This window comes from Apium graveolens, chromosome 5 (assembly GCF_009905375.1).
Source record: "Apium graveolens cultivar Ventura chromosome 5, ASM990537v1, whole genome shotgun sequence".
Taxonomy (NCBI): Eukaryota; Viridiplantae; Streptophyta; class Magnoliopsida; order Apiales; family Apiaceae; genus Apium; species Apium graveolens.
Window position 1 is genome coordinate 232,032,748 of NC_133651.1, and position 144,179 is coordinate 232,176,926.

Sequence of the window (144,179 nt, forward strand, 5' to 3'; positions counted from 1 at the left end):
TTTCAATACCATAAAATTCCCTACGGATAATGAGGAGTGCTTAAAAGCGAAATTGGTCGATTCTGTGGTTACTTCAGAACTTGATCAAATGCTAAGGTCTGATGCCTTAGAGAAGGCCTTGATGGGAAATTCAGATAGTGAAGATGATGAAGGTGATGAGCAGTAGTAGTATTTGAATGCTTCTCCTTGGAAGTGAAGGCTGGATATGCCTTTTGAATCTCTTGGAATGTCAGAACTCAAAAATGCTGAGGGGCGTCTCAAGCCATCTATTGAGGAAGCTCCTATACTCGAGCTTAAATAAGGTCTAGAAATAATCAGGTAGTCCTTAAATAAGGTCTAGAAATAATCATACCAACATGATTTAAAACATGAAACAAATAAATGCTGAAAATACCAAATCAGTATTTAAAATAAATGCTGATAAAGTTATAACAGTATTTATACCTTGTGAATCTGAAATCACAATTAAATTCACAGTTAATCACTGTGGTTATGACAGTTGTTGTTCACCAATTATGGGAACATCCATTCGAATTAGAGAGGATTTGATAAGGTTATTGTCATGTACCATGATCTCAAACCTTGTTCTTCTTGCAAAGAACTAACACTTGAATGTGTTTAGTGAAAGCTTTTATAGGGTCTTCAGTAAAAACTGATGAAACCCATGTGTCTCTGTCAGTATCATTAAGATCGACCTCAACATGTAGTCTCTAACCAACTTAATGTTGTTTCTAAGTGGTGAGCATAATTTAAAGAACTGTGTTACTTGATTTTTGGAAACATTTGAGAAATAAATTCAAGTGTTTCAGTTATAAGAAATTTAAGATATAAGATTTATGATATTGAGATTGAGTGTGGACAACTTTCTTGGTGAGAAAAAGAAAGTTTCAAAGAATTTGGATATAATATAACACTCAAAGATTATAATTCTCATTAGTTAAGAATTAAATCTTTCATAAATTTCTTCTGTAACATCAGTTACTTCCAGTAATGTGCTCAATCTGTACTGTAGAACATATGAACTTAAACAGAGATTACTTTCTCACATGCACTATTGAAAAATTTATGAAATTTAGCATGTAGTACTGATTTGAATATTAAAAGTCATAAGCATTCAAGCACAAACAAGACAGTAAACATTCATTCACTTAAAGAGTCAAAGAAGGCAAAAGATATTTTCATTAATATTTAAGAAGACGAGTGCAAGATTAATAGAATTTCAAACATAAAACCCTAAAACAATCTAACTACTCAGACTTCTTCTGCCTCTTGGTAGCCTGCTTTGCCCTCATCGCCTTGCGATGATAAATCCTACTCATTGTCCCTGCAAGAGAAATAATATTCTCTTGTAGCTCAAGAGCTGCTTAACGAAAATGTCCCCTCAGTTCAGCACATAGTTTTTCTTTAAGAAGAACTTCTCCGGTGAAGAAATGCAGTTCCAACTGATCATCCCAAGAGAGACGATCATAGACTGAGTTTGGAACTTCAGTTGGGTGATAGATTTCACCTCCAATACGAACCAAAATTCCATATGGATCAAAGTACATCTTCTCATCACTTGGATTGAAGATTGGCATGTAGCATCCACTGTTGCGTTTGTAGAATTGGGGTTGAGCCATTTTTGATGAGTGTTTGTGAAGTTTTGGACAAAATGTTTGAGAAGCTGAGGAGTTGTTTATGAAAAGGCAGTGAAAAGTTTTGGGAGTAGAGGGTTTGTATTTATAACAGAGGAGATAGAAACTGAAAAGACTCTTTAATTAACCATGTAATAATTAATCATAATATGTATACACGATTACACGTATCTAGGTAAACAAAAATTAATCTCTCTCTTCAGATTCCTATTCCCAATGTAAGTACTCAAGTGTTAATAGATACTTTCAGCAGTAGCTAACCCTTCAAGCAATTAAAAGATAGTCACTGTTAATTAAAAATACTGCGTAACCATTTAGTTCGAATAAATTCAAAATAATCAATGAAATATAAAAGTCAATCATGGTTTGACCTTTATCAGTATTTTAATTACGACTATCAGGATTTATCATTCAACTCTGGTTTGACCAATATCAGAAATTAACAACTACTGACAAGATCTATTAGTCAAAACAAGTTTAAAAAATAACAGTGCATGTAACACCCCCAGATCCAGGGTCGGGGATTCAGGTCGTCACGATGTTTGTTTCCATAAATATCACTTAACTTAATTAAAACAAATAACCTCATGCTGTGACCCCACACTAACGCACACCACAACATGTTATTATCTCAGATATGAAATTGAAATAAGTACAAGTCCTTGAATCCACAAATTAAAAGTTATTACAATCCAAAATGATTACTTAATAAGTTTACAGTTAATTGCCATTATCTGCCATAAGTTATAATTATACATAATTGATTCCCAAAAGTAGAATGCCTGATCTATGAGTAGATCTACCTCTGTAGCTATAACAACTATGATATCAACGGGAAGACGCATGACGCTTCCCACGCTCTTGCGCTGGGTCTGCTTGAGTCTGGCCATCTTTCCTAACTGTTGTTGTATGATGAAGAAATGAAGCAAGAGTGAGCATTACAGCTCGCAAGATAATATATAGTTTAATCAATAATGCAAGTATCTAAATGGATAACTTACTGGAAATTCTTATCAAGTGTAAGATAATTAATTACTGGATATAAGTTTAAAGGGAGATGAAGTTACCAAATACTTCACTATACTTATATCATTTTAGAAAACTACTTGAACTACCACTGTTCAAAGTATAATAAGTTTTTAAAGTTCGTCACATAGATGAGACTACAAGATAAAACTTGAGTGGATTCAATCTTTGAAATATCATTTGAAAGAATGAAGTTACGAGATACTTCATTAAGTCACGATATATATATATATATATACCTATATATATCTCTCATACATTCCCTGAAAACCTCTGTTATGAAAAGTATAAACAGAGTTATAATATCCAATGAATTTGGAACAAAGAAAATTTTGGCATAAACCCGATATCTTGCTGATCAGGCAAAGATACCAATAAGTAACCTTTTCTACTGTAGATGGATGAATTCCTCGCCGGTCATCACCCTGGCGGCATTAGGACCTCGCGCTAGATCGTTATCTGGCCATGGACTGTCACCCAGCCTCTTACACTGTCATAGACCGTACCTCAGCCTATCGCTTATGCCGAATCAATTAGATGGACTTACTTCCCGAACATTGGGCAAGTAATCAAATTGTTTTCTCAAAATAACAACCTCGTTGTGAATATAAAATATACTATAGAGCCGGATCTCCTAGAGTTTTTAGCGAGTATTCAAGTCCCCTTCGAAAGGAAGATCTTAAATTTGAAAACGAGTTTTGGGATCCACTCTAACTTTAAAAATCATTGTGAAAACTCGAAAACATTTTTAAGAATGTTCGGAGTAATGCTGATTTAATAAAATAAATCAGTCCCAATATGTTGAAAAATATCTGAATATTATAATTTAAATAATATTCCCATAAAGGATAATCTTTATAAAAATAAATAATAAATAACAAAAGATATACTTATACGAAAGTATGACTTTTATTTGAATAATCGAAAAGAAGTTTGATTATTATTCAAAATTATCAGATATACCTTATCTGATTAATAGTTATAGAAAACTATATATTTATATATATATATATATATATATATATATATATATTATACTCGGGAACATCGACTCCCGGTTTAGAAAAATGTTCACCTTTGGGTCCCCTATACTAAGGGTATACGCAACTACTGCTTATCTCTAGCATAGGTATTATACAGTTTATAAGCAATTGAATTGATAACAGAATATCAAGATTACGAAACAGGCATGCATATAAATGTCTTATCACATGCTCCAATATATCGTAAGACTTTTCTAATAATAACCATGCACTTATCTCAAGATAATGCATCAATATATTACATCATAACAACAATATAACAGGTAGAAAACTTGCCTGAGCGACTAGGGGTGGTAAAAGACCTGGAGCGAGTCTGGTAACCTACAAACAACATATAAGTTAGAATTAAACCACGGTCGCTTAAGAAACCAGTCTTTAACCAATTAGACCCTAACGTTCGCTTTTGCGTTTAGCGATATACATAAGTCGCTCGAGTACCATCGGCTCCACCATTTTTAATAAATTAACCGTTATGAATTTTAAGGCGACTCTTTCATGAATACTCTACCAACCGACCTACTAACCTTACATAATTGTTTCATACTCCAAATAGTCATTTAAGAACCTTAACCAAGGTTTCAAAGTAAGGCGAGGGGTAAAGGTACGTTCGCGAAATGTCGTTACTTAAAACGGTCGTTTCTCCTAAACCCTACATCGGATTCAAGTGAACCACATATCAAAATAAATATTACGACACAATCTAGCTAAACATGGCAAAGTCACAGATTCAACAGTTAGCTCTCTGTCCCGAACACTAAGAACAAGCAGTTGTTTGAAAACGGGCATTACAACGGCTATGTTTACGCGATTACCAAGTTTTAAAATACTCTAAACAACCACAATTCAACTCACAACCAAAAATACATCCAAACCTCATCCAAACCTTACTACATCAGTCCCAAACCTTGAGATTTTCCAATTCAATCGTCCAAAAACATGAACTACTCACTATACTAAGTTTCATTAACTATAAACAAGGTTCCATCATCCAAATCACTACAAATCCAACCCAAACTTTAAACACACAAGCATCATACTTCTCATTTACTATAACAATCAAAACCATTCCTAATACTCAAAAGGAAAGCTAGGGTGTGGAGGTGTTATTCCTTCCTTGGAGTGATTAAAGTAGCTAGGAAGCCTTAAGAAGCCTTGAGATAACCTAGGAATGCTTGGATCTTAAAGAAAAAACAAAGAAAACAAAGTTAGTAACTTGAAAACACTATTCATCATCTTCTTCCTTGATTTATTGGAAGAGATTGATGAAGAATTGGAAGCTTAAACTCCTAGGATATGCTTATCTAATCATCAAGAAGCTAAGGGATTTACCTTGGATTTGTTTATGAAGTGAAGCTTGAATTCTTGAAAATTTTCTTCCTTGGTATAACACCCTCCAAATCCGGGGTATAGATTTGGGGTATTATTAACAACAATTACCAACTAAACCTGCACAAGCGGAATATAAATATAATAATTACCCCGAACTATCACTACTCAGGATCTTTTAAGGTCTGAGTTGGAAAACAAGAATCATATACTACACTTTATTACAAACCCAACTAAATAAAACCTGTCTCAAGAACTCTCTTTGTTACAAAACTTTATTCTATCTACAGTCTCACTACACAACTTTTATTCAAACTACACAAGACTTTTATTCAACCCAACATTACTACTTATCCTGCTACACCTGATCTGGCAATTCAAAGCTCTCTTCGGGAATAGGAAGGAACACTCTTGGTATAAGAGGGTCCCGCTGCTTGACTCGCTTCTTGACTATGCGGGTTCTGATGGATTTCATTCTCTACCTTAACTGTAAAACAATAGGAGTAAAAATAAAAAGGGATGAGCCAAAATTGCTCAACAAGCCTGCAATAATATATATATATATATATATATATATATATATTATAAAGAAAGAGAAATGAGTGAAACAATAAGCTGCTAGTTGGAACAACCATCTGAATCTGTATAGAATAGTAATTTGCCAATGCTGGCGAGTACCAAATGAACAAGACTGGAAACAAGAACCAACATATGCACTATAACCTGCTGATCAGTCAGAATATAGTGCGGATCTATACCCAACTGCATAGACCCAACCAACATAAGGAGTACTCAGGCAACTATGGCCTATTAAATAATGGTCTGGGTAAAACCCAGCCGTATAGTAACCATCCAGTCCAAGGCTTAGCATCCGGAACAATCGAAATGCTATTGATATATCCCAACACCAGGATATACCAGAGTATATATAACAAGGGTAAATGAATTGAAATATGAACAGGGAATTCAATAAATTGGGTAAATCAAGAATTGAAATGAAATTGGAATCAAGCGATAATAAATGGGTAACAGTGTATATGAACAATGATTATCAAAGAGAACTGATACGATAGAAAAGAAATATAAATCACTATTCTGAATTTAGAATAGGGGAAAAACTTGCCTTGCGCGTACTTAATTTGGTTTAACTCACCGCCTTCTGACCCTAGCTTGCTTGGCCTTGCTAACACTGAACAAATCATGGAAAGATAGGCATTTAGATAACTTACTATATACGTGTATCTTGAATTGATAACACGCAACCTTATCAGTCTACCCATGCGTTTCTATCTGACTCGTATATATACACATACATTTATACAACACATAGGTTCACATAATCATATAAAGCACATAGCACATAAAGCACATAATTAATTTCTAGATTTATAATTATTTTTAGAATCAATTCTAGGCTTATACCTGCATTACTAGTCTTATCTGATTTTATTATAATTTTTCGGGATTTATTCGGCTCAATTATACTCCTACTAGGACCTACGAACTATCAATTATCACCAAACCACTTTCTTTCGGAAGAAATTATAACTTACAACTATTTTTATTGGATTCGTCTCATTTTTCTGAGTCTAGGGGTCTTCGTTTCGCTCAAATCGGACTAACGGTTGAATTATTATGAATTAAACAAGATTTAATTAATTAATAATTAATTATAAATAATTAATTATAATTAAACAATCCTTAATTATATTTTTAAATAATTAATAATTATTGTATTTTAGAATAATTAATCCCTATTTATTAGAAATTATTATTATTTATTACAAATTATTATTACTTATTCGATCAGATCGATTATTTACAAATAATCAATCAACTTAATTAACCGATACGCTATTTATCGAATAACTACGAATTACTCGAATTATAAATCACTTAACAATTAATCACTCGTATAACTACGAGCTACTCGCGATTCTCGCCTAATTATCGAACTATTCTATTATTATTGAAACTCATACGATTCGCTAAACAGATAATTACCGATAACTATTTATACGATACGAATAATTATCACAATATTATTCGAATAACTAACGCTCGAATAATAATTCTAATTACCGAATCATTATTCGCACTATTAACTAATTATTAGATTATTAATCACCTCACTTAATTATTTCTAATCCTTATTTACTAATTAATTACCTAATTATTAATTAATTACCCAATTATTAATTAATTAGATAATTAATAAAAAATTAGATACATAATTAAATAATTAATTAAATAAATAAATTCGAATTTATAATTTAATAAAATAATTCAGAAATTATAAATACTATTTTTCAGAATATAAAACTAATTCTTTATTTAATTATTAGAATTATTAAAACTGATTTTTAATTACTAAAATATAAATAAATCATTAATTTAATCAGAAACACAAAATCAGGAACAGGTTTTGGGTTGTAAGGATCAAACCCGGGTGGAAACCGGGTTGCAAACCGGGTCGTCCCCAACCCGATTGGGTCGGGAAGAACACCGGCCAAAAATCCAGAACCCGACGCCGGCGTTCGATTTCGGTGAGCACGAAACGCTTGATTTCAGGCTCGATTTTTCTGTGGTTTCGAAGCACAGCAATACCACGACGTCCCCCCAGCCTTTCTCCTTCGTTTTCGTCGACCACAACGGCCGGAAACGCGATGAACACGGCAGCGGCGGCTAAACTCCGGCGAGCTCAAAACGGACTCCAACAATCACAAACCCGGTACCAAACGACAGGAAAAATGATGATCTACACGACTATGCTAACAGAATCATCAAACAATCAACAAAAATCAAAACCCGAATTCAAAGATTAAACCCGAAATAACAAATCAAAAATCAATAAATCAATCAACAAAAACGTTGACATAATCATAAACTACGAATCACCAGCTTCAATTTGACTACTTACATGAACGATTTGGACTCTGGAATCACCTTCAAATTCACGATTGATTCTGCTGCCCTGTTCTTCACCAAAAACCCTAACCCTAATTCCTTTTCTGATTTTCTTTTTATTTTCTGATTTTTAAGTATAATTAACTGATTTAATTACTAATAAATCAGGTATTTATATTTATGAAAATAATACCGCTAAGTAAAATTAAGGGTCTAATTACACTCCTAATAAAAATATTTGGCCCCAATTTTTATAATTTTTGGGTATTAATATTGAATTTTTAAATATCCAATAATTACAAAATAAATACTAAAAATTCTCAAAAATTGTAAAAATTACAAAAATACAAAGAAAAATGATATATAATAATTTCATGATCATATAAAAATAAAATATAATTTTTGTGGGGTTTTTGATACCCGAAGGGGTCCGGAAAAGTCGTTTTTCGCGAAAAAGGTCAATTTGTAAAACGTCTAGGGGTTCAGAATAGCGATATGGTATAGGGCATTTTTAATAAAATAGAGCCAATGATTTTGTTTGAACTATGGGCTTTTAAAACATAGTTTTGAGCTGTACAGGTTTTAATATAATATATATAACTGACGATAAAACGCTCAACAAATATCCAAAACACGTTTTGATCAAAACAGCCAACACATTACACATAGCAGCTATGGTTTAACGACTTAACACATTTAATCACATAATAATACACATAATTTATCATTATTATAATATAATACAAGCGTAATCCCTTGGTCGTTACATTCTCCTCCCCTTAACAAGATTCTGTCCTCAGAATCACACTATGCAAATAACTGAGGATACTTTGCTAACATTTCGCTCTCAAGCTCCCAGGTTGATTCTTCAACCACTGGGTTTCTCCACAAGACTCTTACTAATGACACAGACTTATTTCTTAATACCTTCTCTTGACGATCTAAAATCCTTATCGGCTGCTCTATATACGACAAATCTGCCTGAAGTTCTACTAGTTCATACTCTATTACATGCCTTGTATTAGGATTATACTTCTTAAGCATAGATACATGAAATACGTTGTGAATGTGCTGCATATGGGGTGGTAAAGCTAACTCGTACGCAACCTTCCCAATTTTCTTCAAAATCTCAAATGGTCCAACGTATCGTGGCTTCAATTTCCCTTTATTGCCAAATCTGGTCAATCCTTTCCATGGCGATATTTTGAGCAATACATGTTCTCCTTCCTGATAATCCATATCCTTCCTTGCTTGGTCTGCATATTTGTTTTGACTGTTTTGTGCTGCCTTGATTTGTTTTCGAATAAGTTCAATCTTTTCTTTTGTCTGCTGAATTAATTCTGGACCCAAAATCTTACGTTCTCCAACTTCATCCCAATGCACTGGTGATCTGCATTTCCTCCCATATAATGCTTCATACGGTGGCATTCCAATACTAGCGTGATAGCTGTTATTATAAGAAAATTCCATTAGGGATAAATGTTCATCCCAACTACCTTCAAAATCGATCGCACAATCTCGTAGCATGTCTTCAATCGTTTGAATTGTCCTTTCACTTTGATCATCAGTTTGCGGATGATAGGCTGTACTCATATTCAACTTCGTTCCTAGACATTCTTGGAATTGTCTCCAAAATCTTGAATTGAAACGAGGATCTCGATCCGATACAATCGATACTGGTACTCCATGATGCATCACAATTTCTTTAAGATATAAGTGCACTAGCTTGTCCAGTGAAAATTTCTCGTTAATTGGAAGAAAATGTGCTGATTTCGTCAATCGATCAACAATAACCCAAATTGCATCGTGATTTGCTTTCGTTCTTGGAAGTCCCACTACGAAATCCATCGCTAGATGTTCCCATTTCCATTCTGGAATGTCTAACGGTTGTAATAACCCACTCGGATGTTGATGTTCTGCTTTAACTCGCTGGCATGTGTAGCATTTACTCACCCATTCTGCTATCTCCTTCTTCATATTCGGCCACCAAAAGTTTTCCTTCAAATCACGATACATTTTTGTGCTTCCTGGATGAATGGAATACTTCGAATTGTGCGCATCTCGCATAATTTCTTCTTTTAGTTCTGCCACGTTAGGGATCCAGATTCTTGACGCAAAATGTAAAATTCCTTCATTATCTTTCTGAGTTGTAATCTCTTCTCCCGTTAAATCGTCGTCTTGACTCATTACTTCATCTTGACAATGGCGAATCTTTTCTAGCAACCCTGGTTGAAAAGTCATAGCGTAGATAGTTCCTACAGATTCATGGGGAATACGAATCTCAATTTCCAATTTGTCGAATTCTTTAACCAATTCTTCACATGAAGTTAACCGATTCAACCTTTCTTTTCTGCTCAACGCATCTGCTACAACATTTGCTTTTCCTGCATGATAACTGATTGTAACATCATAATCTTTAATCAATTCCAGCCATCGACGTTTTTGCATGTTCAGTTCCTTTTGCGTGAAAATATACTTCAAACTTTTATGATCCGTGTAGATTTCGCATTTTTTACCGTACAGATAATATCTCCAAAGCTTCAATGCAAATACAATTGCTGCCAATTCCAGATCATGCGTAGGATATTTCTGCTCATGAGGTTTAAGTTGTCTCGATGCATATGCAATGACGTTACCATGTTGCATCAATACACATCCTAGCCCGCGATACGAAGCGTCACTGTAAATAACAAAATTTCCTTGCTCGTCTGGAAGTACTAATACTGGTGCAGTCACCAACCGATTCTTCAACTCTTGAAAACTTTCTTCACACTTACTATTCCATTCAAAATTTTCACTTTGTCGAGTTAACTTGGTCAGCGGTGTTGCTATCTTCGCAAAATCTTTGACAAATCTTCGATAATATCCTGCCAATCCTAAGAAACTTCGAACCTCTGTCGGCGTCTTTGGTCTTTCCCAATTCAACACAGCTTCAATCTTTTCTGGATCAACTTGAATGCCTTCTCTACTGATGATATGCCCTAGAAACTGCACTTCTTTCAACCAAAATTCACATTTTGAAAATTTTGCGTAAAGCTGCTCCTTTCATAATATCTCCAATGTCGTTCTTAACTGCGCTGCATGTTCTTCTTCTGTCTTTGAGTAGATCAAGATGTCATCAATAAATACAATGATAAACTTATCCAAATACTTCTTGAATACTCGATTCATCAAATCCATAAATGCTGCAGGTGCATTTGTCAATCCAAAAGCCATCACAAGAAATTCATAGTGTCCGTACCTCGTTCTTAATGCTGTCTTTGGAATATCATCGGCCTTGATCTTTAACTGATGATAGCCTGATCGTAAGTCGATTTTCGAAAACCATGCTGCTCCTTTTAGTTGATCAAATAAATCATCGATGCGAGGTAAAGGATATTTATTCTTGATATTTAACTTGTTCAGCTCACGATAATCGATACACAGTCGCATACTACCATCCTTCTTTTTCACAAACAATACTGGTGCGCCCCATGGGGATACACTTGGCCTTATAATTCCTTTGTCGAGAAGTTCTTGCAACTGCTTTGCTAATTCCCTCATTTCAACAGGTGCCATTCTATATGGAGCTTTCGAAATTGGTTCAGTCCCTGGCATCAAGTCAATAGTGAACTCGATTTCTCGATCTGGTGGAAGTCCTGGTAATTCGTGTGGAAAAACATCAAGAAATTCACAAACTACAAGAATATCTTCAATCTTCAAATTACCCTTATCAGTATCCCGTACATAGGCTAAATAAGCTTGACATCCTTGGCGTAGCAATCTTCTCGTCTGCATTATTGATAGGAATTTCTGCTTTTGCTTCTCACCTTTAAATATTACCGTTTCATTTTCTTCATTTTGCAATTTCACTCTTTTATTCGCACAGTCAATCTGAGCATTATTACTAGATAGCCAATCCATTCCTAGAATAACATCAAACTCCCCTAACCTAAAAGGTATCAAATCAACTGAAAAATGACATCTCCCTATCTCAATATCACAACTCGGGCATACTCAATCTACTGCAACCTGATCATCATTTGCTAATTTTATGACTAACACTTCATCTAACTACTGGATCTCACAATCTATCTTAGAGATAAAATCTTCAGAAATAAAAGATCTAGTAGCTCCTGAATCAATCAATACTAAAGCATTTACGGAATTTACAGGGAGTGTACCTGCAACCACATTCGGACTCTGTACCGCTTCCTTCATTGACATATTGAAAGTCCTTGCTCTAGGCTGATTTTGCTGTGATAGTGGAGGTGGAGGTAATGCTAAAACTCTTGGAATACTAGTGGCCATTTCAATTCCTCTGCAGTCTCTGGCGATATGTCATTTTCTCCCACATTGGAAACAAGTAACTTCTGCTTTTCCCATCAGACATTCTCCAGAATAGTGTCCCCTTTGCTTGCACTTGAAACACGTGACATTTGGCTTGTTACAAATTCCCGTATGCTTTCTACCACACGTTCTGCAATCAGGTACAGGCGGTCGAATAAGCCTTTGTTGAGTTAGGGCAGGTAGTCGATTACCCATCCTCTGGTTGTTTTGTTCTGGTCTCCTAAAGTTTACTTTTCCTCGAGCTTGAAATCACGGCCTTTTGTTGAAATGATTCTGAAAATTTCCTGGTCCTTTCTCTTTCTGAGCTGCTTCGCTTTCACCTTCAATAATCATAGCCTTCTGAACAACAGCCGTATAAGTTGTCAGTTCAAACACAGCTACCCTGCTACGAATCCATGGTTTCAGTCCTTGCTGGAATCTCTTGGCCCACTTCTCATCCGTATCCACTTGCTCTGGAACAAATCTTGCCAATTCAGTGAACTTGGTCTCATAATCCGCAACCGATAAGTTGTCTTGCTTCAGCTCCAGGAATTTGATCTCCATCTGGTTCTTCATAAAACGAGGAAAATATTTCTCCAAGAAAAGATCAGTGAATCTATCCCAGGTCACTACATCTTCTCCTTCCAAAGCTTTCTTCGATTCCCACCAGTAATTAGCTTCGCCTTTCAGAAAGTAGCTAGCGAAATCCGTCTTCTGTTCGTCCTCAACCTTTACTAACGAAAAAGCCTTTTCCATCTCATTCAGCCAAGCTCTCGCTTTTGTAGGATCCGTGGAACCCATAAATTCCAGTGGCTTAACTGACTGAAATTGCTTAAAAGTGACCGTAGGTGCTGCTCGGGGTACTTGATGTCCTGGATGAGCGGCTCGCTGTAACATCTGTTGCTGGAACTGCTGTTGTTGCTGCTGTATTTGTTGTTGCATCATCAACATCTGCTGTTGCATGAGATTAAACATCTGATCCATCTGGTTATTATTGTTTTGGCCCTCGGTGTTTCCATTTGATGAGTCGGGTTGTGCTTTTCTTTTGGGTGCCATCTTTCTGGTAAATAAACAATGGGTCTTCTTTAATAATAGTATATTAAACATATATTAAAACAGTTGATTTGGGAAAATAAAACGGCTTATTAAATAACTGAATAGATAAAACAGCATGATATGTTTTTTTTTTAATTTTTTTTTTTTTAAAACATAAGGGCACAACATGATCGTAAATAAAACTACATTTGTAAATATGCAATGGTACTGAAATAAATGTAAATGCTTAAATAACTGGAAATAAAATAAAGAAAACGTGCAAAAGATTATCTCATATATATATATAGGTAGAACACCAGCTGCAGGTGTCAGTGCTTGATACAAAAACCTAATCCACAAGATCTTATCATTGGAGATCCTGAGGATGGAGTCCAAACTAGAAGTGCAACTGAACATGAATGTTTTTATCATAACTTGTTTTCTAAGGAGGAACCAAAGAAAGTAGAGGATGCACTCGCTGTAACATCTGTTGCTGGAACTGCTGTTATTGATGCTGCATTTGTTGTTGCATCATCAACATCTGCTATTGCATGAGATTAAACATCTGATCCATCTGGTTATTATTGTTTTGGCCCTCGGTGTTTCCATTTGATGAGTCGGGTTGTGCTTTTCTTTTGGGTGCCATCTTTCTGGTAAATAAACAATGGGTCTTCTTTAATAATAGTATATTAAACATATATTAAAACAGTTGATTTGGGAAAATAAAACGGCTTATTAAATAACTGAATAGATAAAACAGCATGATATGTTTTTTTTTTGTAAAATTTTTTTTTTTTTAAAACATAAGGGTACAACATGATCGTAAATAAAACTACATTTGTAAATATGCAATGGTACTGAAATAAATGTAAATGCTTAAATAACTGGAAATAAAATAAAGAAAATGTGCAAAAGATTATCTCATATATATATATAGGTAGAACACCAGCTGCAGGTGTCAGTGCTTGATACAAAAACCTATGATATAACAGTCATACTGCTACTACTATCAGTCAAAGTCAGTAGCTATACTCATCCCAACTAGTCATACAATACTATGTTGCCTCTATCTACAAAATATACATAATACAACACTCATCGATCTGCTAGTCTCAAAATCCTGGTGGTACGTGGCTCAACTCCTCCTGCAATGCCTCTAGCACTGCCTCGGTAAGTCCTAATGCTCTGCGACATGCTGTCTCCGCACTAAGATCCTGCTGTCTCAAATCAGTAAGCTGCTGAGAACTAATCCGATGAATCTGATGTAGCCTCTCTCTCAGTATATAATTTGGTCGTAATGCCCTGACAGGACCATCTTCCTGCGTCTCATACAATCCAAGGATCTTTCTACACTGGTTCTGCCATCTAATCCTCTCCTCCCTCTCTGCCTGAAAGCGCTGGTAAGTCACTGTATGATGCTCACGAAGATCAGTGCTGGAACCTCGAGAAGGTAATGGTCCATCTACCACGATCTCATCCATAAGCTCTGGCTGAGGAAACTGATAAACTCCAGGAACAGGTGCATAAATGGCTAATGGGGCAGGGAATAAGACAGGCTGCTCCATAGGTACATACACTGGCGGCTCTACCTCTGGCTCCATCTGTGGCATCTCTGGAATCTCGACTGGTGGCATAGGAATCTGAGGCTCTAAATCCTCCCATTGCGGAAGATCAACCATGTCAGGAATATCGAACATCGGACACTCTAATGGTGGAAAATCTGGTATCTCTGGCTCAAAGTATGGAAAATAATCTGCAAAACCTGGTACCTCTGGGGGAAGTGGTATCTCTGGTGGTGGTCCAGGTGGCAATGGTGGAGGTGGTGGCAATGGAGGTAAGATCTGCTCTGACACTGGGGCTAATACCGGTGCAACCACTGGATCTATCTCAGTCCTCTCCGTAGACGATGATAAAGAAACCATCTAATATACATAAAAATAATAACACAAAAACAATCAAATCACAATTCCTAAAACTCATAACTTCTAATCACATAAACAAACAATCCTAACACTCTTACTTCTATCCTATCTCATTTTCCTATCTTATCTTAGCCCTAACGTTCTTGTTTTCAAAAGTCAAACCTATGCTCTGATACCAACTATAACACCCTCCAAATCCGGGGTATAGATTTGGGGCATTATTAACAACAATTACCAACTAAACCTGCACAAGCGGAATATAAATATAATAATTACCCCGAACTATCACTACTCAAGATCTTTTAAGGTCTGAGTTTGAAAACAAGAATCACATACTACACTTTATTACAAACCCAACTAAATAAAACATGTCTCAAGAACTCTCTTTGTTACAAAACTTTATTCTATCTACAGTCTCACTACACAACTTTTATTCAAACTACACAAGACTTTTATTCAACCCAACATTACTACTTATCCTGCTACACCTGATCTGGCAATTCAAAGCTCTCTTCGGGAATAGAAAGGAACACTCTTGGTATAAGAGGGTCCCGCTGCTTGACTCGCTTCTTGACTATGCGGGTTCTGATGGGTTTCATTCTCTGCCTTAACTGTAAAACAATAGGAGTAACAATAAAAAGGGATGAGCCAAAATTGCTCAACAAGCCTGCAACAATATATATAGTATAAAGAAAGAGAAATGAGTGAAACAATAAGCTGCTGATTGGAACAACCATCTGAATCTGTATAGAATAGTAATTTGCCAATGCTGGCGAGTACCAAATGAACAAGACTGGAAACAAGAACCAACATATGCACTATAACCTGCTGATCAGTCAGAATATAGTGCGGATCTATACCCAACTGCATAGACCCAACCAACATAAGGAGTACACAGGCAACTATGGCCTATTAAATAATGGTCTGGGTAAAACCCAGCCCGTATAGTAACCATTCAGTCCAAGGCTTAGCATCTGGAACAATCGGAATGCTATTGATATATCCCAACACCAGGATATACCAGAGTATATGTAACAAGGGTAAAGGAATTGAAATATGAACATGGAATTCAATAAATTGGGTAAATCAAGAATTGAAATGAAATTGGAATCAAGCGATAATAAATGGGTAACAGTGTATATGAACAATGATTGTCAAAGAGAACTGATACGATAGAAAAGAAATATAAATCACTATTCTGAATTTAGAATAGGGGAAAAACTTGCCTTGCGCGTACTTAACCTGGTTTAACTCACCTCCTTCTGACCCTAGCTTGCTTGGCCTTGCTAACACTGAACAAATCATGGAAAGATAGACATTTAGATAACTTACTATATACGTGTATCTTGAATTGATAACACGCAACCTTATTAGTCTACCCATGCGTTTCTATCTGACTCGTATATATACACATACATTTATACAGCACATAGGTTCACATAATCACATAAAGCACGTAGCACATAAAGCACATAATTAATTTCTAGATTTATAATAATTTTTAGAATCAATTATAGGCTTATACCTGCATTACTAGTCTTATCTGATTTTATTATAATTTTTCAGGATTTATTCTGCTCAATTATACTCCTACTAGGACCTACGAACTATCAATTATCACCAAACCACTTTCTTTCGGAAGAAATTATAACTTACAACTATTTTTATTGGATTTGTCTCATTTTTCTGAGTCTAGGGGTCTTCGTTTCTCTCAAATCGGACTAACGGTTGAATTATTATGAATTAAACAAGATTTAATTAATTAATAATTAATTATAATTAATAAATTATAATTAAACAATCCTTAATTATATTTTTAAATAATTAATTAATAATTATTGTATTTTAAAATAATTAATCCCTATTTATTAGGAATTATTATTATTTATTACAAATTATTATTACTTATTCGATCAGATCGATTATTTACAAATAATCAATCAACTTAATTAAACGATACGCTATTTATCGAATAACTACGAATTACTCGAATTATAAATCACTTAACGATTAATCACTCGTATAACTACGAGCTACTCGCGATTCTCGCCTAATTATCGAACTATTCTATTATTATTGAAAGTCATATGATTTGCTAAACAGATAATTACCGATAACTATTTATACGATACGAATAATTATCACAATATTATTCGAATAACTAACGCTCGAATAATAATTCTAATTACCGAATCATTATTCGCACTATTAACTAATTATTAGATTATTAATCACCTCACTTAATTATTTCTAATCCTTATTTACTAATTAATTACCTAATTATTAATTAATTACCCAATTATTAATTAATTAGATAATTAATAAATAATTAGATAAATAATTAAATAAATAATTAAATAAATAAATTCGAATTTATAATTTAATAAAATAATTCAGAAATTATAAATACTATTTTTCAGAATATAAAACTAATTCTTTATTTAATTATTAGAATTATTAAAACTGATTTTTAATTACTAAAATATAAATAAATCATTAATTTAATCAGAAACACAAAATCAGGAACAGGTTTTGGGTTGCAAGGATCAAACCCGGGTCGAAACCGGGTTGCAAACCGGGTCGTCCCCAACCCGATCGGGTCGGGAAGAACACCGGCCAAAAACCCAGAACCCGACGCAGGCGTTCGATTTCGGTGAGCACGAAACGCTTGATTCCAGGCTCGATTCTTCTGTGGTTTCGAATCATAGCAATACCACGACGTCCCCCCAGCCTTTCTCCTTCGTTTTCGTCGACCACAACGGCCGGAAACGCGATGAACACGGCGGCGGCGGCTAAACTCCGGCGAGCTCGAAACGGACTCCAACAATCACAAACCCGGTACCAAACGACAGGAAAAACGACGATCTACACGACTATGCTAACAGAATCATCAAACAATCAACAGAAATCAAAACCCGAATTCAAAGATTAAACCCGAAATAACAAATCAAAAATCAATAAATCAATCAACAAAAACGTTGACATAATCATAAACTACGAATCACCAGCTTCAATTTGACTACTTACATGAACGATTTGGACTCCGGAATCACCTTCAAATTCACGATTGGTTCTGCTGCCCTATTCTTCACCAAAAACCCTAACCCTAATTCCTTTTCTGATTTTCTTTTTATTTTCTGATTTTTAAGTATAATTAACTGATTTAATTACTAATAAATCAGGTATTTATATTTATGAAAATAATACCCCTAAGTAAAATTAAGGGTCTAATTACACTCCTAATAAAAATATTTGGCCCCAATTTTTATAATTTTTGGGTATTAATATTGAATTTTTAAATATCCAATAATTACAAAATAAATACTAAAAATTCCCAAAAATTGTGAAAATTACAAAAATACAAAGAAAAATGATATATAATAATTTCATGATCATATAAAAATAAAAATATAATTTTTGTGGGGTTTTTGATACCCGAAGGGGTCCGGAAAAGTCGTTTTTCGCGAAAAAGGTCAATTTGTAAAACGTCTAGGGGTTGAGAATAGCGATATGGTATAGGGCATTTTTAATAAATTAGAGCCAATGATTTTGTTTGAACTATGGGCTTTTAGAACATAGTTTTGAGCTGTACAGGTTTTAATATAATATATATAACTGACGATAAAACGCTCAACAGATATCCAAAACACGTTTGGATCAAAACAGCCAACACATAACACATAACAGCTATGGTTTAACGACTTAACACATTTAATCACATAATAATACACATAATTTATCATTATTATAATATAATACAAGCGTAATTCCTCGGTCGTTACACTTGGGATGAAGAAAGCCGAGAGCAATGGAGGGGGAGAGTGTTTTTTTCTTTGCTAATTGTGTTTGTGGTGGAAAATGGGAGTTGCGTGAGATATTTGGGTGGTTAATTGGTTGATTAAAGTGAGTGGAGTGTGATTAAGCATGACATCACCTTGGTGACTTCATCATTTGCCACTTGTCATTACTTGGTGGTGGAAGCATCTTTTATGCTAATCATTTCTTAATTGCTTGATCAATATCCTTAATCTTTGTACTAATCTCTCTTGTATTACTTGTCGTTTAATTATTTTATGACTCGTTTATCGTTTGAGGGATCATATCCAGAATCTTATTACTTGGGTTCCCCTAAACCTTTCTCAATATTTATATTCCTTTCTTTGATCCTCTCTTATAATCCTTGAATTTAAATCATTTTAATCATGTTACCTTATACTCAATTCTTTCGGTATCTGGTGGATTTTCGGGAAAAATCAAAGTGTTCGAATTTGGATTCTGACGATCTTTACATACACTTATATACCATATAGAGTACTAATAAGATCTCAGAATATCAATAAAAGATCTCCTACATAGTGTGACATGAAAAGTTTTCTTAATCAGCATAATCAACAAAATCACTATTCATAGGGGTTACAAAAAGTCCAAAATTTTTTGGGGTTATTACAGCCTCCCCTCCTTAAAAGGATTCCGTCCCGATGATACTTGCGAAGCACTTGCTCCTTATTCTCCATAATCTTCACTGGTTGCTCTATATAAGTCAGGTCTGGTTGCATGTCCACATGCTCGTCTTCCACTATGTTCCTGGCATCCCGATGATACTTCCTTATCATTGACACATGGAACACATTATGAACTTGTTGTAGGTTCGGGGGTAAGGCTAGCTCGTAAGCTAACTTCCCAATTCGTCTTAGTATCTCAAAAGGTCCAATGTATCTTGGGCTTATTTTCCCTTTCTTTCTGAACCTCATCAATCCTTTCCAAGGGGATACCTTTAGCAGTACTAAGTCCCCTACTTCATACTCCTTGTCCTTTCAGGCTAAGTCTGCATACCTCTTTTTTCGGTCTTGGGCTGCTACAAGCCGTCCTCTGATGAGATCCACTATGTCTTTGGTCCTTTGGACCACTTCAGGTCCGAGCATCTTTCGCTCTCCCACTTCATCCCAGTGTAAGGGAGATCGACACCTTCTTCCGTACAGGGCCTCGTAAGGCGGCATTCCGATGCTGGCATAAAAGCTATTATTGTAAGAAAACTCGATCAACGGCAAGTGATCATCCCAACTTCCTTTAAAGTCTATTGCACAGACTCTCAACATATCCTCTAGTGTTTGGATGGTCCTTTCACTTTGCCCGTCCGTTTGGGGATGGTAAGCGGTACTCATGTTTAATTTGGTTCCCACACATTCTTGAAAGCTCCTCCAAAATCTGGAGTTGAATCTGGGGTCTCGGTCTGAGACAATGGACGCTGGGACTACATGTCGCGTCACTATTTCCTTAAGGTAAATGTCCACCAATCTATCGACTGTGTATCTCTCATTGATTGGAATGAAGTGAGCTGACTTTGTCAGTCGGTCTATAATTACCCATATGGCATCATGGTTGGCTTTCGTCCTTGGTAAGCCTACAACAAAATCCATAGCTATCTGTTCCCATTTCCATTCGGGAATCTCTAGGGGTCGTAAAAGTCCAATGGGTCTCTGGTGCTCCGCTTTTATTCTTTGGCAAGTCACACACTTGCTTACCCATTCTACTACGTCCCTCTTCATGTTGGGCCACCTGTAATATTCCTTTAAATCCCTATACATCTTGGTGCTCCCTGGGTGAATGGATTACCTTAAACTATGGCTTTCATCCAAAATCTCGTCTTTAAGCTCTTGAACATTCGGAACCTAAATCCTGTAGGTATACCTCATTATCCCCTTATCATCTCTCTCAGTATGGATCTATTCTCCAGTCATTGACTCTCTGCCTTCATTCATTACTTTTTCTTGGCACACTCTAATCTTTTCCAATAACTCTGGCTGCATCGCGATCTCAAACAGCTTTTCAGTTCCGGCTCCGGTTACCTTTACTTCTATTTCCATTTTCTCGAAATCCCTTATCAGTTCTTCCGAAGTCATTATCATTTTGAGTCTTTCCTTCCTACTAAGGGTGTCAGCCACCACATTGGCTTTCCCTGGATGATAGAGAATCTCACAATCATAGTCCTTGATTAGCTCTAACCATCTCCTCTGGTGCATGTTGAGCTCTTTCTGTGTAAATATGTACTTGAGGCTCTTATAGTCTGTGAAAATCTCGCACTTCTCTCCATACAAGTAGTGCCTCCAAATTTTTAAGGCAAAAACTATTGCCGCGAGCTCAAGGTCATGAGTAGGATATCTAATCTCATATTCCTTCAGTTGTCTCGACGCATACGCAATCACCTTACCGTGCTGCATAAGCACACACCCTAATCCTTTGTGCGACGCATCACTATATATCACAAAATCTCCTTTTCCATCTGGCAATGCCAACACCGGGGCCTTACCAACCTTTTCTTCAATTCGTGAAAACTGTTCTCGCATTTTTCTGTCCATTCAAACTTCTCTGTCTTACGAGTAAGTCGTGTTAAAGGGGCTGCGATCTTCACAAAATTCTGTACAATTCTACGATAGTAGCCGACCAATCCTATGAAACTCCTTACCTCAGTGGGTGTGGTTGGCCTTTCCCAATTTGAGACCGCCTCTATCTTGGAGGGGTCCACCAATACTCCTTCCTTATTGATCACATGTCCTAAAAACTGTACTTCATTCCGCTAGAATTCACACTTCGAGAATTTGGAAAACAACTGTTCTTCTCTGAGTATTCCTAGAGCTATCCTCAAATGCTCTGCATGTTCTGCCTCGGTCCTTGAGTAGATTAAAATATCATCGATAAAAACTATCACACACTTGTCCAATTACTTCTTGAATACTCTGTTCATTAAATCCATGAAAGCCGTTGGGGCGTTGGTTAATCCAAAGGACATTACCAAGAACTCATAGTGCCCATACCTGGTACGGAACGCAATCTTTGGAATATCTTCGGGTTTAATCTTTAGTTGGTGATATCCAGTTCTCAGGTCAATCTTGGAAAAGTAGACAGCATTCTTTAGCTCGTCGAACAGATCGTCTATTCTAGGTAACGGGTTATGTTATTTATGGTTAGCTTGTTCAACTCTCGCTAGTCGATGCACAGCCTCATGCTCCCATCTTTCTTCTTAACAAATAATACTGGTGCTCCCCACGGAGACACACTGGGTCTTATCATACCCTTATCCAAAAGTTCTTGTAATTGGGTAGCTAAATCCTTTATTTCTAATGGGGCTAACCGGTATGGTGCCTTTGAAACTGGTGCCATCCCTGGGGCCAACTCAATAGCGAATCCAATCACTCTATCGGGCGGTAGTCCCGGAAGGTCTTATGGGAATACATCTTCAAATTAGTTGACTACCGGAATGTCTTGCAAGTTGGGCACCTCCTTCTGCGTATCCACCACATAGGCTAGGTAAGCCTCATTTCCTTTTCGTAACATCTTATTGGCCTGGGCCATGGTCAAAAATTTCTACGTCTGCCTCTTCCCCCTAAATATGACTCCTTTCTTCCCTGGGATATTGAACTTAACTTTCTTCCCCTTACAGTCTATCGGAGCATCAATGCTAGATAGCCAGTTCATTCCCAAAATTACATCAAATTCCCCTAATTTAAAAGGAATTAGATCAACACTAAAATATTATTCCCCTATGCCTAAATCACAGGCGGGGTGAATCTTGTTAACAGGGATAACTTCATGGTTGGCTATTTCTACTTGTGAGGGTTCTATCAAGGGTTCAGCCTTAAGTCTTAATTTATGTGCAAAGTCCCTCGATATAAAAGATTTAGTTTCTCCCGAATCAAATAAAACATTTGCACTAACTGAATTTAGAGAAAGGGTACCTGCTATCACATCTGAGTCTTTCATAGCATGTTGAACTGTCATGTTGAAAGTCCTCGCAGTAGGTGGTTTATTAAAAGCAGCCCTGCTTGCTCCTGAGGCTGCCGGTTTGCTCCTTGGGAACTCCCTCCTCATGTGGCCTGGTCTTCCACACTGATAACAGATAGTGGTCGGGCGGACACTAGGGGGTTGCGAAGTACACTTGTTAGAATAGTGACCCTCTCGACCACAGTTAAAGCAGGTTATTGGCTTCCCTTTACACTCCCCCGAATGCATCCTTCCACAAGTGTTACAGGCTAGCAATGGGGGTCGAGACTGGTTGGAATAGGATATTCCTAACTTCTGGCCGCTCTGGCTCACATTCACACTTACGGGCCGCTTAAACCCAGTACTCCTTCCCGGAAGGTACACTGCTCCTCGATTAAATCTAGTTGGGAAGCTCCCTCCTGCGGAACCTCCGCCCATGCTCATACTTTTCCTCTTTATTCCTTTCTTCTCTATTTCCTTCTACATCTGTTCACTTTCGGCTTCTATAATTGTTGCCTTTTGCACCAGAGTGGCATAATCTGTAAGCTCAAGGATTGCCACCCCATTCTGAATCCATGGTTTCAGTCCCTGTCGAAACCTCCTAGCTTTCTTTTCCTCGGTGTTCACAAACTCTGTCACAAACCTTGATAACTCAGTAAATTTTGCTTCATACTCTGCTACATATAAGTTATTCTGTTTTAGCTCCAAGAATTTGAGCTACATCTGGTTCTCCATAAACCTCGGGAAATATTTTCCCAAAACCAACTGACTGAACCTCTCCCAGGTTATGATAGCATCTGGCTCCATGTTTTTCTTGGCCTCCCACCAGTAGTTGGCCTCTCCCTTCAGAAGGTAGGTAGCAAATACAGTCTTTCGTGCCTCATCGGTACTCAGAATCTCAAAGGATTTCTCCATTTCCTTTAGCCATGCCCTTGCCTCAACTGGGTCGGCTGATTCGTGGAACTCAGGGGGCTTAAGGGACTTGAAAGCCCTGAAAGAGTTTGCCGCAACATTATTATTTCCTTGAGGGGGTGGGTTGGGTTGACGTTCCAAGTTCTGCCTTAGTAGTTGCATGAACTTCCCCATGGGATCCATGCCTGGGTTTGGTACTTGTTGCTCAACCTCAGCTTCTCCTTCTTCAGCCTCTATCTCAAATCCTTCAACATCAAATGTTTCCTCCTCCTCTTCATACTGGGAGTCATCCTGTTCAACATAATCCTCAATCTTCCTCTTCACTGTGTTCTTGGTTTCTACCATCCTGGTTATGGCTTCCCTGGTCCTCAAATCCAGAGTTCGCCCTAGTTCCAATCCTTCTTAGCAACATGATACTGATAAATTTTGAAATATTCAACGTTAGGTCACAATCATACATAAGATTGTGCCTTGCACAGTTTCTATAATGGGGAGAACGTATCTCACAATTCTATTATATTATGACAGTTCTAAACACAAGACGTTTAGTAATAGTAAAGATAACAACAGTGATCTCGTCACTAAGGAACTGAACTGAAAGGAAACAAATATATACATAATGCGAGAAATACATAGTTCGATCTGGTCAAAAGTACAACAGTGCTACAGTCCTCTCCCCAAAAGTGAAATACATGAGTCTATATGTCTAGTCAGAGAAAGGGATATTATATACAAGTCAATTATCCCAGAAAATTGGCTCTTACTATGGCCTCGACTAACTAGATGACTAGATTACCACATCACTGGTCCTGAATCAATCACCAGAGCGGGTCAACTCCCACACTCTCTTCATCGCACGACAGAAAATGTAATCAGCCTGCTACTGAATATCCTGCCATGTCTGTCTCCCTAAAGTGATCGAAGTCTCGCACGGGCCATAAGCTTTATCCCAGTCAGCTCTCTCCTCAGGGATCGGGGTATGGTAGCTCTAGCCACCTCATGAGCTCATGCACGTCTACCAGCTCTCTCTGCATCTAACTCTCTCCTGACCTCATCCATCCGGGCCTTAGCAACAGCCACTCGAGTCCTCAGAACATCCTGAACATAGCCGTGAGCTAACAAAGACTGCCTATGGGCAGGGTCGAGAGGTGGTGAATCTGGATCTGCTAGGGGTGCCTCCTCAGTCTGCCTAGGATCGGGGGTATGTGTCTCAGAGTTGTCATCATATGGGCTCCAAGATCATGGTGGAGGGGTAGGAGCTCTGTAATAACCCCAATTTTTGGAAATTTTTGAAACCCTTATGAATAGTGATTTTGCAGAATATGCTAAATGAGAAAACTTTTCATGCCACTCTATGTAGAGGTTCTTTTATGGATATTCTGAGATTTTATTGGCACTCTATATGACATATAAGTGTATGTAAAGATCGTCAGAATCCAATTCCGAACACTTTGATTTTTCCCGGAAATCCACTAGATACGGAAAGAATTGAGTATAAGGTAACAGGATAAAAAGGATTTAAATAAAAGGATTATAAGAGAGGATCATAAAAGGATTAGAATGTATTGAGAAAGGTTAAGGAAACCCAAGTAATAAGATCCCGGGTATGATCCCTCAAACGAGAAACGAGAACGAAAGTTAAGCGAACCGTATAATAGATCAGCGGTCATTAGGCAAACAATTAGAAGCTAATCAAAGAGATTAGAGGGGATGATGTCATCCAACCAATGAGAAGAGGGCAAGAAAGGGATGATGACATAGCAATGTGATGTAAGGATGACATAGGAGGGAAGGAAGTGTGGTTGAATGATAACCACACAAAGTCAAGGTAATTAACCTAAAACAAATCAAAATTCAACCAACCAAGCAAAACATTTCATTTTTTTTCATCAAACAAAACACAAAACCCCCCATTTCTTCATGAAGCTCTCGGCTTCTTTCTTAGCAAAATGAAGATCCAAGCTCCACCACTTACTATTTAGCAAGGTATTTATCTAAGCTTCCCCATGGATAGTTACATACTTCCTATAAGTTTAAGCTTCTAATTCCAAGCCAATCTTTTTTTATAAATCAAGGAAGAAGATGGTGAATAGTAACCTTCAAGAAATAACTTTGGTTTTCTTGATTTTTATGAAAGTTCAAGGTAGCTTAAGCATAGATCAAGGCTTCCATGGGCATTCCAAGGATGTTTCATTGATTAAGAAGCTTCAAGGAAGGTATAACATCTCCAAACCCTAGCTTTACTTTGTATATTAGAATGGTTTTGGTTGATATGGTATTAGAGTAGCTTAGTGATTGTGGTTAAGAGTTGGGTTGGAATGGTGGTGAATGGATTGTTGAAATCTTATGATTTGGTTAAAGAATGTAGTATAGTTTAAATTCAAGTTTTAAGATTAAGTAAATTGATTATAATGAGTTGATTTGGGGCTGTTGTAAAGTAATATGGATGGAGTTTTGATTGGGTTGTGAATTGGGGTTGATTGGTGGTTGTTTTGGAATGGTTTAAATTTGGGAAATCGCGTAAATATAGCCGTCGTAATGCCCGATTTACCGTAGACTGTTTTTGTTCTTAACATCAGAACCCTTGAACTCACTGCTAGGTTTTGACCATTGCCATTTTTATATAGTTCATGTTACGAGCTTCGTTTTGATATGTGGTTCGTTGGATTCCGATGAGCGGTTTAGGAGAAACGGCCGTTTTAAGTAACGACGTTTCGCGAACGAACCCTTACCCCTCGCCTTACTTTGAAACATAGGTTAAAGACCTTAAAGGACTAATTGAAGTATGAAACATTTATGTAAGGTGTAATAGGCAGTTTTTAAGACACTCGCGAAGGAATCGCCTTAAAACTCGTAATGGTTAAATTATTAAAAATGGTGGAGCCGAGGGTACTCGAGTGACTTAAGAGAATCAGTATGCGCAAAGCGAGCGTTAGAGTCTAAGTTGGTTAATGTATAGATTTACAAGTGACTTTGGTTTAATTCCAACTTACTTGTTGTTTATAGGTTACCAGACTCGTCCCGAGCCATTGTAACCCCCAGTCGCTCAGGCAAGTTTTCTACCCGTTATACTGTTGTTGTGATGTATATATGTATATGCATTATCTTGTGATAGATGCATGTTGATTAATTAGCAAATTTTGCGATATATTGAAGCATGCTGATATGGTATATATATGCATGCCTGTTTCGTATTCTTGCCATATATATCTGTTGGTTCAGTTGATAATACCTATGCTAGAGAATAGCGGTAATTTGCATATACCCTTAGTATAGGGACCCAAAGGTGAAAACATTTTCTAAAACCGGGAGTCGAGGATCCCGAGTAGATTTTATATATATATATTTATATATATATATATGGTTATAGTTTTCAAAACTATTAATCGAATAAGGTTTATTCGATAACTTTATTTTATTAATGAATATTATCTTGAATATTCATTCGAGGACTTATGACTCCTTTATATTATTTATTGAATATTACTTGGATATTCATTTGAGGATGTATGACTCCTTTATTTTATTTAATAAATATTATTTATAATATTCATTCGAGGTATTATGACTCAGCTTATTATTTAATGAATATTATTTATAATATTCATTCGAGGTATTATGACTCAGCTTATTATTTAATGAATATTATTTCGAATATTCATTCGAGGGCTTATGACTCAGCTTATTTATTTATTGAATATTATTTCGAATATTCATTCGAGGGCTTATGACTCATCTTATTTTATTTATTGAATATTATTTGAATATTCATTTGAGGATCTATGACTCCGATTATTTGTTGAGATATATTCTTTATTTTATTAAAGAATAAGGTGTCGATAATCAAACTCACTTTTGATTATTCAAATAAAGATAGTACTTTCGTATAGGTATATCTTTGTTTATTTAATATTCATTTCAAGTATAAGTTTTAAAACTTCTACTTCAATTATTTTTATAAAGATTATTAAGATATACTGAATGTTTTGCGACTTCATCGCATTAAGATATCAACTTGGTTCATTTCTTTTGACCAAGACTTTCATGAGTACTATGAGAAGGCTCATATATTGTTAAGCATTATACATATTATTTTGGTGGGCTTGCTGCTCACCCTTGCTTTCTTCTTTCATCATACAACATCAGATAGACAAGATGAACAAGACCAAGCTCCCAATTCGCGAGCGGATAGGAAACGTTCCGCAGTTTCCTATAGGCGTTGATGTCGCTGTAGCTGAGGTAGGAGCTACCAATAGGCTAGGCTTTCAACTTTTGATGTACCAGATTTATGTATATTTATGAATTGTAATAATGGCAAAGAAATGTAAATTTATTCAGAAAACCCTTTTTAGGTGTATTGGCATATTGGTGGAATAAAACGACTTGTGATTATTTTTGGATATTCATCTCTGAGACTATAACTTGTGGTGTGTGTGTTTATTGTGGGGTCACAGTACAGAGTAGTTGATTATTTATTAAGATTGGGTGTTATTAAGGGAAATGGAACTCGTGACAGCCCGGATCCCCGACCCCGGATTTGGGGGTGTTACAGAAGTGGTATCAGAGCTAAGCGTTATAAACCTCAGAGATGATGTGACGTAAGGATAATAAGTTTACTAAGATAATAAGAACTCTTGCCAAGTTCATAGTCGGGCTACCTAACGTAGTACTGACAGTTAAAACCCTTATGGGAACCCTTATAAATGTAGCGATAGAAGCGTAGTTCGTTATCGTATATGGTAGCGGGACTCCGAACCCTGAGGTTGAGGAGCAACAACGCGATGATGTTTTATTACTTATTGGAGATCAGATTGTGGATCCGATAGAGCGTCCTAACGCAGGACCAGATGATGTTCATATTGAGGATGTAGCGGTTGAGGATGCTGTCCTAGAAGGGATTGTGGTTGAGGAGGATCCCGTGGAGGATCCTGACAAGAATGAATAAAGGACCACTGTGGAATTGATAACCATGGTTAGAGCGACTACCAGAGGTAGATTGGTCGGTCACTACCGGAGGTTCGTTCAAGTTTGTAAAGATAGTAGCCCCTTTAACGCGGCTTACTCATAAGACTGAGAAGTTCGAATAGACAGAGAAATGCGAGAACAGCTGTTAAGAACTGAAGCAAAGGTTGGTGACGACCCCTATGTTGGCGTTGCCGGATGGAAAAAGGAGATTTTGTGATTTGTAGTGACGCTTCGCATAAGGAATTTGGGTGCTTCTTATGCAGCACAGCAAGATAATCGCGTTCGTGTCAAGACAATTAAGGGAATATAAAATTCGATATCCCCGCCCATGAGCTTAGGCTCGTGGTAATAGTTTTGCCCTAAAGATTGGAGGCACTACTTGTATGGAGAGAAGTGCGAGATTCACAAACCATAGGAGCTCTAGTACATTTTTATGTAGAAAGAGCTCAACATACGCCAGAGGAGGCGGTTAGAGCTAATCAAGAATTATGATTGGGAGATTCTTTATCATTCGGGGAGAGCCAATATGGTGGCTGATGCCCTTAGTAAAAAGGAGAGACTCAAGATGATAATGTCTTTTGGGGAGCTTATAAGAGATTTTGAGAAAATGGAAATAGAAGTGAAGGTAACCGGAGCCGGTACCGAAAAGTTGTTTGAGATTGCAATACAGCCCGAATTATTGGAAAAGAACATGTTGTGCCAATAAAAGTGATGAATGAAGGCAGAGAGCCAACAAATAGATATGAGAGTAATACCGAGAGATATGATAAGGGAATAATGAGGTATTCCTATAGAATTTGGGTTCCAAATGTTTAAGAGCTTAAAGATGAGATCTTAGATGAAAGTCATAGTTCAAGGAATAAGATTTAGGGCAAACCCTGAATGTGATAGTCAGGGAGGATGCCATCAAGATAGAAGGAACTCATAACATAATGAAGTGGAAAATGAGGATTTTAACGTATAAGATAACCCCAAGTACGGGGAGGAGGAGGAAACGTTCAGACTAAGGAAACAGAAGTCGAGTAAGGAAAGGAGAACCGAGACGGTACTCCTATACGGTAATTCATGGACCTGTCTAAAAAGAACTTAGACTATTATCCCCAACCACCACCTTGAGGAAACAATGCGGTAGGAAATTCTTTCATGACCTTTAAGTCGCTAAGCTCTCAGAGTTCCAAGGAACAGGTTGACCCAGTCGAGGCAAGAGCCTGGCTAAAGGAAATAGAGGAATTATTTGAGATTCTAAATGATTGACGAATCACAAAAGACTGTTTTTGTCACTTACCCTCCTAAGAGAGAGACCACCCGCTGGTGAAAGGCCAAGGAAGACACGGAGCAAGAGATTATAATAAACTGATTAAAGTTCAGCCAATTGTTTTCGGGAAAGTAATTCCCAAGGTTATGGAGAGAGTGTAAAAGCTTTAGAGCCAGAACAAAGGCGGCCGAGTATGATGAAATATGAAGCTAAGTGGTAAAAGTTGTCAAGATTCGTTCTAAGGACACGAATCCTGAATGACGGGATGTTTGAAATCAATGCTTATGTTGTGTTGGTTCATGAAATAATGATAAGAGAAAGGAAAAAAAAAGAAACTGAAGTGGAAAGGAATATAAAGGCAATAGAGTTTGAGGAATGATAAAGGAATTGGGTATGAGGAAACCCTAAAGACTCGTAGCAATAGAAATAGAAAAGTATGTAATCGTCAGGATGAGGGTGATTCACCATGAGTTAAAATTGCTGGTTGAAGGCATAAGAGATACATATATTTTATCCCCTGTAAGTTGGGAGGATTCGAGGAAACCTTGAGGTAATTCGAAGGATAAATAATGAGACGCGGATAGACTGAGGAGACAAGGAAGTAAGAAATAAGGAAATTTGGATGAAGGAAGTGACCTTCAAGAATATGAAGTGTAAGACCGGTGGCTTGATACCCAGAAAGGGAGACGCCAGGTATGAGAGATATCCCAACATTGAGGTGACTGTTGAGATAAACAACAAAAGAAAATGAGGATTTATTAAGAAGATGTTCACGTGAACACGACCAATATCTTCCAGAACATCCATGTTATCATTACCAAATCAGGAAAGAAAAACGGATGACCATTGTTATCTTTTGGAGGCCATATGGATTGACCTTCCTCATATAAGGATGCTATTATGAAATTAGGTATAGACTATCGAGGTGGGAATGATGAATAAGATAATCTATCAAGGATATATGACTTGATTTATCCATGGAAGGATGCAGGTACCTTTTAAAGGTGGAATTAAGGATAGAACATCGGTAACTTAAAATGAATCCTAGGGGAATGCATAAAGGTTGGCATTTCACCCTTAATAGGGACAATATGAGTTTTGCCAGTATGATTTGGAAAGGGTTAAGGTAACAACAACCTTTAAGAATCAGTGGAGAAATTTTTCAGAAGTATATAGACAATGGTTCTAGTATTAGTAAATGGTATTTTGATATGCCCTGTATCTAGGGAATACAGGAGGAACGATTGAAGGATAACCTTAGAGGTTTTACAAGGAGAAAGGAGATATTCGAAATTCTCAAGAATAAAAATGTTGATAAAGGAAATATGACATAATTATAATGATGCCAAGTGGGGCACGTGTTAAACCACGAGAAAGTAGGGATCGAACCAGTAAAGGTCGAAATTGTTCAGGGCAATTAGGACCTAAGATAAACGATGTTCTAAGTATGATCGAGAGTCAGTCGTGACAGTGATTAACCTCTAAAGACTGAGGCAATAACTTATGGAAAAATGGTGATATTTTTTTTTACTCATCAGATATTAAAGAAAAGCATTTTCACATAAGCAGTGATTGAAATGAGGTAGAAAATTTATTTGGAGGTGGTTAAAATGACATTGACTGTAAGGAAATTTTACTATCAGGAAAGGCCAAAGAGGTGGCCGACACTTTAAGTGTAAGAGGACAATTACAGGCGCTCGTGCCAGAGGAATACAGTGATAATGGTTGAATCCGTAAAGGTTGTATTATGGTTTGAAAGATTGACATTCCTTCTGATGACTGTGCAATACCCAACCGTAATAATAGTTGGTAAAGGTTTAATTCGTGTAATCGCCATGAGCGGGCTATCTATCTTAGAAGGTCCTATCCTGAGGATAATCCAGGACCATGTTTCAAAAAGGACTAAACGAACCTTCGAGTTAAGTCTTCTAATTAAAGCATATGATTAAGAATGGTATTAACCTGCTATCGTTGCTTTGATTAAAACTCTTCTGCAATTTTATCTGCTTCATGTCATGTATGTATGTCAGGATCAGGAGTGTTCTTCATGAATCAGGAATGGTGATTATATTACCTCCTTAGAAGGATTTGATACGACATATATGGACTCCGTATGGTTAGATATTAAGATTTCATGGAAAATGAATGACGACAGTAGGTCAGTAGTGGACCATAGTAATGCAGCAATGATTCTGCGAGTAATGAGCTGGTTACAACCGTGAGAGTTGTATTGGAATGGATGTTGAGATTGGGTACCACTAATCGGGTCGTGGTAGTGTATAGGTTATCATTGATAGAATAATTAAGTAGAGTATCTACCTATTGAATATTTATTCCCTCTTATGAAAAGAGAGTCGTATTACTATATGAGGAAGGTTGCGGTACAAGCATAAAATTCTAGTAACGATGATGTCTAGAATGAGATCCCAGATTCGATTTTCGATATCGAGGGAGTTTCAAAGGTGATTGTGTATAAGCTCGAGGAAGAGCCTGGGTCCATAGAATGATGGACGGAATAGCGAAAATATTTAGGCATGTGAAATACGATGCTATAATACTTGATGTTGATATAAATATATATATGTTTTGTTCTCCTATGACAAACCTCTATAGTTCAGAGCTAGATTCCAAGCCAGATATTTTATGGCAATATTTTTTTTTCATATATACAATTCTCTTCAGTTTGTTCTTTTCTCTTCTTTTCATTTCATATAAACTGAAAAGAACAACCCTTCCAGAAGGGGAGGTATTGCCGAATGACTATCTATCTGTGTGATAGAAGCCGAGTAGGATACCAGCTATTGTTTAATTGCTTGTCAAGTACTAAAGGCTGGCCACCTTCTGTACTAACTATGCGATATAACAAGTGTTCATGATCATAGTGATCTCTCAACAAATTCATTTACTTCTATATGATTGATCAAACTTTGGGAAATAGAAACAGCTGAAAAAGGAGTAATAAAGTTGTGGTAGTATTCGGAATGGAAACACATTCGTGATACAAAGGTTGACGTGGTTATTAAAAGGTTATAGAACGCTAACGAGCAAAAGTATAACCAGTATAATATTAGGAATGAAAGGTAGTAGCGATTACGAACTGGAAAAGAATGGGTATTGAGATGCCAAAGCTATAGTGCTAGAAGCTGTGATAAAATTCCATGCAATAGACTTGAAAGAATTTGGAATGATCACTTAACGCGGATTGAGTTATCTTACGACAATAGATCATATGTCATTATCGAGATATTGCCTTATGAGATCCTTAAGGGAAGACAATGTCGATCTCCCTTATGTTAGGATGAAGTTGTAGAGCGCAAGATACTCGGACCAGCAGTGGTCCAAAAGACCCAGGATTTAATAGATTTAATCAGAGGACGGCTGGTAGTAGCCCAAGATGGACATAAGAAGTATGTTGATTTGACACGAAAGGACAAGGAATGGGAAGTAGGGGACCTAGTGTTGTTATAGGTATTCCCTTGGAAGGGGTTAATGAGATTCGGGAAGAAAGGAAAGCTAAGTCCACCAATTGTTGGACCCTTGGATATATAAAGACGTTTTGGGAAGTTAGCATATGAGCTAGCCCTACCCCCGAACATGTAGCAAGTCATAACGTGTTCCACGTATCAATATTAAGGAAGTATAATTCGGATGCCAGACAAATAGGGGCATATGAGCACATAGACACGCAACCCGACGTAACCTATATGGAGCAACCAGGAAGGGTTAGAGAGTGAAAAGGAACAAGTGCTTAGGAGAAGGGTTATTAAACTAGGCAGAGTTGGTGGTAGGACCACAATGTGGGAAAATTTACTCGAGAGTTAGAAAGTGCAATACTAAGAGAGTATCCCTATTCATTTTCTATCTGATTCCGGGACGGAATCCTTTTAAGGAGGGGAGACTGTAATAACCCCAATTTTTGGAAATTTTTGAAACCCTTATGAATAGTGATTTTGCAGAATATGCTGAATGAGAAAACTTTTCATGCCACTCTATGTAGAGGTTCTTTTATGGATATTCTGAGATTTTATTGGCACTCTATATGACATATAAGTGTATGTAAAGATCGTCAGAATCCAATTCCGAACACTTTGATTTTTCCCGGAAATCCACTAGATACGTAAAGAATTGAGTATAAGGTAACAAGATAAAAATGATTTAAATAAAAGGATTATAAGAGAGGATCATAAAAGGATTAGAATGTATTGAGAAAGGTTAAGGAAACCCAAGTAATAAGATCCCGGGTATGATCCCTCAAACGAGAAACGAGAACGAAAGTTAAGCGAACCGTATAACAGATCAGCGGTCATTAGGCAAACAATTAGAAGCTAATCAAAGAGATTAGAGGGGATGATGTCATCCAACCAATGAGAAGAGGGCAAGAAAGGGATGATGACATATCAATGTGATGTAAGCATGACATAGGAGGGAAGGAAGTGTGGTTGAATGATAACCACACAAAGTCAAGGTTAATTAGGTAATTAACCTAAAACAAATCAAAATTCAACCAACCAAGCAAAACATTTCATTTTTTTCATCAAACAAAACACAAAACCCTCCATTTCTTCATGAAGCTCTCGGCTTCTTTCTTAGCAAAATGAAGATCCAAGCTCCACCACTTACTATTTAGCAAGGTATTTATCTAAGCTTCCCCATGGATAGTTACATACTTCCTATAAGTTTAAGCTTCTAATTCCAAGCCAATCTTTTTTTATAAATCATGGAAGAAGATGGTGAATAGTAACCTTCAAGAAATAACTTTGGTTTTCTTGATTTTTATGAAAGTTCAAGGTAGCTTAAGCATAGATCAAGGCTTCCATGGGCATTCCAAGGATCTTTCATTGATTAAGAAGCTTCAAGGAAGGTATAACATCTCCAAACCCTAGCTTTACTTTGTATATTAGAATGGTTTTGGTTGATATGGTATTAGAGTAGCTTAGTGATTGTGGTTTAGAGTTGGGTTTGTAATGGTGGTGAATGGATTGTTGAAATCTTATGATTTGGTTAAAGAATGTAGTATAGTTTAAATTAAAGTTTTAAGATTAAGTAAATTGATTATAATGAGTTGATTTGGGGCTGTTGTAAAGTAATATGGATGGAATTTTGATTGGGTTGTGAATTGGGGTTGATTGGTGGTTGTTTTGGAATGGTTTAAATTTGGGAAATCGCGTAAACATAGCCATCGTAATGCCCGATTTACTGTAGACTGTTTTTGTTCTTAACATCAGAACCCTTGAACTCACTGCTAGGTTTTGACCATTGCCATGTTTAGATAGTTCATGTTACGAGCTTCGTTTTGATCTGTGGTTCGTTGGACTCCGATGAACGGTTTAGGAGAAACGGCCGTTTTAAGTAACGACGTTTCGCGAATGAACCCTTACCCCTCGCCTTACTTTGAAACATAGGTTAAAGATCTTAAAGGACTAATTGAAGTATGAAACATTTATGTAAGGTGTAATAGGCAGTTGGTAAGACACTCGCGAAGGAATCGCCTTAAAACTCGTAATGGTTAAATTATTAAAAATGGTGGAGCCGAGGGTACTCGAGTGACTTAAGAGAATCAGTATGCGCAAAGCGAGCGTTAGAGTCTAAGTTGGTTAATGTATAGATTTTCAAGTGACTTTGGTTTAATTCCAACTTACTTGTTGTTTATAGGTTACCAGACTCATCCCGAGCCATTGTAACCCCCAGTCGCTCAGGCAAGTTTTCTACCCGTTATACTGTTGTTGTGATGTATATATGTATATGCATCATCTTGTGATAGATGCATGTTGGTTAATTAGAAAATTTTGCGAAATATTGAAGCATGCTGATATGGTATATATATGCATGCCTATTTCGTATTCTTGCCATATATATCTGTTGGTTCAGTTGATAATACCTATGCTAGAGAATAGCGGTAATTTGCATATACCCTTAGTATAGGGACCCAAAGGTGAAAACATTTTCTAAAACCGGGAGTCGAGGATCCCGAGTAGATTTTATACATATATATATATTTATATATATATATGGTTATAGTTTTGAAAACTATTAATCGAATAAGGTTTATTCGATAACTTTATTTTATTAATGAATATTATCTTGAATATTCATTCGAGGACTTATGACTCCTTTATATTATTTATTGAATATTACTTGGATATTCATTTGAGGATGTATGACTCCTTTATTTTATTTAATGAATATTATTTATAATATTCTTTCGAGGTATTATGACTCAGTTTATTATTTAATGAATATTATTTATAATATTCATTTGAGGTATTATGACTCAGCTTATTATTTAATGAATATTATTTCGAATATTCAGTCGAGGGCTTATGACTCAGCTTATTTATTTATTGAATATTATTTCGAATATTCATTCGAGGGCTTATGACTCAGCTTATTTTATTTATTGAATATTATTTGAATATTCATTTGAGGATCTATGACTCCGATTATTTGCTGAGATATATTCTTTATTTTATTAAAGAATAAGGTGTCGATAATCAAACTCACTTTTGATTATTCAAATAAAGATAGTACTTTTGTATAGGTATATCTTTGGTTATTTAATATTCATTTCAAGTATAAGTTTTAAAACTTCTACTTCAATTATTTTTATAAATATTATTCTTTATGGAAATATTATTTAAATAATAATATTCAGATATTTTCTAATATATTGGGACTGATTTATTTTGTTAAATCAGCATCACTCCAAATATTCTTAAAAATGTTTTGCGAGTCTTCAAAATGATTTTTAAAAGTTAGAGCGGATCCCAAAACTCATTTTTATATTTAAGATCCTCCTTTCGAAGGGGATTTAAATACTCACTCAAAACCTGAGGGATCCGGCTCTGTGGTGTGTTTTATATTCGCAACAAGGTTGCTGTTTTGATAAATGAATTGATTACTTACCCAACACTCGGGAAGTAAAATTCTTGGAACAAGTTAATCCATTAACAGGCATCGCCTGGGAAATATCGGTGAGTTTTCCTTTCCAATTAGATACCACTTCTTGGTGGAGCCGTATCAACAAGTTTCTACTTGGGGAAAGGGGGAACGAGCTTTACGTTTCAGAGTCATGGATTTCATCTGAACTAGGAGTGGCGTAAGTGGTCGAGTGGCGCCGGCCCAGCCTTATTATATTGGCCCAAATGGCCTGGAAGTTCCGCTAAGGCGGTCCATTCCTTAGGAGTTCAGTGTTCGGTTGACAAGTAAATTTGACAGGTTCTCCTCTACATGTAGAAAATGGTGGGGTTGCACTACTACGACTGATCATCGTAAGTGGTCTTCCTGGCGCGGCAAACTCCCGTAATGAGTTCATCATCCAATTGGATATTTCTGCAACACTACCCAGAGCACTTCGATAGAAAGGCTACGGTTGGGCGATTGTTGAGTGTTGGCAGGGTCAAGTTTTCAAAATGATGTTTGCATCAAATGAAGTATCTCGTAACTTCATTTTATTTTGATGATATTTTAAAGATTTAATCTATTCAAATCTGGTCTTGTAGTCTCATCTATGTGATGAACTTTGGAAACTAATTATAACTTGAATGGTGGTAGTTCAAGTAGTATTTGGAAAAGATATAAGTATATTGGAGTATCTTGTAACTTCATCTTTTAAACTTATATCTAGTAAATGATTATCTTATGCATGACAAAGATTTTCAGAAAAACGTTGAGACAAGGTTAGATATATGAGATCACCTTGCAACGATATTTTTATACAGTTATACACTGGAACTCTGTGTGTATTATGCATGGAAGAGGACTTCCAATATTTTGAAAAGTATATATGTATATATATATATACTGAATGTTTTGCGACTTCATCGCATTAAGATATCAACTTGGTTCATTTCTTTTGACCAAGACTTTCATGAGTACTATGAGAAGGCTCATATATTGTTAAGCATTATACATATTATTTTGGTGGGCTTGCTGCTCACCCTTGCTTTCTTCTTTCATCACACAACATCAGATAGACAAGATGAACAGGACCAAGCTCCCAATTCGCGAGCGGATAGGAAACGTTCCGCAGTTTCCTATAGGCGTTGATGTCGCTGTAGCTGAGGTAGGAGCTACCAATAGGCTAGGCTTTCAACTTTTGATGTACCAGATTTATGTATATTTATGAATTGTAATAATGGCAAAGAAATGTAAATTTATTCAGAAAACCCTTTTTAGGTGTATTGGCATATTGGTGGAATAAAATGACTATAACTTGTGGTGTCTGTGTTTATTGTGGGGTCACAGTACAGAGTAGTTGATTATTTATTAAGATTGGGTGTTATTAAGGGAAATGGAACTCGTGACAGCCCGGATTCCCGACCCCGGATTTGGGGGTGTTATAAACTCTAACCACGGGGAGTGAGGGTGGAGCCACTATAGCTCCGACATGCTCCTCAGCTACTGGGACCTCATCCGGGTCCTCCTCATCTGAAACTGCAATAACCTCTATCTCTGACTCCTCTGAGGGGTCCTCCTCATCCATCTCATCCTCCTCAGGCTCCTCCTGATCCTCGGCATCTAGCAGTGCCTCATCATGCTGATGCTCGAACATCTTTGGGTCCTCTATCTCATGCGCCTACACATTAAACGAGCTAAGTTACTATCATGATACTTATAAGGTTTCCCGTAAGGGTTCTAATTGTCAGCGCTACTTTAAGTAGTCCGACCATGAACTTGGAAAGAGTTCTTATTATCTTTATGAGTTTATTATTATATCATCGCATCATCTCTGAGATTTATAACGCTTAGCTCTGATATCATTTTTGTAACACCCCCAGATCCGGGGTCGGGGATCCGGGTCGTCACGGTCTTTCTTTCCATAAATATCACTTAACTTAATTAAACTAAATAACTCATGTTGTGACCCCACACTAACGCACACCACAACACGTTATAGTCTCATAGATGAAATTGAAATAAGTACAAGTCCTTGAATCCACAAATTAAAAGTTATTACAAGCCAAAATGATTACTTAATAAGTTTATAGTTAATTTCCATTATCTGCCACAAGTTATAATTATACATAATTGATTCCCAAAAGTACAATGCCTGATCTACAGATAGATCTACCTCTGCAGCTATAGCAGCTATGATATCAACGGGAAGACGCGGGACGCTTCCCACGCTCTTGCGCCAGGTCTGCTTGAGTCTGGCCATCTTTCCTAACTATTGTTGTGTGATGAAGAAATGAAGCAAGAGTGAGCATTATAGCTCGCAAGATAATACATAGTTTAATCAATAATGCAAGTATCTAAATGGATAACTTACTGGAAATTCTTATCAAGTGTAAGATAATTAATTACTGGATATAAGTTTAAAGGGAGATGAAGTTACCAAATACTTCACTATACTTGTATCATTTTAGAAAACTACTTGAACTACCACTGTTCAAAGTATAATAAGTTTTCGAAGTTCGTCACATAGATGAGACTACAAGATAAGACTTGAGTGGATTCAATCTTTGAAATATCATTTGAAAGAATAAAGTTATGAGATACTTCATTAAGTCCCGATATATATATATATATATATATATCTCATACATTCCCTGAAAACCTCTCATAATTAATTACTGGATATAACTTTAAAGGGAGATGAAGTTACCAAATACCTCACTATACTTATATCATTTTAGAAAACTACTTGAACTATCACTGTTCAAAGTATAATAAGTTTTCGAAGTTCGTCACATACATGAGACTACAAGATAAGACTTGAGTGGATTCAATCTTTGAAATATCATTTGAAAGAATAAAGTTACAAAATACTTCATTAAGTCCTGATATATATATACCTATATATATATATATCTCATACATTCCCTGAAAACCTTTGTTATGAAAAGTATAAACAGAGTTGTAATATCCAATGAATTTGGAATGAAGAAAATTTTAGCATAACCCGATATCTTGCTGATCAGGCAAAGATACCAATAAGTAACATTTTCTACTGTGGATGGATGAATTCCTCACCGGTCATCACCCTGGCCGTATTAGGACCTCGCGCTAGACCGTTACCGGCCATGGACTGTCACCCAGCCTCTTACACCGTTATAGACTATACCCCGACCTATCTCTTATGCCGACTCAATTAGATGGACTTACTTCCCGAACATTGGGCAAGTAATCAAATTGTTTTCTCAAAACAACAACCTCGTTACGAATATAAAATACACCATATAGCCAGATCTCCTAGATTTTTTAGCGAGTATTCAAGTCCCCTTCGAAAGGAAGATCTTAAATTTGAAAACGAGTTTTGGGATCCACTCTAACTTTAAAAATCATTTTGAAGACTCGAAAACATTTTTAAGAATGTTTGGAGTAATGCTGATTTAATAAAATAAATCAGTCCCAATATGTTGGAAAATATCTGAATATTATTATTTAAATAATTTTCCCATAAAGGATAATATTTATAAAAATAATTGAAGTAGAAGTTTTAAAACTCATACTTGAAATGAATAATAAATAACAAAAGATATACTTATACGAAAGTATGACCTTTATTTGAATAATCGAAAATAAGTTTGATTATTATTCAAAACAATCGGATATACCTTATCCGATTAATAGTTATAGAAAACTATATATATATATAAATATATATATATATATTATACTGTGGAACATCGACTCCCGCTTTAGAAAAATGTTCACCTTTGGGTCCCCTATACTAAGGGTATACGCAACTACTGCTTATCTCTAGCATATGTGTTATGCAGTTTATAAGTAATTGAATTGATAATAGAATATCAAGATTACGAAACAGACATGCATATAAATGTCATATCAAATGCTCCAATATATCGCAAGACTTTGCTAATAATAACCATGCACTTATCTCAAGATAATGCATCAATATATTACATCACAACAACAGTATAACGGGTAGAAAACTTGCCTTAGCAACTGGGGGTGGTAAAAGGCCTGGGGCGAGTCTGGTAACCTATAAACAACATATAATTTGGAATTAAACCACGGTCGCTTAAGAAACTAGTCTTTAACCAATTAGACCCTAACGTTCGCTTTTGCGTTTAACGATACACATAAGTCGCTCGAGTACCCTCGGCTCCACCATTTTTAATAAATTAACTGTTATGAATTTTAAGGCGACTCTTTCGCGAATACTCTAACAACTGACCTACTAACCTTACATAATTGTTTCATACTCCAAATAGTCATTTAAGGACCTTAACCAAGGTTTCAAAGTAAGGCGAGGGTAAAGGTACATTTGTGAAATATCGTTACTTAAAACAGTCGTTTCTCCCAAACCGTATATCGGATTCAAGAGAACCACATATCAAAACGAAGCTTATGAAACAATCTAGCTAAACATGGCAAAGTCACAGATTAAACAGTTAGCTCTCTGTCCCGAACACTAAGAACAAGCAGTTATATGAAAACGGGCATTACGACGGCTATATTTACGTGATTACCAAGTTTTAAACCACTCCAAACAACCATAATTCAACTCACAACCAACAATACAACCAACCCTAATCCAAACCTTACTACATCAGTCCCAAACCTCAAGATTTTCCAATTCAATCATCCAGAAACATGAACTACTCACTATACTAAGTTTCATTAACTATAAACAAGGTTCCATCATCCAAATCACTACAAATCCAACCCAAACTTTAAACACACAAGCATCATGATTCTTATTTACTATAACAATCAAAACCATTCCTAAAACTAAAAAGGAAAGCTAGGGTGTGGAGGTGTTATACCTTCCTTGGAGTGATTAGAGTAGCTAGGAAGCCTTAAGAAGTCTTGAGATAGCCTAGGAATGCTTGGATCTTAAAGAAAAAGCAAAGAAAACAAAGTTAGTAACTTGAAAACACTATTCATCATCTTCTTCCTTGATTTATTAGAAGAGATTCATGAAGAATTGGAAGCTTAAACTCCTAGGATATGCTTATCTAATCATCAAGAAGCTAAGGGATTTACCTTGGATTTGTTTATGAAGTGAAGCTTGAATTCTTGAAAATTTTCTTCCTTGGGATGAAGAAAGCCGAGAGCAATGGAGGGGGGAGTGTTTTTTTCTTTGCTAATTGTGTTTGTGGTGGAAAATGGGAGTTGGGTGAAATATTTGGGTGGTTAATTGGTTGATTAAAGTGAGTGGATTGTGATTAATCATGACATTACCTTGGTGACTTCATCATTTGCCACTTGTCATTACTTGGTAGTGGAAGCATCTTTTATGCTAATCCTTGCTTAATTGCTTGATCAGTATTCTTAATCTTTGCACTAATCTCTCTTGCATTACTTGTCGTTTAATTGGTTTACGACTCGTTTATTGTTTGAGGGATCAAATCCGGAATCTTATTACTTGGGTTCCCCTAAACCTTTCTCAATATTTTATATTCCTTTTTTTATCCTCTCTTGTAATCCTTGAATTTAAATCCTTTTAATCATGTTACCTTACACTCAATTCTTTCGGTATCTGGTGGATTTTCGGGAAAAATCAAAGTGTTCGAATTTGGATTCTGACCATCTTTACATACACTTATATACCATATAGAGTACTAATAAGATCTCAGAATATCAATAAAAGATCTCCTACATAGTGTGACATGAAAAGTTTTCTTAATCAGCATAATCAACAAAATCACTATTCATAAGGGTTACAAAAAGTCCAAAATTTTTTGGGGTTATTACAGTGCATATACGCATAATCAATAGTTCTCACATGCAGCTTTCAGCTAGGATTCATAGAAGTTAATTACATGTTATCATGGCATAAACATTTAGCACAATAATCAGTATCTAACAAGTACTGACACATAATAAGATACCATGCTTCAATTATCAACAATTATGTCTTAATAATTAGAGTTTGAGAAATGTCCTGATATCATTCCCAATTCATTCAGCAATCTTGTGAAAGTAGCTTCATAGAGAGGCTTTGTGAATATATATGCTACTTGCTGATCTGTTGGAACAAAGACCAATTCCACTGTACCTGCTTCCACATGTTTCTTTATGAAATGGTACCTGATGCTGATGTGTTTAGTCATTGAATGCTGCACTGGATTTTCTAGTCATTGCAATAGCACTTTGATTATCAAAATTTATAGGAATAGCAGAATAATCTCATAATCCAGTAACTGATTCTTCATCCATAGAATATGAGCACAACAATTTCCTACAACATTATATTCTGCTTCTGCAGTTGATATGGAAATTGACTTTTGTTTCTTGCTATACGAAGAAACTAATCTTCCATCAAGAAATTGGCAGCTTCCAGAAGTGTTTTTCCTGTCTATTTTGCATCCTGCAAAATAAGCATCTGAATATCCAATTAGCTTAAAATTTAAATCTCTAGGATACCATAATCCCAGATTCATGGTGCCTTTGAGATACTTAAGAATTCTTTTCACAGCTAATAGATGAGGTTCTCTTGGATCAGCTTGGAATCTTGGACAGAGACAGGTAGCATACATGATATCAGGTCTACTAGCAGTCAGATATAGAAGTGAGCCAATCATACATCTGTAGTTAGTTATATCTACTGAAGAACCAGTATTTAAATTTAACTTGGTTGCAGTGGCCATGAGAGTTGATGTCGTTGAGCAGTCTTGCATTCCAAATCTTTTGAGTAAATTCCTGGTGTATTTGGATTGATTTATGAAGATCCCTTCATCAGTCTATTTAACTTGTAACCCCAGAAAGTAACTCAATTCTCCCATCATACTCATTTGATACCTGGACTGCATTAACTTTGCAAATCTCTCACAGAGTTTATCATTTGTAGATCCTAAAATGATATCATCAACATATATCTGTACTATTAACAAGTCCTTACCATGGTATTTATAAAAGAGAGTTTTATCAATTATACCTCTTGTGAAACCACTTTCTAGTAGAAATAGAGCAAGTGTTTCATACCAGGCCCTTGGAGCTTGCTTCAGTCCATAGAGTGCTTTATCTGGTAAGTCGACATGATCTGGATACTTTGGATCAATGAACCCTGGAGGCTATTCAACATAAACTTCTTCTTCAATTTTTCCATTTAGAGATGCACTCTTTACATCGATTTGGAACACTTTAAACTTCTTGTGAGTAGCATAGGCTAGAAATATTCTAATTGCCTCAAGCCTTGCAACTGAAGCAAATGTCTCATCATAATCAATGCCTTCTTGTTGTGAATAGCCCTTTGTAACCAGTTTTGCTTTATTTCTTATGATAATGCCCTCACTGTCAGTTTTGTTTCTGAGCACCCACTTTGTGCCAACTACAAATGTGTTCTTTAGTCTTGGCACAAGAGTCCAGACTTTGTTCCTTTCAAATTCATTAAGCTCCTCTTGCATTATTGTAACCCATTTAGCATCTTGCAGAGCTTCTTCAACATTCTTAGGTTCAGTTTGAGATAGAAAAGAATGGTAGAGACATTCATTTTGAGTGGCTTTTCTAGTTATTACACCAATGTCAGGGTTTCCAATGATTAAGTCAGGCGTGTATGACTTAGACCATTTACTTGCAGATGGAAGTTGATTTCTTGAAGAAGACCCTCCCCTTGATCCGTGAATTCTTTATTATTTCTTTGACTAGTACCACTGGTATTTCCTGATGCCCCCCTGAATCAGTGTTCCAATTGTTATCAGTATTTGACTCATCAGAGTTTGAAGAATTTGAGTCTGATGATCTATCTACTGATGTTTCTTCAGTTGAATCAGTTGTAGAAGTCTCTGGATTAGAATCATGTTGCTCCCCTTGAATATGCTTCAGTATAAGAAGAATTTCCACTGTTATGTGGATTACCAGAGCTTTGAGTGATATCAGGATTTACTGTATCAGCATCAGGATTTAAAAGTTCAGCATAAGGTACTTCATTTTCAAATCTCAATTTGTCATGGTCATCTGCATCTTCTAGACCTGTTATCTTCTTGTCATCAAAAGATACATGTATAGATTCCATGACTGTTCTTGTTCTCAGATGATAAACTCTAAAGGCTTTTGTAGACAATGGATATCCCACAAAAATTCCTTCATTAGATTTTAGATCAAACTTGGTCAGCTGCTCCGGATGAGTTTTAAGAACAAAACACTTACAACCAAAAATGTGAAAGTACTTCAAATTTGGCTTCTTTCCCTTCACCATCTAAAATGGTGTTTTTCCATGCATGTTGATCAATGTTACATTTTGTGTAAAGCAAGCAGTTTGCACAGCCTCAGCCCAGAAGTAGGAAGCCAACCTTACTTCTTCTATCATGGTTCTTGTAACTTCTATGAGAGTTCTATTCTTTCTTTCAACAACTCCATTTTGTTGTGGAGTTCCAGGAGCAAAAAACTCTTGTATTATCCCCTTAAGTTTGCAAAATTCTTCCATAGAGCTATTCTTGAATTCAGTTCCATTATCACTTCTGATGATCTTCACTTTGTATGTTGATCCTTTTTCCAGCTCCCTCAAGAGATCAAGAAAAATGGATGGAGATTCATCCTTGATGTGCAGATAATGCACCCATATATATCTTGTATATTCATCAACAATTACGAGTGCATAACTCTTCTTGGAAATTGACATAACATTCACTAGACCAAATAGATCAATATGAAGTAGATGATAGGGTACAAGAATGAAGGATTCAGTTTTACTCTTGAAAATTGTTTTTCTTTTCTTGGATTTCTGACATGAGTCACATAAGCCATCAGGAGTAAACACTGCATTGGGCAATCCTCTCACAAGAACTTTTCTCATAAGTTCATTGATATTGTTGAAGTTGAGATGAGAAAGTCTTTTGTGCCAGTTCCAGCTGTCTTCCACAGATGCTCTACTTAGTAGACAAACTTCTGATTCATCAGTACTTGTGGAGACCCTGGCTTCATATAAACTACCATATCTTACACCAGTCATTGCAATCTTGCCATCAGACTTACTGACAATTTCACAATGCTCCTCATAGAAATTTATATGGTAACCTCTGTCACAGATTTGACTCACACTGATCAGATTATGCTTGAGTCCTGCAACTAGAGCTACATTTTCAATGATGATATTTCCAACTTTAATTTTGCCATATCCCAAGATTTTTCCTAAGTTGGCATTTCCATAAGAAACACTTGGGCCAACTTTCTCAAATTATGATAGCAGGGATTTATAACCAGTCATGTGTGCCAATCATCCACTGTCCAAGACTAGAGTGTTCCTCCTATCACCCTGCAATCAGTAATTGGAATTAGTTAGTATTTTTAAGGACCCGGACTTGCTTGAATCATTTGGCCTTTTTAAGTTTTTTAACATATGCTCCAGAAGACTTTTTATCAGAGTTTATTTTAACATTCTTACTATCAATATTTATACATGCAGAAACAGATTGTGCTTTAATTAAAGAGGGTTTCGGTTTATAATAATCATAATACAAATGGTGATACTCTTTACAAGTATAAATAGAGTGCCCAACACTACCATAATGAAAACAAGGACTCTGTGGTTTATATCTAACTGCTCTATTCATAAACTCTGACTTGGAATGAACAGTATTTATCTCTTTATTCTTCCTGCAAGAATTAGCAAGATGATTAGTAATACCACAGTTCAAATAGGCATTTCTAGGTGCATTGGGAGGAGTTACATAATTACCATTCTTATTAACACCTACCTTGCCATTCCTATTTTTCCTAGGCCTTTTCTTCTTGTCTTTCATGTATAAATCCTTCAGCTTTTGCTTAAGCTGTTTCTGAGTCATTGAACCAATATTTACTGATTTTGTGTGAACCTGTTCACTCTTATCAGTAATTAAGTTTGATCTAGGTGCTGAGGTTGAACCTTCCTCATAGATTGAATTGACAGTATTAGCACTTGGATTAAATTTAATGGTCTTTATCTGAACCTTGTTCAGTTTGACCTTGCTATCAGTATTTATTGGTTCTATTTTCTCAGTTTCCTTTTCAATTTTCTTATCATAATTAGATCTAGCAGCATATCCTAATCCTGATCCCCTACAACCATTCTCCACAATTTCTTGAGTTAGTCCAAAGTTTAATAACCTCTCTTTCTTTAGCTAACTCATTTTCTAGATAAGCATGTTTTTCTAACAGTTTTTCTTTAACATAAACAACATTATCTCTTTCTTTTTGAATTTCTAGCATGAAAAGCAACTTAATTTCTAGGAGATCATTCCTTTTCTTTAACTCCGAGTTTTCACTCTTGATTCTATTATTCTCTAAGGTTTGATCCCTATATCTAACATGCAGAGTCTTGAGAAATCATAATTCATAGATATCATCAGTATCAAAAGCAAGAGTAGTCTGAGATACCTTTAATTCAACATTATCAGCTTCAGCATCAGCATTTGCCATGAGAACATAATTGACTCCATCATCTGATTCTGATGAATCATCCCAGTTTTCCTTCTTTGAGATCAAGGCTTGTTTCTTCTCAGCTCTGGATTTTCTGTACTCAGCTGTAAAGTGTCCAATTCCATCACAGTTATAACATCTCTCCTTTAACCTGTCAAGTTTTCCAGATCTTGATTCCTTCCAATCAGTATTTCTTTTGTTGTTCCTCTTATCAGAATTTGAGGAACTGGATCCTTTTTTGGAAAATCTTCACCCTTTCTTGAAGTTCTTGTAGACCATCTTCTTGAAGCCTTTAACCAATAGTGCAGCCATTTGATCCATGTCTTCATTGTTGTCATGATCACTATCAGTATCTGATTCATTATCACTATTTGATTCATCATCAGAGTTTGATGATTCAATATCTAACTTTGCAATAATAGCTTTTCCTTTGGAGTAGCTTTTCCTCCTAGCTTTCTCATTTGGCGTCTCTTCAACTTTAAGTACTATAATTCTAGATTTAGATCCTTTCCTCTTTCTTCTTTGATCCATCTCTAGTTCATGAGTTTTCAGTATTCCATAGATCTCATGTAGAGGTGTGTCATTAAGTTCATAGTTATCCCTTATTGATGTGACCTTAAAGTCCCACTTTTCAGAGAGAGCAAGTAGAAACTTCAAGTTTGAGTCCTCCAAATCATACTCCTTATTGGCAAGAGATAAGTCATTCAGAAGCTTCTGAAATCTGTCATAGATCTCAGTTGAGGATTCATTGTCTCTTGATTCAAAGTGTTCATATTCTAGAGTAAGCCCTGTCCTCCTATTCTTCTTGATAGCAGTTGTACCTTGACACTTTACCTCTAAAGCATCCCATATTTCTTTTGCTATTTTACATCCAATAACCCTATTGGACATAACATTATCAAGACTATTGTGTAAGATGTGTCTAACCTTAGCATCCTTCATAATGGATGAAAGATCTTCAGGAGTGTAGTCTTTCCTATCTTTGTCAACCATCTTCTCTGGTTCTCCTGCACCAGAAATAGCTACCATCATTGGTTTATGAGGACCATCATAAATCCTGTTTAGATATTTATGATCTGTGGCTTCCAAATACATGGCCATCCTGATTTCCAAATTGGATATTCATGTATCTTCAGGATTGGCATCTTGATTGCTTCATACCTACTCATGTTGTTGCTAATCTGTGATGTGGTTGGGGGTGGTGGTTTTGGATTCCGTGGTTCTTCTTCTTTGTTTGACATGGTAGATTGATTTTAAGATCTTAAACTGTTTATATGTTAACAACAAGCTCTGATACCAAGGCTTGTAATCAACTGTAGAGGGGGGTGAATACAGTTTATGCAATCAATTCGACAAATCTTCAATAGAATCAACAGTTTTTATATTAACAGATAAAAACTGATTACAAATGTACTTTCTCGAAAGGATGAACAGATATCCTTGAAAGCTTCTAGGTTATACGAAAGATACAATAATGTTCGTAATGCTTATAGCATGAACCTAATCTGTGCTTTATAGAGATCACAACTACACAATGTATAAGAAATCCTATTCTATCAATAATAAGGAAACCTATTACAATGCTACTGTGTTAAAGTCCTTTACCGCCTTAAATTCCTGCTTTCCTTTTCCTCCTCGAATATCTACTGAAGTGACAAATCCTGATGACATCATCTGCTGATCATCAAGTACTGATATAAGTACTGATGACGTCACTCTTCAGTAAATGTTGATATAAGTCCTGATAAGAACTTCTAATAGTTTCCGCTGATATCATCAATTATATCTAACAATATATATAGACATAGACACACAAACACACACTTTTATTAAGGTTTAAAAATTTATATAATATATCTAAAATTATATAAATTATATTAAAATTTGAATATAATTACTTGAATTTTTTTGAAATAATCGATATAATGTGTTTAGACAAAACAAAATAATGTGTACAAGTAAAGGCTAAAACAAGGCTAAAATCGAATTAAAAATGATTCCCACTATTGATTATGTTAAAATATTAAAATAAAATATTAAATAAATTATAAAAAAATTAAATAATTGAATATTAAAATTAAAAAATATAATTACAGCTATATAAAATAACCGTGCATCGCACGGGTTATGGGCTAGTATTTATAATATACTATAATAACTGGAATGGAGTTTAATTTATAGTTTATTTAACCCCTTATTTTTGATTATCCTTTTCCATCACGACCGTCAGATCTTCTTCATCAAATAATCAGAGCCGTTAGATCCAAATTCTAAAAGAATACACTTCACAAGTTCTCAAGTTCGAATCCCGTCAACAACAAAAATTTATATTATTATTTATAAAGATACATATAAGTTCTCAAGTTCGAATCCCGTTAATAACAAACATTTGTGTTATTATTTATAAAGATACATATAAATTTTCAGGTTCGAATGTCACTAACAACAAATATTAACAGTATTATTTAAGAATAAGATCTCATCAATCATATACTATTTATACAATTTGAACTTAAATTGAAATTATACCCCATGAAAATTATATAATCATTATTTAGTATTTTAATATTTCTATAGAATTTTATTAAAATTATAAAATAGAATGAAAATATATAAATATTTCCTGCAAGGGTTGGCTCAGTTGGTTAAAGAGAGGATAACTATCATCTTGGTCACAGGTTCGAATCCCATGGGAGGAGAATTTATGATTATGCCTCATGAGCCAGAGCATGTCGCTTAAATGCGGTTTACCTTGGTTCACGTTGTTCGCAGGCTATTGCGTGAGCCCGTGGGGTTTACCTAGTGCGCACCCGAAGGGTAACGGCTGCGGGTTCCCTACGATAAAAATATATATATAGATATTAACCAAGACTTGTGCACCGTACGGTGCGTAAGCTAGTACTATTAAAGACGAAACATTGAAAGTTTGATTGTTGGTCCTTGGTCACCTTTATTTTGGTAACTCTAAATATGTAATTATATTTAACATAAAACACTCATTCTTAATAGACTAATACTCTTAATATAATTATATAAATATAAATAGGATTAAATGTGTATAATTATATACAGTGGCGGAGCCAGCACTGAGAGTGAGGAGAGGCCAAATTTATTTTAAGTTCTACAATATTTGAATTTTTAAAGCTGATTTCAAGCTTTAAAAGCAAATTGTCACACAACAAACAAAAATTAAAAAAGTAACTAGATCAACATCGTAACCCTACTTTCAGCCACTAAGCTTTGGACATGTTTTGAAAATCAAACCCAATAGGCTTTCAACCATATTCTAATAATCATGAAAGTATGTGGGTCTAGGGCTTTAAATAAGAGGAACTTGGGCTGTAAGTATAATTAAGGTAATCAAACTGGCCCAATTTCAAGGAGGGCCCAGACATACTCTGGGCCGGTACTGGTGTTAGATATATTTGTGATGTCATGTCTAATCTGATTTGTTTAGTTTTAGAACTTAATATCAGGACTTACTAGAAATCAGGATTTACTGAAGACAGGAAGATATCAGAACTTAAGATATCAGAACTTGTGATATCAGAACTTAAGGAAGGATATGCTTTAGAAGTAAAGTGCGGCTGATTTCTAGGAGAGGATCTGGAATAAACAAAGGAAGATATTCTTTAGGAGTTCGACGTCTAAAGGACTACAAAAGATAAATCTGATTGATATATTTTAGGAAAAGATATATTTCATATCAATTAGAAGATATCTTGTAACTGTGTACTATATAAACACAACTTAAGGTTTACAATATATGTGTTATCATTCACGAGAATATTATTCTTTGTAACCCTAGCAGCTCTTAGTGATATTGTTCATAACTGAGAGAGTAGTTTAACCTACTGTAACAGAGTTTATTACGATTGAATAAACTACTACTTAATGTTCTAAATCAATTTGATTATATAAACACTATATACAACCCCCTTCTATAGTGTTGTGTGACCTAACAAGTGGTATCAGAGCATCTCTGTTGATATACAAATAGTGAGATCCAGTTTACAATCATGTCTGACGAAACACAAACTCAACCTAAGCCCACCAAAACTTAAGATACTCAAAATAATCAAACCCCAGTCGATATGAAAGTATTAGGGTTCCCATACTGAGAGCATCCGAGTATCCTATATGGAAGGTAAAGATGTGTTAGTCCCTTGACAATGTAGCAAGAATTACAGAAGGGGGGTTGAATGGAATTCTTGAACCTTTTTCTTGAAATAAAAATGTTCAACTCGATAATTGATATATTTGTTTTGATTAGCACAATGCGGAATATAAACTCCAATGAATCAAAACACAAGTAATTAAAAACAAGAGTCTTTAAAAACTTTCTGGTGGATTTAAACAATTCCACCAGAGATATATATAATATATCGAGAGGACTTTGTGTGCAGAAATGCCCACAGCTGCTTACAAATTGAACTGCTGAGAATACAGGAAATGCTAAAGATTATGCTTACAAAGATTTCTCTATTTTTGTGTTTCTTAGCTATCTCAGTTATTTTTCTATTTGCTACTCTCTTGGTTTATATAATACCAAGATTACAAAGTCAAAAAGACTGAACAAATATAAAATCTAACAGTCTTAATCTTTGCTGCTTTTCGTCCTCTATTACCCAGTTAATGGGCTTCCACAATGTGTTTGTATCCAACTCGACGGCTGTGTGTTAGCTTTCACTGTTCAACTGATGTTTGAATTCTTGATATGATCATCCGTCGAATTTCAGATCATCCATCGATGACTTAATTGATCATCCGTCGACTTCTATGTTAAACATCCGTTGATAGTCATTTGATCATCCGTCGAAGGCTTTGTTAATCATCCGTCGGTAGCTATTTTGGCACTTGACTTCATTTTATTTATACAGAATTACAAGACATTACTTATGTACAATTAATCAACCTATTTTGCATATCTAGTTAAAGTCAACATGACTTATATGCTACTACAGATTCTATACAAAGGTGCATACATCACTGTGCTGCAAACTTATTATTACATAAGCTACTCACTCGATGGATAATAAGTTAATCATCCGTCGGGACTATAATGAGTTATCCGTCGGGACTATAATTCTTATCCGTCGAGTGCTACATTATTTCACTAAGTAAAATCTACTTAGATGTTTTGTTTAAGTGATCATCAGGTACACAACATATTCACAATAATCTCCCCCAATTTATGTCTACTGGAATTGTAGCCATAAATTCAGAGATACTTGATGATAACAAAACATCCTAAACATATATCTTTAAAGATAATAGATAAAACTGAAAGTGCTTCAATTAAACAAAATGTACAAAGTATGGCTCACAATCAGTTCAAGATGCTCCTCTAGCCTGAGCAGGTTTTTCTAGTTTCTTGAAGGTCTGGATCTTCTTCCAAACTTTATGTTGTTTTCTTCAATTTAATTTTGGAGCTGCCTGTGGAATTCTAGTTCATCAGATTCTGAGAGATCTAGCATTTCTTGCATCTCCAAGAGAGTCTCATTGCTAGAGATACTCAATTGGTCTTCTAGTCTGAAAAATCTTCTCACACCCTTGTCATCCATGAATTCCATCAGCCAATAGGGCCTTAGATGCACTCTTCTCCCTGTGTATGGGATGATTAGAGTCTTTGGGAGTGCATCTTTAGCTCTAACACTCCTCAGCTCTTCAATCTTCTTCAATACCAGTCTTCTTGCAGTTACATTGAACCCAAAGTTTTTCTTGAAGGATGAATATACTTTGATCAACACAGCTTGGCTTTCTTGAAGTATCCTGTGAAGAGGCCACTGAATCTCCCTTCCTCCTTTGTACTTGAACACCAACCTTTCAGGTAGGTTTCTGTATACATCAATTGCCCTAACTTCATCCAGTTCCTCCAGATAAAGGTTTAGATCTGAGAATTCTTTGAAGTCACACAAGTACAAGTAGTCTCCCCTGTTGAGCTTTAACTACTAACTTGGATTTGAGAGGTGACAGCTTCACTTTCTTGACTGCCCTTGATTTTGTCCTTTTTGGCTTGGTAAGGATTGGCAAGTTGAAGTCAGGAATTGGTAATTTATCCCACTCTATTGGCTCATCCTTTAGCACAATAGGCTCTCCATGTATGTTCCTGTAGGGGTCCACCACCCTTATGTCTTCAAATACCACAGAGGGCTTTGATGCTTGAGTTTTAGCTGGTGTGGATTCCTTAGGAAATTGATCTTCCAATTCCTTGTCAACAACATCCGGTTTCCTTTTAGTTCTTCTAGCCAATTCTTTATTTCTTGGGGATTTCTTCTGTTCTTCAATCTTCTTCTTTGATTCAGCAGCTTTAGATGGTTGAGAAGGAATTTGTTGAGAAGAATTCACAGCCTGTAGCTTGGCCAAGATAGCAATCCGTTCTTTCTTTTGTTTAGACTTCTTTGCATCTAGAGCAGCTTGCCTCTTTTCCTGCTTTAATCTGGCTTTTTCTTCTTTCTTTGCTTGAGCAAACTGTGGATGTCCAGATACCACACAAATTTCCTTTCCATTTCTGAATATCTTAGCAATTCTCCTTTTTGAGGCTGAATCAGCTGGATCTTTATAGAAGACAATGGATCTTGACAGAAGTTTCTTTTTATCAGGCTTGGGTGTCTCATACACAGTGTCCAAGGGATTCTTCAAAGATGACTTTGGATAATTTGCCCTTGGTTTGAGAATTATTTCAGCCTTTTGTGATTTGATACAGGAATATTGTCCTTTCTCTAGATAGTTCATGCTCATCTCATTCACACTGATTGGCTTGACATGAGAGTGATGGATGGCTGACTTAACTGGCTCCTTGACTAGTTCAAACTTTTTCTATATCTCCTCATCAATCTTATCCCAGTTGATCAAATTCAACTTTTCTTTTTTAGCAACTTTCAAATTTGCTGCTGCTGCTTTAATTAGATCTATACCATCTGCAACTGGTGGCTTGGAGATAGTAATTGAAGGTACAATTACTTTGCTGATTTGTACTTGAAGTTTCTCCCCCTCTGTTGGTCCTTTCTCCCCCTGACTTGATTCTCTCTCCCCCTTTTTGTTATCATCAAGTTGAGGAGTTAGGCCTTATGCTTTAGCCAGTTGCATGAGAAGATTTGTCTGAGTCTGTTGATTTTGAAGAAGAATAGCCACTGAATCTTCAATAACTTGAACTCTGTTTTCCAGCTTGGCTAGCTTCCTTTCAGAGTCTGATTCTCTCCTCAATCTTAGTAGTAGATCTTGCATGGTACCATATGGCATTCCTGAATCCAGTTTCTCAGAGTTATAGGTCTTCAAGTCAGCTATATCTCTTTTCAATTCATCCACACTGAGATTATGTCTTAAGTGCTGGATCTTCATTAGATGTAGAGAGTCTAGGTGAGCTTAAAGAACAGCCTTGGTACCAGCATCTGAAGTTTCCTGAAGGGCTTGTTTAATAGCTATTACTTGTTTGACCAAAGACACCTCAAATTATCCTGGTGTAGATTCCTTTGCCCATGCCCATTCAGGTAACAGCAGCTTTTCTTCAGATGGCTCTCCAGCTTGAGAAGGCATCCTGTTAACAGCAGCTTTATCTCTTTGAAGAGATTCTGTGGTGTGCACCAAATTCAAAGTCTGCTCTGCCTCCACATTGCCCTGAGCAGCCAACAATTGATAGGCTGACACAGGATGAGTAAAAGTGTCAGCATCCAAGGAAATGTTATCAATTTCAGCTTTGTAAAGTTGCTGAAATTGTCTTTCCTTTTCAGCATCATCCACAATCATTGACACACTAATAATGGCTGGATCCACCCTTATTTCTCCTGTACCTACCTTTCTCTCATATTCTCTCTTTTGTTGCATCAGGGTCTCACCCTGGCTCCCCACCCTCACACCCTCACCTTCACCTACTAAGGTGGGACTCCTCTCACTCACTTTTGCCAATCCTGAATAAATGGATTGCTGAGATTCACTTTTTTCCTCTCCTTTTGCCTGGGAGCAACCCAGCCTCTCACTCAAAGCACTCTCCTCTCTCAGTCCTAAGAGTGATTGTATTACCACTAAATCTTCTGCACTAGAAATAATTGAAGTTTGAAGTTGTGCAGAGACACTCGACGGATAAGTGATATCCATCGGGTGAGTGGTAAAGCTATCCGATGGATAACTCCTGTTAAGCTTATCCGTCGGGATACAATCACTACTCGACGGATGAGAAATATCCATCGAGAGAGTAGAAATGAATGAGGTGGGAAGAGAAACTATTGTTGACTCTGTGTTGATTGAGGTTATTTGAGGCACATATGTCACAATAGTATCTGAAAGAATTGGCAAGTGAGCCAACAAATCATCTAAAAGATGATGCTCACTTGCACTAGATTTTGGCTTCCCAAACAGAGTTAAAGAAGAGGAATCAGGAATTGAAGTGTTTATCATATCCACTTCCAGTGAGTTAGTTGGTGAGTATAGTGTTTCAGTGGCTTCTATTATAAGAGATTTGGGCTGTGACTCCACATTTATTGGAGCCACATCAATCTGAATTTGAGAAGGTGCAGGGACTGTGTCTTTAGCACCAGTTTGCACTGTGTGTGTGCCCTGTGCATCCCCAGTTGTTTTAGATTTCTTCTTTCTAGTATAAGTTTGGGGTGAGCTTGTGTCCCTAACCCTTTTGGCCTGTGCTCTTGGATGAGAGCTTTGTTCAATAGCCACATCCTTTTGGGAGGATGCAGCTAGAAGTGAGCTTTTGTCCTTTTTAAGCACTGCAGTTTGTTGGGAAACTGCAGTGTGGCTAGGCTGGAATTCACTCAACTCTCCAACCTTATCCTTGGGGTTTCTTTGATGTTCACCCCTTCCCTCACCTATCTGACCCTCCTTCACACTCTCCTCTTTGGCTTTGGTAGATTTTCCAACTGGTACCTTTTGAGAGATACCAGAGGGGGTTTTCTTTGATTTGGATTTGGAAATTACAGTTGATTTGCCAGCTTTGGTAGGCAGCTGTTTGGTCATTGTCCCAGTTGCCATAGTTATGCCTGAAGTCAAAGAAATAGAGGAGATTGGAATAGTTGAGGGTATGGATGAACTTACCTCACTTACCTGAGGTGTCAGCATTACAGGGAAATAGAACATTGGCACATCCCTATGGTGGTTGGCTCTATTCAAATTTGCAATGATTCTTCTCTCTTGAACCCAACAAGCTAATTTGTTGTTTGGGTTCTCAAGTGCAATTTCTTGACAAAAATGGTTAGCCAATAGCATAAAAAATCTAGCATAATATATGTTCTTTCCCCTTTTGGCTAACTCACCTAGTTTAAAACCTAACTCATATATGACAAAGTCACTAAAATTGTAAAATTTGTCTGTAACTAGCATGTATAGCATGTTAAGCATGGAAATGTTCACAGAATCAAAATTACTGATTTTTCTAGAGAAAACTTTAGTTACAACATCACACATAAAACTCCATTCCTTCCTAAGACCTAATCTCCTAATATCACTTAGCTTATTAGTAGGAAGTGCATAATGCATGGAATTAAGCATATTGATCAAATCAGTGTCAGTGTGTGGTGAAGTTACATTATCATCAGGAATCTTGAAACATGCTTTTATCACATCACTATTGATACAGAATTCATTACCTTTGATGGTCAGAGTGATGGTTTTGTCAGTAGAGTTGTAAATTGAAGAGGTCTACATCTCTTCTACAACTTCACAAAAGATTGTGGGTGATTCAAGCATGGAAAAACTTAACTTGCAGTTCTTCACGAAGTCCATCATCTTGTGATAGTCTTCTGATTGTTGAATGCCCTTGTTGACCAAAGCAGTGAAGTTGTTCTTCTCATAAATAAACCCAGTCTGAGACATAATCTTTACTACAGGTGCCATTGTTAGAGAAGGAAAGTTTGAAGAGAAAGAGGATTTTTGCTTGAGAGAGAGTGAAATAAACACAGTTGAATTTGAGAATGATAAAAGAAAATGATTAGAACGAAATAAGCTTTTATACTTTGCTCAAAAATAACGGAAAGAAAAAAAAATAATAAAGAGAAGTAAATTACCCAATAGAAATTGCCTAAATTAGCCGTTTTAAAAATAAACTGTAAAAATTCCACTCATTATCCGTCGTGTAATGCTTACAAACTGTAAGTATACTCGATAGATGATGTTCAGGGAATTAACGGTTAAGATTTAGACACTTCGACGGATGAGGATAAACTGTTATCCATCGAGTTTTAAAAGATTCCAGAAAAATAATTGATTTTTATTTGCATATTGTAAATCGACGGATGACTTAACTCAATGGATAATGGTCATCCGTCGAGATGTAAATTTTGACTTAGTCAAAATTTCATTCATGACTAAAAATCAGTTAAATTTCTGGCTACTTTTCAACTTGCAAAATAACTCAGATAGATTCAAGAGTAATTAAGCATACCTAACTCACTTACCAACCTAGAAAAGGTGGATTCATCCAGTGGCTTGGTAAATATGTCTGCAAGTTGCTTCTCACTTGGAACAAAATGTAACTCTATAGTACCATTCATTACATGTTCCCTTATGAAATGGTACTTGATATCTATGTGCTTTGTCCTTGAATGTTGCACTGGATTTTCAGTGATGGCAATTGCACTTGTGTTATCACAGAAAATAGGAATCCTCTCAACTTGCAGACCATAGTCTAGCAATTGATTTTTCATCCATAAAATCTGTGCACAGCAACTGCCAGCAGCAATATATTCAACTTCAGATGTAGAAGTAGAAACTGAATTTTGCTTTTTACTAAACCAGGACACAAGCTTGTTTCCTAGAAATTGACAAGTTCCTGTTGTACTTTTTCTGTCAATTCTGCAACCTGCATAGTCTATATCTGAATAACCAGTTAGATCAAAACCAGAATCTCTAGGATACCAAATGCCAAGTTTTGGTGTTCCCTTGAGATATCTAAAAACTCTCTTAATAGGTATTAAGTGAGACTCTCTAGGATCAGCCTGAAATCTAGCACATAAACATGTAGCAAACATTATATCTGGCCTACTAGCTGTTAAATACAGAAATGAGTCAACCATGCCTCTATAGCTTGAAATATCCACAGACCTTTCAGTAGTGTTTAGTTCAAGCTTAGTTGCAGTGGCCATGGGAGTTTTTGCAGATGTGCAATCCATTAGATCAAACTTCTTTAAAAGATCAAAAATATATTTAGTTTGACTAATGAATATTCCATCACTAACTTGCTTAACTTGTAAACCAAGAAAGTAAGTTAGTTTTCCCATCATACTCATTTCATACTTACTTTGTATCAGTTTGGCAAATTTTTTACAAAGTTTCTCATCTGTAGAGCCAAAGATAATATCATCTACATAAATTTGAACAAGTATGCTAGAGCCGTTAACATTTCTGAAAAATAAAGTTTTATCTACAGTACCTCTTGTGAAGTGATTTTCCAAAAGGAACTTTGATAAAGTGTCATACCAGGCTCTAGGTGCTTGCTTCAGTCCATAAAGTGCTTTCAGTAGATAATAGACATACTCTGGAAAATTTGGATCTTCAAAGCCAGGAGGTTGACTAACATACACTTCTTCCTCCAAATCTCCATTCAGAAAGGCACTTTTGACATCCATTTGATAGACCTTGAAATTGGCATGGGCTGCATAGGCTAAGAAGATTCTGATGGCTTCAAGTCTTGCAACAGGAGCAAATGTTTCATCAAAATCTATTCCTTCTTGCTGGCAATAGCCTTTAGCAACCAATCTGGCTTTGTTCCTTACTACTATGCCATTTTCATCCATCTTGTTTCTGAATACCCATTTGGTGTCTATTGGATTCTTTCCTTTAGGCTTGGGTACCATCTTCCATACTTTATTCCTTTCAAATTGGTTTAGCTCCTCCTGCATAGCTAAAATCCAATCAGGATCTAACAAAGCTTCTTCTACCTTCTTTGGTTCTTCCTTTGACAGAAAGCTGCTGTATAGACATTCTTCTTGAGTTGCTCTCCTGGTTTGAACTCTAGAAGAAACATCACCAATAATTAGTTCAAAGGGTTGATCTTTTGTCCATTTCCTTGGTTTAGGTAGATTAGCTCTAGATGAAGAGACCTCAATGTTGTCTTGATGTGTGATTGAGTTTTGATTGCTAGAAACTCCCCCTGAATTTGTGGATCTTTGATCTGAGAAAGGGGTACTTTCTATAGGTGACCTTCCTTGATTTCCTGCTCCTTTAGATAACCCGACGGATGGTGAATTTTGAGTATCGACGGATAAGGTAGGTTGTCTTCCGACGGATAACACAGATTGCCTTCCGACGGATGAAGCATTATGTAACTCGACGGATGTTGAGTTATGTGCTTCATTGGTCGTAGATTTGTCTACATTATCCTTAGACACTATTTCTTGATCACTCTCATCATCACTTTCATCACTGACCATCTCAACATTGTCAAATTTGAGGCTCTCATGGTAATCTCCATCTTTTAGTCCTTCAATCTTTTTATCATCAAACACAACATGTATAGATTCAACAACAATGTTGGTTCTTAGATTGTAGACTATATATGCTTTACCAACAGCATATCCAACAAAAATTCCTTCATATGCTTTAGCATCAAACTTCCCATTTTGATCAGTTTGATTTCTCAGAATATAGCATTTATAGCCAAAGACATGAAGAAAGTTTAGAGTTGGCTTCTTGTTCTTGAACAATTGATAAGGTGTCATGCATCTTGCTTGATTAATTAGAGAGATGTTCTGAGTGTAGTATGCAGTATTTACAGCTTCAGCCCAGAAATATGTTGGTAATTTTGATTCTTCAAGCATTGTCCTTGCAGCTTCAATAAGAGATCTATTCTTTCTTTCCACTACTCCATTCTGTTGTGGAGTCCTTGCTGCTGAAAACTCATGCAAGATCCCATTTTCCTCACAAAATGCTCTCATGACATAGTTCTTGAACTCAGTTCCATTGTCACTCCTGATTCTTCTAACTTTGAAATCAGGATGATTATTAACTTGCCTTATGTGATTGATGATGATTTCACTAGCCTCATCTTTAGACTTTAGGAAATATGTCCAAGAGAACTTTGAGAAATCATCTACAATTACTAGGCAAAATCTTTTCATTGAAATTGACAATACATTGACTGGTCCAAACAAATCCATATGAAGGAGTTGCAGAGGCTCTTCAATTGCTGAATCAAGTTTCTTCCTGAATGATGCTTTGATCTGCTTCCCTTTTTGGTAGGCATCACACAGTCCATCCTTTGTAAACTCCACTAGAGGAATGCCTCTAACTAGCTCTTTCTTTACCAGCTCATTCATGGTCTTGAAGTTTAAATGAGATAGCTTTTTGTGCCATAGCCAACTTTCATCTTGACTTGCTTTACTGAAAAGACAAGTTACAAATTCTGCTTTAGTTGAGTTGAAGTCAGCTAGATACACATTTTCTCTTCTCACACCCGTGAGAATCACTTTGTTGTTTTGATTGTTAGTCACAACACAGGCTTCTTTGTTGAAGGTTACTGAGTTGCCTTTGTCACAAAGCTGGCTGATACTCAACAGATTGTGTTTGAGACCATCCACTAAGGCAACCTCTTCAATGATGACATTGTCCTTTGAAATCAAGCCATATCCCACAGTATATCCTTTGTTGTCATCTCCAAAAGTAATACTTCGGCCAACTCTTTCCTTAAACTCTGTGAGCAGGGTAGAATCACCAGTCATGTGTCTTGAACAACCATGATCCAAGTACCAAAGATTCCTTCTGTTTCCCTGCACACATCAAAATCAAATCAAGTTGATTTTGGTACCCAAATTTCCTTGGGTCCTGCCTTGTTAGCTTTCTTCTTCTGTTTCTTAGGTCTTAACTCATTTGACTTAGGAATTTCAGATTCTTCCTTAGTCATTTGGGTTGGGCCTTTGAAACCACTAGATGCAACAGAATTATCATGCATGTTATGGCTAACAGGAAATGGCATGCTTGGTGCAAACATGTTATTCCAGTAAGGCATGCTAAATGGCATTTGAGGCATATTGTATGCAACATAATATGGATTATGTGCAAATGTCATATTAGCAAACTGTGCATTCATATTCTGTGTAGGCATAGCATTAACAGGCATGGGAGGCATGGAATTCATGTTAGGAAATTGAGGTTGACCAGACATGGGAGTAGGCATGGCAGATTTACAATTAACAGACAAATGATTTACACTACCACACTTGACACAGATCTTTCTAGGAGCATATTTATCAGGTGTGTAGTTATTGTGTTTGTTAATCCCTACTTTACCATTCCTATTGGTTTTCTTTTTAGTCTCTGTTTTTACCTCTATTTTCTCAAGTCTGTCACTTAACTATTTGACAGTCATGTGACCAACATTAGCCTTTTTCCCTTTCTTAGCTTGACTTGACTCTCCTGAAACAAAGTTCTTGGAAACAGACCCATACTTATCATTTAGCTTGATTAATTTGGCTTTGCTAATGGGTTTGCTTACAGCCGACGGATGAGGATTTTTATCATTCGACGGATAACACTTTTTGTTATCCGACGGATAGTCCTCATCATCCGTCGAGTCTACATCTGTCAGCAACCCATCTACCAAAATAGGTTCTAGTTTCTCCTTATTCTTTTTCCAGGCTTCATCACAAAAAGACTCAATTCCTTGAACCTTGGTGATTTGAGCATGAACATCTCTGGATGTTTTCCATGCTTTAATCACCTCTTGTTCACGATCGAGCTACTTCTTCAAAATTTCTTCCTTTTTCAAGGACTCAGTTAATTCCTCCTTGGCAATCCTATACTCAATTTTTAGTTTCTCAAACTCAACAAATTGAGACTCAAGCACATAATTCCTCTCACTTAAAAACAAGTTGTTTTCTTTGATTTTAGCATTTTCCTTAGTGAGAGACTTAAGTGTAACACGCAAATGATACAATTCTGTAGACATGTCATTTATTACATCATTACACTCAGCTTTAGATAAATGTGCAAGGTTTGTAGTGATTACCTGATTGCTTGAGGAACTTGTCTCTGTTTCATTAGACTTGACCATAAGGGCTAGATTGACATAGCTGACATCTTCATCTTCATCCAAACTATCAGCTGCCCAGTCATTCTCTTGTGTAATATAGGCCCTTTCCTTTTGTTTGAGTAGATCAAAGTATTTTTGCTTGTAATCTATAGACTCAAATCTTTTCTTACTGGAATCTGGCTTTCTACACTCATTTGCAAAATGCCCTGCCAAGCCACATTTGAAACATTTGAATTTTGACTTATCCACCATATTTCTATTTGGCTTGGCTGCTCCAAAGTTCTTTTTGAACTTGAGCTTGGAAAATCTTCTTGAAAGGAATGCTAGGTGCTCATCAATGTCCTCCATGTCATCTTGGCTTAATGAATCTTCATTTTCTGCAGCTAGCCCCTTACCCTTGCTTTCACAGACCTTTGAAGTTGATTCCACAGCTTCCATCTTCACTTCCTTCTCCTTTTCCAGATCAGCAACTAGTGCAATGGATCCTCCTTTCTTCTTTCCTCTCTCTATTCTTTCATCCTGCTCTATCTCAAGCTCATAGGTTTTCAGAATGCCATACAGTCTCTCCAAAGTAAACTCCTTATAATCTTGTGAGTTTCTCAACGAGACTGTCATTGGTTTCCATTCCTTTGAAAGAGATCTGAGAAATTTCAGATTGGAGTCTTTAGTCTGATAGACTCTTCCATGCAACTTAAGAGCATTTAGTAGTTTTTGGAATCTACTAAAAATGTCAGTGAGTGACTCACTTTCTTCATTATGAAAATGCTCATATTGCTGAATCAGGAGCTGCATTTTATTTTCTCTTACTTGCTCAGTGCCATCACAAATTATCTGTATTGTGTCCCAAACTTCCTTGGCAGTTTTGCAGTTGATGATGTTATCAAACATGCCTGCATCAACACCATTGAACAGATTGTTCATGGCCTTTTTATCTTTCCTGACTTGTTCAATGTCAGGATCAGACCATTCATGCCTTGGCTTTGGAACAGATGGCTCGTTTCCTGTTGCAGCTCTCATTGGAACATGAGGACCTCTTCCTATACAGTCCACATAGGCCTCATCTTGAGAAAGCATGTGAAGATGCATCTTTACCTTCCAATGATGGTAATTATCTTTATCAAGAAAAGGAATCTTGACTCCAACATCTTTCTTGTTCGTCTTGCTGAATTGTTTTGATCTTTAAACTCTTTGTAGATTAAGAGCTTACTCTGATACTAATTGTTAGTCCCTTGACAATGTAGCAAGAATTACAGAAGGGGGGTTGAATGGAATTCTTGAACCTTTTTCTTGAAATAAAAATGTCCAACTCGATAATTGATATATTTGTTTTGATTAGCACAATGCGGAATATAAACTCAAATGAATCAAAACACAAGTAATTAAAAACAAGAGTCTTTAAAAACTTTCTGGTGGATTTAAACAATTCCACCAGAGATATATATAATATATCGAGAGGACTCTGTGTGCAGAAATGCCCACAGCTGCTTACAAATTGAACTGTTGAGAATACAGGAAATGCTAAAGATTATGCTTACAAAGATTTCTCTGTTTTTGTGTTTCTTAGCTATCTCAGTTGTTTTTCTATTTGCTACTCTCTTGGTTTATATAATACCAAGATTACAAAGTCAAAAAGACTGAACAAATATAAAATCTAACAGTCTTAATCTTTGCTGCTTTTCGTCCTCTATTACCCAGTTAATGGGCTTCCACAATGTGTTTGTATCCAACTCGACGGCTGTGTGTCAGCTTTCACTGTTCAACTGATGTTTAAATTCTTGATATGATCATCCGTCGACTTTCAGATCATCCGTCGATGACTTAATTAATCATCCGTCAACTGCTATGTCAAACATCCGTTGATAGTCATTTGATCATCCGTCGAAGGCTTTGTTAATCATTCGTCGGTAGCTATTTTTGCACTTGACTTCATTTCACTTATACAGAATTACAAGACATTACTTATGTACAATTAATCAACCTATTCTGCACATCTAGTTAAAGTCGACATGACTTATATGCTACTACAGATTCTATACAAAGGTGCATACATCACTGTGCTACAAATTTATTATTACATAAGCTACTCACTCGATGGATAATAAGTTAATCATCCGTCGGGACTATAATGAGTTATCCGTCGGGACTATAATTCTTATCCGTCGAGTGCTACATTATTTCACTAAGTAAAATCTACTTAGATGTTTTGTTTAAGTGATCATCAAGTACACAACAAATTCACAACAAGATGGCTATATTTCTGGAAGCCACAGATCCAGAATACCTTGATAGAATTAATGATGGACCATATAAGCCTATCAAGCTTTCTGTTGCAGTTGTTGATCAACCAGTAAAGACCATACCAAAGGAGAAAGGTGATTACACACCTGAAGACATCTCACCTATTGACAAGGATGCAAGGGTAAGGCATTTACTTCATAGTACAATTAACAATGTCATGTTAAACAGGGTAATTGGATGCAAGACTGCAAAGGAAATATGGGATGCTTTGGAGATAAGATGCCATGGAACTGAAGCCATAAAAAAGAACAGGAAGATAGTACTCACACAGGATAATGAGCACTTTGACACAAAATCTGATGAGTCACTAACTGATTTGTATGGCAGATTTGCCTAACTCTTGAATGATCTGTCACTGGTGGACAAAGAATATGATCTTGAAGATTCAAATCTAAAATTCCTTTTAGCTCTTCCTAAAAATTGGGATTTGAAGTCTACTACCATTAGAGACAACTATGACCTTGCTGAAACTACTATTGATGAAATTTATGGTATGCTCAAGACTCATGAAGTTGAGATGGATCAAAGGAGCAAAAGGCATGGAAGAAATTCAAAGACAGTTGCACTTAAAGCTGAGGAGGAATCTCCTAAAGTGGTTATCTCAAAGAGGGTAAAGGAAAGGCTCTCATCATACAGTCTGATTCATAGTCATCATATTTTGATGATGATGATTCAGAATCTGAAAATTTATCTAAAGTGGATGTTGATGCAGAGATGATGCAACTGTGTGCTCTTATGGTGAAGGGTATCACAAAGATAGCCTACAAGAAATTCAGAAAGGGTAAGAAGTTTTCCAGGATAAGTGAAAGTTCTGAAAAGAAAGGGTTTAGAAAGACTGAAGGCAAAGGAGGAAAGTCTGACAGAGGAGACAACTCAAATGTCAAATGCTAAAATTGTGGTGAAAGAGGCCACATCTCCCCTGACTGCAAGAAAGGAAAAGGTGATAAAGGCCAGGCACTTATCACAAAGAAGAAAAACTGGGCAGACACTTCAGATTCTGAAGAAGAGGTGAACTATGCTTTGATGGCAAATGCTGATAGCAGTTCTGGAACTACTGAATTGAAGGTACCTCATTCAACTCTTGCTTTTCATACTGATGATATTTCTGAGCTAAGATTATATCTTAAAACCATGTTCATTAGTTTTAGAGATCAGACTTTAGAAAATGAAAGATTAAAATCTGAAAGTCTTGCTCTTAGAAACAGAAATGACTACTTAGAAAAAGAGTTAGTTATATTTCATCAGGTTAGATATATTTGTGGTGTCATGTCTAATCTGTTGTGTTTATTTTCAGAACTTAATATCAGGACTTATTAGGACTTACTGGAAATCAGAACTTACTGAAGTCAGAACTTATATCAGAACTTAAGGCATAAGAAGATATATCAAGACTTAAGTGCGGGAATACTTCAGATAAGGAAAGCAGCTGATTTACATGAAATGATCGTGACTAAAACAATAGAAGATATGCATGAAGAGTTAGAAGACTAGAAGACTTGTAGAAGATAATATCTGATTGATATATTTTAGGAGACAGAATTAAATTCAATATCAATTAGAATATATCTTGTAACTGTGTACTATATAAACACAACTTAGGGTTTACACTATATGTGTTATTATTCACGAGAAAGATTATACATTATAACCTAGAAACTCTTAGTGATATTGCTCTTCACTGAGAGAGTAGTTTAACCTACTTTGTAACAGAGCTTATTATATTGAATAAACTTGATTATTGTTACATACTTCTGTTCGAAATCGATTTGATTGTATAAACAATATATTCAACCCCCTTCTATAGGGTTGTATGACCTAACAAGCGGTATCTGCGCTTCTTTGTTGATATACAAACATTGAGATCCAGTTTACAATCATGTCTGAAGAAACACAAACTCCAACTAAGCCCACCAAAACTCAAGATACTCAAAACAATCAAACTCACGGTCGATATGAGAGTATTAGGGTTCCCATACTGAGATCATCTGAGTATCCTATATGGAAGGTATAGATGGCTATATTTCTGGAAGCCACAGATATAGAATAACTTGATAGAATTAATGGTGGACCATATAAGCCTACCAAGCTTTCTGTTGCAGTTGCTGATCAACCATCAAAGATGATACCAAAGGAGAAAGGTGATTACATAGCTGAAGATATCTCATCCATTGCCAAGGATGCAAGGGTAAGGCATCTGCTGCATAGTGCAATGGACAATGTCATGTCAAACAGGGTAATTGGATGCAAGACTGCAAAGGAGATATGGGATGCTTTGGAGACAAGATGTTAGGGAAATAATGCAATAAAAAAGAACAGGAAAACCATACTCACTCAAGAGTATGAGCACTTTGACTCAAAAGCTGATGAGTCATTAAGTGGTTTATATGACAGGTTTTCCAAACTCTTGAATGATCTGTCACTGGTGGACAAGTAATATGATCTTGAAGATTTAAATCTAAAATTCATTTTAGCTCTTCCTGAAAATTGGGATTTGAAGTCTACTACCATAAGGGACAACTATGACCTTGCTGAAACTACTCTTAATGAAATTTATGGTATTCTCAAGACTCATGAACTTGAGATGGATCAAAGGAGCAAAAGGCATGGAAGAAAGTCAAAGACAGTTGCTCTTAAAGCTGATGAGGAATCTCCTAAAGTGGTTGTCTCAAAGTGGGGCAAAGGAAAGGCTCTTATCATACAGTTTGATTCAGAGTCATCATATTCTGATGATGATGATTCAGAATCTGAAAATTTATCTGAAGTTGATGTTGATGCAAAGATGATGCAACTATGTGCTCTATGGTGAAGGGTATCACAAAGAGATCCTACAAGAAATTCAGAAAGGGCAAGAAGTTTTCCAGGAAAGGTGGAAGTTCTGAAAAGAAAGGGTTCAGAAAGTCTGATGGCAAAGGAGGAAAGTCTGACAGAGGAGACAACTCAAATGTCAAATGCTACAATTATGGTCAAAGAGGCCACATCTCTCCTGACTGCAAGAAAGGAAAAAGTGATAAAGGCCAGACACTTACCACAAAGAAGAAAAACTGGGTAGACACTTCAGATTCTGAAGAAGAGGTGAACTTTGTCTTGATGGCAAATGCTGATAGCAGTTCTGATGCTGCTGAATTGAAGGTACCTCAATCAACTCTTGCTTTTCATACTGATAATATTTCTGAGCTGAGTTTATATTTTAAAACCATGTTCATTAGTTTTAGAGATCAGACTTTAACAAATGAAAGATTAACATCTGAAAGTCTTGCTCTTAGAAACAGAAATAACTACTTAGAAAAGGAGTTAGTTATGTTCCATCAAATACAGAAGGAAAGAGATGAGGCTTTGTATGTTAGAGATGAAGTGCTAAAATTGAATAAATCTCTTAAATCTGAATTGGAAAAGAAAAAGGAGATACTCAAAACTTGGACTAACTCTGGAAGAACAACTCAGAAAATCTTAAAAAATGGAAATTGGAAAGAAGGTCTAGGTTACCTAGATGATAAAGAAGAAAAGGAAACTGTGTCATCTAAACCAAACTTTACCAAGAAAGCTGAAAAGCCTAAAGTTAATCCTGTCAAGTTTGTGTCAAATTTTGATGTGTCAAAATATGAAAAGATGAATTGTAATATCCTATATTTTCAAATATTATTATTATTATTATTTGAAATTGTTTATGTGATTTTATGTGAATTTTAGTAAATTATATGATAATTGGAATTGATGTTTGGATGTTTATATATGATATTCTTTGAGTGTGTTAATTTTTATATGTCCAGAATAAAATATAGATAATTGTAATATTTCCTGGTAATTTTTGGATTGTTATATGATTTTATAATAATTTATGGAATTATTAATTATTTTCAGAATAATTACAAAATTATTTTATAAAGCCGGGAATTGTCCAACTTCAACCGTTTTTACATTTTTATAACCCGAAACTCTTCCGAAAACTCCTTTCTTACCTAATCTGGTAATTTCCGGACATTTTTCGTGTTTTAATTTTTTCGATCCTGATTACGGTTTGACCCGTGCGAGTCCCGGCGTACAATTTTCGATACGTTAACCATTTCGATAAATCAACAAAACCCGTATTCTCGAGAGACGGGATATTTTTACATTATTTTTGTATATGGTGTTTTATAAAAAGCTCAGTTTCGATAATTATCCAAATCTGGTATTAAACTGTATCATTTTTATAGTTACTTAGCGGCTACGTTATAACGACTCATATATTTTTATATTGTTTAAATGTGTAATTAATAAATAATTACATAAATAAAATATGTGTATGGGTTCAGTCAGCTGGATATTATTTTTGTTAATATTTTAATTAATTATGTGTGATTGTGGTGTTCGTGTATTAATTGTGTCATTCGTCGTGAAACTGTGTTGTGTTACTTTTGTATTTAAAGGTGATTCTATTCAGGATTTATTTCCATAAATACTTGGGTTATCTCTAAAATCATTTTTATGGCTTCATAATTTTATTAATTATTTTTAGGCGTTTTTAAAATTGAGAAATCAATATTTCATCAATTATTTAGTCCTGTATGATTTTCTGATTTCATTTATTTATAAAATTCGTATTTAATTCCTGAATTCTTCAAAAATTATGAAACTCGTATTTATTTAAGTTGAAAATATTCCGGGAATTTTAAAATTATTTTGGGGATTTTAGAGATTAATTTCAAATGCGCGTTGATTCGTTTATTTGTTAAAAACGGGTATAAGTTGCGTTTCAGAAATTATTTAAAATTTTCGAAATTTATGCCTTTACAAAAATTCGGGATAATTGTAATATCCTAAGACTATTTTTGTGATATTCTGAATTTATTGTTAATGCAACTCGGTTCATTAATTGTGAGATGTGGGTATAAGTTTCGATTTAGAAATGTTTTAAAAATTTTGAAAACCTTATTTTAATAGTGATAGTTGTGTCGAAGAATTTTAAAGGTATTGCAGGAATTATTTTTGGTTTATTCTCTCGCACAATTAATTCGTTAAAACAAGAGGAAACGAATCAAAAAAACCAGTTAATTGACTGTATGCGAGTTATTCCAGTTTATAACAAAAATTGACACGTATCTGTAAATTTAGATACGTGTCTGTAGCAGAAATTGTCTCCCTCTACTTCCATTTCTATCTCCCCATCCCCTTTTCACTCTCTCCTCACCCTCTCGTCTCTCTCGTGGTTCTCTGTGCTCTGTTCCTATTCTTTTTTTCAATTTCTTTTTCTTTCCCCACGGTGACTCCTGTATCCTCCTTGTTCCGTTCCTTCTGCGCCCCGTGTCTCCGGTAAGCCGCCGTCACCGTCGTGATTCCGATTGGTTGCAACTATTCCAGTTTTGGCCTTTGTTTTGCTTGTATTCATATGTATACATATCCCTGTACGTATGTATATGTTTGGGTATGATGTTGTCTTGGTGTTATGCCCTGTTTCTGCTGCCGCCTGTCTTCTTTTTTTGGTTGCCGCCGTTATTTTTCCGGCGAGGTGACCTCAGGTTGTGGGTGGCGCGTGTGTACTCATGTTCTTGTTGCTTGTCCGATTGGTTTTGTTATGTTTTTTTTAAATTCCACAGGAATTATTTGATTAAAGAAAAATTCTGTGAAATAAATAATTGCGTGTTGGAATTTTGGTTATCGATGGAATTTACATAGGAAACCCGAAATAAATCGGGTACCCGTAAATTTTATTGCAGTCGGCAATGAGCTTCGGCGAGCCGACGGTGGACTATGATGATTCGATCTGAGTCCTAAAAATTTTAAATACAAAATACGATTTATAATGCAATTTATGAATAAAACTATAAAATATGATTAAAATTATAAAATGGGACTGATAATTAATAATTATATTTAATTGATATTGGTAAATTGTTGTTGTTGACTGAAGTCGGTGGTTGGAATTTGGATTGGGTTGGGTTGTTGTGATTGATTTGATGTCGGGATGTTCGACGGGTTAGCCGATAATCAAAGGAGGTGCTGCCCGATTTCCGGAAAATTTAATTACGGAAATACGAAGCCGTACCCAATGGCTATCAGATCGTCGATCGATTATATGTAACTATTTTGTACGAAACCTGATTATGTGTTGCGATGGAATACTGTGCGAAACCGATAACCCTAAATTCGTAGAAGGATAAATATACCTATATTCTGAAAACGAACACCGAACCGACTTTCAAAGACGTGAACCCTAATTGATACGTGTATTATTATATGAAGTATGTTACGAGTCGGGTTTTGTTAACATTCAGGTAGATTGTTAGCGAGGATATGTCAAGCATAATCGAAGGCCTAAGTTAAGGTGTTTCGACTTTGTAGGTGCTAGTCGGAAAGCCCAAGAGTTGGCGTTGGATAGCCTAGTGGACACTCGACGAGCTCAGTAAGGTTCCAATCGAAGGACCTGAGTGTTGAAGTTGAAGACAGGGTAATCTAGTGGTTAGGTGATAAAGTCTGAGCGTTCGTGTCGGCTCAAGGTCAATCAATATTATTTGTAAAGCTCTGCAAGGCAAGTACCCCTGACCATATCTTTATGGTTCAGCATATATGAATATAATGTTGTTTTATTCTCATAGTGGAACAGAACGATTTAAGTTACGTATCCCCTGGGTTTCAAATGGTCTTACTAACTTGTGTTTTGGGGGAAAAGTAACTTCTAAAAATACCTATCTCTAAGTTTTGAATAAAATGAAAATGTTTTAGAAAATGTGTTGTGTTGTAATTGTTTTGACAAGAGATAGGTAAGTGATTTGGAAAACTGGATAAAAATGATCAGATAATTGGATGAGTGTGCGCAGAACGCCCGTAACGACCGGGAAGTTAGCATAAGAGGCGAAGTGGTTGCGCACCCTGTTATAACCACCAGCCCAGCGTGATAGAGACCTAGCTAGTCTCCGAGTTCCGGAACAAGTTTCATAGGATAGCCTGATCAGCTGTCTCACCAAGGATCATCCAATGCTTTTATATCTGAGCAAGCGATTTTGAGGTTCCCGGAGAGGAATAAGTTTTATAGGTCCTATGATGGGACAAGTTTATAGATCCTGTGATGGGATAAGTTTTATGGTTCTCGTAACGGAACAAATGATTTTGGGTCCCCGTAACGGGACAAATGGTTTTATGGGTCCTGCGATGGGACAGAAGATTTGAAAATGAAAGAGCATACTAAAATTGAAATTTGGTATTTATGTACAACACACAACTAATGATTTGGTTTACAGAGCATGTTAGTTTTGATATCCAGTTCATACATGTTTTACTCATTTTCTAGCAAGTTATGATTTCTGTTCCTATAAATTGTTTATCATAGATTGTTTTTTATTATTATTCATATAGTGGTAATGCTGAGCAATTGATTGCTCACCCTTGCAAAATGTTTTATATATGTATTGAAGTTACCTAGGAGATTCTTCGGTGGTAGTCGGGGCAGAGTTCCAGTTCCAGTTCCTTCCGTGTCAGGCTCCTCTAAGGTAGTTATGTTGGACCCAAGCGGGTCTGTTGAGTTGCTGAATAAAGATAGTATTGTTTGGATTGTCTTTAGTAAGTTGGTTTTGTGATGATTGTAACCTAAGTCATACTTAAACCTGGAAAATGTCTTGGTAAAGGGGTCGAGATTATGTATAATTAATAACTTGGGTTATATTATTTATTAGTATTGTTGTTGGTGACGTCAACTCCTGATCCCGGGGTTAAGGCCGTCACAGTTGGTATCAGAGCTACAGGTTTGAGTCCCTGATTTAGGTTAGGAATAGAGTCAGAAGAGTGTAAGAAGGTTTATTCTATATAGATATGAGTCAGCAACTCAACCAGAGGAGCAAGTCTGTAAGTTTAGTCAAGGGTTCGAAGGCGTAACCCTGATGTCTGTTGGGGATTGGTTGGAACTGCCCTAGATTGTTAGTAAGTCTCCCTTGTATATAGGTATCATTGGCAATGTCTAGTTGAGGTTTCTAGTTTCTTTTCTCGAGCAAACGAATCTGATTATTAAAGTGCAGGTGGAAGGGTAATAGTCAGTGCCTGCCATGATAGTCGAATCCCATAATGAATATGGATTAGTACTGAGGTTTATACCTTGAACCCTTATATTTCTTTCCTCGGAGGTTCTATCTGTTGATTGGGGCATACAATACATATGATGTGACCATTTGTCTCTATGACAAAGGGTCTGGTGGGACGCCACTGAATCATGTGTTCTAAACTGTATGGTACTAAGATTGGCCATCTTACGCACTTGTATGGTTGCTCCCAGTCATATCTGCATCTTCTTCACTTCTCTTTTAGAATGGATTATCGTGATTTTGAAATTTTTATTTGGCATTTTACGGAAATAAATTTCCTTCGGTAACCTCTGTGGTCAGACTATCCTAGTTGTGGAAAGTAAACAAAGAGTTGACCATCAGGGGAAGTAAAAGTTCCGTATTCGATTGCTATTTTGGAATAATGACAGCAGAAAGGATTGGTGATCCATTGGAGAAGGTTTTTGTCTTAGAAAAGTTAATTCAGTGGTACGCGAGTCTATGGAAAATGATAGGGAACCGCCTTTAGAAGTATGGTTGGCTGAAACTTAGATTAGTATGCATAGAAGAGGTCCTTAAGTTGACCTAGTTTGCGAGGTTGTTTGTTGGTAATTGTGGCTGAAATAGCCAACCCCGTTTTATTAGTTGATTAGTGATACATATGGTTATTAATATGTTATGTGTCATAGTATGGTGAACCATGGAATGGAGTGGTGGAAGATAGTTAGTACACTTGTTGGTGGTTTGGTTGATGTTGATGGGTTGATATGGTTGTTGGTTGATGGTTGGTGTCGACTTGAGTTCGACTGGTAGTCAATAATATAGAGGAAATGCTGCCCAAATTTTTGGAAAATACCCTACTTTTAAAGATACAACGTATACTATGATGTGTTAGTGGGATTTCGGATGATACTCCAATTGGTCAATTCAAGAGGAAGAGTTGGTTAATTTTATCAGCTAATGGTCAGTTATGTAAAAGTCGGTTCCAATTATATGAAGTTAAATGCTAATGTGGTTTTCAAATTCGAAAACAAAGAATGTTCAATGTTTCAAATGCGGTCATAAGGGTCATGCTGCGTTGGAATGTAATCCAGAAAATCCAGGAGTTATTCGCTACCATTTTCGGAAGGTTATTACAAGGAGTTGTGGAACGGTTACTCAGGGTATTACATCCCAAGGGCCAATATCCATCACGGCTAGAGGCAGAACTTCCAGAGGGACCAAAAGATCGAGCGGTTAGAATTTGGACGTAGTGCAGCTGATCCGACACCCTTAAAGCTAGAGGAGTTTGATATAATTTTAGTAACGAATTGGTTGACCTGTCAAAAGACAAAGATTAATTCGGGAAAGATTAATAGTAAAGCGTATGGAAGCCAGTAGTAGGGTGAGTTGCTAAAGGAAGGAGCAAGATAAGAAGCTCTTCCAATTGTGCGAAGAAAAGAATTAATAAGCTAAGGTGATAAAGTAGATCCACCTTGTGTAAAGATACGAGGAATAAAATACCTAAGTTGAAGGAATCGAGTAACATGTAATTATCTTGGAATTTCCTTGTAGGCCAGTGGGGCGAAATAATAGTTCGATAAATGTAAAAGATATTAGTCAGGAAAATGAGCATACCAGATATAGTCCCTTAGTTTATGCCAGAGATATTGCTAAAAAGAAGGAGGAAATTATGAGAGTATGTAATGATTACCGGGAGTTTAACAAAACGACGAATAAGAATGAGTAACCCCTATTAAGAATTAATTACTTATATGACTTAATTCAAGGAGTGTGTTAGTTCTCAGGGATTGACTTAAGATCCAGCCTGAGGACATATCAAAGATTGTGATTCGGATGAGTTACGAGCGTTGTGAGTTCTGGTGATAATATATGGGATAATAATTGTATCAGTTGTCTATAAGGAATTAAGGAACATGGGGTACAAGGAGTATTTGGATGATGTAATTGTATTTATTGATAACATCCTCGCCCATTTAAGGACTAAGGAAGGCCAAGTTGAACACTTGAAGGATGTCCGCGAAGAGTTAAAAAGTAGAAATTGTATACAAAGCTTCAAAAGTATGAAATTCTGGTCAAAATTGATTATGAGCCATCATTGTTTGAGTAACTACAAACCAAGCAAGGTCCAATTAGGGACAGATGTCTTGAGTAGAAAAGACGGATTGAGAGTGAAAGTTGGGGTACGAATACCTAAATGTGATAAGAAGTGAATATATGAGATTACTCTCTAGTCTTAACTGATAAAAATGAGTAAGAGGTGTTCGAATGTTTGGAAACTAAGTTGAAAGTGAGTACTAGCTATCCTCTTTAGAGGAAGGGTCAAAGTGAAAGGACGATTCAGGCAATATAAGGTATGTTGAAAGTGTATAGTTGAATTTAAAAAGAAACTGTGGTAATCACCTACCATTGATTGAGTCTTCAATGCTAATAATTATCATGTTAGTAGGAAATGCTACCTTGCGATGCCTGTGTGAGCATAAGTGTGAATTTCCCTCTATTGAAAGAAAGTGGAAGTAGAAATGTTGTTAGATCCTGAATAAATTTAGCGCACCAAGGACATAGTGTTGTTGATTTGAAAAAGAGTTGACGCAGCTTGGGATGGACAAGGAAAGAAGACGAATTTGCATCGAAAAGGTATGGATATAAAAGTAGGATCATGGGTATTGACAACATTTCACTTTGAAAGAAATTGGTTAGGTTTAGTTAGAAGGGGCGAGTTGGAGCCCTAAATATATGTACCCGTTAGAGGTATCGAGGAAGATAGATGAAGTGCTCATGGGTTAGCATTGACATTAAAGTTACAGCAATTCATAGTGTGTTCTGCATGTTATTGTTAAAGTGATATGTTTTTGATTAAAACTAAGCCGTTGAGTAGGATCCAACGTACACTCATCCAAATTGTTTTGCGTGGAATGATCGACTCAGAACCTAGATCGTTACGAGTGAGTCCTTAAGAATGAGTCTATATCCTTAGTGAATGTGCTTTGAATGAATCCTCGAGTAGGAGAGTCTACTTGGGAGTTAGAGTCAGTTATGCTTGACAAATATCCTCACTTGTTGGTTAAAAATCAGATTCTGAGGACATAATCTTTTTAAGGGGGAAGATTATAACGACTCGTATATTTTTATATTGTTTAAATGTGTAATTATTAAATAATTACATAAATAAAATATGTGTATGGGTTCAGTTAGCTGGATATTATTTTTGTTAATATTTTAATTAATTATGTGTGATTGTGGTGTTCGTGTATTAATTGTGTAATTCATCGTGAAGCTGTGTTGTGTTACTTTTGTAATTAAAGGTGATTTTATTCAGGATTTATTTCCATAAATACTTGGGTTATCTCTAAAATCATTTTTATGGCTTCATAATTTTATTAATTATTTTAGGCATTTTTAAAATTGAGAAATCAATATTTCATCAATTGTTTAGTCCTGTATGATTTTCTGATTTCATTTATTTATAAAATTCGTATTTAATTCTCGAATTCTTCAAAAATTATGAAACTCATATTTATTTAAGTTGGAAATATTCCGGGAATATTAAAATTATTTTGGGGATTTTAGAGATTAATTTCAAACGCGCGTTGATTCGTTTATTTGTTAAAAATGGGTATAAGTTGCGTTTCAGAAATTATTTAAAAATTTCGAAATTTATGCCTTTAAAAAAATTCGGGATAATTGTAATATCCTAAGCCTATTTTTGTGATTTTCTGAATTTATTGTTAATGCAGCTGGGTTCGTTAATTGTCAGATGTGGGTATAAGTTTCGGTTTAGAAATGTTTTAAAAATTTTGAAAACCTTATTTTATTAGTGATAGTTGTGTCGGAGAATTTTAAAGGTATTGCACGAATTTGTTTTGATTTATTCTCTCGCATAATTAATTCGTTAAAACAAGAGGAAATGAATCAGAAAAGCCAGTTAATTGACTGTATGCGAGTTATTCCAGTTTTTAACAAAAATTGACATGTATCTGTAAATTTATATACGTGTCTGTAGCAGAAATTGTCTCCCTCTACTTCCATTTCTATCTCCCCATCCCCTTTTCACTCTCTCCTCACCCTCTCGTCTCTCTCGTGGTTCTCTGTACTCTGTTCCTATTCTTTTTTTCAATTGCTTTTTCTTTCCCCACGGTGACTCCTGTATCCTCTTTGTTCCGTTCCTTCTGCGCCCCGTGTCTCCGGTAAGCCGCCGTCGCCGTCAGGATTCCGGTTGGTTGCGGCTATTCCAGTTTTGGCCTTTGTTTTTCTTGTATTCATATGTATACATATCTCTGTACGTATGTATATGTTTGGGTATGATGTTGTCTTGGTGTTGTGCCCTGTTTCGGCTGCCGCCTGTCTTTTTTTTTTGGTTGCCGCCGTTATTTTTCCGGCGAGGTGACCTCAGGTTGTGGGTGGCGCGTGTGTACTCATGTTCCTGTTGCTTGTCCGATTGGTTTTGTTGTGTTTTTTTTTAAATTCCACAGGAATTATTTGATTAAAGAAAAATTATGTGAAATAAATAATTGCGTGTTGGAATTTTGGTTATCGATGGAATTTACGTAGGAACCCCGAAATAAATCGGGTACCCGTAAATTTTATCGCCGTCGGCGATGAGCTTCGGCGAGCTGACGGTGGACTATGATGATTCGATCTGAGTCCTAAAAATTTAAAATACAAAATATGATTTAAAATGCAATTTATGAATAATACTATAAAATGCGATTAAAATTATAAAATGGGACTGATAAGTAATAATTATATTTAATTGATATTGGTAAATTGTTGTTGTTGACTGAAGTCGGTGGTTGGAATTTGGATTGGGTTGGGTTGTTGTGATTGATTTGACGTCGGGATGTTCGACGAGTTAGCCGATAATCAAAGGAGGTGCTGCCCGATTTCCAGAAAATTTAATTACGTACCCAATGGCTATCGGAACGTCGATCGATTATATGTAACTATTTTGTACGAAACCTGATTATGTGTTGCGATGGAATACTGTGCGAACCGATAACCCTAATTTCGTAGAAGGATAAATATACCAATTTTCTGAAAGCGAACACCGAACCGACTTTCAAAGACGTGAACCCTAATTGATACGTGTATTATTATATGAAGTATGTTACGAGTTGGGTTTTGTTAACGTTCGGGTAGATTGTTAGCGAGGATATGTCAAGCATAATCGAAGGCCTAAGTTAGGGTGTTTCGACTTTGTAGGTGCTAGTCGGAAAGCCCAAGAGTTGGCGTTGGATAGCCTAGTGGACAGTCGACGAGCTCAGTAAGGTTCCAATCGAAGGACCTGAGTGTTGAAGTTAAAGACAGGGTAATCTAGTGGTTAGGTGATAAAGTCTGAGCGTTCGTGTCGGCTCAAGTTCAATCAATATTATTTGTAAAGCTCTGCAAGGCAAGTACCCCTGACCATATCTTTATGGTTCAGCATATATGAATATAATGTTGTTTTATTCTCATAGTGGAACATAACGATATAAGTTACGTATCCCCTGGGTTTCAAATGGTCTTACTAACTTGTGTTTTGGGGGAAAAGTAACTTCTGAAAATACCTATCTCTAAGTTTTGAATAAAATGAAAATGTTTTAGAAAATGTGCTGTGTTGTAATTGTTTTGACAAGAGATAAGTAAGTGATTTGAAAACCTGGATAAAAATGATCAGATAATTGGATGAGTGTGCGCAGAACGCCCGTAACGGCCTGGAAGTTAGCGTAAGAGGCGAAGTGGTTGCGCAACCTGTTATAACCACCAGCCCAGCGTCACAGAGACCTAGCTAGTCTCTGAGTTCCGGAACAAGTTTCATAGGATAGCCTGATCAACTATCTCACCAGGGATCATCCAATGCTTTTATATTTGAGCAAGCGATTTTGAGGTTCCCGGAGAGGAACAAGTTTTATAGGTCCTGTGATGGGACAAGTTTATAGATCCTGTGATGGGATAAGTTTTATGGTTCCCGTAACGGAATAAATGATTTTGGGTCCCCGTAACGGGACAAATGGTTTTATGGGTCCTGCGATGGGACGGAAGATTTGAAAATGAAAGAGCATACTAAAATTGAAATTTGGTATTTATGCACAACACACAACTAATGATTTGGTTTACAGAGCATGTTAGTTTTGATATCCAGTTCATACATGTTTTACTCATTTTCTAGCAAGTTATGATTTCTGTTCCTATAAATTGTTTATCATAAATTGTTTTTGATTATTATTCATATAGTGGTACTGCTGAGCAATTGATTGCTCACCCTTACAAAATGTTTTATATATATATTGCAGATACCTAGGAGATTCTTCAGCGGTAGTCGGGGCAGAGTTCCAGTTCCTTCCGTGTCAGGCTCCTCTGAGGTAGTTGTGTTGGACCCAAGCGGGTCTGTTGAGTTGCTGAATAAAGATAGTATTGTTTGGATTGTCTTTAGTAAGTTGGTTTTGTGATGGTTGTAACCTAAGTCATACTTAAACCTGGAAAAGGTCTTGGTAAAGGGGTCGAGATTATGTATAATTAATAACTTGGGTTATATTATTTATTAGTATTGTTGGTGACGTCAACTCCTGACCCCAGGGTTGAGGCCGTCACATACATAATCTACTTTTGGATCATTTTGTAGTTACTTAGCGGCTAAGCAACTAATTTAACGTTCCAAAACGATCCAGAATGAACCAATATTCCGTAAATATAAATAGCCTATTTCTTATTTCATTTATTTCATTTATTCATTTACAACCAGTAAATACAGAGAAAAACCCTAGAAACCGATACGTTCCTGATAATCAATCGAACGAACGAAGGTGTTATCGAACTCCGATTAGGGCGTGCAGCATATCAAAACGAAGCTCTCGAAATCTTCTTTCTGAATCAATCATCAGTTTTTGCCCAGGAATCAAGGTATTCTTCTTATTTAATTATTTTAATTCGAATTATTTAGTGAATAAAATATGAATTTTTACAGACGTAATTATTTGAGTGTTTTGATGATTCCATGTTGTAGAGCATGTTTTTATGGTCGATTTCATATATTATACTTCAAAAATAGAGTTCAATATCATGTAGTAATTAAGGTTTGATTTTCTGAAAATTTTTAAAAAAACTGTTCTTGGTGTTCTTCAAGAGTTCTTAAAATCAAAGTCAATTTTGAAGGTGTTATTGAACACCAAATCACAAGTATTTGTAACCGTTGTGAAGCCCTTGATGAGAGCTATATGTTCGTACCTATATCACCAAGAGAGGTTGATTATTTAATAATTTCGATTTTTCAATTTTATTAGTTAAATTCGGTTTTTGAGTTTAAGGGATTGTTTGATGTTTTGGATCGTTGATTATCGTTCCTGGAGTTCTAAGAATCAATTTGGTATATATCTTTGTTAATTTTAGTTCCGATTTCGTGAAGTTCGAGTTCTAGTTTTTTTGAAATTTTGAATCGATTATCCAGTTTAAACCGATATTTTTTATTGTTCTTGAGGCCTGGAATAGATTATAATTATTGTGAGGATTATTTTGGTAGAAAAATCGGGAATTTTGGTTTAGTATTGAGTAATTTTGAAGGTTCGCCGGAAAATTCAAGAATGTGGCCGGGTTTCGATCGGGAATTAGTTTCCCGGGGTGTTTGTATGATTCTGATCAGTCTGGGGGTTTGGGGAAGGTCAGGGGATTGATTTGGGGCCAAAAACGAAGGGAAGCAGTGTAGTTTTTGGCCATTTGGTGTTGTCGGAAGGTGCCGGAATCCGGCACCGGTTTCTGGGTTTTCCAGATCTCGGTGGCTGTGTTCTTCACATTCCGGCCACCCACCACCCTCTTGCCCCGCCCTGTGATTCGGTGGAGAAGATGATAGAAGTACAGAACATGTTTCTGTATTTCTATTTTCTTTTTAATTCAAAATTCGATTTTTTGTTATTCTAATTTTTTTTAAAATTCCAAAATTTATTTGGTTAATTATTTGATAATTAACTGAATTCTTTTAAATTTTAAAAAAAATATTTTATTTTATTATTTTCAAAATCCAATTTGATTTAATTATTTATAATTTATTTTAGTTAATTATTTATGAATTTAATTAATTGATTAATTCATTTAATCAATTAATTTTATTTATCAATAGTTAAATAAATGTAAATTATTTATAATTGATTCAAATAATTCCTAAAAATTGTTTTTAAACTTGTAAAATTTTTATTTTGGTATTTAAAAATCAATTAATATTATTATTAATTGATTTATTCCTATTTATCTTATTTTATTTGTAATAAATCAACCGTTCGTCCGTTTAATACAAAACGAAAGCCTCTAGGCTCAGAAAAATATTCCGCTTTCATTAAAAATACTTTTGAGACCCAAATCCTTTTGTTTCGAAAGGTCGCTTGTTTTGTAAATCGATTCTGAGTCGTATAGTGACAAAAAAAATCATATTTTGACTCGATTTTAGTTTTAAAAGTATTGGGTCGAACCTTTTGACGAACCAAGTCATGAGATATGAATTATGTGATACATGAGTTATGTGCTTATGTGCTATGTGAATTATGTGTGTATGTAGATCAAGAGCCCTGTGATTGTCTGTTATATTTATGTATGGGCTATCGTATGGGTAGACGATAGGCTTTTGACGCGCAGTTCGTCGAGTGATTATCGATTAGACGATTAAAGCTATATCTTTTGATTATAGATACGGATCGTTCGAGTGATTAGGACCAGATAAAGTGGATAAAGGCTAGAGTTGAATAGTATGGGATATTGAAGTTGCAGCACTGCATGGGCAGCATGCCAAAGGATTAGTAAAATAAAGACGGTGATGTTTTGAGACAGAATGTCAGAATAGATGCGTCGTTGCGAGTGTGACTAACTACTAAATTCTCAAGGCAAGTATCCCTATCATCACTTATTGTTCAAGTGGTATTTATTTTAAATCTTTTCATGCAAGTATTGCTTCCTATATTCAGTTCGTAATAGATAAATGTTTTACATATCGTTGAATTAAATGATTCTATTTATGCAAGTATTCTTCTGCTATTCTATGTTCAGAATAGCTAAGTGATTTTACTTATCAAATTACTGGATTTATAAATGTTTTGGATTTTGAGAAAGATGATTTTGTTGTGAGTATTCTTGCCAAGTTGAATGGGGCAATAAAATTATTTAGGATGTCGAATGATTCGGCTCCTTTTTCAATAAAAAGGTTTTTAAGATTGGAATGGTTACTGGTTACTGGTTACAGCGTAGGTAATCAAGATATCGGTCCAGCTGTAATATCTTTGAAGGCTTGTTATGCCTTTTTCTGGCGCCCTATAGGTACCGTATGTCTTCGGGATACGGGTAGTACCTATATTTACGGTATGGCTGCGGGATACCGGTGTTGTTTCGCGACTGATCATCGGGAACATCATGAAATGTTATTGGTTCCAATCTAAAATATTATTTTCTAAATTGTTTTGATAATCATAGAATAAATAATTTATCTACTATTTCTGTTTCAGAATAATGGTGAAATGCAGTTTTGATTCAGATTCTGATTTATGCTAATACTTATGTTGTTGTTAAATATCAAAGGTGGTATTAGTATAGATGATTGATGTTGACTTCAGTATGGGTGTTGTGAGCATCAAAGTTCGCATTGATATCTAATTTGATATAACAACAAAATAAGTATTAATTTGAAGAGTTCGGTTTTGAGTAAAGTTTATGATTCAATCCATAATCATTGTTTCATGTTATTGTGGTTTACGATATTTCCGTAAACACTGTTTTATGAGTGTTGTTCTCGTCAAGATTCAAAGTATTGCTGAAGCATTTCGCTCAAAAATATCATAATACAATTAAGGAACCAATTTTGGGGTTCCTCAACTAAAATTTTATGATTCAGCAATTATGATTTTAAATGTTCTGCTCTAATGCAGATGTTGGTTTTATATCAAACGACCCTATATTCGCTATAATGATCTTGCTGACATTTCTTCCGCTCATACTTGCTTGTTTTTAAATTTATCCTCCAGTGAGGATTAGCTTGCGCTGTTCAACTGCGTAATTCGAGGAAGCAAAGAAGAAGCTCTTGGAAGGTGGTTAGTCCAGGGTTTGCGGGCTAGTGTAAGTTTTATTGTGTAAAGTTGTTTATATTATACTATATTATAGTTGTGTATTTTATTTGGGCCTAGTATACATCATTTCGAAGTTATACTAGTGGGTTTAGTTTTGAGTTGGAATTTATTGAAAAGAGTTTTTAAAGAAAGTGAAAAATTTATTGATGGAATTTGGAATTCTTGTTTCTAGAACTATAACCTTAAAAGATCTTGGATTAGTTTGGGGTCATAAATGATAAATATCTTCCACTGGCATTTGTTTATTGATTAAACAGATTAATTTGGATTGAGGTTTTATAGTGACGACCAAATCCTCTGACCCCGGATTTGGGGGCGTTACATGAATGATTCTAAAAGAAGTCAAAGAAAAGTCAACTTCTGACAAATTAAAACAGGACAAACCAGTTTCAGTAAATATAGGTTTAATGACAAAGAAGCAGCTTAAGCATAAGCTGAAAGAGATTAGAAATGTGAACAAGGTAATGGAAGCTAGGGAAAATAGGAATGGAAAGGAAGATGTGAATAAAAGCAATAATTATATGCCTGTTCCTAATGCTCCTAGAAAGAAATGCTATAACTGTGGAAACTCTAACCATCTTGCTTCTTTTTGCAGGAAAAATAAAGATATATACTCTTTACCTCCTAGATCAGGAGTTAAGAGTCAGTCTGTTAGGTTTAAACCACAAAATCCTTGTTTTCATTGTGGTAGTTTATGGCATTCTATTTATACTTGTAAGGAATATCATAGTTTGTACTATGATTATTATCAAATAAAACCTTCTTTGAAGAAAGTTAGTGTAATTCCTTCTAGTGTAAATTCTGATGCAAAGTCTGATATAAAGTCTGATAAGAAGCATGTTAGCATAAACTCTGAAACTAAATCCGCTGCAAATGCTAACAAACTTAAAAAGGCCAAAGGATCCAAGCAAGTATGGGTCCTTAAAACTAACCAATAGTGGTCTTTTTGATTGCAGGGCAATAGGAAAAACATCCTAGTTCTGAACAGTGGATGCTCAGGACATATGACTGAAAATAAAGCCCTGCTATCAGACTTTGTGGAGAAAGCTAGCCCAGGAGTTTCTTATGGAGATGGAAACATGGGAAAGACTCTGGGATATGGAAATATCAAACTTGGGAATGTCATAATTGAATCAGTAGCTCTTGTCTCAGGACTTAAACACAATCTGCTAAGTGTGAGTCAAATCTGTGACAGTGGTTATCATGTGGATTTCTTTGAAGAACACTGTGAAGTTGTAAGTAATTCTACAGGCAAAGTGGTTCTGAAAGGTTACATACATGGTAACATATATGAAGCCAGACTTTCAACAAACTCTGATGGTTCTGCAATCTGTCTTTTAAGCAGAGCATCAATTGAAGAAAGCTGGAATTGGCACAAGAGACTCTCTCATTTAAATTTCAACAACATAATGAGCTAGTAAAGAAAGATCTTGTGAGAGGACTTCCAAAATCAGTATTTGCTCCTGATGGCATTTGTGATTCATGTCAAAAGGCAAAACAAAGAAAATCTTCATTCAAGAGCAAAACTGAATCCTCAATTCTTGAGCCTTATCACTTACAGCATGTTGATCTATTTGGTCCAGTCAATGTCATGTTCATTGTAAAGAAGAAATATGTTATAGTTATAGTGGATGAGTATACAAGATACAATTGGGTGTTTTTCTTACACAAGAAGAATGAAACTGCATCTACTCTAACTGATCATGTCAAACATCTGGATAAGTTGGTCAAAGATTCTATTAAAATAATAAGAAGTGATAATGGCACTGAGTTCAAAATTTCAATCATGGAAGAGTTTTACAAAGAGCATGGAATAAAGCAGGAATTTTCTGCACCTGGAACTGCACAGCAAAATGGAGTTGTAGAAAGAAAGAACATGACCCTCATTGAAGCTACACAAACTATGCTTGATGAAGCAAAGCTACCAACCTACTTTTGGGCTGAAGCTGTGCAAACTGCTTGTTTTACACAGAATGGTACACTCATAAACAAGCATGGAAAAACACCATATGAGATGGTGAAGAAAAAGAAGCCAAAGCTGAAATACTTTCATGTATTTGGATGCAAGTGTTTTGTTCTTAAGACTCATCCTGAATAGCTGTCAAAATTTGATCTAAAAGCTGATGTAGGAATTTTTGTTGGATATCCACTTTCTACAAAAGCCTTCAGAGTCTACAATTTAAGAACAAGGGTTGTCATAGAATCTATCAATGTATCTTTTGATCATAAAAAGATTACTGGACTTGAAGTTTTCAAGATCATGATCTGCTGAGATTTGAAAATGAAGATTTAAATTCTGATTCTGTAAATTCTGATGACCTAAATCCTGATCCTGTAAGTTCTGACGGGTTAAATTTTGATATCATTGAAACTGGGGTAATTACTCCAAGGGTAAATGCACATGTTCAGGGGGAGCAAGCTAATGAACCTACCACATCTCAAGACTCTCAAGAAGCATCAGAGCCTGTCACTGGCTCTTCAAGTTCTGATTCATCAAGTTCTAATGAGCCAAATTCTGATAATTGTGGAAACTATGATTCTTCAATTCCTAAAGGATCCAACTCAAATTCTGAAATTTCAGAGAGCATAACTTCAGGGGGAGCATCAGAAAATGCTGATGGAGACATCATGGATCATGGGGGAGGATCCAGTTCTAGAGATCAACTTCCATCTGTAAGGAAGTGGACTAAATCACACAAACCTGACTTAATAATTGAAGATCCTGAAGTAGGTATCAGAACTAGAACTAGAACATCAACATCAAATGAATGTATCTATCATTCCTTTCTATCTCAGACTAAACCAAAGAAAGTGGAAGAAGCTCTTCAAGATACTGATTGGGTGCAAGCAATACAGGAAGAGTTAAATGAATTTGAAAGAAATAAAGTCTGGACCCTAGTGCCAAGACCAAAGAACAGATCCATTGTTGGCACAAAATGGGTGTTCAGAAACAAAACTGACAGTAATGGCATAATTATAAGAAACAAAGCAAGGCTGGTTGCTAAAGGGCACTCTCAACAGGAGGGTATTGATTATGATGGAAAATTTGCTCTAGTTGCTAGATTGGAAGCCATAAGAACCTTTTTGGCTTATGCTGCTCACAAGAAGATTAAAGTCTTTCAAATGGATGTGAAAAGTGCTTTTCTCAATGGGGAGTTAGAGGAAGAGGTATATGTTGAACAACCTCCAGGATTTGTAGATCCAAAATTTCCTAATCATGTCTACAGACTTGATACAACACTTTATGGCCTTAAGCAAGCTCCAAGAGCATGGTATGAGACTTTAGCTCAATTCCTTCTTCAAGGAGATTTAACAGAGGAATAATTGATAAAACACTGTTCTACCTCAACCATGAAAAGGACTTACTTTTAATACAGATATATGTTGATGATATCATCTTTGGTTCTATAAATGCCAAACTCTGTGAAAGGTTTGCAAAGCTAATGCGGTCAAGATATCAAATGAGTATGATGGGAAAACTTAACTATTTTCTGGGACTTCAAGTCAAGCAAAATGAAGAAGGTACTTTCATAAATCAATCCAAGTACACCAGAAATTTATCAAGAAATTTGAAATACAAGACAGTTCAACTGCATCCACTCCCATGGCCACTACAACCAAGTTAGATAAAGATACTGGAGCATCATTAGACATTACTAACTATAGAGGTTTGATTGGCTCTTTACTCTATTTAACTGCAAGTAGACCTGATATCATGTATGCTACATATCTTTGTGCAAGATTTCAGGCTGATCCAAGAGAACCTCATCTAATAGATGTGAAAAGAATTTTCAAGTACCTCAAAGGTATAGCTAATCTAGGATTGTGGTATCCTAAAGAATCAGATTTTAAGCTAATAGGTTACTCAGATGCAGATTTTGCAGGATGCAAAATTGACAGGAAAAGCACTAGTGGAAGCTGCCAATTTTTTGGAGGCAGATTGGTTTCTTGGTTTAGCAAGAAATAGAAATCAATTTTCACATCAACTCCAGATGCAGAATATATTGCTACAGGAAGCTGTTGTGCACAGATTCTTTGGATGAAGAATCAGTTACTGGACTATGGGTTAGAATTTTCTAAAATACCCATTTACTGTGATAATTAAAGTGCTATTGTTATAATAGGTAATCCAGTTCAACACTCAATAACAAAGCACATCAGCATTAGGTAACATTTCATAAGGGAACATGTGATGGAAGGTACAGTGGAATTGCATTTTGTTCTAACAGATCAACAACTAGTAGATATCTTCGCAAAACCACTATATGAAGCTACTTTTACAAGACTGGTAAATGAACTAGGAATGGTTTCAAGTTCTTTCTCAAAATCTGTTTAGTTTTTGTTCTCATGCATCAGACTTTATGATCAGTGTTTACAGATTGTCTTATCTCAATGTAATATGTGCTTAAATTTTAATATATTAAATACTGATTGTTATCTGATATGGTTCTATATACTCTGATAGTGTTTTGAATGTTCTGTGACTATTCACTCCAATGAGGATTATTTGTTAGATGCTGACTTAGTAGTCTTTAACAAACTGTGTATCCCATGTTTGAATTAGTTATTTATGTGGAAATCCATAACACAAGCAAACTCTGATTTTGATATTAGTCAAATTTACTTTATGTATCTTATTACTAAGTCACAAACTAGATTTTTGCTTCTTATCTGTCAAATTCTAATGTCAGTAAATCTTAAGAAAGAACTACATGCTTGATAAGCCTCACTTATCTAAAGAAAATAAAAGAAAAGAAAAATTGAAATCAGGTATTCCTTTGAGATCTAGAGTAAATATGTGAAAGGGATGAACCAAGTGCATTGCTGGTATTTAGTTATATGGATTAGAAAAGCAAATAAATTTTTCTTGGTGACTTTTCACATTCTCTGAATACTGGAGAAATACTCTGATAATAGCATAAATTCTGATAGTAGTTGTGACTCATTTACACTGAGAAGCCACTGTAAAAAGAATGTCAAAAGATGCATAAAATGAGCACAAACAGTTGAGGTGGACTCTTGCATAAATTTATTCTATAGTAGACTTCAAAATTAAAGACAGATTTTAAGCACTTTTCTTAGTTATGCCTTATTTATAAGATATACTGAAGTTTATCAGACTTTAATCATTATTTGATCATCTGCAAATGCACACACTCTCACTCATACGAATGATGAAAATTACTGTGGTGATTAAGTTGTTTTTGATAAACAGTTAAGTATTATTTGCATAAATTCTGAGGACAAGTTCTGATGAAAGTTCTGATGATTAAACTTTGAAGAAAATAGTCAGTATTTGTGTGAAGAATCACAGAAACAGTCATTCACTTTTTGAATACAGAAGCCATGTTTTGATGACCGTTAAATTCTGATAATAGTCAAGTTCTGATGCAAATCTTGATGGAAACTCTGATGCTTACGTGGCATTATTTAATTACTTGGCTTATTTTTAGTATTTACTGTAACAACTATATTTTGTCAGAAAATAACTAAGTGAGATAAAAACAGTGATAATCATTCAGTTTATGGGTCGCGTGTTTGTTTTGGTAACAGCATGTGAGAAATAATTACTGCACGTTTAACGTGCCCATTCATTACTTTTTGACTGTTTCCATTTTGCTAGGTGTAAAAAGACTGTTCTGCTTCCAAAATTGATCTTTGTCACGTGGAGTGTATAAATAAGAGAGTTAAAAGATTTTACAATCTTTTACCTACTATTTTTACTTTCTAATCTCTCTTATTCTCTCTCTCACTCTCTAATATTCTCTGACAGACTTTCTTACAGGCATTTTAACAAACACCTTGTGAACACACATTTTCTCACTTATTTCTTTACAGAAATGGCACCCAAAGATCTAATCTACGATGGAGCCAAGTTTGTTCCTAATAACTACATGGCTATTCTTTCTAAGGACGATGCTCCTTCAGAACTTCATTTCGTCCAACACTTTCTTGCTCGAAGTGAAATAGGCTATGCACTGACCCAACCCCAGGTTCTCTCAGGCAAGCAAATACTGGAGTTTTGGAGGATTGGTGTTTATGATGATGGTGGAAAAGCTGGGTCCCTGAGTATTATCTTTACAACAAGGGAGGATGAGCATGTGGTGACCTTGTCAACTATTCGATAAGCACTACATTCTCCAGAAGATTGCACTTTCAATTCAACAGTTGAGGAGCCATCTCTTCAACAAATGATGGCAAATCTGGGCTATGAAAAGTCTTTGGCAAAGTTGGGACAATTGAAGAGACCCCGCATCAGGAGGGAGTGGAGTTTTTTCTTTGACTGTATTACAAAAGCTTTTGCCAACAAGTGCTCAAACTTTGATGTTATACCCATAATGAGTCAGAAAATCGGGTATGCCCTTTTGAATCAAACACATTTTGATTATGCAAGTGTTGTTTTAGGGTTTATTGGTGATAGGATGAAAGAAGATAGTAATATAGTCTATTTTGCTAGATTTTTGTCAACTTGTTTATAATTTATGTTGTACTGATACACCACACACCTTTAGTGAGTTGATTGAACCCTTTAAGCTACACAAAAGGGCTTTCACTGACTTATTATCTACTCATAATAAGAAGCTCCAAATTCCTCAATCAGTCAAACAGTTCTTAGTAAATTCTGATTCTCTCACATACAGTACCATATATCCTGATGTAGCACCATCTCAACCTCCATCAGCACCTACAACCAATACTCAACCAGCTCAAACTTCTCAACCTCAACCACTGCCTACCATCAGAACTTATTTCCAACCTGCACAATCTTCTCAACCTCAACCATCAGCACCTTATACCAAACCAACCTCTGGTACTTCCCAAAAAGTGCCAGTTGTAAAATCTTCAAGAGCAAAATCTATTCCTAAATCTCCACCAAGGAGAAGAAGGATGATTCAAAGGGATGAATCAGATAAAGATGAACAGGTATAGGTTCCCATATCAGAACCTGTAGAGTTAGAAGCTGAAGGGTCTGAAATTCAGAAAAGGAAAAGATCTGCAAATTCTGATGCAGATCATGTTTCTCAACCATCCAGGAGATCAAAGAAAATGAGAGTAGGAAGGCATATGGCACAACCTCACTCTGAGGATGCTCAAGAAGCTGAGGAAGGGGAACATGAATCTCTGATCTCATCACAACCAATAGTAATTGAAGCTCTGCCACCTCCACCTCAAGCTGAAGACACTGTTCTTGACACAGTGATCACATCTCATGTCTTTCCAATCAAAAAAATATTCCAGTTAAAGATTTAGGATTAAGTCCTGAAATTGACCTTCATAGGCTGATCATTCCATCTGTTCTGTTTCTGGAAGCACCACAAGGACAAGTGACAACTCCACCTGTTTCTCCACCAAAAGCTGACATACCAACTACTCCAATTCTGGATGTGGAAATAGATGAAGTTGTACCAGAATCTCCAACAGCCACACACACACTTTTGTTGTCAGAAGATGATGAGTTTCTTGCAAGTTCTAGAGAGTCAGCTCTGGTAAATACACTAACTATAATTCTTGGAATGGAGGCACTATTGAAATATGTTGAAAAAGAAGCTCCTGTTCCTTGGGAAGAAACTCACAGAGGAGTTGAGTGGACCAAGAAGTGGAATGAATCTGAATTCATTCCAAGCTCCAAAGTTCTATCAGATCATATCGCAAAGGCTGATGAGTTGATGACAAACTCTGACTTTAAAGCTCAACTTAAAGTCATAGCTCTCAGTACTAAAAGCCTTCAAGGTCAACACTCCATTACTCATGCTAAGGTTGATAAACTACAAGAAAATGCTGATAAGCTGGACCTGATGATCAAGCTGGACAAGAACAGGTTTATCAGACCTATTCATGAGAAAGTAGAGGCTATTGAGAAGGTTCAAGAAAAGCAACATGCCCAACTGACTGAGGTCCTGCAGAATCAAGCCTCTCAATAAGCTCAACTGAATGAAATCCAATCTTTAGTAGAACTTCTTCTATCTTTACTCCTACCAGATGATGCCAAAAAAGGGGAGAAGGTAGTGAAGTCCAAATGCTCTACTAGTCAAGTACTGAAGAAGAAGGATGATAAAGAAGATGACCAGGGAAACCCTAGCAAGGGTCAAGGTCAAGGGAAAAGCAGCAAAATTTCTTCAAGGAAACTAATTTCTGATTCTAGCAAATCTTCTACAAAGAAGAAGACAAGTTCTGAAGCTATAGATGCTCAAGTTCTAAAGCAAGTTCTGATGATCAAAGTCTGATATTCTCATTCAAGAAGGAAGTAAAGACTCTCAGAAATTTCTGCAAACTCTGAAGCTTAAGGGAAGGGAGACTACATTCTATTATCAAGATCCCAAGATTCAGACACTTGATAAAGAAATTGCTAGAAGACTATTTCTCAAGTATAGTCCTGGAATGTATTTAGAGACTTTAAAGGAGGAAGAAGCTAGATTTACAGCTGAGAAGACAAATCTCAAGTCTAAAGCTTCTGATGCAAAGAAACCTCCAAGGCCTAAGGTACAAGGCATTATGATCAAGGAAAGCTCTGAGGCTTCAAAGCTCAAGACAAGATCACAAGTTGAAATTGATCCCAAGGATAAAGGGAAAGGAAAGATTGATGAACCAACAAAGACACAGGAGATGAAGATTCCTCAAATCCTGATGAAACCAGTGTGCAAAATGGTTCAAGTTTTTGATGATACAGCTGTTGAAGATGAAACTGTTGAAACTCTAAAAAGAAGGAAGATAACTGAAGAATCTAAGACAACCTCTGACATAGCTCAAGTTGTTCAGAGTGAAGAACAACAAGCTACAGAAGAAACAGAAAATTCTGATCAAGCCATCAAGACATCAACCTTTGACAAAGCTCAAGTTGATTTGAACAAATTAACAGTTACTGATAAGAGAAAACTCATATGGAAGAATGTTAATCCATCAGATCCTAAGAAAAGTCAACTATTATCTAATTTCATGACTGTTGGATTGAAAGCCAGAGAAGCAAGAGACAGAGCTGGATTAGGTTCTGAAGAAGCCAAAATCAAGACAGGAGTTGAAGTACTTACTAGAGATCCATTTTTATTGACTGACAAACCACTTGAAAAAGTTACACAGAAACACCTTGATAAGGTTATATATGTTCAAGTGGTACTGGATGCTCATGATAAAAGTAATGTCAAAGAAAAGCTGATTCTGTTTCTTGAAGATGGAAGAACATACAAAATGTCAGAATCAGATGTGCTGAACAAATCTTTGAAAGAACTTCAATTCTTTCATTATCTTTTGGAGATAAAGTCTGAGATTACTAGGAGATGGTTAAATTTCATCATGAAGACCATAAGGGATAAAGCAAGAATTTCTGGATCAAGCGTTACGGAATTCATTCCAAATATAGTTGAAGATGATGGAAGTGAAATTTCAATGAAGAAGGATTCTGCTAAACTTGAGGTTATTCTGAAAGAGAAATGTCTGTGCTATAATGAAGACTCATCTCATCCAAGAGTAATCAGACTTGGTGATGGTTTATAAAGAAATTATATCTCAGCACTTAGGACTGCAATCTACCAGATTGGAACTCAGGGTGAAGAATTGAAGCAAGTCAAAGCTACACTAGCTCAAGTCCTGAGGAATACAGAAGAGAAGTTGATATCAAACTTTATCAAGAATCACTTTGGATTCAGATTGACTCAGTAAAATTGGTAAAAGCTACAAGGACTGTAAGTTGTAGTTAGTTGTCTAATTAAACTCTCATTACATTTGTACTTAAATGTTTTTGACATCATCAAATCTATTAACTTGTATATTTTCATAATTTACAAGTTGGGGGAGATTGTTAGATATATTTGTGATGTCATGTCTAATCTATTGTGTTTAGTTTCAGGACTTAATATCAGGACTTATCAGGACTTACTGGAAATAAGAATTTACTGAAGTCAGAACTTATATCAGAATTTAAGGCGTCAGAGATATATCAGGATTAAGTTGGGGAAGACTTCAGATAAGGAAAGCATCCAATTTATAGGAAAAGGATCGTAACTAAAACAATAGAAGATATGCATGAAGAGTTAGAAGACTAGAAGACTTGTTGAAGATAAAATCTGATTGATATATTTTAGGAGACAGAATTATGTTCAATATTAATTAGAAGATATCTTGTAACTGTGTACTATATAAACACAGCTTAGGGTTTACACTATATGTGTTATTATTCACGAGAAAGATTATACATTGTAACCTAGCAGCTCTTAGTGATATTGTTCGTCACTGAGAGAGTAGTTTAACCTACTTTGTAACAGAGCTTATTATATTGAATAAACTTGATTACTGTTACATACTTGTGTTCGAAATTGATTTGATTGTATAAACACCATATTTAACCCCTTTCTATAGTGTTGTGTGACCTAACACATCAAACTCAGAAAGAAAGAGATGAGGCTTTGTATGTTAAAGATGAACTGCTAAAACTGAATAAATCTCTTAAATCTGAACTAGAAAAGGAAAAGGAGATAATCAAAACTTGGACTAACTCTGGAAAAACAACTCAGAAAATCTTAGAAAGTGGAAATTGGAAAGAAGGACTAGGTTACCTAGATGATAAAGAAGAAAAGGAAAATATGTCATCTAAACCAAACTTTACCAAGAAAGATGAAAAGCCTAAAGTTAATCCTGTCAAGTTTGTGTCAAATTCAGACAAGTCAAAATCTGAAAAGATGAAAGACTCTAAAACAGAAGTCAAAGAAAAGTCAACTTCTGACAAATTAAAACAGGATAAAACAGTTGTAGTAAACATTGGCTTAATGACTAAGAAGCAGCTTAAGTATAAGCTGAAAGAGATTAGAAAAGTGAATATGGTAAATTAAGCTAGGAAAAATAGGAATGGAAAGGAAGGTGTGAATAAAAGTAATAATTATATGCCTGTTACTTATTCTCCTAGAAAGAAATGCTATAATTGTGGAAACTCTAACCATCTTGCTTCTTTTTGCAGGATAAATAAATATATAAACTCTTTACCTCTTAGATCAGGAGTTAAGAGTCAGTCTGTTAGGTTTAAACCATAAAATCCTTGTTTTCATTGTGGTAGTTTATGGGATTCTATTTATACTTGTAAGGAATATCATAGTTTGTACTATGATTATTATCAAATAAAACCTTATTTAAAGAAAGTTAGTGTAATTCCTTTTAGTGTAAATTCTGATGCAAAGTCTGATATAAAGTCTGATAAAAAGCATGTTAGCATAAACTCTGAAACTAAATCCGCTGCAAATGCTAACAAACTTAAAAAGGACAAAGGATCCAAGCAAGTCTGGGTCCTTAAAACTAACCAATAGTGGTCTTTGTAATTGCAGGGCAACAGGAAAAATATCCTGGTTCTGGACAGTGGATGTTCAGGACATATGACTGGAAATAAAGCCCTGCTATCAGACTTTGTGGAGAAAGCTGGCCCAGGAGTTTTTTATGGAGATGGAAACATGGGAAAGACTCTGGGATATGGCAATATCAATATTCAGAATGTCATAATTGAATCAGTAGCTCTTGTCTCAGGACTTGAACACAATCTGCTAAGTGTGAGTCAAATTTGTGACAGAGGTTATCATATGGATTTCTTTGAAGAACAATGTGAAGTTGTAAGTAAATCTACAGGCAAAGTGGTTCTGAAAGGTTACATACATGGTAACATATATGAAGCCAGACTTTCAACAAATTTTGATGGTTCTGCAATCTGTCTGTTAAGCAGAGCATCAATTGAAGAAAGCTGGAATTGGCACAAGAGACTCTCTCATTTAAATTTCAATAACATAAATGAGCTACTAAAGAAAGATCTTGTGATAGGACTTCCAAAATCAGTATTTGCTCCTGATGGTCTTTGTGACTCATGTCAAAAGGCAAAACAAAGAAATTCTTCATTCAAGAGCAAAACTGAATCCTCAATTCTTGAGCCTTATTGATAAGTGGATTTTATATCCACTTGGAACGCTTTATTACAAGCTTAAATTGGTGTTTTGGACTCAAGTTGTTAGTATTTTGATGTGTTTTTGTGATATTGAATTTCAGGTTTCAGTTAAATGAAGAAAGGAGATTTTAAAGGAAATATGATGAAAAGTGATCAGATTTGGAAGCCAAGGCCATTGTCAAGTTTTAGATAATATCTTTAGCTTCGCGTGGGCAGTTGAATCGCCTAATTCTGACGTGTAGAACTCAATTTATGGGCAAAATAAGATTCATCAAAATTTTTCAGAAAGGCTGCACGCGGCCGCGTCAAAAGTGCACACGACCGCATGCTGACACGCGGCCGCCTCCGACCCGCATGCGACCGCGTGCTGATGCACGGCTGATTTCGCTGAAAAACCCTATTTGAGTGGAATTTGATGATTTTAAGGGTCCATGTCCAATATGGGCTTATATATACTTAAAAAAGGGTTTTCATCATCCGGGAAAGATTCGGATACCAAGGAGAAAACCTAGAAGCACAAAACAACTCCGAAAAAGAAGATCTTATTTTCTATTTGTGATTCTTTGAATTAGTTGTAACTTTGGATGCTCATTTTTATTCTTGTTGAACTTAGACCTTTTTTATCCGTACTTTGATTATTATTCAGTTTATTAAGACCTTGTTTTATACCTTGCTTTCATTGGAACCCATGATGACGATGAGTTCAATTAGGGGCTAATCATTATCATGGGATTCTAGTAGATTTACTTATGGATTTCAATAATTAATTTATTTCGATTTCTTGGTGTGTGGTGATTGTTTGATATCCTAGTATTGGTTGTGCTTATTCATCTTATGTGATTTTATAAGATAACGTGTTAATCTCTATTGAAGCAACAGTGAATATAGAGGTTTGGAACTTGTCATGCTAGCATAGGTTCATGTATTTGTTATGTATGATTCGTAGGTAATTTTAACCATCTTACTTGCCCTATGTAATCACGATAGATAACTTGCACATTAAACCGTTATGTTTTCAATTCTTATAGACATATAAGGACTAAGCATAATTACTGTCTATTCAATATCTATCTCTTTTGTGTATGTTTGGTAGTAGGGTATTCATACAACGAAAGTTAGCGTTTACTAGTTTCGTGTTATCTGATTAGTGCCATCACCATTACATGCTAAGGTTAAGAACAATAAGGCTATTGAATGAAGTATTTAATGAAGATAGAATCCCATGTTTGTCTCATATAATATACAACCTTATTTACTCTCTTAGTTATAATTGTTAGTTTAATTCTTAATTATAAACAACCCCAATTTGTTATTTGTCTTATCATTGAGCGATAAACATACATTGTTGCATAGGTGCATAAATTGAACTTAACCTAAACCAGTCTCTGTGGGAAAGAATCTGATTTATATCTTATACTACTTGTGAACGCGTATACTTGCATGAATTTTAGCGCGTGTTTTCGCCCTAACAAGATTTTGGCGCCGCTGCCGGGGAATCGGTGTTAATATGTAGTTTATGCGCTTGTCATCAGTGGTCGTTAAGTTCACTGACTCAGATTCTTTTACTCTCACGGCTTATTTGTTTGTGTGTCAGGTACTCAGTACAATGGGAGATCCAGCAGCATGAACGAAAGCCTTGATGGATTTTCTCAACCCAAGATCAATGACATTCAATCTAGCATTGTCCAGCCAGCTATCACAGCTAATACCTTAGAGATCAAGCCTGACATAATTCAATGGGTGCAGAATTCAATCCAGTTTAGGGGTTCTCCAACTGAAGATCCCAATATGCACATTAGGGATTTTATTGAAATCTGCGACACCTTCAAGTTCAACGGTGTTTCCGAAGATGCTGTGAAGCTGAGACTGTTCCCATTCTGTCTGAGGGACAAAGCTAAGAGCTGGTTACACTCTCTACCAGCTAGTTTGATTACTACTTCGGAAGATCTTGCTCAGAAGTTTCTCACTAAATTCTTCCCTATGGCGAAGACAACTGCACTCAGGAATGCTATTACTCAATTTCCGCAGCAAACGGAAGAATCGCTATGTGAAGCTTGGGAGCGCTACAAGGAGATGCTTAGGAAGTGTCCTCATCATGGAATGCCTAATTGGATGATCATCAATTATTTTTACAATGGGTTGGGAGCACAGTCCAGACCCATGCACGATACAGCATCAGGAGGAGCATTATGGGCAAAGAGCTATGAGGAAGCTTATGATCTAATTGAACTGATGGCTGCTAATGAATATCAGTATCCAACCCAGAGATGTCCACAAGGCAAGGTAGCAGGAGTTCTTAAAGTGGATACAGCTACGGCTATCATTGCTCAACTAAAGGCGCTGTCTATGAAGATCAATTCTCTGGCTAACTATTGTGTTAAGTAGATAATTAGTGCTTGTGAGCTGTGTGCAGGTCCGCATGTGACAGAGCAATGCGCTATATCTACTGACTCAACTCAGTTTATGAACAACTTTCAGAGATCGCAGCAACAAGTTCTACACACTTATTATCATGACAACTGGAATCATCCTAACTTCAGCTGGAGAAACAATCAGAATACGATACAACAGTCATTCCAGCAGTTTGGAAATAAGCTATTCAACCCTCCTGGTTTTCAGCAACAAATTACACCTAAACAACAAACTCTTGGTGCATGTCTATCTTCGAATAAAAAATCTGAATTGGAGGAGTTATGGTTTATGTGCAAAAACCAGGCTTTTATATGCCAAAGCCAGGCTAGTTCTATCAAGACTCTGGAGAACCAAATAGGGCAAATTGCTAATGCCTTATTGAATCGACCACCAGGAACGCTTCCTAGTAATACAGAAACAAATCCAGGCAAGAGGGAAGTTGAAGAACAGGTGAACGCCATCACCTTAAGGTCTGGAAAGGTCGCAAGCCCCCAAATTCAGCAAGACGAAGAGCCTGAAAAATCTCAAGTTTCAGAAAATATAGTTGTGGCTGAAGAAGAAGTGTAGAAGGAAGAAGAGGTGGAACCAAGGAAGACTACTGTGGAACACACTCCTCCTGAGGGTAATTTAAGAGAGAAATGGATCTATCCTCCACCTCATTTTCCTAAGAGGATGCAGAAGAAAAAGCTGGATGAGCAGTTTGTGAAGTTTTTGGATGTGTTCAAGAAACTTCATATCAACATACCTTTCGCTGAAGCTCTTGAACAGATGCCTAGCTAGCGAGGTTTATAAAAGGTATTCTCTCTCAGAAAGTGAAGCTCGATGACTTAGAGACCGTTGCTCTAACGAAAGAATGCAGTGTTGTGTTGTAACAGAAGTTGCCTCTGAAGCTTAAAGATAATGGAAGCTTCACTATTCCTTGCACCATCAGAAACTTGTCATTTGACAAGTGTTTATGTGATTTAGAATCTAGCATCAATCTGATGCCCTTATTTATCTTTAAGAAGCTTGGTCTTTCTGATCCGAAACCAACATACATGTCATTGCAACTAGCTGACCGTTCCATCGCTTATCCACGAGGTATAGTGGAGGATGTCTTGTTCAAGGTGGATAAACTCATCTTCCCTGCTAACTTTATATTTCTTGATTTCGAGGAAGATAAGAAGATTCCCATTATCTTGGGAACACCATTCTTGGCTACAGGCCGAACTATGATCGATGTACAAAAAGGAGAGCTTTCGATGGAGGTTTACGATCAAAAGGTCACTTTTAATGTGTTCAAGGAAATAAAGTTACCCATAGCTAAAGAGGAGTGCTTTAAAGTAGAGTGGGTCGTGTTAGTCCCTTGACAATATAGCAAGAATTAAAGAAGGGGGGTTGAATGGAATTCCTGAACCTTTTTCTTGAAATAAAAATGTTCAACTCGATTATTGATATATTTGTTTTGATTAGCACAATGCGGAATATAAACTTAAATGAATCAAAACACAAGTAATTAAAAACAAGAGTCTTTAAAAACTTTCTGGTGGATTTAAACAATTCCACCAGAGATATATATAATATATCGAGAGGACTCTGTGTGCAGAAATGCCCACAGCTGCTTACAAATGGAACTGCTGAGAATACAGGAAATGCTAAAGATTATGCTTACAAAGATTTCTCTGTTTTTGTGTTTCTCAACTATCTCAGTTTTTTTTTCTATTTGCTACTCTCTTGGTTTATATAATACCAAGATTACAAAGTCAAAAAGACTAAACAAATATAAAATCTAACAGTCTTAATCTTTGCTACTTTTCGTCCTCTATTACCCAGTTAATGGGCTTCCACAATGTGTTTGTATCCAACTCGACGGCTGTGTGTCAGCTTTCACTGTTCAACTGATGTTTGAATTCTTGATATGATCATCCGTCGACTTTCAGATCATCCGTCGATGACTTAATTGATCATCCGTCGACTGCTATGTTAAACATCCGTTGATAGTCATTTGATCATCCGTCGAAGGCTTTGTTAATCATCCGTCGGTAGCTATTTTGGCACTTGACTTCATTTCACTTATACAGAATTACAAGACATTACTTATGTACAATTAATCAACCTATTCTGCATATCTAGTTAAAGTCAACATGACTTATATGCTACTACAGATTCTATACAAAGGTGCATACATCACTGTGCTACAAACTTATTATTACATAAGCTACTCACTCGATGGATAATAAGTTAATCATCCTTCGGGACTATAATGACTTATCTGTCGGGACTAAAATTCTTATCCGTCGAGTGCTACATTATTTCACTAAGTAAAATCTACTTAGATGTTTTGTTTAAGTGATCATCAAGTACACAACATATTCACAACAATCTCCCCCAATTTATGTCTACTGGAATTGTAGCCATAAATTCAGAGATACTTGATGATAACAAAACATCCTAAACATATATCTTTAAAGATAAGTAGATAAAACTGAAAGTGCCTCAATTAAACAAAATGTACAAGGTTTGGCTCACAGTCAGTTCAAGATGCTCCTCTAGCCTGAGCAGGTTTTTCTAGTTTCTTGAAGGTCTGGATCTTCTTCCAAGCTTTCTGTTGTTTTCTTCAATTTGATTATGGAGTTGCCTGTGGAATTCTAGTTCATCAGATTCTGAGAGATCTAGCATTTCTTGCATCTCCAAGAGAGTCTCATTGCTAGAGATACTCAATTGGTCTTCTAGTCTGAAGAATCTTCTCACACCTTTGTCATCCATGAATTCCATCAGCCAGTAGGGCCTTAGATGCACTTTTCTCCATGTGTATGGGATGATTAGAGTCTTTGGGAGTGCATCTTTAGCTCTAACACTCCTCAGCTCTTCAATCTTCTTCAATACTAGTCTTCTTACAGTTACATTAAACCCAAAGTTTTTCTTGAAGGATGAATAGACTTTGATCAACACAACTTGGCTTTCTTGAAGTATCATGTGACGAGGCCACTGAATCTCCAGTTCCTCCAGATAAAGGTTTAGATCTGAGAATTCTTTGATGTCACACAAGTACAAGTAGTCTCCCCTGTTGACCTTGGGTTGAGCTTTAACTACTAACTTGGATTTGAGAGGTGACAGCTTCACTTTCTTGACTGCCCTTGATTTTGTCCTTTTTGGCTTGGTAAGGATTGGCAAGTTGAAGTCAGGAATTGGTAATTTATCCCACTCTATTGGCTCATCCTTTGGCACAATAGGCTCTCCATGTATGTTCCTGTAGGGGTCCACCACCCTTATGTCTTCAAATACCATAGAGGGCTTTGATGCTTGAGTTTTAGCTGGTGTGGATTTCTTAGGAAATTGATCTTCCAATTCCTTGTCAACAACGTCCAGTTTCCTTTTTGTTCTTCTAGCCAATTCCTTCTTTCTTGGGGATTTCTTCTGTTCTTTAATCTTCTTCTTTGATTCAGCAGCATCAGATGGTTGAGAGGGAATTTGTTGAGAAGAATTTACAGCCTGTAGCTTGGCCAAAATGACAATCTGCTCTTTCTTTTGTTTAGATTTCTTAGCATCTAGAGCAGCTTGCCTCTTTTCCTTCTTTAATCTTACTTTCTCTTCTTTCTTTGCTTGAGCAAATTGTGGATGTCCAGCTACCACACAAATTTCCTTTCCATTTCTGAATATCTTAGCAATTCTCCTTTTTGAGGTTGAATCAGCTGGATCTTTATAAAAGACAATGGATCTTGACAGAAGCTTCTTTTCATCAGGCTTGGGTGTCTCATACACAGTGTCCAAGGGATTCTTCAAAGATGACTTTGGATAATTTGCCCTTGGTTTGAGAATTATTTCAACCTTTTGTGATTTGATGCAGGAAGATTGTCCTTTTTCCAGATAGTTCATGCTCATCTCATTCACACTGATGGGCTTGACATGAGAGTGATGGATGGATGACTTAACTGGCTCCTTGACTAGTTTAAACTTTTTATGTATCTCCTCATCAATCTTATCCCAGTTGATCAAACTCAACTTTCCTTTTTCAACAACTTTGAAATTTACTGTTGTTGCTTTAATTAGATCTATACCATCTGCAACTGGTGGCTTGGAGATAGTAATTGAAGGTACAATTATTTTGCTGATTTGTACTTGAAGATTCTCCCCCTCTGTTGGTCCTTTCTCCCCCTTACTTGATTCTCTCTCCCCTTTTTTGTTATCATCAAGTTGAGGAGTTAGGCCTTGTGCTTTAGCCAGTTGCATGAGAAGATTTGTCTGAGTTTGTTGATTTTGAAGAAGAATAGCCACTGAATCTTCAATAACTTGAACTCTATTTTCCAGCTTGGCTAGCTTCTTTTCAGATTCTGATTCTCTCCTTAATCTTAGTAGTAGATCTTGCATGGTACCATATGGCATTACTGAATCCAGCTTCTCAGAGTTATAGGTCTTCAAGTCAGCTATATCTCTTTTCAATTCATCCACACTGGGATTCTGTCTTAAGTGCTGGATCTTTATTAGATGTAGAGAGTCTAGGTGAGCTTGAAGAATAACTTTGGTACCAGCATCTGAAGTTTCCTAAAGGCCCTGTTGAATAGCTATTACTTGTTTGACCAAAGACACCTCAAATTGTCCTGGTGTAGATTTCTTTGCCCATACCCATTCAGGTAAACTTAAAGCAGAACTTGGGCCTTCAGTTCCCCCTAAGTTCATGCTTCCATCCAAAGAACCAGAGTCATAATCATTAGAATTTACTCCAAATTCTTCAGATGGCTCTCCAGCTTGAGAAGGCATCCTGTTAACAACAGCTTTATCTCTTTGAAGATATTCTGTGGTGTGCACCAAATTCAAAGTCTGCTCTGCCTCTACATTGCCCTGAGCAGCCAACAATTGATAGGTTGACACAGGATGAGTAAAAGTATCAGCATCCAAGGAAATGTTATCAATTTCAGCTTTGTAAAGTTGCTGAAATTGTCTTTCCTTTTCAACATCATCCACAATCATTGACTCACTAGCAATGGCTGGATCCACCCTTATTTCTCCTGTACCTGCCTTTCTCTCATATTCTCTCTTTTGTTGCATCAGGGTCTCAACCTGGCTCCCCACCCTCACCTTCACCTACTAAGGTGGGACTCCTCTCACTCACTTTTGCCAATCCTGAATAAATGGATTGCTGAGATTCACTCTTTTCCTCTCCTTTTGCCTGGGAGCAACCCAGCCTTTCACTCAAAGCACTCTCCTCTCTCAGTCCTAAGAGTGATTGTATTACCACTAAATCTTCTGCACTAGAAATAATTGAAGTTTGAAGTTGTGCAGAGACACTCGATGGATAAGTGATATCCATCGGGTGAGTGGTAAAGCTATCCGACAGATAACTGCTATTAAGCTTATCCGTCGGGATACAATCACTACTCGACGGATGAGAAATATCCATCGAGAGAGTAGAAATGAATGAGGTGGGAAGAGAAACTATTGTTGACTCTGTGTTGATTGAGGCTATTTGAGGCACAAATGTCACAATAGTATCTGAAAGAATTGGCAAGTGAGCCAACAAATCATCTAAAAGATGATGCTCACTTGCACTAGATTTTGGCTTCCCCAACAGAGTTAAAGAAGGGGAATCAGGAATTGAAGTGTTTATCATATCCACTTCCAGTGAGTTAGTTGGTGAGTATGGTGTTTCAGTGACTTCTATTATAAGAGATTTTGGATGTGACTCCAAATTTATTGGAGCCACATCAATCTGAATTTGAGAAGGTGCAGGGACTGTGTCTTTAGCACCAGTTTGCACTGTGTGTGTGCTCTGTGCATCCCCAGTTGTTTTGGATTTCTTCTTTCTAGTGTAAGTTTGGGGTGATCTTGTGTCCCTAATCCTTTTGGCCTGTGCTCTTGGATGAGAGCTTTGTTCAATAGCCACATCCTTTTGGGAGGATGCAGCTAAAAGTGAGCTTTTGTCCTTTTTAAGCACTGCAGTTTGTTGGGAAACTGCAGTGTGGCTAGGCTGGGATTCACTCAACTCTCCAACTTTATCCTTGGGGTTTCTTTGATATTCACCCCTTCCCTCACCTATCTGACCCTCCTTCACACTCCCCTCTTTGGCTTTGGTAGATTTTTTAACTGGTACCTTTTGAGAGATACTAGAGGGGGTTTTCTTTCATTTGGATTTGGAAATTACAGTTGTTTTGGCAGCTTTGGTAGGCAACTGTTTGGTCATTGTCACAGTTGTCATAGCTATGCCTGAAGTCAAAGAAATAGAGGAGATTGGAATAGTTGAGGGTATGGATGAACTTACCTCACTTACCTGAGGTGTCAGCATTACAGGGAAATAGAACATTGGCACATCCCTATGGTGGTTGGCTCTGTTCAAATCTGCAATGATTCTTCTCTCTTGAACCCAACAAGCTAATTTGTTGTTTGGGTTCTCAAGTGCAATTTCTTGACAAAGATGGTTAGCCAATAGCATAAAAAATCTAGCATAATATATGTTCTTTCCCCTTTTGGCTAACTCACCTAGTTTAAAACCTAACTCATATATGACAAGGTCACTGAAACTGTAAAATTTGTCTGTAACTAGCATGTATAGCATGTTAAGCATGGAAATGTTCACAGAATCAAAATTACTGATTTTTCCAGAGAAAACTTTGGTTACAACATCACACATAAAACTCCATTCCTTCCTAAGACCTAATCTCCTAATATCACTTAGCTTATTAGTAGGAAGTGCATAATGCATGGAATTAAGCATATTGATCAAATCAGTGTCAGTGTATGGTGAAGTTACATTATCATCAGGAATCTTGAAACATGCTTTTATCACGTCACTATTGATACAGAATTCATTACCTTTGATGGTCAGAGTGATGGTTTTGTCAGTAGAGTTGTAAATTGCAGAGGTCCACATCTCTTCTACAACTTCACAAAAGATTGTGGGTGATTCAAGCATGGCAACACTTAACTTCCAGTTCTTCACGAAGTCCATCATCTTGTGATAGTCTTCTAATTGCTGAATGCCCTTGTTGACCAAAGCAGTGAAGTTGTTCTTCTCATAAATGAACCCAGTCTGAGACATAATCTTTACTACAGGTGCCATTGTTAGAGAAGGAAAGCTTGAAGAGAAAGAGGATTTTTGCTTGAGAGAGAATGAAATAAACAAAGTTGAATTTGAGAATGATAAAAGAAAATGATTAGAATGAAATAAGCTTTTATACTTTGCTCAAAAACAACGGATAAAAAAATAATAAAGAGAAGTAAATTACCCAATAGAAATTGCCTAAATTAGCCATTTTAAAAATAAACTGTAAAAATTCCACTCATTATCCGTCGTGTAATGCTTATAAACTGTAAGTATACTCGATGGATGATGTTCAGGGAATTAACGGTTAAGATTTAGACACTTCGACGGATGAGGATAAACTGTTATCCGTCGAGTTTTAAAAGATTCCAGAAAAATAATTGATTTTTATTTGCACATTGTATATCGACGGATGACTTAACTCGATGGATAATGGTCATCCGTCGAGATGTAAATTTTGACTTAGTCAAAATTTCATTCATGACTAAAAATCAGTTAAATTTCTGGCTACTTTTCAACTTGCAAAATAACTCAGATAGATTCAAGAGTAATTAAGCATACCTAACTCACTTACCAACCTAGAAAAGGTGGATTCATGCAGTGGCTTGGTAAATATGTCTGCAAGTTGCTTCTCACTTGGAACAAAATGTAACTCGACAGTACCATTCATTACATGTTCCCTTATGAAATGGTACTTGATATCTATGTGCTTTGTCCTTGAATGTTGCACTGGATTTTCAGTGATGGCAATTGCACTTGTGTTATCACAGAAAATAGGAATCCTCTCAACTTGCACACCATAGTCTAGCAATTGATTTTTCATCCATAAAATTTGTGCACAGCAACTGCCAGCAGTAATATATTCAGCTTCAGCTGTAGAGGTAGAAACTGAATTTTGCTTTTTACTGAACCAGGACACAAGCTTGTTTTTCTAGAAATTGACAAGTTCCTGTTGTGCTTTTTCTGTCAATTCTGCAACCTGCATAGTCTGCATCTGAATAACCAGTTAGATCAAAACCAGAATCTCTAGGATACCAAATGCCAAGTTTTGGTGTTCCCTTGAGATATCTGAAAATTCTTTTAATAGCTATTAAGTGAGACTCTCTAGGATCAGCCTGAAATCTAGCACATAAACATGTAGCAAACATTATATCTGGCCTACTAGCTGTTAAGTACAGAAGTGAGTCAACCATGCCTCTATAGCTTGAAATATCCACAGAATTTTCAGTAGTGTTTAGTTCAAGCTTAGTTGCAGTGGCCATGGGAGTTTTTGCAGATGTGCAATCCATTAGATCAAACTTCTTTAAAAGATCAAAAATATATTTAGTTTGACTAATGAATATTCCATCACTAACTTTCTTAACTTGTAAACCAAGAAAGTAAGCTAGTTCTCCCATCATACTCATTTCATACTTACTTTGCATCAGTTTGGCAAACTTTTTACAAAGTTTCTCATCTGTAGAGCCAAAGATAATATCATCTACATAAATTTGAACAAGTATGCTAGAGCCATTAACATTTCTGAAAAAATAAAGTTTTATCTACAGTACCTCTTGTGAAGTGATTTTCCAAAAGGACCTTCGATAAAGTGTCATACCAGGCTCTAGGTGCTTGCTTCAGTCCATAAATTGCTTTCAGTAGATAATAGACATACTCTGGAAAATTTGGATCTTCAAAGCCAGGAGGTTGACTAACATACACTTCTTCCTCCAAATCTCCATTCAGAAAGGCACTTTTGACATCCATTTGATAGACCTTGAAATTGGCATGGGCTGCATAGGCTAAAAAGATTCTGATGGCTTCAAGTCTTGCAACAGGAGCAAATGTTTCATCAAAATCTATTCCTTCTTGCTGGCAATAACCTTTAGCAACCAATCTGGCTTTGTTCCTTACTACTATGCCATTTTTATCCATCTTGTTTCTGAATACCCATTTGGTGTCTATTGGATTCTTTCCTTTAGGCTTGGGTACCAGCTTCCATACTTTATTCCTTTCAAATTGGTTTAGCTCCTCCTGCATAGCTAAAATCCAATCAGGATCTAACAAGGCTTCTTCTACCTTCTTTGGTTCTTCCTTTGACAGAAAGCTGCTGTATAGACATTCTTCTTGAGTTGCTCTCCTGGTTTGAACTCTAGAAGAAACATCACCAATAATCAGTTCAAAGGGGTGATCTTTTATCCATTTCCTTGGTTGAGGTAGATTAGCTCTAGATGAAGAGACCTCAATGTTGTCTTGATGTGTAATTGAGTTTTGATTGCTAGAAACTCCCCCTGAGTTTGTGGATCTTTGATCTGAGAAAGGGGTACTTTCTATAGGTGACCTTCCTTGATTTCCTGCTCTTTTAGATAACCCGACGGATGGTGAATTTTGAGTACCGACGGATGAGGCAGGTTGTCTTCTGACGGATAACACAGATTGCCTTCCGACGGATGAAGCATTATGTAACTCGACGGATGTTGAGTTATATGCTTCATTGGTGGTAAATTTGTCTACATTATCCTTAGACACTATTTTTTGATCACTCTCATCATCACTTTCATCACTAACCATCTCAACATTGTCGAATTTGAGGCTCTCATGGTAATCTCCATCTTTTAGTCCTTCAATCTTTTTATCATCAAACACAACATGTATAGATTCAACAACAATGTTGGTTCTTAGATTGTAGACTCTATATGCTTTACCAACAGCATATCCAACAAAAATTCCTTCATCTGCTTTAGCATCAAACTTCCCATTTTGATCAGTTTGATTTCTCAGAATATAGCATTTACAGCCAAAGACATGAAGAAAGTTTAGAGTTGGCTTCTTGTTCTTGAACAATTGATAAGGTGTCATGCATCTTGCTTGATTAATCAGAGAGATGTTCTGAGTGTAGCATGCAGTGTTTACAGCTTCAGCCCAGAAATATGTTGATAATTTTGATTCTTCAAGCATTGTCATTGCAGCTTCAATAAGAGATCTATTCTTTCTTTCCACTACTCCATTCTGTTGTGGAGTCCTTGCTGCTGAAAACTCATGCAAGATCCCATTTTCCTCACAAAATGCTCTCATGACATAGTTCTTGAACTCAGTTCCATTGTCACTCCTGATTCTTCTAATTTTGAAATCCAGGATGATTGTTAACTTGCCTTATGTGATTGATGATGATTTCACTAGCCTCATCTTTAGACTTTAGGAAATATGTCCAAGAGAACTTTGAGAAATCATCTACAATTACTAGGCAAAATCTTTTCTTTGAAATTGACAATACATTGACTGGTCCAAACAAATCCATGTGAAGGAGTTGCAGAGGCTCTTCAATTGCTGAATCAAGTTTCTTCCTGAATGATGCTTTGATCTGCTTCCCTTTTTGGCAGACATCACACAATCCATCCTTTGTAAACTCCACTAGAGGAATGCCTCTAACTAGCTCTTTCTTTACCAGCTCATTCATGGTCTTGAAGTTTAAATGGGATAGCTTCTTGTGCCATAGCCAACTTTCATCTTGACTTGCTTTACTGAGAAGACAAGTTACAGATTCTGCTTTAGTTGAGTTGAAGTCAGCTAGATACACATTTCCTCTTCTCACACCAGTGAGAACCACTTTGTTGTTTTGATTGTTAGTCACAACACAGGCTTCTTTGTTGAAGGTTACTGAGTTGCCTTTGTCAAAAAGCTGGCTGATACTCAACAGATTGTGTTTGAGACCATCCATTAAGGCAACCTCTTCAATGATGACATTATCCTTTGAAATCAAGCCATATCCCACAATATATCATTTGCTGTCATCTCCAAAAGTAATACTTGGGCCAGCTCTTTCCTTAAACTCTGTGAGAAGGGTAGAATCACCAGTCATATGTCTTGAACAACCACTATCCAAGTACCAAAGATTCCTTCTGTTTCCCTGCACACATCAAAATCAAATCAAGTTAATTTTGGTACCCAAGTTTCCTTGGGTCCTGCCTTGTTAGCTTTCTTCTTCTATTTCTTAGGTCCTAACTCATTTGACTTAGGAATTTCAGATTCTTCCTTAGTCATTTGGGTTGGGCCTTTGAAACCACTAGATGCAACAGAATTATCATGCATGTTATGGCTAACAGAAAATGGCATGCTTGGTGCAAACATGTTATTCCAGTACGGCATGCTAAATGGCATTTGAGGCATATTGTATGCGACATAATATGGATTAGGTGCAAATGGCATATTAGCAAACTGTGCATTCATATTCTGTGTAGGCATAGCATTAACAGGCATGGGAGGCATGGCATTCATGTTAGGAAATTGAGGTTGAACAGACATGGGAGTAGGCATGGCAGATTTGCAATTAATAGACAAATGATTTACACTACCACACTTGACACAGATCTTTCTAGGAGCATATTTATCAGGTGTGTAGTTATTGTGTTTGTTAATCCCTACTTTACCATTCCTATTGTTTTTCTTTTTAGTCTCTATTTTTACCTCTATTTTCTCAAGTCTGTCACTTAACTGTTTGACAGTCATGTGACCAACATTAGCCTTTTTCCCTTTCTTAGCTTGACTTGACTCTCCTGAAACAAAGTTCTTGGAAACAGACCCATACTTATCATTTAGCTTGATTAATTTGGCTTTGCTAATGGGTTTTCTTACAGCCGACGGATGAGGATTTTTATCATTCGACGGATAGCACTTTTTGTTATCCGACGGATAGTCCTCATCATCCGTCGAGTCTACATCTGTCAGCAACCCATCTACCAATATAGGTTCTAATTTCTCCTTATTCTTTTTCCAGGCTTCATCACAAAAGACTCAATTCCTTGAACCTTGATGATTTGAGCATGAACATCTCTGGATGTTTTCCATGCTTTAATCACCTCTTATTCACGATCGAGCTGCTTCTTCAAAATTTCTTCCTTTTTCAAGGACTCAGTTAATTCCTCATTGGCAATCCTACACTCAATTTTTAGTTTCTCAAACTCAACAAATTGAGACTCAAGCACATTATTCCTCTCACTTAAAAACAAGTTGTTTTCTTTGATTTTAGCATTTTCCTTAGTGAGAGACTTAAGTGTAACACACAAATGATACAATTCTGTAGACATATCATTTATTGCATCATTACACTCAGCTTTAGATAAATGTGCAAGGTTTGTAGTGATTACCTGATTGCTTGAGGAACTTGTCTCTGTTTCATCAGACTTGGTCATTAGGGCTAGATTGACATAACTGACATCTTCATCTTCATCCAAACCATCAGCTGCCCAGTCATTCTCTTGTGTAATAAAAGCCCTTTCCTTTTGTTTGAGTAGATCAAAGTATTTTTGCTTGTAATCTACAGACTCAAACCTTTTCTTACTGGATTCTGACTTTCTACACTCATTTGCAAAATGCCCTGCCAAGCCATATTTGAAACATTTGAATTTTGACTTATCCACCATGTTACTATTTGGCTTGGCTGCTCCAAAGTTCTTTTTGAACTTGAGCTTGGAAAATCTTCTTGAAAGGAATGCTAGGTGCTCATCAATATCCTCCATGTCATCTTGGCTCAATGAATCTTCACTTTCTGCAGCTAGCCCCTTACCCTTGCTTTCACAGACCTTTGAAGTTGATTCCTCAGCTTCCATCTTCACTTCTTTCTCCTTTTCCAGATCAGCAACTAGTGCAATGGATCCTCCTTTCTTCTTTCCTCTCTCCATTCTTTCATCCTGCTTTATCTCAAGCTCATAGGTTTTCAGAATGCCATACAGTCTCTCTAAAGTAAACTCCTTATAATCTTGTGAGTTTCTCAATGAGACTGTCATTGGTTTCCATTCCTTTGGAAGAAATCTGAGAAATTTCAGATTGGAGTCTTTAGTCTGATTGACTCTTCCATGCAACTTAAGAGCATTTAGTAGTTTTTGGAATCTACTAAAAATGTCAGTGAGTGACTCACTTTCTTCATTGTGAAAATGCTCATATTGCTGAATCAGGAGCTGCATTTTATTTTCTTTTACTTGCTCAGTACCATCACAGATTATCTGTATTGTGTCCCAAACTTTCTTGGCAATCTTGCAATTGATGATGTTATCAAACATGTCTGCATCAACACCATTGAACAGAATGTTCATGGCCTTTTTATCTTTCCTGACTTGTTCAATGTCAGGATCAGACCATTCATGCCTTGGCTTTGGAACAGATGGCTCATTTCCTATTGCAGCTCTCATTGGAACATGAGGGTCTCTTTCTATGCAGTCCACATATGCCTCATCTTGAGAAAGCATATGAAGATGCATCTTTACCTTCCAATGATGGTAATTATCTTTATCAAGAAAAGGAATCTTGACTCCAACATCTTTCTTGTTCATCTTGCTGGATTGTTTTGATCTTTAAACTCTTTGTAGATTAAGAGCTTGCTCTGATACCAATTGTTAGTCCCTTGACAATGTAGCAAGAATTACAGAAGGGGAGTTGAATGGAATTCTTGAACCTTTTTCTTGAAATAAAAATGTTCAACTCGATTATTGATATATTTGTTTTGATTAGCACAATGCGGAATATAAACTTAAATGAATCAAAACACAAGTAATTAAAAACAAGAGTCTTTAAAAACTTTCTGGTGGATTTAAACAATTCCACCAGAGATATATATAATATATCGAGAGGACCCTGTGTGCAGAAATGCCCACAACTGCTTATAAATGGAACTGCTAAGAATACAGGAAATGCTAAAGATTATGCTTACAAAGATTTCTCTGTTTTTGTGTTTCTCAGCTATCTCAGTGTTTTTTCTATTTGCTACTCTTTTGGTTTATATAATACCAAGATTACAAAGTCAAAAAGACTGAACAAATATAAAATCTAACAGTCTTAATCTTTGCTGCTTTTCGTCCTCTATTACCCAGTTAATGGGCTTCCACAATGTGTTTGTATCCAACTCGACGGCTGTGTGTCAGCTTTCACTGTTCAACTGATGTTTGAATTCTTGATATGATCATCCGTCGACTTTCAGATCATTCGTCGATGACTTAATTGATCATCCATTGACTGCTATGTTAAACATCCGTTGATAGTCATTTGATCATCCGTCGAAGGCTTTGTTAATCATCCGTCGGTAGCTATTTTGGCACTTGACTTCATTTCACTTATACAGAATTATAAGACATTACTTATGTACAATTAATCAACCTATTCTGCATATCTAGTTAAAGTCAACATGACTTATATGCTACTACAGATTCTATACAAAGGTGCATACATCACTGTGCTACAAACTTATTATTACATAAGCTACTCACTCGATGGATAATAAGTTAATCATCCGTCGGGACTATAATGAGTTATCCATCGGGACTAAAATTCTTATCCGTCGAGTGCTACATTATTTCACTAAGTAAAATCTACTTAGATGTTTTGTTTAAGTGATCATCAAGTACACAACATATTCACAACAGGTCGACTCTGTAGTAAATTCAGAGCCTGAGCAATTGCCAAAGTCAGATACCTTAGAGAGATCCTTAATAGGGGAATCAATTATTGAAGATAAAGAAGGAGCAGAGAAATTGTAGGATTTGAATGCACCTCCATGGATGAGGAAGTTGGATATGCCATTCGATTCTCTTCGGTTAGTAGAGCTGAAAATTTCTCAGGAGCATTTTGAACCATTTATTTAAGAAGCTCCCACACTTGAGCTCAACCGAATGCCATATCACTTGAGTTATTCATTCTTAAGTGCACCCCATGATAAAGCATTGGGATATATTTTTGATGATGTAGAGAGTGGCTGGACGGATATTCCCGTGCTTACAGATGGTCCCTCTCGTGCACCACAGGCAGTTGATATGACTGGTGTTGGTGATGCGCAGTATAGAAGATTGACTGGGCGTATTGAGGCCATGCATGTCATCCACCGATATTTTGCTGAAGATTTGACACACACTTTCAGTACTGTTATTCGAGACACTGGTGGCGAGGTTGATTGGCCACCTGATCCTCCACCCGACGAGGGTGACTCTCCCGCTAATTATGTATGCCTGAAATCCTTATTATTACCTTCAATGAGGACATTCAAAATTTTAAGTTTGGGGGTGATAATGTAAGGATTAGTAGTGTGTCACTACTAGAAATACTACATACGACATCGGTGCTTAGATATCGGCACGTAAAGCACCCGATGTTAAAATATTTTTTAACATCGATTTCTAAATAAGCGATGTTTAAAACATTTTTTACATGGGTTTCTTATACTAGCCGTTGTATATGTTCCCAAAAAAAAACTTCCAAATACAAGTTTTAAACTATAACATCGGTTATATTTACGAGCCATTGTGTATGACCAATTTTAAAAAAATCAAATTTGACTTATCATTTTCCCTATGTTAATACATATATTTCCCCCTTTACCGAAAATCTTTCCCCCTTTTACCAAAAATCTTTCCCCCGCTACCTCATTTTTTATTTCCCCTTTCCTAAATTATCTCTCTCAAATTTCTCCATTCTCTCAGACCCGACTGTAATTAACCTCGATTCTCTCTCTCTCATTCCATCTCTCTCAATGTTGAAACTCTACCTCAAATCTCAGACTCAATATCCACTCTATTTCATTTGTCTCTCACCTCTCTATCAACCCATCTCAAACCCTAATTATTTCATCCTCACAAATTGGTACTCACTAATTCAGAAATTCAAACCATGTACCGTAATTAAGCATATGCCCAATTTGAAATGTGTTCAATTCATGCTTAATAATCTTAAAAAAAAATCATTGGTTTGATTTATACGAAATCGATTGGTGGAAGGTCAGATTCTGACCTTGGTGAAAGTGATTGATAATGGTTTGATGAAAGGGTTGGAGTTTTTTCATAACAAATTGAGCTTGAAATTGGGAATATTTGATTTAATAGCTTGAAATCAAGCCTGAAATCAAGCCTTGTAAGCAACTGGTTTGGTTTGCATAAGTATGTAAATTTTAAATTATTTTAAAATTTTAGGTTGTGATTTTAATTAGGTTTTTGTTCATAGATCTAAAGCTTTAAAGCTTGAGTTATGTAATACATATTGTGAAAATATGGACACCTCCTAACTACAGGTAGTCATATTTTTTACTTTAGTATTGCTCGTATTCGAAGACTAAATGAGATTGTCATGTTTTTGAAAATACTGAGTGAGGCCTGAAATGATTAGTAGTGTAATTACAATAATGAATGTTTCTTTCCTCCTCTTGGTTTTTCTCTTGAATCCTGTCGTCGCTTTGGAATCCGGTTATCATAATCCTGTCAACCAGACTTTCAGGCCTCCAGACGCGACAAGGAAGCTCTAGAGAGCAAGGGCTTATTTAAGGAAGATTATAAAACCAGCTTATTTATTATTGAAGGAGAATTACTTGTTCCATGTAGTGATACTTATTATAAACATAATCAAGTATTTTATATGTATTAGAGAAAAAATATTGTTGCTGATGATTTATTTTGAGAATGGAGTTGTGACAGTTGAGTGAGTTGGAAGTGTTTGGAGCAGAGAAGTGTGTGAAGGTGAATCCTGATTCACCACAAAAGCAAGTCAGGTTCTTAACACTAAACATTAAGTTATGATGTCTACACAATAGGTATTATAATGCCTTAGTAACTGTGATTGACTGATTGTTTTCACCTCTTCTCAATGTTTTAGACTGTATGTGCAACATGATATATTCAATTTAATGAATCTATGCCACTGAAATAATATGAAATTTGTTACTTTTCAACAAGATATATTCAACACAATAAATCCATGTCACCGAAATAAGATGAAAATTGTCAATTTCCTGACTTCTGAGTTGTACTAGCCAATGATTTGGGTGGGCGACACACTTTCTTCATTTTGAAGGAATAGAATTTTTAGTTTTATGATATTATCAAACTTTTAGAACTCGAGATAAGTAACCGGTCCTATGTCCTACAATTTTTTCTTTATGCAGAAAACATAGTAAAGGAGAAAGTGAGTTTGTTTCTTCCCCTGGTTAATGTCTCTAGGATTCCATGATACTTATAATGCTTATTACAAGTGGAATATACTTGTCATAATTTATCTGCTCAGTTAAGTATATGTAAACATTGTTGACCCTGACTCTTATGCAGGTGGAAAAAAAATATTAACTCTGCAACCACGTCTCAGAACTGGATTTTTCTCTATACTTGAATCCACTATGTTGTCTCCTTCAACAATAAATAAGGCCTGCACTTCTGTTGGGGTTGCTAAATATGGAAGGCCGATTAGAGTCCTGATGGAGATGTTGTAGAGTGTGTTCTATCTCACCTTCAACCAGCAAGTGAATACAAATGAATCATATCCTGAAGGAACTATTCCAATCAAAAAAACTACAGAGCAATGATCATGAGGTTGATTCTTTACTCAATTTTAAAATTTGATAACCATTTATATTTAGACTGGGCAATTAAACAGCTAATTTTGCCAAGGACTTTCTAAAGCTTCTCATGGAACAGAACCTTTCCTTCTTAATGAATTATATATACCTACACTATTTATTTGATACAGAAAAATGTATTGTGATACAGAAGTAATCAATTTATAGACAAATCTTTCTATATGGTGTTTTTCTTATAGATAATGAGACGGATGCCGACACTGCCTCTATCAATCATTGATGAACTTGCAGATGTTATCTTGCCTGGTATGAGTCAGGTAATTTTATCACACTTCACTCTTTTTATGCATATATTATTGGAAGTGCATCCTTCTTAAATTACAAATTTTGGATTTTTTTTAAAAAGAGCAGTGTACAATCATTAATGTCAAATATATCCTTCTCTTGTTTGGGTAGCCAAACGAGATCTTCTAGATTATTTCTCTGTATGTCTTCTCCTTATATGCTTTCCTACTTCTCTTTGATTGGAAAATTAGTTCTTGTAATGTTACTGGTATTCTGTTATCTTCATGTATACTGGATTAGGTTTTATCTGCTTGCGTGTTTGTGATTTTGTGTGATTAAAAGCCCCGACCTTCACAAATGTAAATGGATTAACATACTAAATAAATGATGCTACGTGTGATAATATGTTGACACAATCGACGTTGCGTATATCAATGTGATTACGTCTGCTTCATCTTTTTCATAGTTCATTTTTTATTGACACTTCTACATATGGTGGAAGAATCCAATGCCATCCAAGTCCTACTGCAAATAAAACTAGAGTCTGGACTTACTATGTATGCTTGAATTTCCAGCCAATCATATCTGGTGTGCCAAATGAGATCCACATAAAGCAGGAGCTAAGATGATGTTGGCAAATATTGAGCTGAAGTTATCGTATCTGTGCAAATAGATATGCTCCTTCCTGTAAATATGTGATTCTTTCACTTATGTCAATTCCCATGATAAGAGAATCTGCAGATACCATTTTTGAAAGCCGAAATCTTCGCCTCAGCGGATACTAAAGCAACTCTCACAGAATAATGTTGCATAGAGCCAACAGTCACTAATGTCTCTTAGACAGCCAATTACTTCTCAAGTTGGAGGATTCGTCTTGGGGGCAGTATCATCCTTGAACTTCGGATATACAAATTATAAAATATACTGTGTTAGTTTTGTAGTATTAAATGCTATACAGTTCTGATTGGTTATCTTCAGCATTTCCTCCAAACAGAAGCTTTGTTCCCTGTTAATTTGTTCACTGTTTCTTATAGGTGATCTGTTCTCAGAAGGATCTCTGAATCCATATGCAGCTGATCCTTACGCATTTGATTAGAGGTAATTATAATTCTTCTTAATCTATCTTTTATGAAAATTAATAAAACAAATATGCTGTGACCGCCACTCTTACTGTCACAGGTTGGATTGGAAGCCAACATATCTATATACACACACACACATACTCATTGTTATAACATTTTAAGGGAAGTCAAGCAGGCCGCCTACAACTAACAGTTTTGCCTGATACTTTGGCAATTACGCAACATCATGATGCAGTTAGTGGTATTTGCAAGCATTAGAGATGTTTATAATGTCAGATGTAATAACTAGGGAATTTTGGTTTTATTATTTTTGGTTGGGGTGTTTATTTTAGAATTGAATATATGTACGAATTGAGTTTGGTGTAGTGAATGTTAAGAAATTTTCTATCAATTTATCTTTATGTTTCTGTTGGATGTTTTTGGATGTTTTTTGTTGGGATGTTAGCATTATTTTTTTTTGGTTGTAGATACAATTGGTTCGCCGTGGCTGTAAATAGTACCAGGATGGCATGAAATTTACAGAACATTAACTTCAAAATGATTAATGTAAATCGATGTAAAAAATGTATAAAAGACATCAGGTAAAATAATATTAAATGAAAAAGAACTAAAAAATGATGTGAAATAGTCATTTTACATCGGTTCCGAAAAGAAACTCAATGTATTTTAAGTCAAATAACATCGGTTAGAGAAATTGGCTAATATTAAACAGAAGGATTTAACATCGGTTTTGTGAAGAACACCCGTGTCTTATCCATCATTTCACATCGGGGGGCTAATATAACTGATGTCTGATCAAACATTTCACATCAGGAAACTAATCTAACTGATGTCTGATCTAGCATTTCACATCGGTATGTTCAAAAGAATTTTAATAAATGGCTTTTAGAGCTTATAAATTTCATTTTTTAATGGATAAATACCTCATAATATACTCATATTCACCTAAAAATACTGTAATATGAGCTGGAATTTGTTGCAAAGACATCACATTTAATCTTAAACCGATGTATAGCACTGTAATAGACATCGGCTGTTAACCGATGTCAAAGGCTGATGACATTTAACATCACACGCGAAGACATCGGTTCAGATTTTTTTTAACATCGGTTCTGAACCGATGTCTGATCCCATATTTCTAGTGTGTGTCCATATAGATTCATATAGATTCATATTACATGTTTAGTTGTAGTTCATTCATATTTTTGCATGATTGTTCATTTAGGATTTATTTGTTTGTTTTTATATGATTTCATATAGTTGCATTTGCATGCATATTTAGCATGATCCCTTAAGATGAACTATGATATTTGATAAGTTGATGTTGATTTGAGTGTGGTGATGACGAATAGAGGGATGTTTAAGTCCTAATGAATTGATTTGCATGCCAGAAACAAATATTTTTAAAAAGTCTTATAGGGTTGCTTTTGATCTAGATCATGATCATACTTGTTTGTTGTTGAGATTTAATCACTTGGTTATATTTAGAATTTGTGATATTCTCGTAATGACGTAAAAACACTAATTTTTTTTATCTGGAGAAAAACTTGGATTTCATTGCTAGTTGTTGTAAGGCTAGACGTCAAATGGCTAGTAGCCGGCTCATATTTTTATGAGTATTCTAGGGTTGAATGAGATAGAGCGAAACACACTCATTCAAAAATTATTGAAAAAAAAGAAAAAAAAGAAAGAAAAAGTATGTGTTTATGCATAAATGATCAAGAGTGAGCTCTTTAATACTCGAGTTATTATGTTCTAGGGGACTTTGTGCCTAGTGACCTAAGGCTTTTATAGTCTGGGATCCGCTAACCTAACGCTCGCTACATGGGTATTATTGCATAAGTCTTTTGGGACCTCATTCATTGCACGGTCAAATAAGCATTTTTGTTATGTGTTCAATAATAGTGTGAATCCTTGTATAACTCTAGTAGAAAGGAGGTGTTGTGAGTTATAATGCGTTTATTGTCTATTATGTTTATAAACTTTTGATTGTTTCGATGATAGATAAGTTATGGTTATTGATCTAGTATCGAGAGATATCTGTTAAGCATTCCACACACGAACGTTTGTAATTTGTGAGTTGGTTTGTGGGATTTATTCGAACTCTATTTTAAGTCATTGAATTCTTAGAGGCGTTGGCTTATTCATTAGGTTATGGTTATTCCGAGGGGATCGATTGCAATATCATTTAGTTGCATTCACGTAGTTGCATTCATGCATTGGGTTTGTTTTGTAGTTTTGAGTCTGTTTATGCTTGAGGACAAACATCGATTCAAGTTTGGGGGTTTGATAAGTGGATTTTATATCCACTTGGAACGCTTTATTACAAGCTTAAATTGGTGTTTTGGACTCAAGTTGTTGGTATTTTGATGTGTTTTTGTGTTATTGCATTTCAGGTATCAGTTAAATGAAGAAAAGAGCTTTTAAAGAAAATATGATGAAAATTGATCATATTTGGAAGCCATGGCCATTGTCAAGTTATAGATAATCTCATTAGCTTCACGTGGGAAGTTGAATCGCCTAATTCTGACGAGTAGAACTCAAGTAATGGCCAAAATAAGATTCATCAGAATTTTCCAGAAAGGCGACACGCGGCCGCGTCAGAAGTGCACGCGACCGCCTGCTAACACGCGGCCGCCTCTGACCCGCACGCGACCGCGTGCTAATGCGTGGCTGCCTTTGTTGATTTCGCTGAAAAACCCTATTTAAGTGGAATTTGACGATTTTAAGGGTCCAGGTCCAATATGGGCTTATATATACTTAAAAAAAAGGTTTTCATCATCCGGGAAGATTGGGATACCAAGGAGAAGACCTAGAAGCACAAAACAACTCCGAAAAAGAAGATCTTGTTTTCTACTTGTGATTCTTTGAATTAGTTGTAACTTTGGATGCTCGTTTTCATTCTTGTTGAACCTAGACCTTTTTTATTCGTACTTTGATTATTATTCAGTTTATTAAGACCTTATTTTATACCATGCTTTCATTGGAACCCATGATGACGATGAGTTTAATTATGGGCTAATAGTTATCATGGGATTTTAGCGGATTTACTTATGGATTTCAATAATTAATTTATTTTGATATCATGGTATGTGGTGATTGTATGATATCCTAGTATTGGTTGTGCTTATTCGTCTTATGTGCGTAGCTAACATATAAGATAACGTGTTAATCTCTATTGAAGCGACAGTGAATATAGAGGTTTAGAACTTGCTATGCTAGCATAGGTTCATGTATTTGTTATGCATGATTTATTGGTAATTTTAACCATCTTACTTGCCCTATGTAATCACGATAGATAACTTGCGCATTAAACCGTTATGTTTTCAATTCTTATAGACATATAAGGACTAATCATAATTGGTGTCTATTCAATATCTATCTCTTTTGTGTATGTTTGGTAGTAGGGTATTCGTACAACGAAATTTGGCGTTTACTAGTTTCATGTTATCTGATCAGTGTCATCACCATTACATGCTAAGGTTAAGAACAATAAGGCTATTGAATGAAGTATTTAATGAAGTTAGAATTCCATGTTTGTCTCATATAATATACAACCATATTCACTCTCTTAGTTATAATTGTTAGTTTAATTCTTAATTATAAACAACCCCAATTTTTTATTTGTCTTAGCATTGAGCGATAACCATACATTGTAGCATAGGTGTATAAATTGAACTTAACCTAAACCAGTCTTTGTGGGAACGAATCTGATTTATATCTTATACTACTTGCGAACGCGTATACTTGCGTGAATTTTAGCGCGTGTTTTCACCCTAACACTTATCACTTACTGCATGTTGATCTATTTGGTCCAGTCAATGTCATGTCCATTGCAAAGAAGAAATATGCTATGGTTATAGTGGATGAGTTCACAAGATACACTTGGGTGTATTTCTTGCACAAGAAGAATGAAACTGCATCTACTCTAACTGATCATGTCAGATTGCTGGATAAGTTAGTCAAAGATTCTGTGAAAATAATAAGAATTGATAATGGCAATGAGTTCAAAAATTCAATTATGAAAGAGTTCTGTAAAGAGCATCGAATAAAGCAGGAATTTTCTGCACCTGGAACTCCACAGCAGAATGGAGTTGTAGAAAGAAAGAACAAGACTCTTATTGAATCTGCACGAACTATGTTTGATGAAGCAAAGCTACCAACCTATTTTTGGGCTGAAGCAGTGCAGACTGCTTGTTTTACACAGAATGCTACACTCATAAACAAGCATGGAAAAATACCATATGAGATGGTGAAGAAAAAGAAGCCAAATCTGAAATACTTTCATGTATTTGGATGCAAGTGTTTTGTTCTTAAGACTCATCCTGAACAGCTGTCAAAATTTGATCTAAAAGCTGATGAAGGAATTTTTGTTGGATATCCACTTTCCACAAAAGCCTTCAGAGTCTACAATTTAAGAACAAGGGTTGTCATGGAATCTATCAATGTATCTTTTGATGATAAAAAGATTACTGAACTTGAAGATTTCAATGATCATGATCAGCTGTGATTTGAAAATGAAGATATAAATTATGATTTTGTAAATTCTGATGACCTAAATCCTGATCCTGTAAGTTCTGACGGGTTAAATTCTGATGTCATTGAAACTGTGGTAACTACTCCAAATGAAAATGCACCTGTTCAGGGGAGCAAGCTGATGAACATACCACATCTCAAGACTGTCAAGAAGCATAAGAACCAGTCACTGGCTCTTCAAGTTCTGATTTATCAAGTGCTGATGAGCCAAATTCTGACAATTATGGAAACTCTAATTCTTCAATTCCTGAAGGATCCAACTCAAATTCTGTAATCTCGGAGAGCATAACTTCAGGGGAGCATCAGAAAATACAGATGGAGACAACATGGATCATGGGGGAGGATCCAGTTCTAGAGATCAACTTTCATCTGCAAGGAAGTGGACTAAATCACATACACCTGACTTAATAATTGGAGATGCTGAAGCAGGTGTCAGAACTAGAACAACAACATCAAATGAATGTCTCTAGCATTCCTTTCTATCTCAGACTGAACCAAAGAAATTTGAAGAAGCTCTTCAAGATGCTGATTGGGTGCAAGCAATGCAGGAAGAGTTAAATAAATTTGAAATAAATAAAGTTGGGACCCTAGTGCCAAGACCAAAGGACAGATCCATTATTGGTACAAAATGGGTGTTCAGAAATAAAACTGACAGTGATGGCATAATTATAAGAAACAGAGCAAGGCTGGTTACTAAAGGTTACTCTCGACAGGAGGGTATTGACTATGATGAAACATTTGCTCCAGTTGCTAGATTGGAAGCCATAAGAATCTTTTTGGCTTATGCTGCTCACAAGAAGTTCAAAGTCTTTCAAATGGATGTGAAAAGTGCTTTTCTCAATGGAAAATTAGAGGAAGAGGTATATGTTGAACAACCTCCAGGCTTTGTAGATCCAAAATTTTCAAATCATGTCTACAGGCTTAATAAAGCACTTTATGGGCTTAAGCAAGCTCCTAGAGCATGGTATGAGACTCTGACTCTACAAATACAAAACTTTGTGAAAGATTTTCCAAATTAATGCAGTCAAGATATCAAATGAGTATGATGGGAGAACTTAGCTATTTTCAGGGACTTCAAGTCAATCAAACTGAAGAATGTACTTTTATAAATCAATCCAAGTACACCAGAAATTTACTCAAGAAGTTTGGAATGCAAGACAGTTCTACTGCATCAACTCCCATGGCCACTGCCACCAAGTTAGATAAAGATACTGGAGCATCAGTAGATATTAATAACTACAGAGGTGTGATTGGCTCTTTACTCTATTTAACTGCAAGTATACCTGATATCATGTATGCTACCTGTCTTTGTGCAATATTTCAGGCTGATCCAAGAGAACCTCATCTAATGGCTGTGACAAGTATTTTCAAGTACCTCAAGGGTACAATTGATCTCGGATTGTGGTATCCTAGGGAATCAGAGTTTAAGCTAATAGGTTACTAAGATGCAGATTTTGCAGGATGCAAAATAGACAGGAAAAACACTAGTGGAAGCTGCCAATTTTTTGGAGGCAGATTGGTTTCTTGGTTTAGCAAGAAACAAAAATCAATTTCCACATCAACTGAAGAGGCAGAATATATTGCTGCAGGAAGCTATTGTGCACGGATTTCTTGGGTTGAAGAATCAGCTACTGGACTATGGGTTAGAATTTTCTAAAATACCTATTTACTGTGATAATCAAAGTGTTATTGCTATGACAGGTTATCCAGTTCAACACTCAATGACAAAGCACATCAGCATTAGGTACCATTTCATAAGGGAACATATGATGGAAGGTACAGTGAAATTACATTTTGTTCCAACAGATCAACAACTAGCAGATATCTTTACAAAACCACTATGTGAAGCTACTTTTACAAGACTGGTAAATGAACTTGGAATGGTTTCAGCTTCTTTCTCAAAATCTGTTTAGTTTTTGTTCTCATACATCAAACTTTATGATTAGTGTTTATAGATTTTCTTATCTCAATGTAATATGTGCTTAAATTGTTACATATTAAACATGCTTGTTATCTGATGTGATTCTATAAACTCTGAAAGTGCTTGAATGTTCCGTGACTATTCAATCCAATGAGGATTATCTTGTTAGATGTTGACTTAGTAGTCTTTAACAAACTATGTATCCCATGTTTGAATTAGTTGTTTATGTGGAAATCAATAACACAAGCAAATTCTGATTTTGATCTTAGTCAAATTTACTTTGTGTATCTTATTACTAAGTCACAAACTAGATTATTGCTTCTTATCTGTCAAATTCTGATGTTAGTAAATCTTAAGGATGAACTACATGCTTGATAAGCCTCACTTATCTGAAGAAAAATAAAAGAAAAGAAAAATTGAAATCAGGTAACCCTTTGAGATCTAGAGTAAATATGTGAGACGGAAGATTCAAGTGCATTGCTGGTATTAAGTTATATGCATTTGGAAAAGCAAATTGATTTTTCTTGGTGACTTTTCATATTCTCTGATTACTGGAGACATATTCTTATAACAGCATAAATTCTGATGGCAGTTGTAACTCATTTACACTGAGAAGCCACTGTCTAAAAAATTTCAAAAGATGCATAAAATAAGCACAAATAGTTGAGGTGGATTCTTGCATAACTTTATTCTAAAGTAGACTTCACAATTCAAGACAAATTTTAAGCATTTTTCTTTGTTATGCCTTATTTCTAAGATATACTGAAGTTTATCAGACTTTAATCCTTATCTGATCATTTGCACATACACACACTATCACTCCATATGAATGATGAAAATTACTGTGGTGATTAAGTTGTTTCTGATAAACAGTTAAGTATTATTTGCATAAATTCTGAGGACAAGTTCTGATTATGTTCTGATGATTAAACTCTGAAGATACTAGTCAGTATTTGTGTGAAGAATCACAGAAACAGTCATTCACTTTTTGAGTACAGAATACATATTCTGATGACCGTTAAATTTTGATAAGAGTCAAGTTCTGATGCAAACTCTGATGCTTACGTGTCATATTTTAATTACTTGACTTATTTTTAGTATTTACTGTAACTGTTATATTTCACAGGAAAGTAATTAAGTGAAGATAAAAACAGTGATAATCATTTGGTTAATGGGTTGCGTGTTTGTTTTGGTAACCGCATGCGAGCAATAATTACTGCACGTTTACCGTGCCAACTAATAATGTTTTGACTGTTTACATGCTACCAGGTGTAAAATGTTGGTTTTACTTCCAAAAAGAGTCGTTGAGTGGAAAGAGTATAAATATTAGAGATAAAAGATTATCAAATCTTTTAACTTCTCTCTTATCTTATCTCTTATTTATTTTACTCTCTCTCTATCTTTTTCTCTCTATTTTCTGACGGACTTTCTTACAGGCATTTTATCAAACACCTTGCAAACACACAACTTTTCACTTAGTTTCTCACAGAAATGGCACCAAAGGACCTTATCTATGATGGGGCCAAGTTTGTTCCCAACAATTACATGGCTATTCTCAACAAGGACGAGGCTCCTTCTAACTTCACTTCATTCAAGATTTTCTTGCTCGAAGTGAAATTGGGTATGCTCTGACCCAACTACAGACTCTCTCAGGCAAGCAAATTCTGGAGTTTTAGAGGTCTAGAGTCTATGATGATGGTGGTGAAAATGGGTCCACAAGCATTATTTTTACAATAGGGGAAGATGAGCACTTGGTCACCTTGTCAACTGTTCGACAAGCATTGCATTTGCCAGAAAACTGTACTTACAGTTCACAAGTTGGAGAGTCAGTACTTCAAAACATGATGGCAAATCTTGGCTATGAGAAATATTTGTCCAAGCTGGGACAACTGAAGAGGCCCTACATCAGGAGGGAGTGGAGCTTCTTTTTCGACTGTATTACCAAAGCTTTTGCCAACAAATTCTCCAACTTTGATGCTATTCCAATCATGAGTCAGCAAATTGGGTATGCTCTTCTTAATCAAACTCATTTTGATTATGCTAGTGTTGTGCTAGGTTTTATTGGGGATAGGATGAAAGAGGACCCAAATACTATTTATTTTGCTAGGTTCTGTCAGCTTATTTACAGTTTTTATTGTTCTGATAAGCCCCAAAACTTTAGTGAGACAATTGAACCCTTTAAACTTCATAAAAGGGCTTTCACAGACTTATTATCTGCTGATAATAAGAAGAATATACTAAGTCCCCTCCAAATTCCTCAATCTGTAAAATAGTTCTTAGTAAACTCAGATCCTCACACATATACAACCATATATTCTGATGTTGCACCTACACAGCCTTCTACTTCTCAACCTCCACCAACATAGCCTTCCAATACTTAACCACAGCCTACTATCAGAACCTACTATCAACCAGCACAATCCTCTCAACCACAACCATCAGCACCTACTATCAGATGCTCAACTCTCAAATGCAAAACCAAACCAACCTCTGTTACTTCTCAAAAGGTGCCAGTTGTAAAATCTGACACATCCTCTAGGCCCAAAACCAAAAGGACTATCTCTGTGCCTAAATCTCTACTAAGGAGAAGAAGAAGGATGATTCTGAGAGATGAATCTGATAAGGATGAACGAATCCAGGTTCCTGCATCAGAACCTGTGACAGTAGCAGCTGAAGAGTCAACTCCTCATAAGGAGAATGAAGCTGAGGGTTCTGAAATTTTGAAAAGGAAAAGACCTTAAATTCTGATATAGATAAAGTCACTCCTCCATCTAAAAGATCAAGGAAGACTAGAGCAGGTGTGCATATTGCACAAATTCAATATGAGGATACTGAAGATGTTGAGGAAGGGGATCAGAAATCTCTGATCTTATCAGAACCTACAGTCATTGAAGCTTTGACAGCTCCACCTCAACCTGAAGACACTGTTCATGACACAGTGATCACACCTCCTATCTCTCCATTCAAATAAACTGCTACAGTTGAAGATTCAGGGTTAAGTCCTGAAATTGACATTCACGGGCTGAATATTCCAACTGTCTTGTATCTGGAAGCACCACCAGCAACAGAGTCAACTCTACCTGTTTCTCCAATGCTAAATGCTGAAGTTCCTACTACACCAATTCTGGATTTGGAACCTGAAACAGATGAAGTTATTCCAGAATCTCCTTCAGTTTTACACACTCTGGTGTTATCAGAATATGATGAGATTTTATCAAGTTCTGGAGACAGTGCTCCAGCAAGTGCTCTAGTCAGTGCTCCAATTCTTGGAAAGGAGGCACTACTTAAGTTTGTTGAAGAAGATGCTCCTGTTCCTTGGGAAGAAACTTTCAGAGGAGTTGAGTGAACAAAGAAGTGGAATGAACCTGACTTCATTCCCAATTTCCATGTTTTGTCAGAACATATTTCAAAAGCTGATGAGTTGCTAACAAGTTCTGATTTCAAGCACCAACTAAAAGTCATTGCTCTCAGTACTAAAAATCTTCAAAGTCTACACTCCAAGACTCATGAAAAGGTTAATAAATTTCAGGAATCAACGGATAAGCTAGACCTGATGCTCAAACTAGACAAGAATTGGTTTATCAGACCAATTCAAGAGAAAGTTGAAGCTATTGAGCAGGTTCAAGAAAAACAACAGGCTCAACTGGATGAGGTCCTATAGAATCAAGCCTCTCAACAAACACAACTCAATGAAATCCAATATTCAGTGGAACTCCTTCTTTCTCTACTCCTGCCAGATGATGCCAAAAAGGGGGAGAAGGTAGTTAAGTCCAAATGCTCAATTAGCAAATCACTGAAGAAAAAGGATGATTTTGAAGATGACCAGGGAAATCCTAGCAAGGGCAAAGGTTAAAGTTAAGGCAAGCAAAGCAGCAAAGTTTCTTCACAGAAACTAATTTCTGATTCTAGCAAATCTTCTACACAGAAGAATACAAGTTCTGAAGCTGTGAATGCTCAAACTCTGATATCAAATACTGATATTCTGATTTAGTCTGGAAGTCAAGACTCTCAGAAGTTTTTATAAACTCTGAAGCTCAAGGGAAGAGAGACTACTGTCTACTATAAGGATCCCAAGATTCAGACTCTTGATGAAGAAATTGCTAAAAGATTATTTCTCAAGCATAATCCTGGAATGTTTTTAGAGACTCTAAAGGATGAAGAAGCTAGATTTGCTGCTGAGAAGACAAATCCTAAATCTAAAGCTTCTAATGCAAAGAAGTCTCCCAGACCTAAGGAGAAAGGTATAGTGATAAAAGAAAGATCTGCCACAAAGATTCCTATATCAAGGACTAGATCTCAAACTACTACTGATCCCAAAGACAAGGGAAAAGGAAAAGTTGGGGAAACAGTCAAGAAGCAGGAAATGAAGATTCCTCAAATTCTGATGGATCCTGTGTGCAAGTTGGTTGAAGTCTTTGATGATGCTGCTGATGAAGATGAAACTGTTGAAACTCTGAAAAGAAGAAAGATGACAGAAGAATCTAAGACAACCTCTGACATAGCTCAAGTTTTTCAGAGTGAAGATATTTTAGAACAGCAAGCTACAGAAGACTCTGCAAATCCCGAACAAGTCATCAAGACATCAACCTCTGGCAGAGCTCAAGTTGATTTGAACAAGATGACAGTTGCTAATAAGAAGAAACTCCTATGGAAAAATGTTAATCCATCAGATCCTAAGAAAAGTCAACTGCTATCTGATTTCATGACTGTTGGATTGAATGCCAGAGAAGCAAGAGACAGATCTGGGTTAGGATCAAGCGAAGTCAAGATCAAAACAGGAGTTAAAGTAACTATCAAAGATCCATTTTTATTAACTAACAAACCACTTGAGGAAGTTACACAGAAACACCTTGACAAGGTTATATCTGCTCAAGTGGTACTGGATACTCATGATAATAGTAAAGTCAAGGAAAAGCTGATTTTATTTCTTAAAGATGGAAGAACATACCAAATGTCATAATCAGATGTGTTGAACAAATCTTTTAAAGAACTTCAATTCTTTTATTATCTTTTAGAGATAAAGTCTGAGGTTACCAGAAGATGCTCAAATTTCATCATGAAGACCATAAGGGATAAAGCCAGAATCTCTGGATCAAGGGTTGCAGAATTTATTCCAAAGTAGTTGAAGATGATGAAAGTGAAATTCTAATAAAGAAGAATTCTGCTAAGATGGAAGTTATTCTGAAAGAAAAATGTCTGTCCTACAATGAAGAGTCCTCTCATCCAAGGGTAATCAGACTTGGTGATGGATTGGAAAGAAATCACATTTCAGCACTTAGGAGTGCCATCTACCAGATTTGAAGTGAAGATGAAGAATTAAAGCAATTCAAGGCTACATTAGCTCAAGTCCTGAGAAATGCAGAAGAGAAGTTGATATCAAACTTTGTCAAGAATCATTTTGGATTGAGATTGATTCAGTGAGATTGGGAAAAGCTACAAGGACTGTAAGTTGTAGTTAGTTGTCTAAATAAACTCTCATTGCATTTGTACTTAAAATGTTTTTGACATCATCAAATCTATTAACTTGTATATTTTTCACAATTTACAAGTTGGGGGAGATTGTTAGATATATTTGTGATGTCATGTCTAATCTGATTTATTTAGTTTTAGAACTTAATATCAGGACTTACTGAAAATTAGGATTTACTGAAGACAGGAAGATATCAGAACTTAAGATATCAGAACTTGTGATATCAGAACTTAAGGAATGATATGCTTCAGAAGTAAAGTGTGGCTGATTTCTAGGAGAGGATCTGGATTAAACAAAGGAAGATATACTTTAGGAGTTGGACAGCTAAAGGACTACAAAAGATAATATTTGATTGATATATTTTAGGAAGAGATATATTTTATATCAATTAGAAGATATCTTGTAACTGTGTACTATATAAACACAACTTAGGGTTTACACTATATGTGTTATCATTCATGAGAATATTATTCTTTGTAACCCTAGCAGCTCTTAGTGATATTGTTCATCACTGAGAGAGTAGTTTAACCTACTGTAACAGAGTTTATTACGATTGAATAAACTACTACTTTGTGTTCTAAATTAATTTGATTGTATAAACACTATATTCAACCCCCTTCTATAGTGTTGTGGGAACTAACAACTGACTCTGAGACATTATTATTTTTAGATCATAAGGGATTTACATAGATGGACAATTATCTATATATTTGTTCCTATATAAATGATCTGGTGGCGCAATGACGTAATATATGGAGGTTAATTAAAATCTCTATTGATATATCTTAGAGCATGTAATTTATGTTAAGCTGTGTGCATAATAACATTTACATGTTTGGATATGGGTTTATGCCCTTATGCTTCGACACACAACTAAATTTATTCATTATTTGCAAGTCTTCTTCTTTATAACTCATCTACACTTCTTTCTATACTAACAAACGAGTATGCACTTTATTTTGATATTATCTGTATATTTTTGTTATTTTTCACTGATTTGGATTTTTGTTTAATAAATATTAATATTTTATTATAGGCATGAAGTTCTATTCTATTTCGAATACGTTAAATATCATCTTATTTTTCTATTCAATCTCGAAAAACCGAATAAGTTAAAATAAGTTTAAATTATTATAAGCCTCTTCCATTTCAAATATGTTAGTAGATTTTTTTTTCTATTCTGAATATGTTAAAATATGTTTCCTTACCTAAATTTTAGAACCTTAAGTAGGTAATCTGATTTTTAATATTTATTTCTAATTAGAACGGAATTTCGAGAAAGTGAAATTTCGTAGTTGACTTTTTGACTCATATTCTGAGCTGATTCGGCTGGATTTTAAATTCAAAACCACTTATGAATTAAAGTTTTACTCACAACTTTTTTGTGGGTTATTTAATCGTCATAATCAAACTTCTAAAACTCAAGATATTGCCCAAATAGTGTCTATTGCGCAAGTGACCCATAAAATTCGAACTTAAATCAAATTAAACTTCATATATTATTTTTAAACAAATAAATTACAACAACTATATATAAATAAAAATTCTTTGAAAATGTATGATATTTCAATAATTCCCTGCTTGCAAAAAGTCAGGAAGGACCCACGATCATGTGAGTTAAAGGGGGTCGATAGACCCTCCATATACAAATCTTTAATATTGTTTACTATAATGCTCTTTTTTAAAAAAAATTGCAGGTCGTCGGTGTCGACTGTATATAAAGATATTCAACACAAAATTCCATATTTGTAGGGATTTGCATCTGTTTATTGTTTCAATATTTATATTATTTGTCTAAATTGTAATAATTTTTTATTAGTATTGTATTTGACGGGAGAACGACTCAAATCTAATTTTATCTAAATAATAATATTTTTTTATTAGTATTGTGTTTCATGGGAGGCGGATCAAACTAATTTCATCTAAATTATAATATTTTTTGTTAGTATTGTGTTTGACAGGTAGTCGGCTCAAAATAAATCTTATCTAAATTTTAATAATTTTTTTATTAGTATTGTGTTTGACGGGAGGGCGGCTTAAACTAATTTATCTCAATCATAATAATTTTTTATTAATATTGTCTTTGGCGGGAGAGCGACTCAAACTAATTTTTATCCAAATTATAATATTAGTTCATATTAGAATTTATCTAATTAGTCTTTTTAAATTACAACAGGCGGTGGGCTAACAAAGCATCATAATTACTACAATTATTATCAACTTAAAAAACGTGATATAAACCGGTATCATGAAAAAATATGTACGCATTTTTATTTTCTTATGTATATTATAACAAATGTCATCCTAACAAAGTTTGACACAAAATGGCTAATAATTATGAATAATTTTTTTTTATTATAGTTCATATTTTTCTTAAATAATCTTCATATGAAATTTTTTAAAAATAATTTTATAGGGTCGCTGCGCAGCGCGGCTTTGTCGACTAGTATATATATAAAGAAAAATCCCAAGGAGCTCTATAATCGCTTGAATCATATTTATCTTTTTTCTAGATACCCTTTATTTTAAATTTTAAATCAAAAACTTCCTTTTTATCTCCTATTTGTTAGATTACAAAATCGAAACCCATTCTAAGTTGGATAAAAGATGTTAATTAGATTTTAATAAGAAGTTTCTTAAGTCTATATATACGAAGACTATTTCTCCACCGTTCGTAACATTAATTACATTCTGAAAACTACTCCATTAGATTATTAGTAATAGAATTTTCATCTAAGGATGATGAATTTTTTATTTTATTATTATTTAGAGCTTTTAAGATCATCTCAAATTTTAAATTTTAATTTTATTATTTTTCAAAGACTGCATGTTGTTTTGTGAAAGTTAAGGTGTACATCTTAATGTAAAAACGTGTATATACTAAATAGTTTGTTAATTCCATTGTATGAGATCTTTTTTTATGCAGAATCCAGTTTATGATTATCGGTTCAGATAAGAGAGTTGTTATCTTATAAAACTATACGAAACCTACTTCATCAGGGATTCCTGTTAAAAATCCAGGGTATTATTTTTTTTGTTTTATAAATTGCTTAAATATGATACTTTTGAAGTATTATTATAAGTTTCGGAGTTCTAAAAATTGTTTAATTCAGATGAGTATTATGGTGAGTACTCGAAAATTGAAGGTGAACCGATTCGGATTGAAAAGAGTACTCGGCCAAGTACTCAGATGCTAAAAACGAGTACTCAGAAAATCGGCCACTTACTCGAATGCTGGATTGGATAAGTTAAGTGTTTATGAGTTTATCTAAATTATTATTTTTTATTTGTATTGTGTTTTATGGGAGAGTGGCTCAAATTAATTTTTATCTAAATTATAATACATTTTTATTAGTATTTTGTTTGACGTGAGTGAGACTCAAACTAATATTTATAAAAATTATAATATTTTTATTAGTGTTATGTTGATGGTAGGATGATTCAAATTATTTTTTTTTATCTAAATTACAATATTTTTTATAAGGATTGTGTTTGACGGGAGGGCGGCTCAAAATAATTTTTATCAAAATTATAATATTTTTTTATTAGTATTGCATTTGGCATGTGGGTGGCTCAAATTAATATTTATCTAAATTACAATAATTTCTTATCAGAATTGTGTTTAAAGACGGGCAGCTCTAACTAATTTTTTCTAAATTATTATATATTTTTTTATTAATATTGTTTTTGACGAGAGGACGGACCAAACTAATTTTTATATAATTCTAATATTAGGCTCTGAAACTTAAACAGCTAGATATGAATTTATAGTGATAAATAACTTAATGTAAAAGACACAAGCAATTATCAAAAGTCACTTGATTTATATTAAATCAAATTAATTATGCTATAAATCTGTGTTCATGAATAATAAGAACTCAATTGTGCTTCTCACATCTATAAAACTTTTTTCTCTCCATTCTATATCAGAGCTTTGTGGTCTCTTTGTTCAAACTTTAATCCTGGAGAGTGAATCGTGAGAGTTTTTTCTTATGGCTCGGTATAATGATTTAAACGATCAATTTAGTGGGCTTAATATTGATGAAGAGGAGAATTCTGCGGTTGTTTTTGGGGAGGATGTTGTAATGGAGGCGAAAAAGTATGATCTTTGTGTGGTGGGTAGATTTTTGCCGGAGAAACATATCAATGTAATTGCAATAAAAACTAAGATGGCAGATGTTTGGAGGCCGGCCATGGGGATTAATATCAAGGATCTAGAATCGATAATCTTTTTGTTCTAGTTTTATCATAGGGACGGTATGAATTTGGTTCTTAAAGGAGGCCCTTGGTCATTTGATAATGCAATGATGGTGATGGCAGAGGTTCCGAATGGCGAAGATCCATTAAACGTCTCGTTGTGGCATATCAATATGTGGTTGCAAATTTTTGATCTTCCATCTGGATTCATGTCAGAAGGTGTAGGCAAAAAATTAGGAAACTTCTTTGGAGAGTTCATTGAGTATGATAGTAAAAATAACACGGGCAGATGAAGAGAGTTTATGCGTATCAGAGCTAAAGTGGATGTCAGGAAACCATTGAAGCGCAAGAAGAAAATAATGAAGAAAAATGAAGTGGAGGTGATGGTGGCTTGTAACTATGAAAGGCTGGGAGAATGTTGTTTTACTTGTGGCATGTTAACACATACAGAGCAATATTGTAGGAAGTTTATTAATAAAACAAGTGAGGAAGTTAATAAGGAATGGAGGAGTTGGCTTAGAGCCGCACCTATAAGAATTGGTGGTCCGGTGAAAAGTAGGTAGCTGAGGGGGGAGGATGACAAAGATTGGGAGGCGCGTTAGGGGCGCTACGATTTAGATCCGAGATTAGGGGGATTCAGTTGTGATAAGGGAGTCAGTAGCATGAGTATATGAGGTTCAAAAAGGAAAGAGTTACATGATCCAGGGAATAATGCTAATCCTTTAAATGTAGCAGGTCATCTTATGGAGTTTAGGAGGGAAAATTCAAATCTCAATGAAGATATCGGGTTGAACAATGAGGAATGATTGGGCTTAAAATTACGGATAGGAAAAGAATGCGGGGTGGGCCAAATAATTATGATACTATGGACACACCAACTGGGCTTGTATGTTTATCTGATTTGGGCTTAAAGATAAATAATAAGGATGATGTACTTTCTGATTTGGATTGCACAACATCAAATAACTCTGAACTGGAAAAGCTTGCTCAGCAAGCTAGCCGGATATTATGAATGCTGTAAGTTAGAACTGTAGAGGATTGGGGAATCCTCGTATAGTTCGTGCTTTACGGGACATTGTTAAGTCTCCTAATCCCAGTTTGTTATTTCTAATGGAAACTTTATCAGATAAGGTTAGGTTAGAGAAGATTTGTGGTAAGTTGGGTTTTGATAAGTATTGGGTAGTGGACTGTATAGGTAGAAGTGGGGGTATTGCTTTGTTGTGGAAAAGTAATGTTAAGTGCACTATCGTTGATTATGAGAGTAATTTTAATGATGCTCATATAACTAATGTTAATGGGGGTAGCATGGAGGCTGACATGGTTTTATGGTTATCCAGAATGTGCTCGTAGGAGGGCGTCTTGGGATTTGCTGATATTATTAGCAAGTAGGTTTGTTTTACCATGGATGGTTTTAGGTGACTTCAATGATATGATTAGCATTGTTGATAAGAAAGGGAATACTAATCATCCTCAGACGTTTTTGGATGGATTTAAGCAAACAATTGATGATTGTGGTTTGATAGCGCTAGATCTTATGGGAGGAAACTTTACATGGGAGAAAAGACGTGGTACTCGGGATTGGGTGAGAGAGAGACTGGACAGGGCGTTTGCTTCAGATTCCTGGTGGAGTTTATTCCCTTTGTGCAAACTATATGTGCATCATTGTGTTTATTCTAATCACGACCCAATTCAGTTGGAGTTATATAGTACAGAGTATACAAAGAAGAAGTTTAGATTTAGGCTTGAGAATGATGGTTAAAGGAGGCGAATTTTCATGAAGAAGTCTCAGCTCATTGGAAAAAGTTGAAATCAAGCCATTTTCTTCCCAAGCTGATAGAGCTATCGAGTTTCATGGAAAAATGGTGGAAGAGATTCTTTAAAAAATTCCGTGCAAAAATAAACAAACAAAAAGAACTGTTGTTATTGTTTAAGGACTGTGTAGATGAAGTCACAACAGGTAAATACTTTGCAAAAAAAAAGATTCTCGAAGATTTAATGCTAAGTGAAGTGATATATTGGCAATAAAGGGCCAAATCTTTTTGGCTGCAAGATGGAGATTCAAATTCAAAATATTTCCATGCTTATGCTACTAGTAGGAGGAAAAATAATCAGGTAACTTACCTCAAAAATGAGAATGGATAAGTAGTGAGTAAACATGAGGATATGTGTGAAATTATCAAAAGTTACTTATAAAGATTTTTGGTGGTGATGAGAGAACTCAGAGGGGTAATATGGAGGTACATGAAGCTATCATAACAAAAGATCATAATCGAAAACTCATAGCAGAGTTCACGATGGAGGAATTCTCAGTTGCCATAAAGAAAATGCACCCAGACCAAAGTGCTGGTCCAGATGGCTTGAATCCAGCGTTTTATCAACACTTCTAGAATTTATTTGGTAGTGATGTGTTTCAGAGCTGCAAGAAGTGGTTAACAGAGCCGGCTTTTCCTCTTGCCTTAAATGATACAAATGTGGTGTTAATTCCTAAGAAAGAAAATGCAGATGAGATGAAGGATTTACGTCATATAGCACTTTGTAATGTTTTTTACAAGGTAATATCAAAAGTTCTAGCTAATCGGTCGAAAGTTATTCTGCCTGGTATTATTACTGATAATCAATCAGCTTTTGTTCCGGGAAGAAATATCAATAATAATGTATTGCTAGCTTTTGAGCTGTTGCATTACATGAAACAGAAGAAAAAATGAGTAAAAGGAGAGGTTGCGTTGAAATTGGATGTTAATAAAGCTTATGACAGAGTGGATTGGGGTTTTTTGGTTCATCAAATGAAGCAGTTAGGGTTTGATAATAGATTGATTGCTTGGATTCAGTTATGTGTTATGACGGTGTCTTATTCTATTGATTTTAATGGTTCACAGATAGGCCCTATTAATCCGTCTAGGGGATTACGTCTGGGTGATCCTTTATCGCCTTACTTATTCTTGTTTTGTGTGGAGGGTATATCTCGTATGTTAAAGAATGCAGCTGATGAAGGTAGGATTAAAGGGTTAAAGTTTGTGTGCATGCTCCGACAATAACGCATCTGCTATTTGTAGATGATAGTTTTCTTTTTTGTAAAGCACAGTTGAGGAGGTCACGGAGGTAAAGCCAATTTTACAGAGGTATGAACTGCATTCTGGACAGACAATTAATTTGCAGAAATCTGGAATTTATTTTAGTTTGAATGTAAGGTTGGATAAGCAGGAAGATTTGAAGAACTTGGTGGGTGTTTATAGTAATCTGAGCACAGGGAAATATCTTGGTCTTCCGTCTTTGATAGGGAGGTCAAAGAAAATGGTTTTTAATTTTCTTAAGGATCTTTTATGGAGCAAAATTCAGGGATGGAGTGCAAAGTGTCTTTCAAAGGCTAGTAAGGCAATTTTACTTCAATCAGTAGCACAAACGATACCTTCTTATGCTATATCATGTTTTTTGCTTCCGAAATCATAGTATAGTGACCTTGAGAAGATGATGAATATCTACTGGTGGGGTTCGCAGAATAATACTAGAAAAGGTATTGGATGGGCCTCTTTGACACATATGTGAATGGAAAAATAGATAGGGGTTTAGATTTTCTTGATCTTCAAGGGTTTAACATGGCACTTCTTGGAAAACAGTGCTGAAATCTATTGAATAACCCAGATTCTCTGGTGGCTAAGGTTTTTAAAGCTAGGTATTTTTTGGTATCAAGTCTATATGAAGCAGGTAGAGGAGGTGGTGTAAGTTTTATCTGGTCAGGGTTGTGGCAAGTAAAAGAATATTTTAAGAAAGGATTTAGGTGGGTTGTGGGGGATGGGAGGTCTATAAAGGTGAGTTCATATGTTTGGCTTTGGGGAAAGGATGGGTATGGAATCGTTGAGCAATATCGCTAATCAGTGAGTGACTTAAAGGTTTATAATTTGTTTATTCCTGGCAGTAGTGAGTTGGATGTTACCAAGGTGCACAGCTTGTTCTCAAGCAGTGATGCTAAGTGTATTTTAGCAATACTTGTCCCTAAAAGTCAGGTTCAAGATCATATAGTCTGGAGTTACTCTTTAAATGGGAAATATCGTGCTAAATCGGCGTATAAATTCTGGCAGCAGCATGTCAGTAATTGTAAACAGCTCTAGGAAAGTAAAGGGTGGGGAAGGCTATGGCAGATCCAGGTTCCGTGGAAAGTTAATATGTTTTTTGTGGAGGGTATGTCAGAATTATATTCCTGATCGTATTTTGTTGAGGGGGAAAGGAGTGAACACCCCTATTCTGTGTCCGTTATGTGGAGTAGATGAAGAGAATTTGAGGCACATTTGTCTTGAATATAGTTATGCAGAGGGATGTTGGAATGAACTAGGCTTGGGGTTTGATACATCCCAGATCTTGTCATGTTCAGAATGGTTGTTAAATACTTTGGCAGTTGAATCTTATGAGAAACTAGCTCATATTGCAACTGTTTTATGGGGAATTTGGGAAGCTAGGAACATGAAGGTGTGGCAGAATAAGACTTTAATGACTCAGATGGCAATGCAGTGGAGAGTCCTTCAAGTTAAACAATAGCGTGACAATCAGCAGTTGAAGTTGTATCGGAACAAAAATGTTGTGCAGATTAATAAAGAACCAGGGAATAAATGGCAGCCACCAGACGAAGGCAGGATGAAAATCAGTATTGATGCTCATGTTGTGGCAGGTAATTCATGGTTCTCGTGTGATCTTGTTCTTAGGGATCATGAAGGAAAATTTATTACAGCAAGAACACACAAGTGTGCAGGATAAATACCAGTTGTTGAAGCAGAGGCCATTGCAGTCTTAGAAGCTAACATGTGGATGAGTTTATGGGGTATGCAGAATGTGGATGTAGAGAGTGATTCTCTAATCACAGTTCAAGCCATTAATAGCGTAATAGAGAATTATCTAGAAGTTGGTGTATTGTTTCAAGAATATCGTAGTCTTTTGAAAGCTCATAGTGATATCTTGTTTTCATTTGCTAAAAAGCAGGCTAACAAGGTAGCTCATCTAGTTTCTAGAGTACCTTGTGATATCGATTGCTTTATTAATTTTATAACTCCTCCACATTCTGTGTTGGAGTATCTTATAAGAGACAGTTTGATGGATTAATAATAGTTTTCAGTTTCAAAAAAAAAGAACTCAGCTACTTCTCCTTAAAGAATCTAAGATTTCTAATTGTGTTTTTGTTTTATCTAAACAAAGGACTCGTGATATGTTTTATAGATCACCATGCACAATTTACAGGAATTGCACTAAAATAGACTAACACACTTTTTAAAGCTAATTTGTCAATTTCTATTTTAAGTGCAGTAAATCTGTATATAATCTTCTAGGTCTGCGACCCTCCTTTGTACAGTTCATCTTGGCCTTTGATCTTGCACTCCTCAAGGTGCATTTTTAGACTTTTCATTTTAGCGATAAAATGGTTTATTGAATGATAATATTGAATCTTCAAGTTGGTTGTATTCTTTAAATTGAGCTGTTATCGAGATCTACATTTCTGTATAGAGATGTCTCATGGTGATGTATAAAATGATTTATCGATATCTCCAGTACTCTGAATACATATCTTTTACATTTCTAGTTATTCTGATACCAAACAATCAACCATTCAGTCATTGATGAATATTCCACGTAACATGCAATTTATACGATTACCAAAATGTCAACTTAACAGATCAATCAACTATACATGAGACTCGATTTCAAGGACTTGCTCTAATTCACTTAAAAATTCGAATATAGGTCTTTAATAATCAAATTCGAGAATCAAAATCATATACTATACATGCAAATTCAATCCAATATTTAATCCACCTCATACATCACGAAATCAGAAAATTTATACTCGAATCGTAACGAAATCTCGAGTCCAATACCGAATTAAGTATAATTTCAACTTTAAATTCTTAAATTACCAACTTAACATATTCAACACACCACATATAATTTCGAAATCATTCGAACTAGACTTATAAACTAAAAATAAAAAATAACCGAATTTAATCAAATATTTTGAACTAAACAAAGATTTGAAACTGAAAATTTTCTGAATTCCTTGAAATCAACATGCAACCATTCGAATATATAGTTTTAAACCTTTAGAACTGAAGCATAGCATCATCGTTCACCACCGACTCACCGGAGTTAATCGCCGGTGGCGGAGATTTTCGGTGGTACCATCAAATCGAGGGTTTCCAACACGAAAATCAGCGATTTTCGAAGAATCAATATCAACATTTCATATATTCATCAAACTGAAATCAAAACTTCCAAACCCGAGCCTAAACTCGAAAAAGGGTTTAAGGTTTTCGATTTTCATCAACACAAAAATTACATGCAAGATCGGATTAAGAAACTAGAAGCCAAACAAGACTCATCCAGGGTCTCGGATTCGAAAATGATCAAGAAATAAGAGAGAACGGAGAGAGAGAAAGTGTGTACCGAGAGTAAGAGTGCGAGAGAGAGAGAGAGAGAGAGAGAGAGAGAGAGAGAGAGAGAGAGAGAGAGAGAGAGAGAGAGAGAGGCCGGGGAAAAGAAAGGAGGCAGGAGGATATAAGGTGGGGTGGAGGGGTAATTTGGATATTTCACCATTAAAATCTGATTTTTCCTTTTTCCTTTTTCTTTTATACAAAATCACTATAACTATAATTTAATAATATAAAACAGCTTTGTAAAGTCTGAAAAGTGCCACCAATTTATTTTTAAAATAAATAATAAGAAATTTGCTCTCTCCTTATATTTTATAAATAATTTTTGAGTGAACGGATTAGCTTCTATGAATTTAATAAATAAATCACTAATAATAGAAATAAGCTCTAGAAAATCATTTTAAAATACCAGGACATCAAAATAAATCCAACTATCATTTTTAAAAAGTCTCGAGGACTATTTCAGAGATAATAAAACAAATTTCACACTTTACACTGATATGTTTATAAAAATATATAAGGATCAAATAATCCTTATTTTTACCAAATAAACCTTTTTGAAAATAATTTAAAACTCGCGAATCACATATTCACATATAACCATCAAATAATATATATCCGCATGATAACATCAACCACAACTCATATTCATATAGTTAAACATATAAATTCCCTTTTGTAACTGATTATGCTTATACCAAATATCTGGTAATTCAAATAACAATAAAACCTCTGTAAATTCGAATCCATATAACATAAATACACAAAGAACTCGATATCTTTCATAACTTAATATAATTCACTTATTTCTTATTCCCAGTCTTTTCATTAAATCTACTTTTTACATAACGAGTCACGTCCTCCAAACATAGCTTATACCCTTTACTGACTCATCAAATTAGAACAAGACATTTTCACTTATCCTTTTACTATTTCACAAAAATTGCACATAAGACACATAATTATATAATATTATATTTTATTCCCATAAACTATGTCGCGAACATCCCAATCGTTACAATCTACCCCCTAAAAGGATTATGTCCTTAGAATCTGACCAAAGATACTTCTCACAAATTTCTCTTTCTAGCTCCCAAGTCGATTCTTGAGTTCAAAAATTTACAAATAGAGAAAAAGATGAGCAATTTGTGTATATCGTGTGTATAATGAATATGAATAGTTTATTAAGTACTAATAGTATCAATAAAAGATAGTAAGATAATAATACACATGGCATATTTAAATTGGATGACATTATTAGTGGAACGGATAATATGTAATTCTAGTTAATGATGCACGAGTTTTAAGGAGCATATATGTGTTAATGTGCCTAATAACTAGCAATTAACCCTCCACATTAATCCAAATTACAAGCGGCTCTATAATTATGCACAAAAATCACTCTCAAATATACTTACTTAAATCAAGTATGAATTAAAAAAAATAATTGAACAAAATCAAGAGATACTCACAGTCAGTATTTGACAGTTTGGCTTGTCGACATCTCCACTTCTCTACGTGCAGTTTTGACTTGTCGACATCTCAACTTCTCTAACTTCAGTTTTGACTTGTCGACATCTCCACTTCTCAACATGCAGTTTTGACTTGTCGACATCTCCACTTTTCTACATGCAGTTTTGACTTGTCCACATCTCCACTTCTCAGCATGCAGTTTTGAATTTTCGACATCTCCACTTCTCTACATGCAAATTTAACATCTATACATCTCTACATCTCTACATGATTTGGACTTCCCTACAAGTATAATGACATCTCTACAAGTAAAATGACTTATCTACAAGTATAATGACATCTCTACAAGTAGAGTGACTTCTCTATAAGTTATTATGACTTCTTGATAGACATCTCTGCACTTCTTGATCTGTGACTTGTCGATATGCGACTTAGAACATTTTTCCAAAAATAACTTTATTCAAACCCAAGCTCCTACATTTTTCTCTGAGGCATGATCAAGCTTGATCTTCTTCCAGGGATTATTCCTTAGCTTGATGGTTGTTCATAAAAAATCTCTCAGTCTAATCTCCTTAACATTTTTAGAGACTCGAGAAATACAATTACAAAATAGTAAATGATTATCATTCAACTAAATCTTAGGGTTGTCAAAGTGACTTAGTCTTGCTATTTGGAGACATGTCTTGTATAATAATCTCCCCCAATCTGTGAGAAGATTACTTGTCAAAAATTTATGCCTGATAACAAGATTAACCCCAAGCTAAAACTAAAAGCTAGCAGATAAACAAAGTAAAAGCTTTTATACATGAGAGTCATCTTGCAATTACATTAAGAATTGAATTTACAGAATCAGCTAAAGTTTTCAAATCCTCCTTGCTCTCTAATTAAATCCTTGAGTTTGACAAGACACTCAAGTTCTTCAATTATCTCAGTCCTCCTTAGAGCTTCCACTAGCTTCAGCCATTCATTTACTGAGTAACTGTAAAGATATTTAAGTATGTACCTTAAGAATCTGTGAGTCTTGATATTTAGAAATACACCATCTGGAGAAACTCTACTCAATCCTCTAGCTTTTAGCTCATTTGATCTTTTCTCAAACATCTTTATCTCCTTAACCTTTATAATTGCATTTCCTTCTCAGCTTTCACCCTTGCATGTCTTTCATCTCTTTCTCTCAACCTTCTAGCCAGTTCAACCTTCCTCATCTTTGTAAAAGCATCCATCCCAGTCATAAGGCTAATCACTCTTTCAAGTTCTATTGTTGAGTAATTTTCAATTACTTCTTTATTGAGTAAGTTGAATGTGCCATCTTTAAAATTATATTCACCTCTATTAGAGTTTCCACACATACTTTGACTATTTTTTAGCTAGTTGGTTGTTGTAGTCATCATCTGATATTACTTCTGAAATTGGTAGAAAATCATCTTGATTAAAGCAGTTCCATAGAGCATCCATTTCAACTTTTATTTTCTTTGATTTTCTCCCAGTAGACTTGAAATGAGTTTTGGTTGGTGGTTTGAATGATTGGGGTTTGATCAGTTTCTTCAAAGAGGTTTGGTTGGCTATGATAGATATTTTAAGTAGAGAGTTGGCTATGGGTTTGTAAAGATATTTAGGCTTGGAGGTTTGGATGTTTTGAGTTTTTGTTTGGCTAGGGTTTTGGATTGAGGTTTGTAGATATTTAAATACTTGACTTACATGTGTTTTCTTTCTGTCTTTACCATCTTCTCCATTCTTCTTCTTGTCTCCATCCTTATCCCTCCCTTTGTTCTCATCCTTTTTACCTTTTACTTCCTTATAACTCCCACTGCTTGTTCTAGAATGACTTGGATTTGAGCCAAAAGATTTATGTTCATCTTTCTTTTGCTCATCATCATCCATGTCATCATCCTTTTCATTAATTTTGGCTTTTGGCAGCATCCTTTCAGCATTTCTCATATATCTTCCAAAGATAAAGATCATTCCAAGATCTTCAGCAGTTTTGATCTTCTTTGTCTTCAGCTCAGTCTCAATTGTTATCATTAACTTTTTATTTTCCATGACACAATGCTTAGGTAGTAGAAAGTATATACATCTTCTGGTGTTAGGGCATATATAGGTCACTCCCTTGCTAGGTTTTAGATAGGCTTCAGGAAAAGCTCCTTATTGACCTGATTTAAGTTCATGTAGAAAGAGATTGTCTTCTTGACTCATCATATTGGCTTTATTGATGAAGACATCCCGTTCTGAGGCTCTCTTTGATTTTAAAAATGAGAGAAATAGATGCATGCATCTATCAACTCCAAAATCTTCCATGCTAATGACAACTATCTTCTCCCTTAGCATGTCTTTGAAGACTAGCAACACCGTCAAGAAATTTAGATTTATGTCAATAGCCTTTATGTAGGTGTAATGGTTGTGAGACACAAAGACTCTCAGGCCTTCTATAAAGGCACCAAATCCCTTATCTAAACAAGGACATTCGTCTTCCCTCTTGAGTCTCTCCTCCATACCAACATTTGCTTTATTTAGAGCTTTTAGCTTGACCTCCATCTCCATCTCCCCTTAGTCTTGGTAGCAGGCTAACTAGGGTTCTGTAGAATCTGGTGCCTGATTATCTTTGGAGTTTCTTGTAGAGCGACTTTTAGTTCTATCATGATAGCTCCTAGTGAGACACTTGTCTACATCTAAGAATAGTTTTGAGAGTCTATCAATGACTTGATGTCATGTTATTGGCTTTGTACTTGAGCTGTTAACTGATTGACTTTAAATACAAGAATAGTATTGGAGTTTGTAAGCTCAACCACTTGGTTTTTAAGATCATGAATTTGGGTGGATGAAGAAGTAGAGGTGCACTTGCAGAGGCTGCAGTTCCAAAGGTGTCCTGTACTACTCTTCTTACATTTTCCATTTCCAAGGCTAACAGCTCATATCTAGCCTTGTGAAGTTGATCCAATTTGACATTGATGTCATTATTATGAGATATTTGAGTTTGGAGTACATTGTGCAAGGCCATAAAGGATTTCTTGAGTTGTTTGATGCTTGACTCCACACCATCTAAACTAAAGTTGGCCATCTTCTCGGCAAATTTATTGAATTTGTTCTTGATTTCAATTTGTGAAGGTAGAAGTGCATCAATTCTTTCACTCACCATCTGGTTGATAGATTCCTGATGACCATCCAGAGTCTTTAAAAGAGCTTTTCCCATAAGGTTAAAGGCTTTGAGCTGTACTTTGTAGACCTCTGTAATGGCATCATATACATCCTCAGGAGTAAGCACTTTAGCATTGCAACCTAAGATGGTAACCATACTCCTCCCTAAATATGGTCAAGGCCTCCTCCATATCAATAGTAAATGTTTGAGACAACCATGCATCAACATTTCCATCCCGTTCTGCTTCATCTATTATCTTAGCTTGCTGATCTTCAACCTCCTCCTTATAAGTGAGCACAATAGCTTGATAATCTTGATTGGACATATCGGATGTCAACAATTGTTGAGCAATATTGGCTAGTACTTTAAGTTGTTCAACTAGCATATCATCTCAGAGGTTGGTCGAGCTTGAGCATCTTGAATCCATGTGATTAGAAGGTCTGGAGGGGCCTGTGTAGAGGTAGAGGTAGAAGGTAGGTTTGTGTTTTCTTGTATGGTGGTTGAGGTAGAGGGTATGGTGTGAAGTGTAGTACCTATGACTGGAGTCACAGTTGATCTCACAGTAGGAGCTGTGGTTTTGATAATATATTGTTCACTTGGAGAGTGAACCTCCATTTGAATTAGAGGGGAGTTGACCAAGTTACTATTATGTACCATGACCTCAAACCCTTGTTCTTGTTACAAAGAATTGGCACTTGAATGTGCTTGAATGTTTACCTCCCCAGTAAGTGGATCATTGGTAGTTGGACTCGTAACATCAATTGTCAAAGCAATTTCAATTAGGCTTATGAGAGGAGTTATTTTCTGCATGAGAAACCTCCAATGGAATTGGAGAGGATTCTAATAGCTCCCCCTCAAGAGTACTACCCTCAAACCTTACTTGGTTGTCAAGTGCCAATACAAATATCGTAGAACATTGAATTCCATATCTACCCCTTTGATACTATAGTTTACCACAATTGTCATTACTTGCTTGTCATCTTCATGAGTGGTGATAACAACATTGTTCCATAACTCATTGAGAATGTCCAAGTACAACACAAAGTTGGTTGTTACTGCTCCTACAAGATAGGATTCAGCCACAAACTTCACAAAGCACTTTGAAATTGACAGGTGCCTGTGAAGGGTCAACAGAGGCTAAAAAGTTGGTTCCATTCTTAGGGATGGTTACTCTAACAATATTAATGTTTGATGTCATTAGATAGTTTTTTGAATTTGAGTGGGTAAGTATTTTGAGAGAGAGAAAGCTTGAAAATTTTGAGAATGGTGAAAAAATTGCAAGAACTAG

At 35.8% G+C, this 144,179-nt stretch overlaps 1 non-coding gene across 1 annotated transcript; it reads right to left on the bottom strand.

The window, feature by feature from the left end:
- Positions 1–96,652: 96,652 nt before the first annotated feature.
- On the bottom strand, positions 96,653–96,759 carry LOC141663386 (small nucleolar RNA R71). The gene has a single exon (XR_012551460.1). It is a non-coding gene; the product is annotated as a small nucleolar RNA R71 (small nucleolar RNA).
- Between the last annotated feature and the right edge of the window lie 47,420 nt (positions 96,760–144,179).